The following is a 144,179-nucleotide window of genomic DNA, read 5'->3' as shown; positions in this document are numbered from 1 at the left end:
GAATTACATTAAAATTACTCCAGAAAATATGTAATTATTCCGTTACGAAATTACTGATAAATGTAAAGGATTACAAGTAATTTCGTTATTTGTAACGGGTTACGTACAAGTCTGCGGCCCAGCTGTCAAAATGTGTGGGTGCTAATGCAGATATATGGAATGATGTTAAATGCTGTACCCTTTATAATGAGCGGTAGCTTGCACCACCTACCCTGAAATAGACGTTGAGCCACCGCCTGGTTACCAGAGGGTATCTTGAGTGCAGCAGCTGGTGTATATAGCTAATTGGATGTCTGCTAAAAAGGTTTCCACATCCACATTTAAGGGCAATAATGAAATATATATGCTCCGAGAACATTCTAAAATTGCAGAACATCACTGGAGTCAGAGCCGTCCTTTTATGCAGTAGAAGCTGTGTAGCCATGCGCCTATGAGCAACTATTGACTGTAAAATTAATGCAGTAGACGTTATTCGTTGACAGTGATAGACCATTCTGTGCAACAAAGTGAAGCTAATGCAGGCAGCCATCGAAGGTGGCTTTTCTTTAGTCTGTCCGGAATTAGTTTTTAAAGGAAACTTGCATTACGGTTTTTCTAGCCGCAAGACCGATTTGGTGTCCCTGACGGCCACTGGAAGAGAGGTGAAATTGATCCATTAGGTAGCTATTTAACTAAAAACTAATTAACTATACTAATTTAAATTTTGGGCGCTGTAGTTTGTAGTAAATGGATGCCTGACCTCCATGTATGCGACATGAAATTTGGAGTAACAAATTCATAGCAGGCACAATGAGGCGAGAAATGTCACCCTGTACACGGCCTAAACCAAAACTAATCAGGCAAAGAGCAGCTGTGAAGTAGATCCCACTGCCCTACGTTTTGCATCACACTGCTAATCCCCTGCAGCACAGACATGTAAGTTGGCGCTAATGCAGCCGGCTTCGCTTGTGGAGCCGGAGGAATCGACATCACTCGCACTCTTTGTCCGCTTTGTTTCGGTTTAAAGCCGTGAACAAGGGTGACATTTCTTGCCCCAGCGTGTCCAATACTATTTTTACAGCAACCACAGTTAGCAGGAACCTCCCCGGGAAATAGCATTGTCGTCCTTTGTGAAAGCTCCCAGTGCCTCAAGTGTGCACGCGCAGCAAAAGCATGCGTTGAAAAGCAATGTGTGCAGGTTGAAGGACAGAAGTGCAGTAGAAATGCCATTTTCACTTTGACAGTTGCTGTAGAGACCCCACAACTTTGTGCCGGTGCATGCGCATGACCATCTAGACAGACGAATTTGCACACCGAGTGGCTAGATCTCCGAAAGTTTGTAAGGGGTCCAAAGAACATTGCTTTCAGTTACATCGTGCCGAGGAGGGTGGTTGTAAACGTGATTACGGACCAGGCACAAGAGTGGAATCGAGACAGGAAGCGAAATCGTCATGAAAATTCTCAGAATAGTGCTCAGGAGGATGCGCAGAAACGACGAAGACGCCACGTTGATAGCGAATTAAGTGAGCGCCGAGCTGCTGTTGCTGCAGCACACATACTGTGATGCGGATATTTTTTTTAAAAGCTATATTGCATTTGTACGGAAGCAAACTCGGATTTCGCAAGAACCTGTGCCAAGTGTCACTTGGTTGGCCAGCTGCCAAATGCCTGCACTGTCCTCGAACTAGACATCTTCACGTGCGCCGTACGTCAGCACGTTCCGAAGTCAACCCAAGCAAAGCTCCTTTAGCCCAGCCTCGCTTTGTGCATAATCTCGTAGTGTGTGCGCATGTTTTGAGACAAAAAAAGGAGTGGGAGTGGAGGGGAGTGGAAGACGTGGGAATGCTTTGAAAAGACACGGTGGTGCAGGTAAGAAAAGCCGAGACTGGACGCCAACACCCGCTGCATTCCTCATAAAATGCAGTTCTGCACATGACAACTCGATCGATAGTTTAAAATAGAGCGGCAATATATTTTAAGCAACATTCCATGAAATGACTGGAATGTGTTGAAGTCGAGCTCCAATTTTTCAAATACATTATTCCCCCAAAATCGAAACTTTATAGAGTTAATTGAAACGAATTTAGTTAATTAGCTAGTTTACCATTTTATCTCTTTTCTAACAGCTGCCATAGCCAGGAACTTGGGCCAAGGGATAAGAAAACCACACACCAAGTTCCTTATTTATTTAATTCTGAACCAACTAAAAACACATGCTGTTTATGTAATGACCCTTAGGCCTTGAAAACATAATATCTGATAATGATGCATGTTTACAACGTATGCCTTTAAACCTTGCACCATTTTTCTTAACTCTTCAATGATAGCGCCCACAGGGAATCAATCAGGCGTGATCAATGGACGCAGAGGTTTGTTTCAAATATTCCGTGGAGCTTCCAGCTTCGCTGCACCCTCTCATAGTTTGAAGAATAAATTTTGGTGTCTGTATTTGTATTTTTTCTCCATGGCAGCAATTCTTAAGCCTAAACTAAAACAGACGGCGCGTCGTCGTTGCTGATAACCACAAATGAGCCTAGTGCAAGCTTGAAAGCGTGGCGCTTATCGCGAATCCTTAATCGATTTTTAGGACTCGAATGGCAGGAGGAGGTCTGAAGATGAAGCTATATCATTATATTTAAGTTCTGATAGCCACGATTGGCAAAAACCAACCTGTGTTCACTGTAGTGTCTAGTTTCAGTTTGTAGCCGAAGGAACATCGACTACCGAGAAGCATGCTGGGACAGGCCTCCCGCGGTGTAAGCGGAGCATCGCAATGTAACCTCCAACAATCCTATGTAATCTCAGTATTAAACGGTGTTAACCACTACATTGGCGACGAGGATAAGAGTCGACAACCCGTGCACACACGCTTCACTACATCGATGGTTTTCTCGACGATCAACCGTCCGCACCCAACCACTGAAGATCGCCACCACCGCACCACGTGGAACCAACACCTGCCTCGACATGTCCATCCTACCACCATTCTCAAGCTTCGTTGTGCACAAAGATGCATCTTCCGTGGGACCCCGCTGGCGGAAGTGGGTAACGCGATTCGACAACTTTCTTTTGGTGTGCAACATAAAGGACCCGACACGTTCGAAAGCGATGTTGCTGCACTACGCAGGCGACGAGGTGTGCGAAATCTACGAAACGTTACCAGCGACGGCGACGGCCGACTCCACCAGTGGTGCCGCTCCCAACGCCTACAAGCTCGCGGTCGATCAGCTGACGAAACACTTCGACCCAAAGGCCAACTACGAATACCAACGCTGCCTGTTCCGGGAGGAGCGTCAGCTCGGCGACGAGAGTATTGACACGTGCCACACGAGGATGCGGCACATCGCCATGCTGTGCGGATTCACCGACCTGGACGCCGAACTTAAGTCCCACATCATTCAAACTTGCTCGTCGGCAACCCTAAGACACAAGTCGCTCCACAAGCCGGACATGACGCTGACACAGCTACTCGAACTTGCGCGCACCACGGAGATGGCAGACCGGCAAGCCAAAAGTATGGAAAGCGCCCTGGCTGGAGTACAGAATGTCACCCTGCAGGTGCAGACACACCGACCTTCACGCTCCAAAGGAAAAGACCTGTCATCCCGACAACAAAATTACCGCACGTGTGGACATTGCGGCGTTACATACTCACATCGCTCAGAACTCTGCCCGGCAAGGGGAGAGATCTGCAACAGCTGTGGCAAGGCAAACCATTTTGCACAAGTCTGCAGGTCATCGCGACGACCAGAGCGACGACCACTGGATGAGACCAACACACTAACAAGAGTGGCTTCTACGTAGTCTATCACCCAGGCAAACGACCGACACAAGAAGTTGCCACAAGCATCCATCACCTACGGCTCTTTTGGTACAACCAATTAAGGCAATCATTGACTCAGGCGCAACTGTCAACACCTTGGGTGAGCACACTTTCAACTTGCTTACTCAGAAGCCTTGTCTGCAAACTTCAACACGCCAGGTCTTCCCTTATGGATCCTCGAAACCTCTGCACATTCTCGGTGAATTTCCAGTGCAGCTGAGCTATGAAGGACAACGCTGCCAGACGGTTGTACACCTCGTCAAAGAAGACAACCACGCGCTAGCGACGCTACTCAGCCGGGAGTCAGCCACTGCGTCGGGCTTGCTACACATTGTGTACTCGCTGAGTACCCCTGACCCTCTCCTAGGGCACCCAGAGCTCACCAATGGGATCGGCAAGCTCAAAGGGACATGTGTGCATCTCCACATCAACCCTGACTTACGTACCTCCTGTGGCCCAGAAACCCCGCCGAGTACCCTTCCATCTCCGATCCAAGGTGGAAGCTGAACTTCAAGCCCTGCTCGAGGCAGACATCATTGAACCAGTGGAAGGACCTACCCCGTGGGTTTCCCCAATTGTGATCGTCCCAAAGGCATCGGATCCAACCCAGGTCCGCATCTGTGTGGGCATGCCCAAAGTCAACGTGGCCATCCAGGGAGCGACATCCTACCCTGACCCTCAAGGATATGGCTGCTGAGCTGACACATTCCAGGGTGTTTTCGAAGATCGACTTACGACACGGATACCATCAGCTGGAGATTGACCAGAACTCTCGCACGATCACTATACCTTCACGACACCATCTGGCCTGCTCAGATACAAGCGCCTTTTCTTCGGAATATGCTCAGCTGCTGAGGTATTCCAACGTGCTATCACCAATGTCATCGCAGACATACCAGGCACGCTCAACACCAGCGACGACATTCTCGTCCATGGATCCACAAGAGAGGAACATATCAAGGCCCTGCATGCAACACTTGAGCGACTCATGCAGACTGGACTCACGGTGAACGCTGCCAAATGCTCCTTCTATCAGCCCAAGCTAGAGTTCTTTGGCTTTGTATTTGGCAGTGAAGGGCTCAAAGTTTCACCCAAGAAAGTGGCAACCATCCAGAAGGCACCGACCTCAGAATCTGTCAAGGAACTGAGGAGTTTCGTTGGGTTTGCGACATACTGTTCTCCCTTCGTATCAGACTTCGCCACAGTCTCCAGAATTTGCTTCGCAAAGATGCCGCCTGGCAATGGGGCCCAGAGCAGCAAGACGCCTTCTCCCAAATCAAGGAGGCCGTCACGAACGCAACGACTCTTGCATACTTCAACCCAGAGGCACAAACAACACTGATTGATGACGCCAGCCCTGTTGGATTGGGTGCAGTACTCACGCAACACAGTCATGGTGACCCCCATCCAAAACCAGTGCTGTACGCCAGTCGCTCGCTGACACCAACCGAACAACGATATTCGCAAACAGAACGAGAGGCCCTGGCCATAGTGTGGGCGTGTGAACATTTCCACTTGTACATCTATGGAGCGCCGTTTGTGGTCGTAACGGATCACAAACCTCTGACGACCATATATTCTCGACAAAGGCAACCAACACCCCTCCCAGGATTGAGAGATGGCGCCTTGGGGTGCAGCTGTATGACTTTGAGGTGCAATATCAGCCTGGAGACCATAACCCTGCTGACTATTTCTCCTGACACCCTGTTGAGGTACCAAAAGAAGATCTCCAGCGCTCGACTGAAGAGTTTGTTTGCCTCCCCTTGGAAACAGCCCGGCCTAAAGCACTGTCCCTTGACGTGGTTCGAGCAAGTGCGGACAGGCTTTACACGGCCATTGCGGAAGCCATCAACAACAATACCTGGCATCGACTGGCAAAGGAGTTCCCCTCCACCAGAGACACAGAGGAGATCAATACTCAAGAAAGTGAGAGAACAGCTCTCAACACAGACCAACATCATCCTTCGGGGCACAAGGATCCTGATACCCAGACCTCTACGCATACGTGCAGTGCAACTGGCTCATGTTGGCCATCAGGGTATGGTAAAAACAAAACAGCTTCTACGCACAAAGGTGTGGTTCCCAAAAATGGACAATCTCTGCACCGAAACCATCCAGGCCTGTGTTCCATGTCAAGCCTGTGACGAGAAGTCGCACCAAGAACCACTCAGCATGACCAAACTTCCTGAGCGACCCTGGGCAGAGGTAGCTATCGACCTTCATGGCCCCTTGCAGTCAGGAAAATACCTGCTTGTTATCATCGACGAGCAATCCCGCTTCCCAGTGGTGGAGGTGGTTCGGTCAACATCTGCCGAACAGATACTTCCAAGACTCCGCAAGACTTTTGCTCTCTTTGGGACACCAGACGTGGTTAGTTCAACAATGGTCCACCCTTCAACGGCAAGGACATGGAATTTCTTGCTGCAGAACTGAACTTTCACCACAGAAAAGTGACTCCATATTGGCCTCAAGCCAACGGCACCGTGGAGAGGTTTATGAGGCCTCTTGTGAAACTCATCCAGACCGCTCACATAGAGGCCAAGGATCCCGAGATGGAACTGGACGCATACCTTACCAGCTACCGGCAGACTGCCCACCTCGCCACAGGCTGCACACAATAGGGCATGATGTATGGAAGGGTTGCCAAAGGTATACTGCCCACTGTTATGCCACCAGAATGTCAGAAAACAGAAACACAAGATCATAAAAAAAAGAACATCAAGGCTTATGCTGATCAACGCAGACGGGCACACCATCGCGAATTCTCTGTGGGGGAGGGAGTCATCAAAAAGCGCGAAACAAGAAGGAAACATCAATCAGTATACGACCCAGAACAACTGACAGTCATCGCCACAAAGGGAAACACAATCATCGCTGCAAGAAAAGGAGGAAAAAAAGTTTGCCGAAACAAGACGTACTTCAAGAAGCTGCCAATGCCCAACTACGTTGGAGGGCCAGAATTTGTCCCAGAGATGATGATGTCCAGGCAGGCAACTTCGCAGCAGTCAAGTCGTCCCCATCGGCAGCGGACAAAGCCGAAAAGACTCGTGGAACAGTGTTAGCCTCTTGCAGACTGCCTCCAAACGGGGGAAAGAGATGTAGTGTCTATAGTTTCAGTTTGTTTGAACTCCTCAACTCCAAGCAGCAGAAGGAACATCGACTACCGAGAGGCATGCTGGGACAGGCCTCCCGCGGTGTAAGCGGAGCATCGCAATGTAACCTTCAACAATCCTATGTAATCTCAGTCTTAAACGGTGTTAAACGTACTACATTCACCACACTGAAGAACTTTTTTGCTCAATGGTACGTCAGACATGAGGGTTGACGTGATTTCTGATAGCTCAGGACCTTTTTATCCTCCGTTATTCTTCAGTGTTTAGCTTGCTCACTACCCCTGGTTGGACACGTACTCCATAGAGCAGCAAGAGTTGTGCTGCAAGAAGAGTTTGCCTTCCTTGACCACAGTGATGGTTGCTTGGTCTAGATTCAGGTGCTCATCCAAAGTGGTCAGACCATCAGCGTCTTCAGAAGGTGATGATGATTGGAGGCTTTATGGCACAAAATGCTACTGAGGCCAAAGTGCGCCAATCTAGGTAGTTCATTCACATTCTAGATAAAATGGAACATTGTTCGTCAGTATCATGGGTATTAGAGCTGGTGTAAAAAGCCAGTGCTAGATATAAAACTGAGCGCTCGTTCAAATGGGATAAGAGGGTGATCTCCTAGTAACAGAACAGGGTGAAAAGGTATACGATATCTGAACAATTCAGGAAAATGATGCCGTCGTTTTTCATCAAGACCGGAACAGAGCCATAGAATGTGTAGGATGGAAACATCATCCCCGCAGTGTATACATCGGGGTGGTTCTTCTCCACAGAGGAGATATTTCTGGGTTATATAGGAATTGCCTATGCGAAGGCGACATAACAATACCTCATGAAATCGATTTTTTTAAGAGGCACTCTCCCACAGTCCAAGAATGGGCTTGGTGAAGTGAAGTTTATTGTTGGATTCTTCGTCCCATTCTGTCTGCCATCTCTGGAAAATTGATGCCCTCACGACCGGTTTGATATCCTGGTAAGGTAACGAGGCTGCTAACTGCCGAAGATTCCTGGAGAAAGAAGCCATCTTATCAGCTTTTTCATTACCCCATACATGACTTGGCACCCAGCAAAGTATAATACGATGTCCGTTCTGCAATGCACGATTAATTTTCGTACGCACAACCTGTACAAGCATATTTTTGGTGTCTTTGATGGAACTAATTGCAGTGATCACACTTTGAGAGTCCACATATATAATCGATCTTACTTTTCTCTTCAGTCTAATATGGTCAATTGCTAACATCACTGCATACAGTTCTGCTGTAAAGATACTGGCGATCGAATTAAGGCGCTTCGTTCTAGAAAAGTTCTCAGAATACACGGCACATCCAGTGAAGGATTGAGCCTTAGCACCGTCAGTATAAAAATGACAATAATCAGCATACTTTGTCTGCAAGTCTTGAAAATCTTGCAGGATAACCACAGAAGTAACACAGTGCTTATTATATTCTGTAAGTGACCAATCGCAACAAACCGGCAGTCTCTCCCAGGGAGCAATACAGTCAACTGGTGAAAGTAGGGACATTCCATCGGGAGAAATCTGAAGAGAGGTATGATAGTCTGCAAGGTGGAGGCTTAATGGGCGTACAATGCTGGGCTTGTTTTCGAAAGGCGAGAGAACCTTGAACGTTTTGCGTCTTCAGAAGAAAAGACCACATGGACTGAAATAGCAGGAGCGTTGAGAGGCCCTGTAAGAGAGAATAAAAAGCAAACTCAGAGCAGAGCTTTTTTTCTCCTTTATAGCAGAAGGCAAGGGGCCATACCTTTAGTTTAAAACAAATAAAGCATCATAGAAAAATAAACCTCGGTTTGACGCAACTTACAACTGTCTAAAAGTTGGTCAGTGCTCGATGAGCACAAATACAAAGAGGTTAATAAGCTTCTTAAACTACAAATAAAACTAAACAATGAAGTGTTCTTTGACACATTGATTAAAAATTTGAAAAGTAAATCGTAAAGAATTTTGAAAGCTCGTAATTAAATGCAAACAGAAAGGAAAACACCTCTATTCCAGCACTGTTGGTTGATGGTGATGCGGTGGTGATTGATGATGCCAATGTTGAGCGTTTTAACACACTCTTTTTTAAAATAGTTTCCGCACAGAGCAGCTCCCGTGGCTTACGTATACAGGACAGGGCTTAATGCCCAAAATTAAAATTTATATGAACTGTATTGTGAAGTTGCTGCGCAGAATTGGTGCTACCAAGGTCTTTGGACCAGACCGTATTTCTCTCGTTATCTTTCTTAGCTGTAGCATATCTGTAGCACCGTATATTTTTGTTAAATTCTGTGAATCTTTGAAGACACTGCAGGGGCGGAAAGGGGGGGGGGGGGTGTTTTGGTGGGCGACGAGCGGGGGGGGGGGGGGGGGGGGGGTTGGTTGATTGGGGGTTTATGGCGCATCAGCAACTAAGGCTATATTGCGCCAAGCTCAGACTATTGCAATTCGGGTTTAAGAAGAGGAAAGAGCTATAGTAGCGAAATATATGATAAAACCATGAACATGAATGTGTATAAGTGTAAACAATATGACAATGAATTTAGGAGTAAAATCACAGTCGGTGTAGAAGGCCGATATCTGTGAGGAAATTAAAAATACAACTGTATGGAATGAGCGGTTCGTCACCTAGTAGTAGGGCGAGGTGTAGTGGAATGTGTTCTTTATAAAGCAGTGAGAAGTGTTTATACCGGCATTGGTCATACTTAGAGCATTCAATGAGTATGTGCATAATACTTAGAGGTAGGTTACAGTGCACACATTCAGGGGCATCCTCCCCGCTCAAGAGGTGTCCATGTGTGAGACGAGTATGACCGATTCGTAACCTACAGAGTATGACTTCATAAAAGCGCTCCCGATGTCGGGCACTCTCCCACTCGCCTAGAAAAGGTTTGATTGCGTGTAGTTTGTTGCTGGTTTCGCTGTTCCACTGCAGCTGCCACTTTGCTTTGATGCAACGTTTCAGAGAGTTGTGGTAATCTTTGTAGGGTATTTGGTGCGTGTATATTTCTCGATCATTAGCAGAGCTAGCTGCACAATCAGCTGCTTCATTTCCAGGAATGCCAACATGGCTAGGAACCCAGCATAAAACTATGTCAAGATTTTTCTTAGCAGCCAGGATAAACTTGTGCTTTAACTCAGAAACCAGTGGGTTTTTTACACGGTTCATTGATGCGACAGCCTTCAGAGAGCTTAAATAGTCTGTGTAGATTACAGCGTGAGAAAGTCGTTTTTTCATTATGTAATCAACAGCCAGCAGCAAACCATATAGCTCTGCTGTTAGTATAGAGGCTTTCGGATTTATTCTCTTCACCTGATTTATTGATCGTCCCACCATAGCACAGCCTACTACCGAGTCCTTTTTTGTCCCGTCTGTATAAAAACTGGCATACTCGTGATATTTGGTCTGAAGCTCAAAGAAGTCCTGCCTTATGACTTCCTGTGGAACATTCTTTTTGTTATACTTGGTCAGTGTAAGGTCGCAATGTATGTGGCAGTTGTTCCATGGAGCTATATCTGGTGGGTACTGGACTAGCTCAGGCCTTGCATCAATCCCAACAGATTGTGCTGCAGTATTATTCCTCATAGAGAGAGGCGGAACTATGGAAGGTTTGTTTTCAAATGTACGTTGGAACTTGATAGTCTCAATATTATCTCGAACGGGGTGCTCCGCGACAGAGCGCACCCTGACAGAGTACATAAAACCCAGGGAAAACCTCCTATACTCAAGGGACAGTTCGTTTGCTTCCGCGTAAAGGCTAAGCACTGGGGAGGTGCGAAATGCTCTGTAGCCAATCGCAGTCCCTGATGATGAATAGGATCTAACATCTTTAGAACTGATGCCCGAGCAGAGTTATAGACAATACAACCATAATCAAGCTGAGAGCGAATGACTGAGCGATAGATATGCAACAGACATAGTCGGTCGGAGCCCCATGATACATGTGACAAGACCTTAAGGATGTTCAGAGATTTAAGACACTTGAGTTTTAAGCTCTTAATGTGTGAAACGAAAGTCAACTTGGAATCAAACACAAGGCCCAAAAACTTGTGTTCATTTTTTACAACAATAAGAGAGCCATACATGTTCAAAGACGGTTCCTGAAGAGCAGCACGTCGACGAGAAAAGCTGACACAAGCTGTTTTTTCGGGAGAAAATTTAAAACCATTTGTATCGGCCCATCTGACCAAATTATTGACCGCAAGTTGGACGCGACGTTCACAAATTGAGGAATTACAGGATGAAACGGAGATCTGAAGATCATCAACATATAAAGAATACTGTACCGAAGGAGGAATTGCACGGCCAATGGAATTAAGTTTGACGATAAAAAGAGTGACACTCAGTACACCCCCCTGAGGGACTCCATTTTCTTGTAAAAACTCCTTAGAGAGAGTTTTTTCCAGCCTCACGCGGAATGTACGGTGCTGCAGGTAACTCTGTATAGCACTCAACATTCGGCCACGGAAACCAAGATCGAACAAATCCTGCAGTATGCCGTAACGCCAGACCGTGTCGTATGCCTTCTCCAAATCAAAGAAGACGGAGAGACGCTGTTGCCTGTTGACAAACGCCTCACGTACGAAGGTCTCAAAGCGGACGAGATGATCGACAGTGGACCGTGCTGAACGAAAGCCACACTGGAACTTATCAAGGCAGTTGTTTCGTTCTAGGAAAAACATCAGTCTCTTGTTAATCATCCTTTCTAGTGTCTTGGAAAGACAGCTAGTTAGAGCTATTGGTCTGAAGCTAGATGCACAAGAGGGATCTTTTCCGGGCTTCAGCACTGGTACAACGATAGCAATCTTCCAAGAGGATGGAAAGTGGCCCTCGAGCCAAACTGTATTAAAAAGGTACAAAATTAGCTCCATAGTGGATGGATGAAGATGTTCAAGCATTTTATAATGAATACCATCTGGTCCAGGGGCAGTTTGTTTGGGATAAAGAAGTGCCATTTGAAGTTCATATAATGTAAATAGAGTAGTATAGGGTTCGTGCGTGCCACCTGATGTGTTAACAGCTTTTTTTTCTGCATTTATCTTGTGTCGCTGAAACGTCTGAGTATAATGTTGGGAACTGGAGACATACTCGAAATGCTCGCCAAGGATGTTGGCCTGTTCCTCAAGACTTGCAGGACACACTCCATTTCGACTCAGGAGTGGGACAGTGAATGCCCGGTAAGAGCCGTCAATTTTATGTACGCGATCCCAGACTTCCTTCGCAGGTATAGTGCTGTTAATTGAGGAAGCGTACCCTCTAAAACTTTTTTTCTTTGCTTGTCTTCGAATCCACCTCGCCTGGGCCCTTTTTCTTTTAAATTCAATTAGATTGTTTGCTGTAGGGTAGCACCTAAAAATACACCAAGCTCGATTTTGTTATTTTTTGGCCAAACGGCAATCTTTGTTCCACCAGGGCTTAGGTCTTTTGGGTAGATGCGAGGACGTCATGGGGATGGAAAGAATGGCAGCCTGTAAAATGTGGTGAGTGATATGTTCAGTGGCTCTATCGATATCGAGATTGTCGAGTGATGTGTATGCCAAAAGAGACGATTCTTTGAAAGTTGACCAGTCGGCGTTTTCAAATTTCCATCGAGGAGAGCGCGTAGGGACTGTCATGGGAAGATGGTTAAATTCTAAAATGATGGGAAAGTGGTCACTTCCGTGAGGATTCGGGATGACCTTCCATGAAAACAAGGGGAATAATGATGGGTGACAAATAGATAGGTCAATGGAAGTGAAAGTGTGAGTTGTTGAACTAAAATATGTGGCTTCATTTGTGTTAACTAGGCAGAATCCCGAGGAAAGAAGAAAGCGTTCAATGAGAGCCCCTCTGGGATCTCGTCTGCCACTCCCCCACAAAGGATTGTGTGCATTAAAATCTCCCAAAAGCAGAAAAGGTGGTGGGAGCTGGCTAACAAGGTCTTCAAGCTCTTCAATCTTTAGCTGATAACTGGGGGGTATATATAAGGAACATACTGTAATTAAACGATCTAACAAAATGCGGGCTGCCACAGCCTCCAGCGAAGTCTGCAGAGTCACTTCGCTACATGGGGTTGAGCGCTGCACTACAACTGCAACGCCTCCAGATGAATGAACGGCTTATAACCGGTCCTTGCGAAACACCTGGAAGTACTTTAATATATTAGTGTGGCTCGCTTTTAAATGTGTTTCCTGCAAGCAAAATGCAATGGGGCCGTGATCGTCAAGTAGCTGGCTCACATCATCATAGTTAGGAAGGAGGCCTCTACAGTTCCACTGAAGAAAAACAGACATTGATATTTTAAAAGGAAGTCAGAATATATATACATATATATATATACATACCAGAGAAAGCTAGAACATAAATTTACGGGGCTTTTGGTGCCTCAACACTTGGGATTGTTTTTTTCTTAGAAGTGTCCTTTGGTCGTCCTACAACCTCAGAGGAGACCAGAGGAGGAGACTCTGTTTCAGGGAGAGACTGCTCGTCTTCGGAGAGCGGTAGGCTCTCGTCCATTTTTTCATCCGGCGAGAGCGTTGGGCCCTTGGGCGGAGGAGGAGGTTGTTCTGTCCGCCTGGGCTTCAGGTGGGTGCAGGAAGCACGAGGGGAGAGCCCTCGACCCCTGCCAGAAGGACCAGCTAGGGCCGCTGATGGCACCTCTGGTACCTTGGAGGGAGTGGTACCCTCCTTGGAGGGTACAGCACCCTTAGAACATGAAGGTGACTGAGTGTGCGTCACCTTCAGAGGTTCGGAAGGGGACCCTGTGGAGAGGACAGGTCTTCCGAAGAAGTCTGTGTCTCCACAGATGCCGTAGACAGTGGGGGTCCCCTCAACACTGCCTGGGCATAAGAACCCCTTGCCTGAAAGGCAAGCTGTTCTTTGGCTGCTTGATAGCTAAGGAATTATGTTTTACTTTAAAAGTCAGGACATCTTTTTCCTCTTTCCATTTTGGACAGGAGCGAGAAAAAGCAGGGTGAGCTCCGCTACAGTTCACACATTTGACTTCATTTTCGCAGATGTCTGCTACATGGTCAGTACCACCGCACTTTCCACGTGTTTCTCGGCCGCGGCAGTTTCGGGAACCATGCCCGAAACGTTGGCAGCGGAAACACCGCTGAGGATTTGGGATGAAAGGGCGGACTCTACAGTTCAAGTACCCTGCCTTCACGGTGGATGGAAGAGTATGGAGCTCAAATGTGAGTATCAGATGGCGGGTTGGTTTTTCTTGTCCGTCACGTTTTAAGGTGATTCGTCGAACAGCAACGACATCACTCTTGCGCAGACCTTCAAGGATCTCGTCTTCGCTGCATTCGAGAAGGTCATCTTCTGAGATGACACCGCGAACAGTATTCAGGGTACGGTGGGGGGTGACAGTAACCGGGTAGTCTCCCAGGCTTGTCATCTTCAAGAGTGCTGTGCTTTGTGGCTTATTTTCTACCTCAACAAGGAGGTCTCCAGCAAGCTTCTTTGCCTTATAACATTTTCCAACCACTTGTTCTAAATGCTTTGCAATGACAAAGGGAGAAACTTTTGACAGATGCACAGCGTCACTTGTAGAGTGAAGTACAAGAAATCGAGGATATTTTTCAGGTTCATTAGCTTTTTCAAAAGTAGGGGGAGCGGGGCGAACCCTTTTCGGGGGTCGCTCTGCTCGGTGTTGAGAAGAGAGGGGCGCCATAAAAAGGCAAAGGGTTTTCGGAATCTGTGGCGCGCCGCCCACCACGGAGCCCAACGAGGGAATAGGTAACACCCCATAACAAATATGGCTTTGCTGGAAGCATTACTCTATTAGCGCTACCCAGAAACTATAACCAAGTGTGGATCTGGACGAGAGTGTCTGTCACCACCCAAGGTTAGACCTTGCCGCCAAAGGAGTTGAAAAGGAAAGAAGAGAAATGAGAAGAGTGAAAAGGAGGGGAAGACAAGGGTGAAAGTAGGGAGGGGATAGTAGAAATGGCGACTAGACTGAATCATCCTGGCCGGGCCTTACCAGGACTCCCGTCTATGAGAAGCAGGGGCCGAAGTGGTGTATTGCCTCGCCCGGGGGGCCCCGAAGGGTCCAAACCTGCCCCGGGCAAGACAGCATAAACATTTGCCACTGCGAGACTATCAGCACTGTGTGCAAGAGCTGTGGTAGCAAGGCAAACAAAACTGTGGCAAGTAAGCAAGCCTAGAAGTGGTGACTTCTGGCTTTCAGATATCTACATTTTTGGTTAAGGTTTGCGACCTACCTTTGTCTGAGAAGCACAAACCCTCCTGTGCTGCTAGTATGCCACGGGCAGCAAGCCTTTGATGCACGAGTACTAGTCACACCCCACTCCGTTTATAACAGTCAGAGTGTAGTCAAAGACTAAAATATATACAAATACAAAAACACACTAAAAAGCGCGAGGTCATGCGGCATTCACAGCGGTTGACTGATTCAGCAAAGTTGGCAAACACCATGACCCGCTTTTTGTTAATCAGTGGCCCCACTAGCTTGTAACGTCGGCAACAATCCGATTTCAGGTAAAACGAAGTACAGCAATCTGACTGGTTAAACCGGCAAGCCGCGACCACCAAAGGCCCCTTACCTGCACGGCTGCGCAATCGTTTTCTTCCGGTACTCGAAGGCGGCGCTTCTTGGAGCTGAAGCGTCGTAAAGGCGCCCCTTTTCAGTGAATGCTTGTCCTCCTTTCCTATCAGGTGTTCTGGGAAATGTCTAGAGCACACCACGGCGGAATCGGAGATGTCAGACCGATCCCTGTTGACCATCCGAATTCATTTACTCCTCAGTCTAGGGTTCCCGGGAAAGTCGAAGAGCGAAACACCGTCGGATTCGCTGGCTCCACAGGTTAAGACGCAGCACTTCCTCATGGCGGTGCCGCAGGAGCTACAATGTCCTCGGTGGGAGTACGACTGTCGAAAATTCCGGAGAAACACACAGTGCACAAGCTGCTCGTCGTCAACTTTCAAGTGAACGCGCTACAACACCCGAAGAGTTCATGACTCGCCGATCCGATCTACCCCAAGTGTGCGCGGCGAAAGACGGTTCAGGGTTTTGAAGCCCACTGCTGAGGTGGCTGGGGCACGTTCGATCTTCTTGTTCTCTGGCAGCGACGTTCAACCGTCCTACTTCCAGGGTTGGGCAGAAATACTCAAAAATGTATTTGGAAATACAAATGCTGGGATACATTAAAACAGTAGCTAAAATACTGATACTGCAATACATTTCAAAAAGTGTATCGCGATACGTATCGGAAATACATTTTCAAAAGAGTCAAAAAGTATTTGGAAATACAAATACAGGGATACATTTTAGGGACGGCGGAAATACAAATACAGAAATACTGATACTGCAATACATTTTTCACATTTGTTTGAGACGCCAACTGAGATGAAGCTTGAAGTGCAAGTTTTTGATTACTTTCCCGTAGGATTGGCACCTTGCCTTGAAGGTAGTGAATTCGGACGACGAGGAGTCTTCAATGGGCACGAAAAAACGTCCATCAAGGACTGACCGCGGTCCCTTAGCTGACATCCTATCCGTCTGACGAGGGATGCGAAAAGATTTTGACCTCTAAATAAATTTGATGTCATTCTAAATCACATCAAAGCGTCACCACGCCCTGTCCAATTGTCCAACTGTCAACATTTATCACATGACGTCACGGTGGGATGAACTGGTATTTTTTATCTGTACGTGTGGCCTTGAACATGAAACTTTACCACGCTGCTGTTTGAAAGGACAATACGTACTTTCGTTGTAGGTTACCTCGTTGAAGATCGTGCAGGCAGTGTCATTTGGAATTTTCGAGAATAGTAGACCACCTGAAGCATTCTGAAACAGATGTCTTATCTTCTGTTACGATTGAAAAAACGATACCGTGGCACCCCTGTTGTGAAGGTCCTTCCTGCCGACCCTCCACCACCAACGCATGAATTGCAGTCCTCAAGTTTCGTCTTGCATACTCCGAATAGAAACCTCATGAATGGCAACCTGATATTGCCGGCACAGGTGCGAGCTCTCCGAGAAACGGCGCGCTCGAGACGAGTCGCAGGTGTACGAAGTCTGGGTCAGCACAGAGAGGCCACGTCTGACTTCCTTCCTGGGTTCGGATCACCAAAACAGCAGGTCACTTTCACGTCGGCAGAGGACGTACCCTTGAGCCGTGCAATATTACGGGCGCAGCCGCAGACGCATTCGAATATCTGTTAAACTTCACTGGGTACGTCATCCTACTTTTTCAAGCCAACCACCGCCAGGCTCGTGCTGCAACGGACTGTGACTCAGGTTTTCCGGCTGGGTGTACTGTGTACGCTAATGCAAGAGAGACGGTTAGCAGCGAGCTTTGGATGCCAAAAACCTGCGGCACAAGATGCTCTGACTCCACTCCTGGCACGCCACCTGGTTCGAGTCGCCGTACTACGCAACACTTCTCAGAAGAGAAAAGGGGACGCATAGAAAAATAGTTTGGAGAAACGGAAGGAACCTTGGTCAGCATGGTAACAATGCCCAAGCATCTCCCTTACCCTGGTGCCCTCAGAAGTACAGAAAAAAAAAAGCGTTCTGATTTGTTTTGTTTTTTCCCGGGGGGGGGGGGGGGGGGGGGGGGGGGGGAGTATTTTTCAAGAAATGTAACGAAATACATTTCACCCTGATTGTATCGCGATACAAAGGAACATTCAAAATGTATTTCGATACAGGAATACAGATAGTGGCGGAGAAAATGTATCGCGATACAGAAATACAGATACAAAATGTATTTCTGAAATACTGTCGCGATACATTTGTATCGCGATACTGCCCAACCCTGCCTACTTCGCATTTATGTAAGAAACATAAGAACGTTCAAACACATTCCCGACCATTCACGGGAGAGAGAGAGAGGGGGGGGGGAGTTTGTAAAGAAAGAAATAGTCCTGTACACTGTGGTCCTGTACACTCACTCAGATGGGAGTCGTGCTAACTATCTTTGGGGGAGGGGGAATGGGAGTGAAAGATCAGTAGAAAGAAATGAGATTAGATAGCAACAATCGAACATGGCCAGCCGCCAACCTCCTTGGCCACAGCTCAGCAAAGATTATCGGAGGTAGTCAACGAGGGAGGTAGTCAAAGAAAAAATCGTGAGGGTGCAGGCGAGCTGGTGAATATTAACCCTGTTGAATTAACCTGAGACTGGGATAGAGAAGAAACATCAAAACGTAGAAGGGACAGACAATAGACAGGACGACGTCTAATGACGTTGTCCTGTCTATTTTCTGTCCCTTCTACGTTTTGATGTTTCTTCTCTACCCCAGTCTCAGGTTAATTCAACATGGAGGTAGTCAACCTCGGGAACTATAGGGGGCGCTTTGAAAAACGCGCGCAGCGCCGCTAGCGGAGGAGCTGGCGTTCGACAGTGAGGCATAGAAGTGAGGCGCGTTCAGCAGCCTGCGGCGCCGTTTCGCATGCCAAGCTGTGGCGGCGGAAGCGCGCACCGACGAAACTTTTGCTTTTTGAGCCGATACGTTGAAGGTAACGTTGCATGAGTGCTGGGGCAGAAGGGCATTTAGCTGTTCTTCACTTCTTATATATTGAGTTTGAGTCGTTATTTGGGGTTATTTCTCTAGTTGCGGCAGAAAAAGGAGTTGGAGCAATTTTCCGAAAACCAAGACGGCCGCCACCATAATTTCCCTGAGTGGGAAATTTATTTAGCTCGTCGCTGTAAACGTAGGACTGCTGGAGCGATGATATTTGGAGGCGAGTGAGATGTTCACTAAGTTTGTGCTCCAAGTGTGCCAAGTTTTATTAAGACAGCAGGTGAGAAAGTTATGTTTCTAACAAATAAAGGAAAGCTGTACCGGATATCCAATATAGGATCCAAAATGTTGTGCTATAGCGGGCTGTGCAAAGTGCAGATTAAGGCACACAGGTGTTTGGACTTGACAGTAACATGACACGGCACTTAATATACCAAAAAAAGGTGGCATAGGGAAACCAGGTGGAAATTTGGTTTAGGCGGCGTAACTCAATGGGAAGCGGTTTTGACCGTGAAAGGGCTGTCAAGAGAATACCACTGGTCGTGGGAGATGGTTCTAAAGCCGAGAAAACAAAGTTGTCGGCCAACACACGGCTTGGCCGTCAAGGGCTTTTGCGGTCAGCTGTTGTGTAATAACCTGTTGTGCGAGATGCTTATTTTCGGCGCGCAGGTACTTTGACATGACCGTAACTTGACAGAACACTTGCTATACCAAAAAGAGTTGGCATAGCGAAACCAGGTGAAAACTTAGTTTTGGCGGCGTAACTAAATGGGAACTGGTTTTGGCCGTCAAATGCTGTCAAGATAATACCACTCATCGTGGGAGGTGCACACTTTACAGGTAGAAGGGACCAGTGGACGGTACTTCCAGTTCGAACCAATTTGCGATAGGTGGCTCTAAAGCAGAGAAGAAAAAAATTGTTGTCTACATTACCCAGGGTATCAGCGTTTTCACATCCAAAAGGAGGCTGATCAAGAAAGAAAGCACACCACATAAACTTCCATACTCAAACGTCGATTCTCCAGTGATTCCGAGTTTCATTGTTGTTTTCTTTAGATTCATATTTGTCACTTTTTTTTATCGTTCGAATCTTTCTTCATGAAGTACAGATTGCGTGCCATACTTGTCCGGAAATATCATCGACACGTACGATGGGGACGAAACTTCTTTGGAGGGCATTCCTCCAACGAAATCGGCACTGCATACCCGCGAGTGTGGGATGGCGTTTCAGTTCGTCCCATCGGCGCTAACGCATGTAGGCGTTACTGGTACGAAAACAAACGCAGAGCGCAAAGCGGCAGTGTAGAATATGTCAACCGTGCCGACATAGTGGCAGACATGATCGGGAGACCAAATTTCTCGCGTCGTATGGCACGGGTCTATCGTTGTCGCTGTCCCACAAAACATCGGCGAGGTGAAAAACTGTGAAACTTTTTTTTGTCCCCACGAGATACGACGCATAACTATTGAAGCACTTACAGACGCAGCACAGGCAGCACTTCATGCTGTGAACCCAGCCAGCGCAACCGCAACGCTCCGACTTCAATGCGTACCAACGTATGCGGCGTGGTTTCGGTTTCGTTTTCTTTGGGGTTCTCACTGCCTACCTTCGGTACCGGCCGCGCGGCGCCGCGCCAGTCGCGTCGCACGGAGTGTATGCAGTGGATGGATAAATGTTAATAGCTATACTGTTTGTAATAGTCGGGAGCTTGCGTCATCTAGCATAAGTCTAGAAAGACAATAAACTTTATATAATTTTTCTCGCCCTTCTCAGACCAATTTTCTCCCCCTAACTATCACCAGGCACTGTGGGATATTACCAGGATGACTTTCGGGGGATCGGGCAACAAAAATACTTTCAGCCTTTCCACTCTGGTGAAGAAAAAGAGCAGCGGAGCTGGAGTTTCTGTTCTCGACGGTGGCTTTCCAGGCGAGCGATCTGCTCTTCTTTCGCAAGAAAATCTGAAGCGCTCGACGCAGTGGACCTTTAGGCGATAGCGGCCTCGCGGCGGTTGCGGAACCATTCGCGCTGGAGCACACATCGCCGCTCGTTCCGCTCCCAGAGTCCAGAGTTCGGTGTCATCATTTCTTTGCTGGTGGACACGATGCTATGGAAACTAAAGTTTCCCCTAAGAGCTTCGCTGTAAAAAAATTAAAAATATCACCCCCCCCCCCCCCCCTGCCTCTTCCCCCCGGCGAGGGAGTCGCCAATTTTCCTCTGGTCAAACCTTGATGGTGTTACACCAGCACCGGACCCACTGGAAGACAGGGTTGAGACTTTGGGCCGCAGCCACGCGGGAGGGAGTTCCAATTTTCTCCTGTCCCGCATGTCCCCAGCTGTGCTAGTCAGTTGTCCATCATTCCATTTTCCCTTGATAATTTCCAACAATCTTCTAATCGCCTCTTCGTCACGGTAATCCTTTTCTATTCTGTCCTTCCATCGTCGCCAGTAAAACCTAGGGCCCCGGCCAAATCCGTTACCCCATCAGGGAGGGCAGAGCGAAGCCCCGTGCACTTCAAGACCAAATGCTCTAGTGTCTCGCTATCATTATGGCAAACGGCACATAATGTGCCTGTCTCCTGAAATTTAACCCTATACGTCCTCGTCCTCAAAACTCACATTCTCGCCTCGAACAGCAAAGCACTTCCCAGTGAATTGTCAAACACATTTTTCTTTCTTATGTCCTGCTTTTATGACCTAGCTGTACACTGTTAGAGCTAATTTCTCCGCATTCTTCTCTACCCATTTTCCTCTGCCTTTTTCATTGAAGCAGTCTGTTCAGCCTCATCACCAGTGTGCAGGTATTTAAACAAACGCAAGCTTTCGGGTTCGATTTGTCCATTTTGTGTTTTAACCTTTTATGTATAAATACTTGAATACCTTCCGTGCCCACCACATACATTTCGGTCAACCTTTGTTGAGATTTGAACTTACTATAATTGCCTACCTGCTCTCAAATGACTACCATCCCATGTCCCCCTGTACTCCCTTATTAGGTGTTTTTCCATGTGCTCCCAGTGCCAATCTGTCTACGCTTCTTTGTCGAAATTCTAATCCTGATTGAACCTCTGATTTCATGCACAGTACTGCATTGCCAAAAAGACAGTGATTCTATAATTGCTCAGGGTTGTTTCTTACTCCTCGAAGCCAGAAGAAAAAATTACTATATGTGCCAATGCCCGCAAGCGTTGACACGTCGTTGAGCGTGTTTGATCCAGTGAGGTACTGTGTCCCGCGCTGCTAGGCGGAAAGCAGTGATCCCAATCGTAGGGACTTTTCGTTTGTACGAGTGTGTGCGATTTTGCCGCCACGTTTACTGCCGCTAAAGTTTTTAAAAGTTCTCCGTCATCGTACGACAATAATCCTCTTTGTCAACTAGTCAATCCCAGACGCATGTTTTGTTACGGGCTCTCACCTTTCTGTCTTTGCCTTGCAAGCCACTCGAGGTAACATTATTCTTGCAAATAAAGATTATTATTATTAAGATAGTAAAATGTATGACTAGATACGAAAAAAAAAATGCGCAGCTCCTATGCCTCGGAGGTTTTTAATGCTCTCCCAGATGAAGTGTATGCTGTTACAGGTAAAGCAAAGTTAAAAAAAAAAATGGCTTCGTTTGTATGTGCATTGCCGAGATCTAAGATGTTTTGCTTTGGTCCTTGCCTTGTTGTGTCTATTGGCCATCCACGCCTCTACGCCGCAGACAAACTATGGGAGCGGAACGACATTCATGCTTTTGCATTCACAACTCATAAGTGCTTAGGTGTCCTCGAACCTTTTTTTCTTTTTTTTGTGTGTGTGCGTATGGTGTCTCCATTTTCTTTTATAATCGTGTACTAACGGCTTGCTTGCACATACACTCTTATTTCTGTCATTTAGCGACCTGTGGAAAAGAACACACACTGGCACAAGAAACAGAAATGCCTCACATTTTTTTATATCCATTTAGCTCTAAATTCTTTCAGTTAGCTTACACTTCTGAATATTTTGTGCCGCACCGAACTCAAGCCATGCTGTACAGAAAATGACAGCTTTTCCTCTCAATATTTAATTTTATTTATTTATTTATTTATTTATTTAAAATACCCTCAAGGCCATTGGCATTACAGAGGGGAGTGGGGGTTAGTGGCAGTAGTACACTTCGCAGCTCAATCTGAGCAGTATAGATTATTCATGGCAGTCCTAAATAAATGGTCAGGAACAATTGTTGCGATAGATGCGGGAAGGTGGTTCCAATCCACTGAAGTTTTTGGAATGAATGACTCTTGGAATGCATTAGTGTTGCATTTTAGAATGTCTACTTTATACATATGATCAATGCGAGGTGAAATATAAGAAGGTTGATTCAGCAGTCGGTTGTGAAGTAATGAGTTAGTATGGTATATCTTATGAAAAAGACATAAGCGAGCTATTTTACGACGTAAATTGAGGTTAGGCAACAATAGGCTAGTTTTCATTGAGCTCACGCTTGCGGTGCGATGAAAGTTATTAAGAATAAAACGAGCAGAGCGATTCTGAACTAATTCCAGGGCGTTAGTTAGTTTGGAATGAACGAAATTTGAAATATTCCCGTCGTGTTCAAAAATAGGTTGAATATGATCCACAATATCCGTAAATGACAATCGCACGTTTGTATTTTGAGCCTGGTGGCTGTATTTTGCGTTATAAACGGCCCACTCTGGCAAGCGCTCGGAGAAGGCCCAGCTTTGAGCACGTGACATCCAACGCAATCGTGACGTCAAACAAGTCAGTGATGTGATTGGCCTAAGTCATTTTGGAGCACCTTTCGGAGCAGCGAGAACAGTGTGCAAATGCCCTTCCAGCCACCATAAAAAATGTGGCCTTTGGAGCAACCAAAACAGTGTTTTGGAGCAGCAAAAGTGGCTTCTAGCAAGAGGCGCATCTGCCAAAGAGGTGCCATTAAAGGGATACTTCAACGAAATTTGAAATATTCCCGTCGTGTTCAAAAATAGGTTGAATATGATCCACAATATCCGTAAATGACAATCGCACGTTTGTATTTTGATCCTGAGTGGCTGTATTTTTCGTTATAAACGCCCCACTCTGGCAAGCGCTTGGAGAAAGCCCATCGGAGACCACGTGACATCCAACGCAATCGTGACGTAGGTCGTCTCAAGACGAGCAAATCTACGGCGAGGCTGACGTCGAGAGGATGGCCTAGTCGTTCCAGCCACCAAAGCGGCTGCTTTTGTACGAATTTTGAGCGACGGGTTAATCTTCTATAATCTTGTAGGGGGACAATAGCGACTTCTGCGACACACAAAAGGCATTCTCGGGAAGAGGGGAGTTCCTCCTGCCCCTCTTCTCTCGTCGTGGCCGGAGGCGAGACAACCTCCGTCACTAGTTGTCAAGGTTCCTAGACGGGCATTAAAAGCGAGGCGTTAGCGACATCCACCAGGTGTTCTTTGCTAATCATTTAATTCGTTTTAAAATTCCTTTTCGAGACTTTTTTAACAAGATATGGGTATGTTCGATGTGATGCTGCTCCTTTGAACACATATAGACCAAAAAATGAGCGACGAAATTTCGTTGTGGTATCCCTTTAAAGGGATACTTCAACGAAATTTGAAATATTCCCGTCGTGTTCAAAAATAGGTTGAATATGATCCACAATATCCGTAAATGACAATCGCACGTTTGTATTTTGAGCCTGGTGGCTGTATTTTGCGTTATAAACGGCCCACTCTGGCAAGCGCTCGGAGAAGGCCCAGCTTTGAGCACGTGACATCCAACGCAATCGTGACGTAGGTCGTCTCAAGACGAGCAAAGCTACGGCGAGGCTGACGTCGAGAGGATGGCCTAGTCGTTCCAGCCACCGAAGCGGCTGCTTTTGTACGAATTTTGAGTGACGGGTTAATCTTCTATAATCTTCTAGGAGGACAATAGCGACTTCTGCGACACACAAAAGGGATTCTCGGGAGGAGGGGAGTTCCTCCTTCCCCCTTCTCTCGTCGTGGCCGGAGACGAGACAACCTCCGTCACTAGCTGTGAAGGTTCCTAGACGGGTATTACAAACGAAGTGTTAGCGACATCCACCAGGTGTTCTTTGCTAATCGTTTAATTCGTTTTAAAATTCTTTTTCGAGACTTTTTTAACAAGATATTGGTATGTTCCATGTGATACTGCTCTTTTGAACACATATAGACCAAGAAATGAGCGCCGAAATTTCGTTGTAGTATCCCTTTAAAGGGCTTACTACAGCCACTGCAGCTGTTCCTTGATTTCCTAGCTGATCTCTAGAAGTTCTTGCATCCTGTGTTTCACTGCTTTCCTTAAGCAGTGATGTGACTGACCTAAGCCATTTTGGCGCACATTTCGGAGCAACCAAAACAGCATTTTGGAGCAATCAAAACAGTGTTTTGGAGCAGCAAGAGCAGCTTTCGGAGCAGCTAAAACAGTGTTTTGGAGCAGCAAAAGTGGCTTTTGGAGCAGATATTCTTAGAAAAATAAAAATATTATTTTTAAGTGCTGTACAAACAAAGGGCACTTTGTGTTCTGTTCTGATGTGATGTGTTGTGACGGAACTCGCTGCTTGAGTTTTTACTGCTGAGACATCCCACAAGTGTACAGTGCTAGTTAGCCCTCGAGGCAATTCCGAAAAACCGCTTGCCGTCGTTTTATTAGTTCCCGACGCGCCAGATTTTTGTCAAAAGTAAGCAAACGTAAAACAACGGATTGCAAGCGTCCCGGCTGGTGTCTCTGTCGTGCAATCATGTTCGCATGCACGTGAGGGCAACTTAGGCAGGCTTGCTGTTGCGCGTGCTTCGTCGCGCAAGCGGAGACAGCGGCTGCTCTATCTAAACCGAAACCACGCCACTCCGCTCTGTTGTCAACTGATTCCCAATATAGGCTGTGTTCCGAATCTTACCAAAATGGATCCGAGTTACTCCGGCGGATCGTATAACGTGACAGCACAGATTGAAAAACGCTGGACGCGGGTAGATTTTAAAACGCCAAGGGTACAAAACCCTTACCCTGGAGTAAGATCGAGTAAATTTTGGAACACGGCCATTGTATGTAAAATGTAACTGTCGAGCATACGAGAAAAAAACAGTCCAGCAGCGTGTGCTTGCCAGGCCGGCAAGCAAGGTACAAGCTAAACCGCTAAACACACACCTGAGCGCATCGATGCAAGACGTCGCGAGCGGGTCAAAAAGTTCTTGGAGCGCTTTGCACAACGACCGAACTCGAGACCAACCAGCGCGCTGTGCGGGTTCACCGTGCAGACATTGCCTTCTTTGCTTTAGCTCACTTCTCTTCACCAACCTTCTTTCGCGGCAGATATTTCACGGACCGGGGTAGCTCTCGGAAAGAAAGCCCACCGAGAGAAACCTAGTTAATCAATACTTCGACACAACAGTCTGAGTTAAAGAAACACTGACACCCCCCAAAAAATTTTTTTATTTTTTGCCAGGCGCTTCATTATGGTGTCGGAGGACTACCCAATTAATATTTTGCAACAGAGCAGCGTATTTTATTAATAAAGCCAAAAGACGCAACTGCTCGAAACCGAAACCGAAACCCGACGGAGGTCGGAGAAGTGGAGAGAAGGGAGAGAGTGGCGGAAGTCACGTGGCTACACCCGACCGTGCGTTTTTTTGTTTTTTGTTTTTCTCCTCTCCGTAGCAAACGACACGACATGCGGCGTGCAATGCGGCGTGCGGGAACTTCTCGCCGTGCAATTCTTTCGCAGTTATGTTTGTTCCGCTCGTTGTTCTGTACTCCAAGATGAGTTGTTTTGTACATTGAGGAGTTGGAGATGAGTAGTGAGTGCCCGTGGTGAATTTTCATGATCGGCTCCGAAAAGAATACACCCAAGATGTTGCGTGAAGAGCTGGCTCACATGTCCTGCATCCGAAAAAAAGGGGCATTGTGCGACAGAGTTTCCGAAAGATCAACGGGATCGGGACCAATGGCTGGCTGCAATTTCTGTAGAACATATACGGGCACCTCGGAAAGCGGACGCTACCTGATTTATATGCTCCTTGCATTTTGTGGAAAGTGATTACATTGAGTTCGCAGGTGTCAAAACGGAAATCCCATACGATTTAATTCAGCGAAGTATCGTCCACAAAATTTGTTTGTTATTTTTTTTGTTTGTTTCTTCACTGATGATTGTAAAAAAAAAAAAAAAAAAAAAAAAAAAAAAAAAAAAAAAAGATATGTAAACATCGGAAAATGTTTGAAAAAAAAAAAAAGTTTTACGGGAGATTGAACCCAGTCTACCGCGTGCCAACCGGACGTCTTTCCCACTGAGCTACTGGGCAGGGTGTAAGATAGACAGGTGGTGAAACGAGAGCCAAATGAGCGACCCGATTGTGTCCCCCTCGGTTTTCTCTTTTTCTGTGGCGCCATCTATGTGGAGCACCGCGAACTTTCACTCCGGGTGGGCGAACGGTGGCGACCGGTTAAACTGACGGAGAAGGTTTCTCGTGGATTTTCAATGAAGGACTGTCGTGCTCTCAGTTTATTTTGCGCACTCTCCCACAAAGTTCCATGCAAATTCGATTCCAATTTTTTTCTTCTCGCCGCAGCGCCGTTTGTCGCAAATCGGGGGTACCCGCAAGCCACCCGCAAGCAGACGAGTACACAATCGGGTCACGGCGCTGCGGTAGGTTTCTATGGGCCGTTTCCCCACCTGTCTATCTTAGGGAGGCTGTAGTGAGGGTGGGCGCAACTCAAAACCTGGAGAGCGTTTGCAATTTAATGGCGGCACCTGAGGGAGAGGATTCGAGAAAGGATATGCGCCAGTGTTGCCTGCACGAGAGCAGGCGCCCGCTCTGTTGCAACTCTGTTGCTCCATGCGCCTTTCCTCCTCTCGCCTCCCATTGCAAGCAACGAGCGCCTTGGCGCAGCCTCTCTCGCTTCCTTCTCGCTCCGAGAATGGACTTCTTCCAAAACCGACGCGCCCCATCGCGGCGAAATACCACGCAGTGCACTCTGGGAACTAGTTGGCCACTCAGTTTCAGTTTCGACTGAGCAGCTTCATCTCATGCTATCACGCCGCGACCGAACGCGCTGCTTGCGTTTTCGATTATCTGACTTTTCACGAACGTACAATACACTCATTCTTGAGCGATACAAAACGAAGACCGGGGCACTTTCCTTGGTTCCCGAAACACCGGATATTGTGCGTGCGTATGCGAACATAGTAAGCCGTGGCTTAGTCACCTCACCCCACGAGTGCATCTCAATGTTAGTAATCCCGTCTAGTACCAGTGAACTACAACTGAAATTTGTTCGTCTGGAGCGTTACACGCATTTTGTTTGCCCAACGTCCGCTTCTCGCTACTTCATTGGGCGAAAAGCAAGCCGCATCCTCACAGGGTATCGAAGTTGAGGCCAGCGTTTACGCGTGAACTTTTAAGGAAACGCAATAAATTCGACCTCACTACTGCACAAAAGTTACTCTGATGTCTTCCTCGTGTCATCATATATCTCCCACCAGAATTTTATGCTGATAGAAGATTAACTTTTAGCAAACGTTGAGATCGGCTAGCGACGACGGAGGCCCTAACAAGCGTCTCCTACTCCTCGCTAAGCCTTTTTGGACGAGCTTTTACTGACGCCCGAGATCTGTGCCGGGAACGGTGTGTCTGAAATTATCTCGGCACACTCAGGCAGGAAGAAAGCAAACACATAACAAATATTATGGCCATTAGCAGCCGTCAAATGCGCTTTGAATTCGTTCGAGCACTTGTCTGAAGAATGTCGCACCGTGCGCCGGACGGGCATGCATGAACCCCAATGCGGTGCGCATAGGGGTTCATGCCCGTCTGACGCACTACCGGCGAACGGTGCGACATTCTTCACACAAATGCTCGACTTTTGCATTCGTAAAACGGCCTGTATGCGCGAATTTGCCTATATGATTGCAGTATAACTTAATGCGCATACGCGATGTTGAATATTAGTGGAATGCAAGCGGGTGGGGACTTCACTTCGTGCAGTGCTGCGGGTCAGTACAGATAAGAGATAAGTGTGTTAAAATTGAGCTTTTCAATGGCACCTCTGAGTTTTACCTCGCATACTCAGGCACATTAAGAAAAACAGTAATTGCAAAAAGTAATATTTCGTCTATGGACGCACGAAGCAAACTTCCTGATCAGCAACACTAATGCAAAGGCGCGAGCTCGATGTATGCATACTTATTGGTTGCTGCAGCTTGTTGATTCGTACACAAGCAAGATCCCCGAGCACCCGAGCTTCGCAGCGTCGAGACTACCAGCAGTGGCTCGTCCACATACCTCGATTGGAATGCTAACAGGAAGGTTCAAGTACAAAAATACAACAAGCATGTGTTAAGACAAGCTATACGTCTCGGGCTTGTGCTAAAGCTTCGAGGTCTGGCCATTTAGGCTAGTTTAGAGACCACAAATGACGCTCTCGGGACCAGAAAACAATCTCTTGTCGACGTGTCGATCGAAACCGAAACCATGCCACCCTCCTCCCTGGCCAACTAGTTCCCAGGGTGCAACGCGCGCCGTGTTGCATGCAGGGCTTTATGGAAGGAGCGGAGAAAGCAAAGTTGCCAGACAAGCAGCAACGTCCAAGATGGCGGAATTTACGATTTTTCGCGTTAAAAAAATACTTAACCTATCGGAACAAAACTGGTGGCTATGGCAAAGTAATCATTTATACCTCGTGTAAAATATTCAAGCACCTTAATGGGCTTCTATGACCCGAGTTAGGAAAGAAAACGAACCTTTGCCCCATAGACTCCCAGCAAAATTTAGCAATTAAATGGCGTCCATGTCCCGTGATCGCCGATCTAGCAGTTGCACCCTAGTCTATCTTACACCCTGCTACTGGGGCATCTTGTTTGTGGTGGATCCGTGGATCTCTTTCCTTAGTAATAATTCAGCCGGTAAACTGTAAGTTGGAAAGTTTGCTGTCGATTTTTCTCTAGCAAAAGCACTCCCGGGTCGAAGTCGGGAAGCAACACGCTTTGGGGACATTCGCACCTAGTAAAGAAATCGTACGCGTGCATATTCAACTCAAAGTAGACACGTCTAGAGCACTATATAGCTCCTTCGGAGCAGAGTAGCGCAATCTAGAACGCCGCCTCTCGGCGACTAGCGGCGAACGCCCGGAGGTTCCAACTGCGGTCAGAAATGCATGGAGAACGTGAGAAAATCGTTGTTTCTTCAGTATTGTGGGGATTTACGGAATGGAAATTGTTTTTGACATAATAATGGAACATTTTAGAATAATTTGCGCTAAGTTTTGTGCCACGCAAGGACGTAACTTTTTTTAAAAAATTGCCTGAACGGCATCATGCAGCAGACGACACGGCGACGTCACACCATTCACGTGACCCGCTCCGGCCAACCCGAAAAGCCCATCTCCGCTGCGAGCAAAAATCGTCTGCTTCAAACGCCATTGCTTTGGAAATTGCCTTCTCAAAATTTACACACGCATCCGATATTATTAAAACTTTGATAAAGTGTTTAGTGCTTTACTAACTTTACGACAGACTAGTTTTGAAAGGTGTGAACTTGCCGCTCATTTTTTAATCAGCCGTGTTGTGTCGATCTCCATGTATTCTCCCATAGGGCGGGCCGCCTCCTGGAACCCTGAGTACCACGTGACTCGCGCCGAGCCGCTCTGTCGGCCATGTTGTCGGCAAAACACCGTGTTCAAAGGATTGCGCTACTCTGCTCCGTAGGAGCTCTATAGTGCTCTAGACACGTCGTGCTTGACGTTTGCGCGAGCGATGTCTTCAGCCACAAGAAGGGAGCGACGGCTCGGCGACGTCTTCGTGCAAATCGGCTTGGTGGCCGGGCGTGTCGTACGGGATGAATACCAATTCTTTTGATCAGTCCCAAATTTCTCTTTTTAACGATAGACAGAATTCGCCGGTACCGCGAACGACAGTTCTGAAATAGAGGTCCCACGCCCGTCGTCCGCTGCCATCGTCGTCCCCGCAAGTCCCACGATACGCGAAACGACGAACGCACAGAATGCTTCCGGTTGTCTGTGGAACTTTTTTTTTTCAATCAACGTATTTACAGCTTTTTAGAAGCCACAAAAAATGGGTTTCACATTTTTTTCTATTTTTAATATTGAGTGTGTGCCTTCAGTGACCCACGACTTTGATTAAATTTGGTGGTCGCATCGATACCTTAGAAAACGGCCCGTGACCGCGAAAAAGAGAGTGAGCGAGGCTCGAACCGGCCAGTTCCTGACCGGCGGTTTTCGGGCGGAAAGAAACCGAATTTCGAGCCGCAAATTCTGTTCTGGGTAGTTGAGCTCTCATATGTCACGTGCAAATAAAAACCTCGGCGAGCATAAATACCCTGTCAGTGTCCCTTTAAGGAGGGATTTGTTTAGTAACGTATATCATTCAAATAAGAAATGTTCATTAACATGCGGCGGTACTTAGTAATAATAATAATAATGGCTTTATTCGGTTTCTAAAACCCGGGCGACAGTGAAAAGGCTATTGCCCATGCCATAGAGTTTGCCCATATCTGCAGCAACGGGACGGCGAGACCCAACGTCGCGCGACCACAGTGAATAAAAGGCAGGGACCAAATATAGTTTTCCCACGGCCGTTGCTTTCAGGAGCGAGTGCTTCAGCTCGCAAAGTAACTCCTGCCGTACAAAAACGTCGTTTCGTTTCACAGCATGACTGGTACCCGTCATGCTAGCGTCGGATCGTCCGCACACACGCGCGTCTATCGTTGAAAATGTGTAAAAAAGACACGAGACGAGAAACGACAGGAACGCGAGACAGCGCCACATAACCCACGCATGCTCAATTACGGTATTCAGTTTAGTTTCAGTTTCGAAAGGCGACCGAAATCGGTTTTTTGGCACAGGTTTGGCGCAGATTACCATATTCTAGGAAAATGTAGCAGGATGTAGCAGGGTTAGCCCCCTGGCGCAGTTTGGCGCACAATCATATCACTGCACAAGTTCTTTCCTTCGTTTATCTTTTACTGCATGCCAAAAGCCATGCTGATGCTGATTATCAAGTTTTATTTCCCACACGCACGTCAAAAAATAAACAAATGAATGGATGGTCACACTCTGCTCATCCGAGCGATATTTAAATAGAGCATGCCTATCGCTGTCATTGTAGATTGGCCACTGGCATGTGGCTGAACAGATGGTCTCTCAAGTGAGTTCTCCGCTTGTATGTTTTTCCACATGTCGTGCACTCAAAGGGCCTCTCGCCTGTGTGCACTCTTTCGTGCTCCTGGAGCTTGCTCTTTGAAGGAAGCACCTTCAGACAGGTGGTGCACATCAGGGGCCTTTCGTCCGAATGAATCCTATGGCGAGCAGCCGAGGGCCTACCCGGAAGCATAAAGGGTCTTTCATCGGAATGAATCCTGCCGTGAACTGTCAACAAAAAGTTGCTCGTAAGCGTGCCACCGAGAGTGCTGCCTTCGGAGTGGCTTTTGTGTCTGTGGGTTCCTCCAGGAGCACTTAGGTGATGCCTCCCAGAAACTCCTTCTTGATAGAACGGCCTCTCTGGCTCAAATGTCCCTTCGTGAAGCTTTGTATGGCTCTTGTTACGACTCGAGTGAGAACAGAGGCCACGAAGGAGCCCATCTTCTCGTCGTTGGCTTGGTCCCTCGCTGGTGATGTCAAAGCTTTTGCCTTTGATGTTCGAAGCAATCTCAACCGGCTCTGCGGGGTAATTGCAAAGAATGCAGTCAGTCGAAATTCTCAGAATTTGTGAAGGCAAGATGTTAGGCCAGCGTACTTCTGACACAAATTTTATGTGGGCCTTTTTTCCACAGACATCAAACATTGGCACCAAAAGAAACATGCTTAAAAACTGAATCAGCAATAACACATGATGACGAAAACCAGAGCACGGAACGTGTTCTGCACAGATCACTTTGTGTGTAGTTTGTGCTGTTTCATTCTTTTAATTCCCTATTCATTATTTTTCTTCAAGTAGTTTCTGTTTTAGTAGTTTAATTTTCTTGTTTTATTTTGTTATTAATTTTTGTTTTCATACAAAACCTGCCCGTTTTGCCGGCACATTTGCAATAAACTAGAAATCTGTTACCCCTCTAGACTAGATGGGTTAATATTTGTTGGCTATAATATCCGGCTGCCACTGCACCGACCCAGGTACAAGCCCCGCCGGGGTTCAAACCTGGGTCGGTGCTGAAATGACACTCACTAAAATCAATGGTCATTCATGATGATTTTGTCATAGGAAATGCCCCATTAAAACTTGAGGGGCCAGCCACGGCTGTTGTATTTTTTTAACAGGTGTACTACTTATCAACGAGTTTTCATAAGAGTGTGATGCAAAGAAATAAGCATATTTAAAGGGTTTACTCCATCATAGAGTGACATAACCCTTAAATTACATAACCTCCCAAGGCGACACCTAAGAGAGTGTAGTACCGAAGGAGCTAAATCCCTTAGCCAAAGGTCGCTGCCCTTTGAGAATCACAGGCTCCTTTCGAGTAGCCAAGACAGTGAGTGATGATGGCATCAAGCACCCTTAGAAAAGCTGAATTTCATTCTGGCAAAAGGAAACATATGAGGCCCAACATGTGGGCCGCCTAGATAACATTGTCCACATAAGGCAACTGCTGGCTAGAATCCCTGCTACACCCTCCTGTAGGGCCCTAGAAACCAACAGGAGAGCCAAGCACTGTTCACCAGCTAAAGTGCCAATCATGCCAATCAAAACTGGTTCACACATCTTCGGTTGACTGGCTGCAATGCTCCGTTGGAGCCGGCCCTTCACTGATCCTGCTCCAACAGAGACCCGCTAAGCGAGTCTTTGGTGCCGACGTCTTCCGCAGGCGTCCTGCTGGCAAGTTTTTCGCCCTCGTGGCTCTTCCTCTGATGAGCCTTCAAGTAGTTACTCCGCGTGAACGCCTTTCCGCAGGTGACGCACTTGAACGGCTTCTCCCCCGTGTGCATCCTCAAGTGAGTCACCAGATTGCCGCTCTCGTTGAACCGCTTCCCGCACACGCCGCACTGGTGTCGCTTCTCACCCGTGTGTGTCCTCTGGTGGGCCGTCAAGTTGATTTTGAGTGCAAACCTCTTCTGGCAAAGGTCGCACGTGAAGGGCTTCTCGCCTGTGTGGATCCTTTCGTGATCCTGCAGGTGGACCTTTTGCGTGAATGTCTGCTGGCAGACGCCACAGCAGAAGGGCTTCTCCTTCGTGTGGATCCTCTCGTGGGTGGTCACGTGACTCTTCCTGTTGCTCGAGTAGAGGCAGAAGCGGCACTTGTGCTTGCCGCGTTCCTGGCCAGGGCGTGTCCTTTTCCACCACTGTCCCTGGGGTGGGGGCTGGCTGTTACTGTCTTCGTGGTCGAGGCTCTCGTCCTCTGGGTCAAAGGCTGGATCGTCACCCGGCTCTGTTGAAGAGATGCACTTTCTAAATCAGTATACATTTTTCTTAATCTGCAGACATAAAGCGGGGAAGGGGAAAGATAGCTTGAGCTATGGACATTACACACAAAAACATAGCAGACTGTCTTCCATGTCAGGCTCACAATGATATGTGTTCACATGACATCAGTCTGCCATTTTGTTGATAGAGTGAGTGAGAAAAGGTGTGATCAAGCTCATAAGCTTTTGTACACTACTGATTTGAGGGGGTTGTGTGAATCTTTGGAATACTGGCCTTCTGCACGTGCCAAACCAAAAAAATGGTGGATGAAATGATGTCGATGAAAACACCTTGTAAAGCATTGAAGTAGATAAAGTAGTAAGTAGCAGGTTCTAGCGAAGCTACGTGAAGGCTTAAAGGGACCCCAGCTATCAGGTCTCAAAATAACAGCACAAGCATGGAGTTACACAGAAACACAAGTCACCACAGGCCACAGAAACAATCACACATAGTGACACAATCACAGCAGATAAAACACTCACACAGTGTTGAACAGACAAAACACACAGTGTTTTTGTCTGCTGTGATTCTGTCACTATCTGTGATTGTTTTTGTGGCCTGTGGTGACTTGCGTTTGGGTGTAACTCAATACTTGCACTGTTATTTTGAGACATGGATAACCAACTCGCCCAAGCGGCCATTTTGCCCAGCTATCAGGTTTGGCATTCTAGTATCAGTGATGACGTATGCCTTTCACGAGGTACATGACTCAGAAACCAAAGTGAAAGCCTCAGAAATCAATACACATTATTTCTCAACAAGAACCAAGCCCTCTGCCACGCTGGGATAGAGCGTAGTAACAGGCACGCGCAACTGCTGGGGAACTAGAGGCATCAGAAATGTTGTGTGCAAACAAAAAACACAAAAGGAAGAAGAAAATTAAAACACAACATAAATGGCATCCTTGACGATCGTGTGCTTTGCAGGAGTGCTTACACTTACTCTACTTGACCAGCTTTCGTTTTTCTTTTCCTTTCTGCCAGAGGCAATGTAATATGAACAAGGTTTTGAAATGCCTGCTCCACTCCTAGGTTGCCACTAATTGGCCAGTCACTTTGCTCCTATCATTGTTACCTCAACATTCACGTGTAATGACACCAAAACACGAGATTTCCTTTTGTAATTCTAAATTCAATTTGCTCATAACTTCTCAGAAAGTATGAATTTTGTGGGCATTACCATGTTCCTCGAGATCAGTTAATGCACACATTTGAAAGAGTGTGTGAAAGAGAACCGTGTCCCCAACTTGCTGAGAAGGAAATTTTGAACACCGAGAAAAAAGTGAAGGTACTTAATGACATGCACAATGAAGATGACAGATGCAGATAAGGGTCAACCAGAGTTTGCAGAGAGTAGGTACAGGCCCAATAATATCTCAAGGATGCATGCACTCAATCACAATGTTAAATGCTCTTGCATGTGCAAGGCTGCTGTTTTGCAAAAAGTAGAAGTGGTTAAGGGGAGACACGGGTCTTTGGAGCCACAATATCCCTCAAAAACTTTTTTTCTTCAAATGATGATATTGAAGATTACTTTATAACATCTATGTGGGCTGAAATTGCACTGAAGCTGATGCTAAAACAACACTTCCTCAAAACACAAATTTTGGACTCATTACAAATTTTCAGAAACAGATATCTCAACATCTAGGGCAGACAGAAACGTTTTTAGCAACATGCAGCTAATCTGCAAAGCATGCAATGTTGAAAGCAGATTTGTCAATATAGGTGTAGAAAAAGTTTTACCTAACTGAAATAATGTTTTACTGCTTGGTAGCCACATATTGAGCACTGAACTTCGATGTGTTGTAAAGTCACCAATAATGGTCCAATCAAAAAGTGCTTCCAACATTGCATTCTTCATAATTTGTAGTATCTAAACATGTTAAACATTCTTTTTTCTAAATAATTTTTCTACTGTTTTTGGAAACAGTCTGGTTCATTATAATTATCCTAGAAACTAACCTACTTATTAAAAAAAGACAAAAAAAATGATACTGTAAACAACTTAATTTTCGCAAATTTCGCGAAATGCCTACAGTTGGCAAAAAACAGGTCTCGGAAACAATTCTGGTAAAAGGTAAACACATTGGCATCTATATTGAGATCCCATCATGTCGCAAAAATTAGAACCCACGAATCATTCCATAACTTCAGCTTTGACCCAAATCGCGAAATATTGAGCCCGCAAAAAATAAGTAGTTTACAGTATGTGAAATCCGCTCTAAAGTTTGAACAAGCTTGCGCTGTTTCAGTGGGCTTGGCCCAAGAAATAAGAGCCAAGACTAGTGTTCCCTTAAAGGGATACAGAATAACTTAAAATAAAAGGAAATGCCAAGAAATATGTAGAATAGGGTCAGCTGAAAGTGTAAATAATAATCATGCTGCTATTTTGAGCAGATGACTATATTTTCTGCTTTTCATGCCGGGAGTTTCGCAAGTGCTTCACAATCAGCCACTGAAGAGCGCGATGCATGTCGGGAGATCCGGTGCACCCTTGACGTCATTGTGTCACGTAGGGCCAAGCATGCCGTAGTTATGAGCTTTGCCACTTGGAGGCATCAACGCGCTACAACCTCGCTTAGTCGAACCACCCGACGGCTGTGTCATATCACGGGAGGATTGCGGAGCCGGCGGAGATGCCTCATGTGTGATGGCTGATCACGCGACGAGAGCGGTGCTTATGATAACGTTAATGAGGACAGACGCCACTACATCACTAGTGGCCACGAAGGTTGAGAAGCGAGTCGGACTAGAGCTGTATTTGTATGACCCGTCTGCCTTGTCACTGTCGTCCGCAACAGGCTCTTATTCACAAAGCGATCCTACAACAAGAAAGTTATATATGTATTAAGAACTAATTCAAATTGATGATGCAGAATTATTGTAAGTTATGCTTAAGTTCCAATTAAATCGTACGACAGCTCCAGAGATGTCGTACGCACTTTCTACTACGATCATATCCACATGGCTCACAACACTGCTCACTTATGTCATTGCAACGACCACCGGACATTTCTATGTGTTCTCCATGTGCGTCCCGACTTCAAGCAGAAAGAGGAAAGATTAAAGCACTTCAACAGAAACATGACCAACTGAATGGCGCGGAGACAAACCCTGTAACCACAGATGACGAGAAAAAGCTATGACGAGAAAGATCCCACCGACCAACCAACCGCCAAGGAATGATAGGCCTAGCAAGGCACTTTGACCCAACGTTGCCATGACAACCCTGCCAAAGACCATCTGCCGACGATCGACTGGCTCGCTGAATGAAAATATGCCCAAGCAACCTTTCTGGACCCTTCCCATATCAATAGTTTGAAACCTGGCTCGTATTTTCGGATAAAAAAGGCCAGTCTCTTCTTCTTGTCCTCCCCTTGTTTTCAGAAGCACCGGCGGCTAATGCTCTCGTCAAAAAGACATTCTCATCAATTCAGTCTCCTTTCTTGAGTGTTATAGACCTCAAATAAACGTCGTAAGGATTGCCATTGCCACATGGGTATGTGCACTTTTTTTTCAGCACTATGTCCCTTTTATTCCCAACAGTATGTATATTCGGTTGTATTCCCAACGCTTCATACAATTGGCTGTAAAGGATATTTCCCGAAACGGTTATCAAGATGCAGTCCAGGAGCGCAGCTCCGCTTCCAACATGAAAAAATATTAACGCGACTCTTGCCGACACTCTTGTAGTTCAAACGTATCTCCCTGGACGTCTGCTCCCTCACGCATCCTCGAGGCCACTAAAAACACCGCAGCGATTTGTTTCTATTAGGGATGCCGCGAACTTTTTTCGAATCGAAGTTTCGATGATCGAATCAAGCGGTTTGAAAGGTTCGAAAGATTTCGATTTTTCGAATTGTCTATATCGTAAAATTCGACGGAGGTCGAATTTTCGAACTTGTTAAGCTAAAAAGTTCGACGCTTTTCGAACCGTCGAACTTATTACGCTAAAAAATTCGATCTTTTTCGAACTTTCGAACTTATTGCGCTGCAAGGTTCGATGCTTGTCGAACTTTCGAACTTGACTGACCAAAAAATTCGATAAATTTCGAACTTTCGAACTTATTTATCAAGAAAATTCGAAAAGTTTCGAACTTTCGAATTCTGAAAAGTCAGAAGTTTGACGAACTTCGAACTTATAGGGTAAAAGTTCGACGTTCGTCGAACTTCGAAAGACCGGCCGACGGTTTCATTTGATTTCAAGTAGGTACATTCGTAATTTTTTTTCTCGAACTTTTACACGCGGTGCTGCGTTCCTTACGAAAGACAATGTCATTTATTTCAATGTTCTGGCATGCTTAGGTTTAAAGAAATAAATCCCCGAAGGGGCGAGGACGGATGACGGGTTTTTGACGATTATCGTTTGTGCCAGATTTGAAGCACGCTGCAGCCGGAGCTATTTATGGTAGATATGTTATACTTTTTTTTAAAAATGATCTATGTATAGCGTAGGTAAGTGCCGTCTTAAGATGTGATTATTGTTATTCAACGTGAGTTTCGAAGGAATGTCCAAACATGTATCTGCATGCAATTATGACCTAAACTTGATATTTATTTTCGTCTAAGTTGTTTGAGGTATCGCATTTAAATTAACACCACAGACAGTACATATCATTGCCATCTGCAGAATACAAAATAATATATTTATTGTTTTTTCACGTTAAGGAATAAATTAACTCATGGCAGAAGATTTCTAGTAGTGTTCAAGTTCAGCACGTCATTAAAAGAAAACTTTTTTTTTTTTTTTCGCTTCACGTTCCTGGGACGTGTTTCTTTTAGCCTGTACACATTTTGGTAAAAGAAACTTGTTTCGAAGTTCTGAACCTCTGAATATGCAAGAATAGAACACTTCCAACGAATTCTTGATAGTTTTTTTTTTTTTTTTTTCTCCTGCTCTTTATTCCCGCATTTATTCTTTTTTTTTTTTTTTTTTTTTTGTTACTATCGGCACAGGTGTTTAGGTCGAAAAGACAGCTTTGAACTTCCGAACCACTAAGCATGTGACGAGCAGTGCCTTCTGACAACGAGTTTCTAACAATGACCATCTGAGCAACCTTTTATGCAGTGAAGGGCGATAGTAGCTATACATATGCATAAATAATTTCAGATTAAAATAAGCTCGACCACGCCCTCTTTCCCCGTATTGTTTTCTTTAACAGTCCGAAATACCTGCAAGGGGGAGAAGGAGGCTGAAGCCCCCCCCCCGCTACCCTCTTTCCCCCCGTTTTTCCTCTTCCGACGCCACTTGTATGGTAGAACGCTCCTCGACCTCGAGTTGTGTCGGCCTTTGTGCTTTTTGCGAGGCGATTCCTCCGTCCCAGAAAATAAACCTCCAGTACAATTATAAACTTCACCGGATCGGATTACTACCAGCGTGCAAGGGGTGGCGAGCTAGTTTGCCAGGTCGCTTCAAGGTTTCTCTGAGCCTCAACCTCCTGCTCGCCCCTGGCCGTTTCGAACTGGATGAGTCTCGTAAAACAGTGTGTTCGTGCAATCACTACTGCGTGATAAAGACCCCCCCCCGGGGGCTGGCGGTCACAATTCTGCACTGGCAAATATTCTAGCACGTCCGGGACACTCGTCGTCTCATTTAATTGCCTTACCAACTTCGCAGAATCTAGATATCACACCCTAACTTTTCTAAACTTGATTTTGTTAAAAAAACAAGTGAGTCGTGAAAACGTTATTTGAAACTGAAACTGTAGAAAAACTTGAAAATCGGACTTCAAACTTTGAAAACTTGGATTAAAAAAAAATTCAAAATCTTCAAAGTTTTTTTTTTTTTTTTTTTTTTGAATTTAGCGTTAAAAGAGAATCGAAACTTTCGAACTTTTCGAACTTTATGCCAAAAGAAATTCGAAATCTTCGAATTGTTCGAACTTCATGTCTATAAAAATTCGAAGCGTTCGAAGTTTTCGAATTTTTTTTACAAAGAATTTCGAAATCTTCGAATTTATCGAACCTGAAGTAAAAAAATATTCGAAATATTCGAATTCGAAATTTTAGAAACCGTGAAAGCTTCGAAATTTTCGAATTCGAAACTCCGCTGTGGACAAAAGTTGCGAATTTTTCGAAATCGAACCTCGGTCGGTACGAAAATATCGAAATTTTTCGAAATCGAACCTCAGTTCGCTTCGCAAATATCGAAACCTTTCGAAATCGAACCTAGGGTGGTTCGCGACATCCCTAGTTTCTATGTACGCCACTCTGCAGAGCCGTGCGGGCAGTCTCTTTAGCATTGATGGTGGTTATGCTGACTTGACAGTGATTGAGTATGCGTAGCATTCAACCAAGGCGGCTATTCCGTCATCAACATAGGTGGACCTTCGGGCCTGTTTAGATCAACATTTCGTAACACAAAACCTGGTCATGCCCCAAACAACCCCACACAAGCATTGCCGGAAGGGCCGCTTGAAACCAAAATCTATGGTGGCCAACTCCGTTGCGACTTTCATCACCAAAGCGCCTCGCGACATCCTATTAAAGCTTCACAGACGTCCACCAGCTGACTTTTGGTTATCGTTTTATCCAGTTTAAAATGTTTTGTCGCATATACCTATGAAATATTTCTACTGGTGAAGTCCTACTCTAACCTGCTTCAAGCTGAAGCAAAGAGACGACCTCCAAAATTTGGTTTCTGTACGCTTTCAAAGGGGCTGGGCAATGCTCTTGGGTTAGAATGTTTGTCAATTTACAGAAGCTAACTGGCACCGAAGTGAAAATGGGTAGCATTTTAGAGTGGTATGGCACAGCTAATGAACTGTTCTTCTTGGGGGGGGTCAAGGGAGGGAGGTTGTTATTGTGTGACCTTGTGATGCACTTTTTTTATAGAGTGTCAGCATCCTCTCACTTTATGCTTTGGAGAGCTCAACAATAAACAATATTTTGGGAGTCACAATTTTTGTTCTCCTTTGTAACCCCAATTTTTGTGCCAAATGATCAGTTCTCTAGAGAGAGGGTTTGGATTGTTTTCAATGACCGAATTGTTATGCAACTGGTCAATGTATGGGGGGGGGGGGGGGCATTTTCAAAGTTTTTCTTGAAACCAATGCCGAGAGTCGCGCATTGCAGCCAGAGTTTTAAGAGTACATAAAGTATGCGATGCTTAGAAATTTCATACCGATTGTATTTTGGCACCCATTTGACCAATTGATCAGCTTTAGTTACTTCAGTACTTTGCATTTGGCAGCTTGCCATATCTGAGCATAAATTTATGACCACTCGTATGAAAAGGAAACGTTGAGCAGCCGTCGAGAATGGTGACAAGTTGTTCTCAAGCCAGACTGTTACTAACAGAAAATAATGTGTGTGCATTACTAGAGAAAACCTCAAAAACCACAGGTGGATTTATTCCAATCAGATAAAGTAATTACAATGCAGATTACCAGTGAAACTTAAGGTTCTTTTTTATGTTCAACCTAGGCATAATATGTGCCGATACCTGCCTCGTCTGTACTTTTATATGTATGTTTAATCATTCTTTTAGCCTTACAAATTGGAATGGAAAAAACTTATTTTAACAACTGTAAGCACAAAAATTGAAATGAAAACAAATCTTATCATACAAAATTGTCGTGTTGAGTTTTAGGCCCAATCACATAGGTTCCAGATAGTCACCTTTCATATAGAAAATGCACTCGCGCCGTGACAGCACCGTGCTAAGCACAATCATTCGTAAAAATTCACCCAGTGCTGACAAAAAGACATGCACAACAATGACCACATACGGTTTTGGGTTGATTGGGGTTACTGCACAAAGAGTAACCAAAAAAACAAGAAAAAACTTTTATGCCTGTAAAATATTCACCCGAAAATCCTGAAAATTTGCTTTTTAGACAAAAACTGAAAAAGCACACCGAATTTAGAAAAAATAAAAACCGAGAACACCGCACCCGAGTTACGGACGGAGTTTTTGTGATCTCTTGAGACGAAAGAGCGGATTGGTGCAATCTATCAGGAGTGTAAAACACTTTTTTCTATATTCCTAATTTTTTCGTCCATCATTCTTCAGTGCCTTAAGAACGTTTCACAATGTTATAAATGACCATTTATCCTAAAGAGTACATTTCATCTCGTAAATGGTGAAAAGCTTCTAGCAAGTAGTGAGAAAACTTCGCTCTAGTGAAATGCAGATCCAGGGCCTACTTATAAATGGTGCCGGCGTGCCACTATGTTCTCTCGTAAGAGATCACAAGAACTTATTCATAAGCAAACGCAAGTGTGTGAACCATCCTTTAATTCTAAGTGATGTTCACTGAAAATACAAATATCATTAAACCACCCCTTTAACCCTATGACGGACGTCGGTGATTACGCATTTGAAAGTGCTCACCCTAACGCAAAACTGTGCGCACCGCGGTAGGTGTGCTGCTATGTCTTCTGTGAACTATAAACGTTGTATTCACACGGTGTTTCGGATTGCTGGGCTAACTTAACATAACGACCGCTCTGGCGGTAGTGTCGAAAGCACTGGCTGTTCCAGTTCAAACTTCTAACGCTCTTAGGAATTAGGTTCAGAGGATGAGAGCTAATCATCCGACGGAAAAGTTCTGTAAAGTACCTCCGGGTAGGAATCTGAAGCCGCTGCAATGTTGCAGAAGCAGATGCGCAAAAATGAAACCGAATAGAAAAAAAGGTGACAAATATTCACCTTCAATTTATTAGTTTGATGGTTCTAAACCTTAACAGCGTGCAAGCACTGTATGTGCTACCGTGAAATAATTAAGAAAAAACCTGCGCATTGACCACTTCTTCACAATACTTGTTTGAAAACAATACCTGACAGCTGGGAAACATCTTTTAGAAAAAAAACTTGACCATCAAAGGGTTAAACACTAGTGGTCTTTCATCTCAAGGATGCTGATGGTTACCATACTGCCCCTGAAAAAAGTGCTGCTACGGTGCTGTTATCTGGCGGAAATAAGTTGCAAGCCCGCAAAGTGCTGCCCCGTCAGGATTCTGCCGTTCGGCTTGCAACGCTTCTTGAAGCACTGCATGCGGTTTTTAAGGCAGCCACAACTGCCCCTCTCTTAGTCACCAACTCCTACACCAAGTTTGCTTAACCACCAGTTTTAAAATGTGTATTTGGCAAAATCCACCTCTGGGCACTCCTCATTGATGTTTCTCTACGGTGTTCCAAAAGCTAAATGCATAATAAGCATGGCTTAGCAAGATTTCCATTGGCACGCGGGCACATGCAACAAAACTTTCTCTTTAAAGATACTGAAATGAAAATTAAAATATACCTCTCACATGAAAATAGGTTAGGCAGAATAAACAATATCTGCGAAAGACAGTCGCACGCTAGTATTTTGAACGGGTGGCCATATCTTTTGTTCTAAAAAGCCGATTCTGGCAAGCGCTCGAAGAGCAGCCCTCGGGGGAATGATGCGTTTCAGAAAATTCGGTGCCTCCATTGCGTTTGTGATGTTACGTACGTTTCCGTTCATCGGAAAGGCTACGGCGAGACTGGCTTGGTTATAAGCTATGCCACTTGGGGGCATCGACGCGTTGAAACCCAGCCGCTCGAGATACCCGGGGGCTGGTTGGACGTCACGGCAGACACAGGTGGAGAAGAGGTGAGTCACTTACTCTCCCAAACTACACTGACCTACTCCTCCTCTCGGTCTCACCCCCTTTTTCCTTTTTATTCCCCATCTGCAGGAGTTGAAGAGGCAAGGGAGAGAAGGGAAATCTGGTTCGGCCAAGTATAACAGCCTACACGCACTTGGAGCTCAGCGTAGTACTTCTGTGGAGCAGCGCTGGTTTTTGGGGAAGGTTGATGTAACGACATTGCAAGTAGCTTTGGGAGCCTGCGCCAGGTGCAATTTGGTAATTGTTTTATTCGTTGCAAACAAAGATTCTGTGTCCTTTCAAACAAAAAGTTGGTGTTTTCCCGGTGCTGTCACAATATAGTCGACATTTAGACACCTGCTAGAATTTTGTTTCAGTACCCATTCGAGTCAAAAGTAAAAGAAAAAGTTGAATTCTAGGTCGGATGCGGGTAGGAATACGAATAAACTGCCGATGTTATTAGGACACAAATCTGGAACACAAACAAGCTTTTTGTATGGGGAACCAAGCAGAGGAACCAACTTATCACTCCTTCCCTCCAGAAAACTAAAGGCAAGGTGTGTTAAGCCACAATTACTGCCTCAGAAATATTTTCCCTAAAATTATCACTTCACCGTAAACGCAATCGGGAGCGTGCAACACTTAAAGGGGGTGCACCAATCTGCCTTGGTAGCTACACGACATAAAGTGAAGAGACTAAATTAAAGTTTTTATCTTTCAAATAACACTGTGATAACGAAGCTGTTTGGTCAGTGGCATTGCGTGCGAGTATACTTGGGTAAACTACAATGCCAGTACGCTTATGAAAAGTGAGAAACATTTCAACCGAACATTATTGTACGCCACTCTTTAAGTTATGTTTCTATGGCATGGATAGAACATGTACCAGAACTAACCTTCCTTGACTCTAGAGACGAATTCCTTGTACCCGTCCAGGAAGAGTCGACTGCCGGACTCCGAGCGGAGAAAGCGTTCACCTGTCAGGTCAGGGAGAATCTCTTCTGGAGAAAAAAAAAAGTGCAGGAAGTTTTTCACGTTAGCAATGAAGAGGCGAGGAAGCGTTTGCATGCAGCAAAGAGCAGGAAAACTGCAAGATTAGACATTAACAGGGATAGATCGGCAAGGAGAATCTCCAGTTGTCCCGCCTCCAAGGCAAGATTCCTGCCTTCTATAATGCTTCGGTACATTGTAAGCCTTGAGCTTGCATGCACAACCCAAGCATGGTGGAAGGCAGCGAGCGCATGCTGGAAGCTGGACATCGAAGAGAAATGCCCTGCCGCGACTATAGTCAGCCGTAGAACTACCAGCTTCCGCAAAACGTCTAAAAGCTTTGACCCAGTTAAAAAAAACTGGAACTGGACGACAATGCCTTTGATGGCAACGAGCATTTGTCTCGTCTACTGCTACGTCCAATGCCATACAAGATCCAGCATTAGGAATAGCAGCAATATTGAACTAGCTTGAATGAGGGGCACTGTCTGCAACGAAGACAGTCAATTGAGCATCCTTACTGTAGATGGTATCTCAATTATGAACATGCCGCAATGTATATATTCACAAGTCCACACCCCAACATCAGACAGTACATGAAACCCCTAAAAACAAGAAAAAATTGTTTGATTAGTGAAACTATAAAAAGGAGAGCTGATGACGGTTTATTGGTAGACCACTATTAAAAACAAACAAAACAAAAGACAGACGAATAAGGGGGACAAACACACCACAGTGTTGCAGGGTATGTTCGCTTCCTTTTCTTTATCTGTTTTTTGCACTGTTTGTTTGTAGTAAGGTTTATCTACAAAATACCGGAGGCAATACAATGACTCGTAAACATACAACAGGATAGAAAACTAGGCTTTTTGCTGTTGTAAAGTGGAGCCATCTTGTGCTTGTTTGAGAAACAATGAACTTTGAATGACAAATGCACTGAGAGAAAGAAATTGCTTGTCATACAGCATCACATCACACTTTAAAAAAAAAAAAAATACAAGAGGATGGTCTGGGGCGAGTGCTGGCAAGTCGTGACTTCTCCCATGGAGTTGCACAATTCTTTTTCTATTTTTCCATAACAATCATCAGGGCTGCTGTACCTGAAAGGCAAAAGAGATGGTCAGCATGCAGTGCAGTGGTTCTTTTGCAAAGTGAACAAAAGGTTTCAACTGATATTTGAACACATGTTTTTAAAACACATCAAGTATAACCTGCAAAGATTAGTTTACATTTTAGGTTTGGTATAGACTGGGAGTAGACACAGCGCGACCGAGAGCAAGCACTTCACAGAAAAATTCCTCCCCTCAAAATCTAGAAAATGATTTGGATTAGATTACACTGGCTGAAACTCTTGTACCAGGCGACCACGGCCTAAATAAAAAAATGAATCTAACTAAATGAAAACAGTAAGAAAAACAGACAAGAAAGGCCCAAGCCTGGTTTTCATGGCACCCCTCCTTCCTCAATGTTTTTTGCCCACCACTCCTCTCACGTTTTCTGATTTCCACTTCCTTGAGGGCACAGGCAAGACCACAGTGCCCTAAAGCCCCTCTATCTTGGGAAAAGTGACAACATTCTTTGAACAAGCCGCCACACACTCTGTTGGCCAATCGTCACATGACATCTTGCTTTCGGTTTTGGACTTCCGGTCGCAATTGCTTTTCCAAGGTGTTCCTATGCCGCAGCTTGGGAAAGCTGCGGCGTGTCAAAAAAGCTACACCACAGCTTTTTTGTAAAATGAACCTCGGAGAAAAACCTTGCTTCATTGAATCTGTCGAAGATTTCAACCCTACAGGAGCCGCAAACTTGTGTCATGTAGATGCTCTGTATAAAGCTCACCAGAATGTAAAAAGACAGCTGTTTAGAGTGAGTTATGCACCCTATTCCACTGTAAGCGAGAGCGATGCAAAAGCGAGCACAACACTGCTGGCCGGGCATGCACGGGCACTTGTGCCGTGGAAATAAGCATCTTTTAAAATGGCCTGCTCCTGCTCGTGCTTGGAGCATCGGCGTCGCTCCCACTTACGGGTGCGTGCGGAGTATGCTAGCTCGTCAAGTGTGGCGTACATGCTTGCGTATCATGCTTTGTTTTGCACAGTGTTCATAGCTTGCAACACCCTCGCGACTGCAGACGCAAACATGTGGATGCATCTATACCCCGTTTCAACATAACTGTGAGCGAGGCCAGTACGACAAGCACAAGTATGCTTTCTCTCCACACAATAAAAAGAGGTGGTGAACCATGTAAAATCATGAAGCATATAATTGCAATTTGGAGGTTTTATATGATAATTAAAACAATTTGCGATTCCTGTGAAGCTGAAGGGGCAGACAGGTACCCACGAGACACTGACCGATAATGCTACACAGTAGGGACGATTGGGGCAATTATCCAAGCACTTTCGGGATTCACAGTTGGACGAACAGATCTAGAGCGGCTTCAGGGCAATCGGATGCAAATGAGGGATCTAAATGAGGTCATTGCCACACTTATGTGACGAGAAAAGTTTACACGACCGGCGTCGCGCCACTTGAACTGAGTGAGACATCGAGACGCTTGGGGACATCCAGAGGGCGCCTCCGTCACATACCGGAAGCTAGAGGTGGGTTAAGGAGGGTATTTTGAATGAGAAGGAAAGAGAATGCACCACTTTTCCCAGATACAGGGGCTTTCCAGTGTCCATCCGTCGTCGGAACATTGGACGCATCGCCACTACACGTCGCCCGTTCCTGCCACGCCGGTTTCAATACCACGAGCTCCGGTGTAACGGCAGTTATCCACATCAGGTGGCACGAGTGGCCTCAGCACACAACACTCCATCACGGCGTGGAAAGCCATTTCCTCGTGCTGGCCGCGTAGCAGACACGTAATTCACGTAATGTCAAGCCCTGCCATGTACTTGGCCCTGAGGTAACGTGACTGCACTCCACGCCCCGCACAGTATGCCGCTGCCCCGCGAGTTGTCGAACAACTCCACACGTTCGATCGTCTTCTTTCCCATAATGTAGACAGCAAGGGACGGCCGTGTGCCGCCCACGGCTACCAATCTGGTTGTCTCCGGTACTTGTTTTGTCACCTCCGATGTTGCATCTTTGTAGAGCAGCACCCGTGGTACATCACAGCGCTCCGCGACCTGCCGCACCATTCCTACCAATCGGGCGTTCATGCTTGAGAAGTATGGAGTACCCGAACACTCGGCGAGCCCATCTTTGTTCCGGCAACACGCATAGCGCCACTCGAAAATTAGTTTGTTGTTGGCCTCGCGGGCTCAGATGCGTGACGAACGTGTATCACGAAGCAACTAGATATCGTGTGCTAGCACAGCAAAGCACATCGCAACGACCAGTCCACCGCCTCAAACGACACACATACAGCATATCGGCGGAACACTGTCTGAACCCCGAGGTCGTTTTGAATTAAATGATAATAATAGTAACGAGCGGTATCTTGACGAATGACCCCTCGAACTGTGCGGTCAAACGAGCCCGACTTGGTTACAACATTAGCAAAGAAACGCGTCTCTCCCCGCTTGATTCGAGCGACTGATTCAAGGATCTGGTCACAAATTATAAACTGCAGAGTTCTCAAAAAAAAAAAAACGAGGATTTCTTCGCATCCGGTGCAAACATACAGCAGACGCGGCAGACGCGAAGACACAAGAATGCAAGGTCCCCCGACGCACTGGATTGGATTGTCTACTTTCGTATATTGGGTGACTCTCTGGTAATCGTGTTTGTGTCAAGTGGTGTCAGCGGTCTGTGTAAAATTTCTAAATGTAATTTTTTATTTTGTGTTGCAATTTTTGTTTTTGCTTCCTTAACCAAACTTTTCAACAACGGAATGAATATTTTATTAAAAGAAAAATATCAACCTTACCCAATTCAAATCAATCCAATCCAGTTTCTCGAAGTTCTTGTTTCAGTTATGCGCGATGTATTCGGAAAGTTACTGTAATAAATAGTAATCTGATGTGTGGATATCCGGGCGCATTGGTCAATCGTATATGATCCTTCCGGTCGCGCCAAAGCTTGTTCGGATAGTGGGGATCGTAAATCGCTACCGATCTATTTTACCTACGAGCGTTAAATCGTTACTTTAGAAAGGGTTTGGGGCACAACAACAACGACTAACATTGAGAAACTGTGTTTGCTCTTGGTTTGCTGCAGAAGAAAATATTGAGAGGAATATATGCCATATGGCTTCCATTCTGCCGATTTTTTTAAAGAAATGTAAGATTATTAATAGGGAGTTTTAGAATTGCGCATGCTAAAGCTTTGCGTACGCAAAGAATAGCGTCGTCGCCACTGCGCACACTCCGAACGCAAACCAGGTTTTGCACTTTGCGTGCGCAATCTTAGCGTGCGCTATTTCTCGGAAATAGCGTGCGTCTTTGCGCTTCTCCAAAGAGGGACGAGCAGAGTTAAAAAAAAAAAATAATAATAATAATATTGGCGGCTTCCAGGATAATGTCGGCGGCTGCTTTAGCGGCGTCGTGAGTGCGACGTCGGCGGCATCCTCGCGACTGCGATTTTCAATACGGGACGACATTGTACTCGGTTGGGCAACGATCACCGGCAGCTTGACGCTTGTGACGCGCGAACATTTCTCGGCGAAATTACGATGTGCGAAGATCTGTTTGACTCTTTAACAATTAAAACGAGCGTTTGGCGCATCGCCCGAAACGAAAGTGGAACTGATGGAACTACCCTAAAACCCTATTTCCGTTTTATGTAGAAAGTAACGTTTACTTTCTGTCAACTATATTTTTTTTAACTTTGAGAAGGAATAAAATATTAAATAATTGACCAAGTAAAAATAATTTTGATTCGAACTCTTCGCAAGAAACTAAACGAAACAATCCAATCCAGGATCCTGAGCCGTGTCCTCCGTCGATTTTTGATTGTTGTGGTGGTTGTGGATGTCATGAATTCCCGGGGATGTGTGTGGACGTTCTTGCGGCTTTATTGAATGGGAAGTAGAACATCTCTGACACAGACCAACGTGATAGAACGTGCTCGCGCAGTGGTCTTCAGAACCATGGGCATGCGCCCGTCTTTCGCGCACACTTGAGCGAGATCGGCGCCATATGAACTCTTCGTGCGTTGTAGCGCGTTCCCTTGAGGGTTAGCCACGAGCAGCTTTTGCACTGCGTGTTTTTCCTTGGTAGTCTCTATTCTGCCGGCAGCCGGCACAATAACCGGGGGGAAAAGTGCCGGCAGTTGAAAACACGCCTACTCTAAGTTGTGGATTAGCTCAGGATCTTCGTGGATTAGCTCAGAATCTTCGTTCAATCCCCCGGGGGAATTTTTTTTTTTTTTTCTTCAGAATTTTGTTTTTTGTTGAGGTATTATGCGATATTTACGACATCTGTCTTTTAGAATTAACACTGAAAAAAAAAAAAAAAAAAAAAAAACACGAATGTTGTTGACGAAACACTTCCTTTTTGGGGGTGAATGGAGGACAGCGGGGCTTGGGCCGGCCGGCACGCCGCCGCGATGCGGTGGTACTGGTGGGCCAAATAGGTCAATATATTTCTAATGAGCAGCCGCAGACTTTCGCCGCTAAAAGAGGGGGGGGGGGGGGGGGGGGGGGGGAGAGGGGGAGGGGGGGGCGGCGGCTATGTCTTTTTCCTTTTTCCTTAGTTTTCGACAGTCGTACTCCCACCGAGGGCATCGTAGCGCCCTTAAAAGTGCAACGAGGAAAAGCTGCGTCTTGACGTTTGGCGCCTGTCAATCCGACGATCTGTCGCTCTTCATATTTGCCGCAAACCCTAGACTGAGGAGTAAATGGATTCAGACGGTCAACAGGGATTGATTGCATCGTGGTGTGTTTCCCAGAACACCTGATAGGAAAGAAGGCCAAGCACCGACTGAAAAGGGGCGCCTTTCCGACCCTGCAGCCCCAAAGAGAGCCGACCGCGAGCACCGGAACAAAACGACTGCGCAGTCATGGCGGTAAGTGGCCTTTAGTGATCGCGGCTTGCCGGTTTAGCCAGTCACCTGAAATCACACTGTTGCCGACGTTAGAACCTAGTGGGGCCAATGAAGCAGCAACAAAAGCGCCTTGCACGTGACGTCGTATGGCACCGTACCAGCCGCCATTGCGCCGTACCATGCTCCTGTGCGGGTACCCTCTGTAGCACACAGTTTGCATCATGAAATTTGTTCTTTTGGCATGACTTGCAGAGAAGAACCATTTCAAAGGCGCAAATCGAATGCTTTTGAAGGTACGGGCAGGAGGAGCATGGTAGGGAGCAACGTTGGCTAGTGTGACATAGCGCAAGCCATATAAATCAGGAGTAGTGCTGTATGCGGTAAGGAAGTTGCAATCTGGCGTCATCTCGCTGTCATCTGTCTAATCAGCCTGATCACAGACACGGGGAGCCTTCGCGTATTTATATGAATACTATGGAGTTTTTCATTCTGAGTTGTGGTGTGCCAACGTGCAGCTGCGCCTTCCCTTCGGTCGGCTCATTGCACGTGCCGTCATAGAAGTGAAAGTGGGAGAACGATTCGGAACATACACTGATTTTGAAAAGGCTTTCTGCCAGTTGCAAATGTCCAGAAGTCTGGGAGTTGGAACGAAAAAGTCCAAGCATCGTTTTCTTATGAATTTGAGAGAGTGCGCTTTATGTCTGTGGTTCATGTAGCATTGCTCATAAATCAGTCAACCACATTGAATGCAGCGTGACCTCGCATTTTTAGTGTGCATGTTAAAGGAGCTGTGCAACGATATTCAATTGGAATGTATCTCTCTATACACGAGCTTACTGGCACACCTGGGACTCAAGGATACTCACACGCAACGCCATTGGCCAAGAAACTCCTTTGTTGCGGTGTAATTTCAAGGACAAAAGCGATCCTTTTCATTCAATCTCTCCTTTGCAAAATTTGATGACGTAACTCGGGGGTCCCAGTACACCCAAGTGACGATATTTGAATGCGGTTCATAGATTGGACCCGAGCATTGCGTGGGCACTCGACTTGGGCTCGTGACAATTGCTAGCTCGAGAAGCATTCGGGTTTTGACCCGTGTCCAATCGCTGCAACGACGACAACAGCCGAGCCATAACAATGCCTGGAACTCAGCGCGTGTCCTGCGCTTTGCCAACCCCAGCGCGTGGCTATGATCAACACTGGCGGCATATAATCGGCTCCAGATCACGTGGCCGCTTGTTCTGGCTGCGAGTTGAGGGGGTAAACGCTGCTCGTTTTTCTTAAATTTTTTTCTGGAACTTCTATTGCGTGGGGTTAAAAACGAACGCGTGTTTCATAGGTCATTAACGTTAGGGATCCGTTTTAAGCGGTATTTGCGCAAAGTACAAATATTGTTGCATTGGTCCTTTAATATGTCTATGTATTGGAGCCCTTGACTACACTCCGACTTATCGAAACGGAGTAGTGTAAGTCGTAGTCACTCATCAAAGTCTTGCCTCCCGTGGCTGTCTAGCGGCCCAGGATTAAGGCCTGACGCTCGAAAATTCTTCCTGGAAGAAGGTTTTTCTTTTTTGCTTTGTTTTCCCTTTAAATTTTCTTCTCACTTCTTTACGTCCTTCCCACATGCTAAGCGTCTTAAGTGTCTTATTACTTTCCAAATCTGAACAACGGGGATTAGTCAACTGGCAGGAAATAAGCACCGAAAGAGGGTGCTGCTATCATTAACTTGGATTTGTGGATCGCTCTTAGGGCTATGCTGCGACGGGCCTACGAGTTTCTTTTCGGGAAGGACCAGATGCACCTTTCATTCCCAAGCTGACAATACGGTGGAAGCTATGTGCTTGTCGGACCAGTCAGATGTCTACCTTTAGCCACATGATTACACTGCCATCCATGCATACGCGCAGGGAGCGGGGTCAGGTGGTGATACAGAGGTGGTTGATTCGTCTGGCGAGTACATAACTCCCACAGCACTGTCAGCTCAAAGGTTGACAGATTTTTCTTCTTTTTTTTTTTTATATGGCCCACGGCCTTGAGCTGCTGGGTGTGTATTCTTATTTGTTTCTTGTTTTTTCAGTATGCACCAAGCTAAGTTTTGGCAGCACGATGTGTATTCAAGAGTGCAGATATGTCACCGAGAAATGACGACGACGCGCCACATGTCATTATAAGCTATTTATGAGTATAGCCAGGCGTCTCGGAGAGGCATGGGAAGTTTTCATGGCCATGGCACTTAGTGAATCATCTTCATTTTCGGCGTTTGCTTCTTTTAGGAGAGTGTCAAACATTGTCGTGCCAAGTTCGGCCCGAAACACTAAGCTAATGGTCCGCCGCAAATTTTTCCTCTCACATCTGTTCTCTTTTTGGCCATCGTCCTGCATTTTTTTCTTCGAGAAGAACATTGACTAGAGGCTCAGAGACATTGAGATGTGTTGTACTGTAAACAACTTTTTTTTTTGCGGTCACCTCATTTCGTGGATTTCGCTAAGTATGAATTTTGGAAATATTTAGCGGGCACGACATTTTATAATTGGAAGTGGTTTGCTATGTACTGGTTGCAATGGAGTGATGTGTTTGCTTGATCAATTTTTCTTTATAGTTTTAAAACGTGAAATTTGTCAAAGTTAGTTTTCGGGAAAATTAAGCTGTTTTAGTGTATGATTCGGTTGTTGAAATAGTAAAGAACCATTTTTCAATCCTTAATAAAAAAAAAAAAAAAGAAAAGGTAAAAAAAACTGTGAGGTATACCGGACAGAAAACCTCAGACATTTAATGTTTCCTTGTCGGTAAAACGCTTTTTAGAGAGTCGTTGAAATGGACTAACCACGTGAGGAGCCCGATGGGGCAAGCAGGTGTCAGCATGCGAGAACAATAGCGGCTTGGCCTTCTTCGGATTTAGTCTCATTCAGCGCAATCCTGACGGTGGGGCGGGGGCTACGTGCAGGCCCGACCATTCAACTGCCTCCTTTCGTCGCTTGACCCTGCTCTTCGCGCGTACGTATGGGCCGAGGGCGTAAGCATGTGGGGAAAGATAAACATAGGACTGGTCTGACGAGCACAGAGCATCCACGGCACTGCCGATACTTGAAGTCTGAGGGTCAAAGTGAAGGCTGGCGTCAGGAAGGGAGAAATGGGGAAGAAAGAAGGTGCAGCTTCTGCATTCCTGTGCGTGATTACTAACCGGCCGCTGGACTAACCTTTTCTTATCCTAAACGTCAACGTCAAAAGGAGGGGTTCTTTCCTCTTGCGGGAAAAATGGCGAGGAGAGTGGAGAGTAAGCTTCTTCCTTTCTGCTCATTTGTCATTCCTTTAACGCGGGTTTGCGCATCAGGAACATGTTACGGAGGTAGCTCGCAAACCGAAACCAGAAATGTGGAAATCTGAAAGCCAGAAGTCACCACACACTTCCTGGCTTGCTTCCTTGCCACAAGTTGTTTGCCACGCTGCCATAGTGATTCCACATATAGCGCTCATAGTCTCGCTGTGGCTATATTTTTAGGTTGTCTCTAAAACTATTGTTCTAAAAATGTTTTTTTTTTTTTTTTTCGCATGAAGTTTATTTTTTGACACACGTGCGCCTATCATAAACCTTTTTTGGTTTCCGCATGCCTGTTTGTCGCAATTACAAAAAAAAAAATTCTTTTCATTGGTTTTTAGGGGTGCCAACTCTTGGCAGCTGTTAGCTGTACTATAGTTAATATTGTTTGTCTTTGTTGCTGAAGATGGCCTCAATTGCATGAATGCAATACAATGAAATTTGTTCTTTTTGACATATGCTACCGAGAAGAGCAAATTCGATGGTGGGAAATGAATGCTGCTGAAGATGGCCTCAATTGTGAATGATATTTTTTGTGTCATATTGCCGTCTTGAAACTAACCTGTGCTTTCTTTACAGAAGCTTTTAAACCATGCAGATCATAACAGCCTTGGTGAAGTTGTGACCACCAGCCCTGTGCCACTGGTGACAGCGTCCCTGCTTGCCCCAAATTGGCCGGGTCCTTCCCACGCCCCCACTGCCGGCACAGATGACGCAGTCCTCCGGTGTAGTGTTCAAGTAACTCAAGCCTGTCTGATAAGTCTTTTCAACAGGCTTAGGTTTGCTCAGTTGACACTTAGAAGCCAAGATGCCTGTGCTCTAAATGCATTCTTCTACTGCAAAAGCTGTTCCTTTTTTTTTAGTGTAAGATTAGCCATTGGCTTTCCTCAGATTGAAGAGATGTTTAACATAGGACGGGATTACAGGTTATATCAGTTAAATGCCTATATTCTTGTAAGGCATGGGAAAAATTTAGACTCCGAAGCTATAGACCTCTCTGAAAAGAGCTCTCTGGCCATCCTCATATTGTCACAAATGACAAGTGATGAGGCGATAATAAGTGAAGAAACTAAACGTTTAATGGGCGAACTTGTGCCCAAAAATAAAAAGGGAACAGAAAAAAGCAGAGCGTCGCGGACGTCGAAGTTGGCGTGACAGCAGAGTCGAACGCTGGGGCGAAACTGACTGCAGATCGCCACGCGGAGCCCCTTATGTACACATGTTGGCTTCTGGAACAACCGACCTGGAAGGTTTTGCAACTAGAACATTCGCACCTCAAACAAACAACAAAGTTCTCGAATTCACCAGAACATTAAACTGCAAGAATAAATAAAAGGATGCGACTCCCGGGAATCGAACCCTTGCTCTTCGCGTGGGAGGCAAGCATGATAACCGTTAGGCCACGGCCGCGCTGCCTACTTGGCCAGCTGTGCGCGCGGCAATATTGCAACTCTGAGCAACCCCTATCAGCCATAAATTTTTGTCACCCTCCTGGGCTGTGGGAACACAGCAAGATTCTTAACCTGCTTTGTGCATTTGGAGTTTGCCTACTTTCTTTAAATATTTTACTTTATTTGCCTTTTCAGCAAGTTTACCTTTTTTGTGTTATCTTCTACTTTCGGAACCAGGGAACACCAGGGCTCGTAGCCTGCTCGACCTTCGCAGGGAATGAACGAAAAGAGTGAACGTAGAACAGGCCGCGTCGGAAGCTGTGTGATGTTCTTCAAGGATTATCTCCACTGAGATAGTTTGCTTAAAGCCTTCACTGTCTTCACAAAAAACAGCTGATTGGGAGTGGGGTAGTGGATGGAACAGTCACATGCATATCTTTGTTTCGGTGCTGTACAAATGAGAGGCTTTTCTCAGAACATACCCTAAAACAAGTTCGGATTTGGGTCGATCGTCGTGAAGTGACTCGTTGAAACTGTAGATTTGATATGCTGTGCATTTTTAGATATGCATCAAATAAACACTGTTCGGGTAATGCTTCATTGTGGGGCACATATATGTTGTGAAGAATACCCATGCCTTTCAGCTATCTTGTGTGGTCATACACAGTCAAATGCCCTTATAACAAAGTATGCGGGAGGGGCGAAATTTTTTGTAGTACAGGTAAGTTCGTTGTTGTAGTTGAGTGTGAAAAGTATATTACGCAAAAATGAATGTGTGCAATCGCATATTAACATACATCTGCAACATTTGAGGTATACCAAGATACAGCATATTTAAATATAGTATGAGCAAAGTCATAAACGAAATGTTGTACGTTGACCATTGACTTATCAAAAGGGAGAACGGTGGCGGAATCTGCTAGTGCATCGGAGCACGGGGGTGTGGCGCGAAAGCTTGCGCTGCAGAATCCAGGTATCTTGGGCTCAATTACCACTCCTTTTTTTTTGTTTCCTCTAAATAAAATTTGTATTGGCGCACGTTCGTGTACTCATCACTGCATGGCGCAACGGAAGGACACTACCCAAAAGTTTCAACTTTTGAATTTCTGGCTTAAATGAAATTAAATTTACTGTGTATGCTGGCAGTTGTGAGGCAGAATGCAGTGCAAAGTTTCATTTGTGTACCTTAATTGTGAAATAAATTAGTCATTTTTATCTGGAACACACTGACATTGATTAGGAAAACTATTGTTAGAAAACTAACGTAATACCCAACATTTTTCATCACTAGATAAATATGCAGCAGAATACCTAAAAAGTGCAACTATGAAATATTTCCAAAAAGTAATTTATTTTAGGCTAACATCGGGTTGGAACGACAAACCAGATTCAAGAAAAGTCAGACCAGATTCATTGCAAGCAAGACGCTGTTGTGTTCAGTCAGTTCAGTTTCAATCTCACTTTCTTTCCTCCTTCGTTTGTTCCGTCTTTGCTGGCTCTCTCTGGCCGCGTCCACCGAACACCTGCGACTCTGTCGAACGGCACGCGCCAAGAGCGCGCGCTCTGCTTCTTTGCTCTGTTTGTATGTTTGCTTGTTTTCTTCTCTTTTCTCTCTTTTTCTGCTTCGACAATTAAAGCAGTTTTGCAATGTGACTCCGACTTGGCTGGTCGCTTTCTAGGCCACCTCTACAGACGCTATTTGCAAAACCACAGACGGTCACTCAGGCACGTAGCCAGGATTTTGATTCGGGGGGATTGGGGGGGGGAGAGGAGAGGAGGCCCCAGCAAAATGGAAGATTTCGGGGGGGGGGTCCAGGTTTCATGGGCCCCCCCCCGGCTACATGCCTGCACTCACTGTCACTACAACGCACAACGCCAAGGTTTGGGGAGCGTCGTCTGTTCTCAAATACAACATTTGACGTCACAAGTCCTCCTGCTCGTTGTTGCCTATAGAGCGGCATCACATAGTTCAGAGGTCTACGCAAAACCTTCAAAATTCATTTTCTTAAAAGAAAGTTAATATTTTAAATAAATCTTTCGTAGTCATTTCCATCGGTGGATGTTTAATACATAAGGAAAATTTAAAAAAAAAAAAAAAAATGACCTTCATTATTTTGTTGGAGCTCCACTCCCCTTTAAGAATGGCGCTGACCCCCTCGCCCCTGACCGAAACATGCTACTCGGACAATAGAGTCCAGCCGTGCCTGGATTTCCACTAAGTGCAGCACCTCCGGGAAAGCATTGAAACAACTAACTTGCCCCACACTGTACAGGTGCCCAAACTGATATTTGCCTCTATGGGGGCATTCTAGACGTCCTCCAAGCTCATTCCAAGAATTCTTCATTTATTGTATTGGCGGGCGACTTCAACTTGCCCCGCATCGGTTGGGGCAGCATGACGCCATAATTTAGTTGTGATCTTTCCAACTTCCTTATTGACATAGAATTTAGCTACAACCTCGAACGAATTGTTAATAGCGCTACATGTATCACCCCTGTATGTTGGTCACTGCTAGATCTATGTTTCGTTTTGGAGTCAGTGGCACAGCTAGGTGCACTAGCGAGAGTTATGGAAGGTGTTTTGGATCACAGGCTGATGGTCTTTGAATTTTATTGAATTGCTCGCATCCAACTAAGCACTACAGAGATTACAATAAAGCTAATTAAAAACAGTGATGTCCTAGCTTTCGACCATTTCTCCCTCTTACAAAAACAAAATGGCGCCTACCCAGACACACCATGGTCCTTCTTTAGAGAAGTTGTCCTCGCCCCCTTAATAGATTCGTTCCGCTATGCTCCCAGAAAGTAAAAAGTAAAAACTTTCGTATAACTCGTGAAATCTTGCATCTGAGCCGCAATGTTGGCGCCTACATCAGAGTTCTTCAAAAACATGCACTCAAAGATAAATATTTCGCAGTTTCACTTTTTTTAATATGACTTTGCAGAACTCTTACATACAATCCAGATACTGGAAAAAATACCTGACGAGAACGCTGTTCAAATTAAGCGGCTTATAAATAGATTGAAACATAGCTGCACAATAAATAAAATTTGAAATAAGCAGGGCTATAAAATATTCTAATTTATTTATAGCGAGCCGAATCTATAAATGTTGGCACTTGGTGAAGGCACTGCCATAATGTGGTTGATGTGATAAATAAGACTGCAAACCATGTGTCGTTATTTTGTTTAAACGCAAATCTTGCGATGCACCCTTTGCAAACGCTCACCTCAAGGTTTCGCATATTCTTCATGTCCACTGCATGAGGGTGTGTGCTACTTTGTAAAAGGGTCTATTGCAGCTCAGACATAAGTGCATTATCATAGGTGGTACACACAAGAGAACATTGCTTCGCAGTTTTAAGACCTGCTTGGGAATGTCAAGTAAATTCTTTTTCCAGAGATTTTTTTCTACAACAAATTCATAGGTTTTTTTTTATAGATACTTGTAAAAATGTTTTATCGGAAGGTGTTACACAAACAGTAGTTTCCCTGCGAGCTTGGGGATTTCAAAATGCTTAAATATGGGGCAATCAATTTTTCGCTTTTTCTGTAAAATGTGAAATGTGTATTTATTTATTATTTTGTTTATTCATAAATAAATTGTCTTTTTTTGCAGCCATCAAGCTCTAATACTTCAGCTACTGCATATTGCTTCTTCCTAAAAAATGCAGCCAAATGTAAAAATTGCTATTAAAGTGTCCATGAAAAAAGAGTAACATTAGTAAAAAAAGAATTCAGTATTTGTGCCGTGAGAGCTGATTGAAGTATAATCCCACCCAACCCACTTTAAGAACAGAGATTTCCTCAAATCAAGAGCATGAAGTAAAAAGTGAACATATCCTGTTTGTTTTACTTATGACATTTTTTCTGAGCTCTCCTGTGACTAATTCTTTTATTACATTATGCTTTTGATGTCCTTGTCAGTCTGCCATGTTTGGGGTGTTAAAAAAATTGTTAAATGTTTACATCGCACCAGCGACAGTGCCTTCAATTTCTTCTCTTTTCAAACTTGCAGGTCGACTCTGGCAACCATTGCAAGATGCAGGAAATGGCACATCGCTGCTTTGCAGACAGGGTCCTTTTCGCTGACCAACTCGACTTTCGGGAACATGCATTCTCTGTGCAGTGTTCTTGCTTATATTTAGACTGTATACTTTCCGGTGTTTGTTCATGTAAAATATCAGCAGATATTTTTCGACGTTTATTTCGTTCCGAAACACCGGTGCATCTCGGTGAATTGTCTCGTGCAGATGCTTAAACGGTGTTTAGCGACGGAAAAATTGTGAATAGAAACAAACAATCAAGAGAAGAAACAGCTCAACTGTCATTTACACCTCATACGAAACGTTTCTCATACTTTATTATTGTGATATATACTTCGTTTCAGCTTAAGTCGAGACACACTTCGGCCCAAAAAATATAAAAGACACTTCAAACCACCCAACTTGGGTCCACAAAGAAGGAGGCCAACCTTCAACGGGGCAGTCTACAAAAGGGCACAATGGGACTAAATTTTTGGGGACATAAACTAAAGGTCAAAGAAACCAGCACTGATAGAAAAAACACGTCGATCACGAAGAGACCTATGGAGACCTATGCTGACAATCATCCCACACCACCGTTATAAAAAAAAGGATTGTGTCTGACAAATGTCTAATACAACTTGCTCAGTTAAAAAAAAAACAAAAAAAAAAAACATTGTTGCTTGTACAAAAATGTTTAAGAACTGGTATTTTTTGGTTTTAACCGGTTTTTTATTACCGATACGGGTGAACGTTTATTGGTGTTTTACGATTAAAACTGGAAAATATATGGCCTGCTTAAATCATTCCAGCATCATTGAATCAAATAGAGTCTCCCCTATTGCATCAATTGAATCCCAGTTATTTAGATGAGCACAAGCATTCAACCTACTTTATCACGGTCTGAAGTGGTTGTCTTGCACTTTTTGCTCTTGCCTGGTGTTTGAGACTACAAGATGTCAGCATGTGTGGTTTTTTAACCCCATTCTTCCACTAGAAAGAGTGCTTGCATACTCGAATAGTGTGTGATTTTACGTTGACTTGAGAGGCATTGGCTCTACAGTGACATTTTGTAGGACATTATTACGACGGACGGAAGTCACTACATGGTACCGCCACAGTACCATAGCATTCACTGCAGCCTTCTATTTCATTGGAGCCCCGAGGCCCAATAATTGGGTTTCCTTATTGTTGCTTACGGCTATTAGGTTGCGAGATCACCTGCTTCAATGAAAGATAATGTGCACATGAAAATTTTCTGTATGATTGGGCTATGCTCATATCTTTTTCATTATCCCAAAGTGTGATATCACTTTAACGTAATAACAGCTTTTCCTGATACTTGAATCATTCTTTTCGGTCAAGTTTGTTTACTTTGTTCTGAAACGAACAGGTGTCAGTACACTTGTTTATCTGTGCTCATTTCTGCTGAACGCCGTGCAGATTTGTCAAACTTGTCTAATGTTGGAATGTTGGCTTTGAACATTTTTTGTCATTGAATCTCTTTGTTTTGTTTCTCCGATCTCTGCATCAGTGAAGGCCGAAGCAGCCTTCCAGGACGATGGGGACAGCGAGAGCGACTCCTCTTCCAGAAGCGAACCGGTTGAGTGGCAACCCACGACGCGGCCACGACGTGGGGGCATGTACCACTGCGAGTTCTGCCCTTACTCCAGTCGCATTCTTTCTCATGTCACCAAGCACGAAAGGACACACACAGGAGAGAAGCCTTTCCGCTGCTCTGTCTGCGAGAGAGTGTTTGCTACAATCAGTACTTTACGAAGTCACATAAGGACTCACACGGGTGAGAAACCATTCAGTTGCGAGGTTTGCCAGAAGGCGTTCACCAGGAGTCATGACCTCAAGATTCACAGAAGAGCACATTTTGGCGAAAGCCCATACCAATGTGGCACGTGTGAGAAAGGATTTACGAAAAGAGTTCATTTGTTATGTCATGAGAGGGCCCACAGTGGGGAGCGGCCTTACAAGTGTGATGCCTGTGGGAAAACGTTTGCCCACTTAAGCGTTTTAAGTAGGCATAAAAAAGTGCACAAGTGAGGGATCTGTTGTTCACCTAAGGTGAGAAACAGAGGCATATTCACAGTTCTAAACATTATGAGTTGCGGTTAGGCAACAGCCATAGTTCTGGTATGTAGCATTCTTATTTTGTTTTGAATTGCCTTATTATAGCTGCTTTTATCTTCTTGGTAAATATTAGCTTTAGGTCCTATGGAGCTACGTTCGACGCTTCATTTTGAGTGTATGAGGAAGCTGAGTAGTTTCTCTCTTAGCTCGGAGATTTCAAAAATCTCAAGTATGATGTAGTTAATTTCCAACTTTATCTGTGAAAAGTGAAATTTATGTTTATTTCTTGTTTCGTTCACACTGATGTATCACTTTCATGCAGTTGTCGAACTCTTATTCTTTTACAACTGTACTTTTCCTCTTGCTACAAAAAAAAAATGCAAAAGCTGCAATTAAAGTGTACATAAAAAAGAATTTACTATTTGTACTGTGAGAGCCGATTGAAGTTTAACCCCGCCACAACCTTTTTAAAGAAGCTGTGCAACAATGTCAGTGCTTTGCTTAAATAATTTTGGGGTTGGTGTCTCGACCTTTCTGAAGTAAGGAACAAAAAACCGCTTTTGCCTGCATGTCCTAGTTTTTATTTTAAAAATGGACAAAGATTACGGTTTTCGGCACCTCTCAACTTTTTCATTATCTTCCGAGTCACGTGCGCTGTGACGTCAATGGGGGTCGTGCTTCGTTCCTGTGAAGCTCTCTCTCTAGACCCATCAGTGAGCAGTGAGAACTCATCCGCTCGTGACCGCATGACCACGTGATGGTGCAGCGCAAAAACTATGGTGGGAGGAGAAAAGTTTCATCCGGGTCCGGCCATCCTTGTCCGGCTCTGCCCTCAGAGCAAGAACTCTGTCTGCTCCCGTCCCCCTCCGGCTTCTGGCGGCTGTTCGCGGTAACAGATAGAGCCGACGGTTTTGTGGACCTAGGATAGATGGCGCCACTAAAACTCCGTATGATAAAAGTTTTGTCGATGATATCAGGTTTTTGACGCATTTATATTTATGTTGGAACGATTATCGAGTAGGTATGTCTACAACTTCCTATCTTTTACAAGTCCCCCATTAACGTCATGCTGCATGGTTCTCATGGCCACCGCTCGCGGCTGCAGGTCGGGGAATATTCTAATTTTTGCCTCGCGATTACGTGGAGGAATCGCAACATTTAAGGAAGGAGATGTGTTTTCTGACCTTTGTGACAAGATAAACAATGTCAAAAGTAGAAGATGCCAATTCTTTCAACGTTAAAATCATTGCACAGCTCCTTTTAGAATTATGATTTGCTTAAATCTAGAGCCTGAAGTAAATGGCGAACTTGATTGTCCGATACAGAGTCTGGCCATATCAGTATTGGGTCTTCTCATTTACTTGTGACTTTGTTTTCTCTTGGTGCTTGTCTCACCAATGTTTTTCGCTACAATATGCCTTTGGTGTTTGTGTCAGTCTGTCATGTTTGGGACGTTAAAAAGCAGTCAAATGCTTACATCAGACGAGCGAAAGTACCTTAACGATGTATTCTCTTCTCAGCCCCCTCGAGGGGTGCCTACATAAACATAAAAAATAGCACAAAAAAAGACAAGGACAAGAAGTAAACGGGACGAGTGCCTAACATCTTTGTGAGTGGAGTCACCACGAACCCTAAGCCATGTGGGTTCACCTACCCGTGCCTGGCTGTATGTGGCTTAACCCGTGTCCAGGGGAAAGAGGATCCTGGTGGTTGAGCTGAGCCCGGGATTTTTTTGGGCCTTTTAGGGCCCATAGAGACATAGAAATCCTGACATGGTTTTACAACACACCGAATAACAGAAATTTGGCTTCGGAAAAAAGTTACCTTTTTTTGTGATTATGTTTTCGAAACGTTGATTGCGAGCAACATTGGGCACTTGCAGAATTATTTTACGTCTAATGACTGAAAGCAGTTACGTTCCGAGAGCAGACACAGGTACACTTCGCATTTTGCACAGTAGAGACACTTGCAACTGGATTTGCAATATTTGCACCTGTTTTTCTTCCAGTTTCTAGGTCACTGGTGCATGCCGTCATACCTCACATTTACTGTCAGGTTTGGCTTTAAAGGACAAGTGATCTGTTTTGAAAATGCAATTAAACTCTTCACTGCTAAGCGTAGGTATCCTCGCTCTTAAGACAGAGGGCACTAACTTTCATTTCTCCCACATGGCATAGAAGAAATTAAATCATTCTTGATTTGTTGCTCCTCAGCAATACTGGGCATGAAACGGTTAGCTCATGCCTGGGGAAAAGAGGATCCTGGTGGGCATAGCCCGGGATTTGTTTGGAGCCTTTGGGGCTTCCTGGGCAAGTAGATATAACACTTTGGCTTTTGCTTCTCGTAGACTGGTTTCCTGGCATGCTCCGACCAGGATGATTTATTCAGTCGCCTCTTCTACCCTCTTCTTTCAGTTTTCCTTCCACCTTTTTCTCTTTTATTCCACACTCTCTTCCCTTTTCACCTTTTTAGGTGGCAAGGGCCAACCTTGTATGGAAACAGGCCCTGTCCCTGCAACCACACTCTGGTATCTTGCCCAGGCAGCACTGGTAGAATATTTGCATCAGCCAAGCCTTGCTATGGCACAGTACCTACCCCCTTGTTGGGCTCTGGGGTGGGTGGTGCAACAGAGCACTGAATCTCCTTCCAATGTATTATGGGTTCTAAACAAAGAAGCTTTCCTTGATCAGCCTCCGAAAAGGGGCCTCACCGAACCACTATTCTTAAAGAACAACTTGCATATAAGAAGTAATAACTAATAGAAGCCTACAAACTGGGCATGATATAAGATTTTGCTGGGTACTTAGCCATGTTGGGCAGTGAGAAAGCAGACTCCCTCACAGCTGCTTCCATGAATATTGTTGAAATGTAGGCGTAGAATTCGGAAGGAGGGGCATCGGGGCTTGTGCCCCCCCTGGTTCGATCTGGGGGGGGTGGGGCAGAGGGGCCCGGGCCAAGGTCCTTACCGAGACGCTGTTTACGTGCCATCTAACGAGCTTCTAACAGTGGTATGTAAACAAAATAACGTACACGTTGCCTTTATTGACAAGATACATGGGAAATGGAATCCCAGCGTGCTTTCGTTGGCTTCAATCTCCAGTTCTGGCGAAAAGGTAACGCACAGCACCCCCCTCCCTCCCCCCCCACCCTCAGGGAAAATGAAAAGTCTACGCCGCTGGATGCACTTGTCATGGTCAGGACCTCGACCCTAGTTTTCAAGGCAGCCATTTCTTTTTCTTTTTTTTTTAAAGGGCACTTAGAGTGGGAGTAGGCGCATAGTAATATGCTGCATACCATCAGGCCTGCCTTAGGGATGTGGGAGAGTTATTTTTTTTTATAAAACCAGGTCTCATGAGGTCTCACTCTGTCGTTTGAGGCTGGGTCATTCTTATGCCACCCATGGATGGTGCATGGGGTAGATCAGCCACTGTGCAAACACTGCGATGAGGCCTTGACGGTTTGGCATGTTCTCAATCTCTGCTATGGTCTTGCTCAGCAAAGGCGCTCTTCTTTCCCAGAATTATTGAGGTACAATATTCCATTTCACCCTGCACTTATGCTTAGCAAGCAGCCGTTAATTCCTTTCGAACGTTTGGTCACATTTCTTGAGAAAACGGGTCTTTTGCATATGTTTTAACTTCTTCACCACACCACTTCTTATTGTACAAGTACTCTGCAGCAAAATACATCTTCCTTAGCATTTTATCTTCGACCTGGTCAATTGGCTGTTACATTTTATAGCGATCTCCACTTTTGTGCTACATCCCAATAGTTGAGTTTCGCGCAGAATGGCCACATTGCTGTTGCACCATAAAGCCCCTAATCAGTCGATCGACAAGGAATAATTTTGAGACAGACGTTGAAGCATGATGCTTTTATTTTCATAAAGTGCAAGAATGCAAAAAAAGATGTTTACAATTCTTTGTAATGCCGAATTAGAGCACATATCTTAAAGAGGGGAGGGTACGGAATGGGAGGGTATGCCCCCCCCCCCCCTCCCCTCCGCTCCTGCTCCCCTCCCAATTAGCAAAACATTTTCGAAAAATTTCCCGCTAGCGAAAATTTCCCTGCTAGATTAAGTGGGGTAATTTTACCGCTAAATTTAGAGGTAACATTTCCCCACTAAACTTAGTGGGGAAATGTTCCCGCTAAATGTAGCGTTTCCGTGACGTCATGGCCAACGCGCGAGGAGGGTCTTGCCTTCCTGTACATATTTGCTTTATCTTTCGACTTTGACTTAGCATTGTGGAAGCCACAAGAGGGAGATTAGAGTTTTCCCCCTCCGATGGAAACAAATATGACTTTCGGGGATTAGGTTCCCCCTCCGATGGATACAAAGGCTGCTTTCAGGGGCTCGGTTCTTCCTCCGGTAAATACAAAGGTCGCTTTCTTAAAAAGTGGGATCGGAGACAAGTTGGCATCACTGTGTAGCATATATCTATCCATTGAAGCGGAACAAGGGGTGTTTCCAGTGAACTCTTCTTTCGACTGCGGAGGGAATTGAAACGGGCGCATCACGCTTGTGGGAGGAGCTTCTCTATCATGCGAAGAGTCACTCCATGGCTGGTAGGCATGGATGAAGTAAGGAAGGATTGTCAATGAGTGCACTAGAAATGATCAAAATGAGACTGTCTTGACATTCTTCACGATGATCACCATCCGTTGGAGTGTGTTTCTGGATGTCAACAGCCCGTGGGGGATAAAATCAGAAAGTTTGTCACTTGCGCCCTGGCTTTTGTTTAACCTAGTCCACGGAGCGAACAAAACAAAAATACATACATGTTAGTCATTGTTTACTCCAGTGTCAATTCCATGGGGCACTCATTAGCTGGGCTTGGGATAGGCTTGGACAGTGCGCAATCTCCGAATTTTTAGCTCGATATGTCTGGTTCGGAGGTGCATTGCACGACACATTTTGCAGAAAGACAGCATCGGTACTTATTTGGCGATTCACTTGTACTGGTTTATGTAAAATGGAAAATTTGTGCTGTCCGAGTTTATTCACTATAGTACTACGCGTAAAAACCATTCAAATTCCATTCTTGAAAAAAAAAAGTGATTGCGTTGCTGCGGTAAGTTTTGAGGTTTGCACCTTTCTAGTGCCATGATTACAACTGTGGACTGCAACGACTATATCAAATACGATATTTGACTATACTGTGTCTCACCGGAGTGCGAATGAAGCAAAAATTACAAACGTGAGGATGCGAACAGCGCTCGCACTGCGTGAACACATGCATGGCAGCTATGATCAAAGCTCGGGATTCGGCCATCTTTGGTCGCATTTCAAAGTGTATGGAAACGAAATGTTTGCACTTTTTTTTTTTTATATGTGGTCTATGTTGTGCCGGCTGCCCAGAAACACTAGCGTACCGTAAAATACCAGGCAAGCGTGTACTGAAGATTTAAAAATAATCACGAAAAAATAGGGGATGGGCAAATGTGAGGTCATCAGGGTGTTTCACAAAAGGTGGACATATTCCTGAATAGGCCAGGGGCCTATTTGTGAAAATGTTTAAAGTTTGGGATAATTAAGTTGTTAATTATTTTCGCGTACAGTCTCGATTGGCCTTCATGCCAGCAGGAAGATTCAGGACATCCGTAATGCGTGTGATAGGCATTTGACACTTCTCCTGTGAGATGATTTCAAGCACTGCCGTGAGTACCTCTAATAGAGCAGCACAACCCTGTTTGACTGGCTATGGAGTGTGAAGTGCAGGCATATCCTGGACAGTATAAAAAAATTTGTGGTAATCGGGATCAGAAATCATAGCCTCGAACTGATGTATTGTGCGGGCCCCGGCACTCTCTTTTGTAAAGAGGAACGATGTAAAAAGAGGTAGTAAGGGAAATACAACACTTAAAAAAATTTTTTTTTTTTATGTGTGTTTTGATGAGTGGCCAGTGAACCGAAGTCCTTATTTCAAAGATCTGCGAAACCCTCCTATTTTTTTTTCTTTATTTGTGGGTCGCTTTGCAATTTCTGTTTCCCAACGTTGTGCCGGCTTGAAGGCCGTTCGGGATTTCGGGGTATTCGGTGGAGAGGTGTCTCTCGTATCAGAAGTAAGAACGATATGTTTAGAATTGAGAGGAGAATAATCCTGTGTTTATAGGCGTAGACTATGGGGGGGCAACGGGGCTCGTGCCCCCCCTAGTGAAATCCGGAAAGGAAGGGGGGCAAAGGCCCCCCCCCCCCCCCCAGGCTCGGGCTGCCCGGGCCATGATGCTTACCGAGACGCTGTTTTTGTGCCATGTAACAAGCTTCTAGTAGCAGCACGTAAACAAAATAAGGCACACGTTGCCTTTATTGACGAAACACATAGGAAATGGAATTCCAGCGTGTTCTCGTTAAGTTCAATCTCCAGTTCTGGCGAAAAAATATCGCACAGCACCCCCCCCCCCCCCCCCCTTCTTCCCCAAGAGAACTCCACCTGCCCCCCCCCCCCCCCCCCCCCCGGGAAAATGGAAAGTCTACGCCGCTGCTTGTGTTCAAATTTAAAGCAGGATGGGTGTTGCCTTAGCGTGACGTCCTGTAAGGTTGTCGTCATTCTTACATTGTGTGATGGACGTTGTGCTGCTTGTTAGTGGTGACGATCTTGAATTCGAGACAACATTAAAGAGGTGGACTAAATAAGCGAGTGAGCTGAGTTTGAGACGTCGTCCTGTCTATATATATATATATATATATATATATACATATACACACTTTTTTTTTGCTTTTTTCCCGTATTTAAGTTTGTCTTCTATCGCAGTGTCAGATTAATTCAACACGGGAGCCCGTCTTTTTTTGCCCAACGCACAAGTTTGGGCTAGTTTGTATTTCATGATTAAAACTTAAACAGCGCAACGACACGGACAAGAACAAGAACGTAGACGAACAAGGCGCTGACTTGGAGGGAGGAGAAGGCAAGACTCGAGCAGTGAAAGAAGGTGAGCTCTTCTGATTGTCGCTACGTGGCCCAAGGAATGTCTCTTGTCATGACAGAGAAAATACATTACATGAACGCCACGTGCTCCTTCTGTCTAAAAGCAACATTCCTTATCGGTTAAAGATAGTGACGGAGCGCGTCTACCTTCTTGTTCCTGTTCGTGTCTTTGCGCTGTTTTAAAATTTTTAACCGACTTTTTTGCTTATTTACATTTTTTTCGTTGTGCACTCGATGTTCGTGCGCATAACGCACGAACCTGAAAACGAAAGTGGAACTGAATTACCCTCATAATTTCTACTTTATGTAGAAACTGACGTTTCCTTTTTCTCAACTTCATTTTTTTTTTTTTTAGCTTTAAAGGAGGGATAAGAAATTAGGTGATTCACCCTGTAAAACTAAATTTGAGTCGAACTCTTCACAGGTAACGAAACTAGACAATCCAATCCAGGACCCCGAGCCGTGCCCGCGTGCCCGCCTGCCCGCCGTGGATTTTTGATTGTTGTGGATGTCGTGCATTCCCGGGAATGTGTTTGAACGTTCTTGCGGCTCTATTTAAATAAGAAGTAGAACGTCGCTGACGCAGAACGACGGGATAGAACGTGCTCCAGCAGTGGGCTTCGGACCAATGAGCATGCGCCCGTCATTCGCGCACACTTTGGGTAGATCGGCGGCATATGAACCCTTCGTGCGTTGGAGCGCGTTCCCTTGCCACGAGCAGCTTGTGCCCTGTGTTTCTTCCGAGTTTTCGTACTCCCACCGAGGACGTCGTAACGCCTGTAAAAGTGCAACGAGGAAGTGCTGCGTCTTGACGTGTGGCGCCTGTCAATCCCACGATCTGTCGCTCTTCAACTTCCCCTAGACTGAGGAGAAAATAAATTGGACGGTGAACAGAGATCTCTCTAATATATCCGATTCCACCGCGGTGTGCTCTAGACATTTCCCAGAACACCTGATAGGAAAGAAGGCCAAGCGCCGACTGAAAAGGGGCGCTTTTCCGACGATGCAGCTTCAAGGAGCGCCTACTGCTAGCACCGAAACAAAACTACTGCGCAGTCGTGACGGTAGGTTTAGCCAGTCACCTGAAATCACACTGTTGCCGACGTTAGAAGCGCAACGGTAGTGAGCAAGCTGGACACTGAATCGGAATGGAACTTGGAAAGGTCTTGAGCTAGGAGATACCATGTTGAAACTATCTGACATGTAGTTGGGCATAGCAGTTTTTCCATGTGATGGAGTACAGGTTGGTTTTGCTGATCGTGGCTTTCAGAACTGGAACAGATTGATATCGCTTCATCCTTAGACCACTCTGCTGCCATCCGAGTCCTAAAGGTCAATGATAGATGATGGTGATGTAAGAAACTTTTATGAACTTACGTGCGGTGATAATGTTTAGCTTAAGATGGGCCATTTGGTACATGACTTATTTTGACAAAATGCGCCGCAAGACAGAGACAGAGAAGTTCCCTGTCTTCAACATGCTTCGTGCTGCCTTACCTACTCTGTGCCTGCCTTGCGGCGCATTTTGTCAAAATATGTCTAGCTTGTCAGCCTTGTATCGGAGCACATCTTGGTTACTATATCATGTGGTCCCTGGCCTCTCTTATGCATACTGCCTTCTCCCAAGTGTGCCCGCGTACAAGATGCATGCTATCAGTTGAGAGTTACAATGGACATCACCGTTTTGTCAGTCAAATATGGCTCGCTTTTGGACTGGAGTCAGCGCAACGTGCTCGTGCTGTTTTCCCAACAGAGCCCACGTAGATACTTCATACTCAGATGACAGGAAGCCTCTATTCCGAGGACTACAGTGGAGTGTCCTTTACCCTGTTGCGCTTGGAGGGAGGGGAAAACAAGACTGGTGCAGTGAAAGAAGGTGAGCTCTTCTGATTGTTGCTACGTGTCCTAGGAATGTCTCTTGTCATGACAAAGTGTGCGCAGAAGTCATATTTACTTGTTTTGAGAAAGCTAGAGTTATCGGCAGGAAACAATTACCCCATATTGCTGCGTATAACTAAACAATTTTAGACGTAGAAACCATTGCAGGGTCGGCTGGGCAGGAAAAGGAACTTCCAATATGCATGTTTTTCTTGGTTTTCTATGCATCCTTTTTTTTTTCTTTTTTACCATGGGCTCGAAATAATTTTGCAAGTGTTATAAGGAAACGTTTCACCTATGGTTGGTGACAGGTGAAGAACGAAGTGGAAGCTCCTCCCACCTCTTTCCACTTCGGCAGAGCGAACGGTGGAGAGGAGGTCGCCTCCTCTCCAACGTTTGCTCCGCTGAAGTGGAAAGAGATGGGAGGAGCTTTCACTTGGTTCTTGACCTGTCACTGACTATATTGAATAAATTTGATCTCACATACACTGCAATACGTTCAGTCTACTTCAAGAAATAGATGCATATTGGAAGCTTTTCTGAGGCTGCCGGATAAACACGTCTTGCAGCGACGTCACAACACCTGCCGTTGTGGTGGCGTTTTTGCCGAGCGCGTACCTTCTACAACATACACTTCGCACCATTTGTTTTCTCAGCAAGAACAAATTATGGCCACCAGCACGGGGAGATGGCGTTAAATCCAAGCCATGTATGCTGCCTGTACTTTCTGTTGTTAGCACTCACAAGCAGTTGTAGGGCAGTCGGCCACACTCTAATGCAAATGTGAGAACCAGCCTTAAAATGTAAGTTATTATTATTTGTTTACAACAACTTGGCCACTTCTATGCTGCATTTCATGATTATTAATAGTGCCATGCACAATATTTACATTCAAAGAAAATGAATCCAAGCCAAAGTTTGATAATCTTCTCTTTTAGCACTTCATTCCTATGTGTTATTTTCATTCCTGTTTTATTTTATGTAACTAATTTTTTGCCATTGTTTTTTTTTTTTTGTTTGTTAATGGGGGTTGGGAATTACTGTGCATGATTTACATGCAGCATAATGTGGCAAGAGAAACTAAGCGAAGAGGCGCACGGGAAATTTTGTAGAATCTATCCCTGTTCCTTCCGCCATCTTGGACTTACCGCCCTGCCATTTATAGGGCGCTGGAGTTGCAAATGATAGAGGGTTTATTACTCCGCTGCACTTGAAGGGAGAGGAAGATAAGACTTGTGCAGGTGAAAGAGGGCACTCCCTTCTGATTGTCACTACATGGGCACAAGATTATATTTTTGTCATGCAGTGATGGAAGTGCTGCGCCTTTTGCACCAAATTGTACCAGAAGAGAAAGTCTTCTACATCTTGCAACAAAATTTCATTTTTGCTAAGAATTACACCGCACCTGTACCAGGCCTAAACAAAGAAAAAAAAATTATTATTGCTCGACTTTAATATTCAGAACGGTCTTTACTCACCGCATAATTTGCTTCATCTTAGGTGAAAATGTAGTCAAAGGCTCAAACACATACAACCATGAACACACATAGTAAAAGTGCGAACCCCGTGGCATTAGCTGCGCTCGATATGTTTAGACGATAAAAAAAATGAAAGCCGTTTGCAACTCCCTGTAACGCCGAATTGTAGTGCAGCTCTTGAGGAGGAGGAGGAAAGGGTTCTGAGGGGAGGGTATACCCCTCCTCCTCCCTCATGATCCTGCCTGCTACTCCTCCCCTCATCCTGCTCCTCCACCCCCTCCTTCTCCTTCATCTCATCCTTCAACCTCCTCCCCTTGCCTCCTCCTCTCTCCTCCCCCTCCCTCCTACTGCCGGGGGGGTCACGTGACCTTACGGTTACGCCGACGCCGCTCCAGCTGGAAACGGGCACCTAAGAGCTGCACTCAAAAAATATCTATAGAGAGACGAGGAAGGTCATGATGTAACACTTGTGACGCTGTTTGATTGGTCCCATTGGCTCCGCAGCATCGACTACACTTTGACTTAAAGGGCAACTCCGGTCGATACTTTCGATTTTGGGATTATGGCTGTTTTTAGTGCAGTTAGCGCCCCTGAATTGCAAGGTGTAATTTTTTTCTCGTTATTGTGCGTAGTTTTAAAGATATCGACGTCTCAAAGTTTTGTTTGGGGTGCGGCCGACAAAACCGAAACTAGCCGCTCGAGGTTCCGGCAACACTGGAAATCAGCCGCTATGTGAACGTGACGTCAAGATCGTTCTCGTTCAACGAGTACGCAGTCCAAGTGGCACCTACCTCTGTTGCGCTAGCCGTCTAAAGATAGAAGGTAAGCTCATTTTGTTTTAATTCTGTATTGACCTTTTCATTTTAGTAGTTGCCTCACCGGCGGATAGAGGGCGCTGACGCACTCTGCGCCATTAGGTTGCTTCAATTTGGTTGGTTTCGGTTTCAACGTGGACGTGGCTATGTTGCTGTTTTACGTTGTTTTTGCTTAATTTTGTGATACGATTATTTTCCTTGTAGCACACAACCAATGAAACAGTGGTATTGAGCCACTTTGAGGACTACGAGGCGTATTTGGGCCTAAATTGCGGGCTTTTTTTACCAACTCCTTTGATGTATCTGATTATGGTGGGATGCGAAACGCCTGCATGATGTACTATCGGGGAAAAATGAAATGCGAACAGAGGAGCGCATGGCTCGCGGTACAGGCTGCGCCGCCTGGAAGTGAGCCTAGGGGCGAGGGCGCGTGGCCTACTTCAATGTGTTCACGCCCCTCGATTCGCGCTCCTCCAGCTTCGTCAGTGCGCCTCTTAGTGCGCTGAAAGCTGTCACCGCTATCTTTGCCTGCTCGGCGAGTGCTGCGAGCTTCTTTGCACCGCACGCGCTGAGCCAGCAAAGATAGCGGTGATAGCTTTCAGCGCACTAAGAGGCGCACTGCTGAAGCTTGGGGAGCGCAGAGGGAGGGGCGCGAACTCGTCGGAGTAGGCCACGCACCCTCGCTCCTAGGCTCACTTCCAGGCGGCGCAGCCTGTACTGCGAGCCACGCGCTCCTCTGTTCGCATTTCATTTTTCCCCGATAGTACAGGGAAGATTGCCATCGTCTACGGCCGTACCCGATGACACCAGTTTCCAGAAAAACAAACAAATGAAGAGAGTAACACGTGAATATAAAGAAGCATATCGACAGCTTGATTAGCAATGTGCTCAATCAGCCAGAACAAATGAACTCGCGAGTTTGTTACTCACTGTTTGGTTTTCGTGGGCACACTCAACCTTTAGTGGCCTTCGCAGACAAAAAACGTATCGTGTAATGACGTAGATAATTTATATAAACAAGTAGTATCATCTCGGCCTTTTTTTTAAGTTCATTACTTGAGCGTGTTTTCACAGGCCGAGTAGAAAATTTCTTAAATTATCAACCCTGCTAAAGTACTCATAAGCAGCATTTCGCTATATTGATCCTCAGAAATAAATTATTTTATATGAACATTTGCTTACTCAACATATGGTATAAGTGGCAGGCCCGTCAAATTCAATCTGATATTTGTCTTCCGTAAAATTGGCCAAATAAAACTAAAGGGCGCAGGAGGAGAAATACCTCGGAAAGTTTGGCAGAATTCTACCGCTAGGCAACACTTCACAGACCTGCGTGAACAAAAACTTCTTTGCTTGAACAGATTCGCATTGCAAATTTCGGCGTCGCCAGCCACCAAAAGCAAAGCTGTTTTCGCCATCGACAATCCTGGACTCAAGTAATTGTTATGGAAACGACTTTTTTTTTTTACTTTTTTTCGGCGTTAAATATTGCAGATTTTAGATACTGGCAGAAATTAAAACAGCGTACGGAAAAGAAAAAAAATCGTCGTCATTATTGCGCATGTCCCGAACCCAAACCGCGTTTTGGACTAGCAAATAGAAACGACGTTATTTCTTTGTGCACGCTATTCCAAAACTCGCTACTGTTGTGTCAGTTTCTTACGCGGGAAGTCCCAACTGGTTATCTAAATATAATCAATAAATCACCTAAATGACTGTTGAAATGGGAGCGAGCACTGTACACGTTTTCTTAAACTTAATAAGTAAACCGACCAACCGAACGGTTACGTCGTAAAAAAAGATTGAGAACTTCATACACATATGTACCTCATACACATACAAACAAATCGCTTGATGTTGACGTAGCAGTAGTTGTAGTCTCGGATAAAATACAAGTTAAACGTTCGGTGTCTATCTCCTCCGCGAGTTTCGGTCCTCACATAACCAAAATAAACAGATTCCGATATATTATAAATACAAAGAACGATACTTTTAAGAAATACAGATAGTCTCCTTGCGCTGACTATTCTTGACGCCTTCCGATCCTAAATGCACGATATAAATATACGCGCTTCTTACTGAGAATGTTCCACCACTATAAGTAAACAAACCTCAGTTGTCATAAGGACCTTTGAACCCTCGTGATGTCTTAGTCGTCAAGTAGACGTATCGGGCTACAGTTTCCGAAGTAAGGCAAGAAAGCGCGACGAAACGCCACGAAAAACATGATTGCATCCACCAAGGCGCGGAGGGGAGAGCGGAGTAGCAACTTGAAGCAACCTAATGGCTGCCGCGTCACGTGATTCCAAGATGGCAGCGCCCATGCAGAGGAGGATGAAAAGGTCTATACGCGGTAGTTATCCAGCATATGTAGCAAGAGTTAGTGCGTATACCCAAAAGCTAGCGACTGGAAAACCCGTCAACTCGTTCGGTGGCGTACTCGGCGGCCGCCGCCGCGCGTGCGCTATGCCGTGCCGTACTCGTTGCTTGTATACCAAAAAGCTAGCGACTGGAAAACGAGTGAACTCGTTCGGTGCCGTACTCGGCAGCTGTCGGAGTGCGTGCGGTCTCCCGCACTCGTCACTAGGCCTAAATTGTCATCGGGGCTCCGTGGATGGAGCGGCGTTGCTCTACGCCACGCTGCCAGTGACGCACTGTGCTGGCGCTTTCGCGCTGAGGGTCAGTCCCAGACACAAAGCTTTGAGGCTCTCCGGCGCGTTCCGCGACAACCGAACAGACGTGTGTCAAGCTGTAGACGTCTGTTTTTTCGTTATTTTTTCCTGAGGCGCGTAAAAGCCGAATTTGTAAGCTACGACACTAATTCACCACATAAGTTCGTCCAGGTAGTGAATCTTTGTACAAATAAAAAAACACTTGTCGCACAAAAAAAAAAAAAAAGTTCTTTGGGCAGTCATTTTCTTCTCAAAGCTAGCAAAAGTTTTTGTGGGTGATAAAGGAAAACAGAGAACGTTAGCAAGGTGAGAACACTTTCTTTCCCTTCCGCATTCCCACCCCCCCCCCCCACATTTTTTTTTATTAGAATACGTAGGATTTTAAGTTTTCCTTCGTAACTTTTGACTAAGGCAAGTGTTTTTTTTTTGTTTTTTTTTTGCATTTTTAAATATTATATTTACCTCCAGCCGAACTCGGGCAAATTAGAGAGTTGTAACTTACAAATCCGAACTTTCGCGATTTCTTTAAAGTCCCTTGTGGTATTCACAAGCGGAATGTTAATTAATACTGTTGCGTAACGAGTTCGAACGATTGGGAGGCGAATGTTTATATCGCATGAGCTTCACGTGCCGGCTGTTCGCTAGTAGTTGTTACGGACCTGAATTCTACGCACGAGATTGCGTAGTAAACAAGCAGTGACGCAAAGCAGAACATTGTTTTCGTTTTCATTACAAACTTCAGTGTTTGGAGCTAGTTAGTGGTTGTACTTTACATGCCCACCATTCCCCATTCAACAGACGTTCAATGGAGCGTGAATGCTCAATTTTCAACACTGCACTTCACAATGACTGTTTTATTTACTGATCAGGATACTTTTATCATGTTTACCTTTCTGTACATGTACGATGGGCAAAGAGCGACGGCACGGCATCCTTTTAAGCCTCGACCCCTTCGCTGACAAGCCACAAGCAACCAACACCTGTAGGTTTCGTTCATAACTCTCCGGCAAAAAATGATCGGAGTAGAGCTTCGATCTGGGGGTCGACGTCCAAGGCTTTCCGAAGTCCACTCTTCGAACAGCGTTCACCCACACCTTCTACAATTTCCAATCCGTTGGAAACTTGTGAAAAAGCACCTCCGGGTTGCGCAGCGGCTTGTTTGAGCAACCCACTTAAGCTGTACTCGGCATCTTTCGAGGAACAGCTGGGCAGTCTTGGGCGCACCGAGTTGCTCGCTAAAACGAGTCTAAAAGTCCTCACAAACAAATAAAAAAAAAAAAAGGCTATTCCGAAGCTACACGGGCTACAGGTAAAAGCAACGGCTAAACACGCAATTACAAGCCGAAGTAGCGGTGTTAGCGGCACAAAGAAGCGCGCGCGACGGCTGCGCCGTGCGCTTGTCCGGAACGGAGGAAAAAAGGAGAACGATGTTGACATCACGACCCAATGTTGCTTTAGCGTTTGGCAACCCGCTGGCCGCCCGCTAAGGAGCAGCAACTCGCGGCGGTTCGCGTTTTTATTATGGGTATTAGTTAAGAATGCGTGACGTGAAATTTTGGCTGGGGTCGTATTTTGTGTCACTAAAGCGATACCAGTAATTTAATTCATTTTGAGTTTTGGCCGGAGTTGCCCTTTAAGGTGAAACGAAGCGTAGATTGCTCACCAACTGTGCTAGCCCCATCATCGTTTGATATTCTAGAGGACGTCGGCAATGACAGGTGCTAAAAATCACAGAGAACTTGGCAAAATAGTGCCATGACAGCTACTGTGATAAGGCAGAACCAAGGTCTTTTACTCCTGATGAGATCACTTGATTATCATGTCTGGCACATGCCTTCATGCCGTGGCTACAGTGTACCATGGCACTTCTGCTCTGACTGCCTTTGCCTCACACCACCAAGCGCATGTCAAACTTCCCTGCAGTAGTATTCTAGGAGCAGCAGCCGTCATTGGGGAGCAATGATAATAATCTCTGGAGAAGGGCGACAACAGGACAAAGGGCAAACACAAATCTCCAAGCTGTGTTTGTCCTTTCCCCTTGTTCCCCTTCTCCAGGAATTATTATTGTTGTTCTTGTCCAGCTCTCTTGCACCTTTGCATTAATTGCATTATCATCAGGGGATGTGCCTGAGCTAGCGCCACTTGGTTGTAAATTTGTCTTAGTAGCATTACAGGTCTACCTTCTTTGGTCTTGATTGTAAGTTAAACTCAAACGTAAAACAGTAGTGCCAGAAAAAAGAAAAAAAGAAGTGCGTCTTTGCGGCAGTCCAAAGTTCTCATGGAGCAGTTGATTGAAAGCGAAATTTGGCTCAACTCTCGTTTCAACACCGCTGAAGCTCTGTGTCACTTTTAAAACTCAAGTGTACATTTTCATAATATTTGTGGGTGGTTGTTTTTTGCTGTTTATTTTGTTAGAATCTTGAGCTTGGTATTTTCAAAAATGTTGGGGAAACATTTTATTGATGGACGTTTTTACCGGATATGCTGGCTTTTGCCAGCACCTTACAAATATTATATTTAGAGGCTAACTAAACTACGAAGTGTAAGAAGAAGGGAGAGAGAGGGTTTATCTCAACTGAAATGTTACACTATGATTAATTTTTCAACCATTTTTTAATACCCATTTTAGATGGAACTACCCTGACCATACTCTTGTTTCTATAAAGAAGGCCGTGTGATCTTCTTGCATCCTATGAATTCCTATTGCAAAATGTGATAGGCAACTTGAAGACAACCACCACTGAAAAAATGTGGTCGGCTTCCTGCAGACAACTCAGAGTCTCGTAAAAAAAATTGCTGTTCTGCAACTCACCCCCCAAAGTGGGGGAAGCGTACAGATGTCTCTAGCGCTGCAATTACTAGCAAGAAAGTAATCGACGATGTGGCACATACGCCAAGACGGGTTTTTCTTTTCGTGGGCTTGGCCATTGCCCATGTTGTTAAACGTGGCAGCTGAAATGACAAATTATTTTTTTTTTTCACACTTTTGTTATTTAAAGCATTATTTAGGAATAAGTGGCATTTTTGTTTGCCTGAAATAGGTTGCCCAGGTACGCACTGTGGACGGTGTCGCATTAATAAATTTCCAATTTATGCTTGCAGGTTAATCTCCACTATTGTATATTTTCTCAAAGAAAATGTTGCATTGCTGCCTCGAAGAAAGGGGCGGCCCATTTAAGAGCCACTGAAAAGAAAAAAAATGTTTGTCTTTATACAGTCTGATTGGGACATGCATGTCAAAAAATAAATTTTTTGTGAAAAATAACAAAAACTTTTAGAGCAATATTGACAACGCGAAACGCAATTTAGTCAGTAGTCCCCTCCTTTCTGCTTGTTTTCTTTTTCGGCATTTCGAGCACGTGGAGGAGAAGTGGACTGGCTTTGCCTTCACGTTGAGGTGGAGAGTGTATGACCACCTTGTTGAGGTGGAAAGAGAGTATGAACATTTCATGAAATCATGGACTTTGCACACAGAATTTAAAATAAATCTCGCGCCAGCATTATTGCTCTAATTTTTTTTTTGCGTAAAGTTTATTTTTTGGCATGCGTGTCCCAACCAGACTGTTTTATAAAAACGTTTTTTCTTTTCACTGGCCCTTTAAAAGTGCCAGCTCCTAGCAGCTGTCAGCTGTACTATCGTCAATATTTTTGTATTTGTTGCTGAAGATGGCCTCAACTGCGAATGATAATTTTTGCGTCATATTGCCGTCTGTGCATGCAATCTGTGCTTTCTTTTTTGGGGGGCTTTTAAACCATGCAGGTCATCACAGCCTTGGTGAAGAGGTCACCACCAGCCCTGTGCGACTGGTAACAGCGTCCCTGCTTGCCCCCCTTGGCCGGGCCCTTCCCGAACCCCCACTGCCGGCACAGCTGACACAGTCGTCCGGTGTAGTGCTCAAGTAACTCAAGCCTGTCTGATAAGTCCTTTTAACAGGCTTACATTTGCTCAGTTGACATATATAGGGTGCCAAGATACCTGTGCTCTAAATGCATTCGTCTACTTCAAATGGTGTTCCTTTTTTTAGTGCATGATGAGCCATAGGCTTTCCTCAAAATGAAGAGATGTTTAGCGTAGGATGGGATTCAGGTTATATCAGCTTGAATGCCTATATGCTTGTAAGACATGGAAAAATTTAGACTCCAAAGCTATACACCCCTCTAAAAAGAGCTCTCTGGCCTATGTCATATTGCAACTCTCAGCAACCCCTATCAGCAAGAAAGTTCTCCCTCTTTCCTGGGCTGTGAGAACACAGCAACATGCTTTACCTGCATTGTGCATTTGGAGTTTGCCGCCTTTCTTTCAATATTTTTTTTATTTGCCTTTTCAGGATGCTTACCTTTTTTGTGTTATCTTCCACTTTGGAAACCAGTGAACAGCAGCGCTGGTAGCCAGCTCAACCTTTCCGGATAATGAACAAAGAGAGTGAACATAAAACAGCTTGCATCAGAAGCTGTTGGATGTTCATTGAGGATTATCTCAACTGAGATAGTTCGCGTAAAGCCTTCACCGTCCTCGCAACAAATAGCTGATTGGGATTGGGGTAGCGGATGGAACAGTCACATGCATTTCTTTGTTTTGGTGCTGTACAAAAAAGAGGCTTTTCTACATACGTGCCTTAAAACAAGTTCGGATTTTGGTGGATCATCCTGAAGGGACTTTTGTTGAAACTGTAGATTTTATATGCTGTGTTGTTTTAGATCTACATCAAATAAACACTGTTCGGGTAATGCTTCATTATGCAGCACATACTATATGTTGTGAAGAGTACCCATGCCTTTTAGCTATCTTGTGTGGTCATACACAGTCAACTGCCTTTTTAACGAAGTATGCGGGAGGGGCGAAATTTTTCGTAGTACAGGTAAGTTTGTTGTAGTAGTTGAGCACGAAAGATTTATCATGCAAAAATATATCATGCAAAAGCGCGACATTTGAGGTCTACCAAGATACAATATAGCACCAAATATAGTATGGGCAAAGTCATTAAAGGGATGCTGAATCGATATTTGAAATCTCATAATTATTGCCCGAGCGGGCTTCACGGGATGGTACTGTACCTAAAAACGATATTCAATCAGACGGATAGGGCCCGAATTATTGTATTTCTTTGAATTAAGAGCGAATCCTCGGCCGGAAGCTGCCGGTGCGAGCGAGTCCTTCTGAGAGCAGGCGTAGCGGAACTGACGTGCGCATTCTCGGCGCCCCCAGCGCCCCTGTTGCCTCCGCGCATTCTCCTCGTTCGTTGGTGCTCGCCTTGATTCTTCGCTCGGCGGCTGTTCTCAAAGCGGCTGGTACTATACTTCGTTTCACCTTGTGTTGTACCGCAGCGAATCCTAGAAGCGCGAGCTCATAGCGTTGGCAGCTGCTCTTAAGTCACGAGAGCTTGTGCCGCCGAGATGTGCCCCAGAGCAAGGAGCTCGCACTTGTAATCTTTCCTGCGGTACATCATAAGGTGAAACAGTGTAAAGTACCACGCGGGCAGAGCCCGCGTGGTACTAACAATAACAAACGCCACCCGGCTTAGCGCCTGGCTTGGTTTGGCTCCATCTGTCTTTTGAGGTAAATTAGCATGCGCACGTCACGAAGCGAGCTTTCCACAACGCTCACCAGGGGTCGCGTAAAATTGTATTTTTCGTGTTTATTCAATTTTATACACCTTCTCGCTCAAAACAACGTCGTTTAGAAGTAAAGGACATGCTATGTATGCCATTGCGACCAGGAATTTCCACCCGAAATTTCGGTTCAGCATCCCTTTAACAAAATTTTGCATGTTGGCCATTGACTTACCAAAAGGGAGAACGGTGGCCAAATCTGCTAGTGCATCGGAGCTTGGAGCATTGGGGTGTGGCGCGAAAGCTCGCGCTGCAGAATCGAGGCATCTTGGGCTCCTTTTTTTTTTTCTTTAAATAAAAATTGTATTTGCACACGTTTGTTTACTTATCACTGCATGACGCAGTTTAAGGGGAGGCACTCCCTTGGAGGGTCTACTTTTTAAGTATTTGTGCCAGGTCAATGAAATTTTTAGGGTATGTTAAACGTCAAAAACTTAGGAGGCTACACCAACTTTCAACCCAAAAGGTTTATTTTTTGACAAGTTACAGCCTTATTCGTTGAAAAAAATGTACATGTAGCCGTGCCAAAGGAAAAAAACTATTGTTTCAAAATATGAATAAAAAGGCACAATTTCTTTGTTGGGATATAACGCTGAATGACCAAACTAATCGGTAGTTGGCTTGAAATAATTTTTAAGGCCATATTTCATGTAAAAATTAACTTTCAATAATGGTATGAATTTTTTATTTTTTTCTTGTTTCACAAACGTCAACATTTTTGTGTGAAGAAATAACAATTTGCAAAAAGTAAGCGCATAGCCGAGTTCTCCAGTAAATTTCATGCCAAAAAAGCCATACATTAGACTTGGGGGGGCTTAACTCATCGAACGATAGTTTTAGAGCTGTGAAAAAATGGTGAAAACATGAAGCTGAGAAAAACGGGTTTGAAAGTTTGAACAGTGTTTTAGTTTAGATGGGGCTTGCCATTTCATCTAAAATGCTCCAGGGGCATATGTCACTCCTTCCTCTGCACGGTCCCTCTGTGCCTTGGCCGCAGCTTCCATCTTCCTTTTTTTGTGGGACATCTTGGAGGACTCGAGCGCTTTCACTTGGGCCTTCGCAACCTTCATCTTGGTGGCCCTCTCTCCGTAGGACGCTTGGTAGCTCCCTGGCTGTATGCCAATTTCCAACAGAGCTTCCTGATTCGTTAGGACGATCCATGTCACGTGGCTTGTCCTAGCGAATCAGAGCTCTTGTTTCGCCAGCTTGACCAATAAAAGCGTGCACAGCTGTGTTTTCTACGGGGTTTTACGGTCTATGAGCGCGATATTGCGAACAATGCTGCGAACAGAACGAAAGAGGGCGAGACGCTCATTCCAACGAGGGGGGCCTGTCCATGCTAATCCTAAGAAACGCGGAGGGAGCGCGCTTTGAAAATGGCACATTTTCGTAATCGACCGCGTCGTCGGCGCGCACGTGCGGCCGCCAGCATGTCGAAAATAATTTATTTCGGAGTAAATACATTACTTACAGGAATAAAATTTTTGGACAGCATTCTTTATGAGTCGTAAAAGCTGGTCAGCCTATTTTCCAAAAATGTGACTTTTTTGAAAAAATCGCGATTCCTAGGCCGTGCCTCCCCTTAAGGGGGAACACTATTCAAAAGGGTCAAGTTTCGAACCTCTGGCGTAATGTGAAATTAAATTTACAGTTTATACTGGCAGTTGTGGGGCAGAAGGCAGTGCAAACTTTCATCTGTGTGCATTAATTGTGAAATAAATTATAGTCGTTTTTATCTGGAACACACTGACATTGTTTACGAAAACAATCCTTAGAAATCTAATGTAATACCCAACATTTTTTTTCACTAGATTCACAGCCGAATGTTTAAAAAGTGCAACTATAAAAAGATTTCAAAAAAGTAATTTATTTTATGCTAACATCGTGTTGAATGACCAAATAAATTTTTGTCTTTTATGTTATTGACATCTATTGTAAAAGACGCCCTGAAACTAGAAAAGCAATGCCACAGCTGCATTTCCCATTACATTTCACTTAGAAATAACAATGAGTGAGTCTTTCTTTTTATCCCGTTATCAAACAATAGTTTTCCTCATGTGAAATTCATGCCAAAACTTAAGACGGAAAAAAACAAACATTCAAAGTGCTTGAATCTTCACCTTTCACTTAGCATTGGATAACCGAATATAATTTATAAAAAAAAATAACTATGCAGTCTGTAAGCAAATGGAACTTTCTGAGAATATTCTCTAGATGTTGGTGGATGTAAATATGGCAGATATCAAAACCGACTTCTTTTGTTAAACTTTTTATTTCTAGGTAGTTTTTTTTTCTTAAAGACACTAAGCTAGCTAGTTTGTACTGCCAGTAATGCCACTGGCAAAATTTGTCATTTATAGAGCTCATTCCTGCAGACTGATTTCCCACTGTCCAGTCTTCCACACAACAAACTGAACTGACATTTAAAAACCACTAAACCACTCATGTCGACCATTGATCATGCAGGGAAGTAGAGGCATTCGCTGACTGTATAGATAAGGCAAATCAGGCGGCGAACTGCTCTGCCAATCAAGCTCTCGGAGGAGCTGTGCTGTTCTGCAGCAGCAGCACGTCGGCGGAGGCAGACAGACAGGCCTACGCCCAAAATTTTGTCCGTCTGTGCGTTTCCCATTAAATTTATCAGGAAACTAAATTGGTGTTTAGTTTGCATGGTTTGCCCGTGACATGCATAGTTTGCATGTCACGTGGCTTGACGTCATGTTACGTATGCACCAATTCAGTTCCCCCGCTAAATTTAATAAAAAAAACAACAATTGGCATGTAACCCATACACCAATTCAATTTCCCGGCGAAATTTAGTGGAAAAATTATGGTACATGACCTGTGTGCCAATTCAGTTTTTCTGCTAAATTTAGTGAAAAATGAATGGCACGTGAACTATACATTTTTTGGTTTCCCGCTAAATTCGGTGAAAAAATTTATGGCACGTGACCTATACACTAATTCTATTTCCCCGCTAAATTTAATGGAAAATTGATGGCGCATGACCTGTGTGCCAGTTCTGTTTTTCCTTAAATATAGTGAAAAAATTGATGGCATTTGAACTATACACCAATTTAGTTTCCCGCTGAATTTAGTGAAAAAATTCATGGCATGTGACCTATACACCAATTCAATTTCCCCGCTAAATTTAGTGGAAAAATTGGTGGTACATGACCTATACACCAATTCTATTTCCCCGCTAAATTTAGTGGAAAAATTGGTAGTACATGACCTATACACAAATTTACGGCATGTGGCCTATACACTAATTCTATTTCCTTGCTGAATTTAATAGAAAAATTGATGGCACTTGAGCTGTGTGCCAGTTCTGTCTTTCCGCCAGATGTAGTGAAAAAATTGATGGCACGTGTACTATACACCAATTTAGTTTCCAGCTAAATTTAGTGAAAAAATTTATGGCATGTGATCTATACACCAATTCAGTTTCCCCGCTAAATTTAGTGAAAAAATTGGTGGCACATGACCTATACACTAATTCAATTACCCTGCTAAATTTAGTGGAAAAATTTGTGGCACATGACCTGTGTGCCAGTTCTGTTTTTCTGCTAAATGTAGTGAAAAAATTGATGGCACATGAACTATGCACCAAATTAGTTTCCCGCTAAATTTAGTGAAAAAATTTATGGCATCTGACCTATACACCAATTCAATTTCCCCGCTAAATTTAGTGGAAAAATTGGTACATGACCGATACACCAATGCAATTTCCCCGCTAAATTTTGTGGAAAAATTGGTAGTACATGACCTATACACAAATTCAATTTCCCTGCTAAATTTAGTGGAAACATTTATGGCATGTGGCCTATACACTAATTCTATTTCCTTGCTATATTTAATGGAAAAATTGATGGCACTTGAGCTGTGTGCCAGTTCTGTCTTTCCGCCAAATGTAGTGAAAAAATTGATGGCACGTGTACTATACACCAATTCAGTTTCCCCGCTAAATTTAGTGAAAAAATTTATGGCATGTGACCTATACACCAATTCAATTTCCCCGCTAAATTTAGTGGAAAAATTTGTGGCACATGACCTGTGTGCCAATTCAGTTTTTCCACTAAATTTAGTGGTAAAATTGATGGCACGTGACCTATACACCAATTCAATTTCCCACTAAATTTAGTGAAACGATTTATGGCATGTGACCTATATACTAATTCTATTTCCCCGCTAAATTTAATGGAAGAATTGATGGCACATGACCTGTGTGCCAGTTCTGTTTTTCCGCCAAATGTAGTGAAAAAATTGGTGGTACATGACCTATACACCAATTCAATTTCCCCGCTAAATTTAGTGGAAAAATTTGTGGCACATGACCTGTGTGCCAATTCTGTTTTTCTGCTAAATTTAGTGGTAAAATTGATGGCACGTGACCTATACACCAATTCAATTTCCCGCTAAATTTAGTGAAAAGATTTATGGCATGTGGCCTATACACTAATTCTATTTCCTTGCTAAATTTAATGGAAAAATTGATGGCACTTGAGCTGTGTGCCAGTTCTGTTTTTCCGCTAAATGTAGTAAAAAAATTGATGGCACGTGAACTATACACCAATTTAGTTTCCCGCTAAATTTAGTGAAAAAATTTATGGCATCTGACCTATACACCAATTAAATTTCCCCGCTAACTTTAGTGGAAAAATTGGTGGCACATGACCTATACACTAATTCAATTACCCTGCTAAATTTAGTGGAAAAATTTGTGGCACATGACCTGTGTACCAGTTCTGTTTTTCTGCTAAATGTAGTCAAAAAATTGATGGCACTTGAACTATGCACCAAATTAGTTTCCCGCTAAATTTAGTGAAAAAATTTATGGCATCTGAGCTATTCGCGTCTCCAGCTCGATGCTCGCCCTCGCGCGGCGGAAACGGGAAGCGCTCTAGTGAGGGTCCCCCGATACTCCTGCTCAGCGGGCACGGCTGAACTGCTCGCGATCGTGGCTCGCCAAATGTCCGTTTCCGAATGCAAACAACACTCTTTCACTGTCCGAACATAGTGCTGCAGCCGGTATAGGATTATACTTTATTAGAGAGTTTTAGTATAGCGTATGGAAGCAAGCACTGTGCGTTTGCGTTAGGGTGGCGTGCTCCACGTATCGCAAGCGCGTCGTTGCCGTGCTCCGATTCGAGCCCCCGATTTTGGGCTCCACGCACGCGCAGCGTCGAACACGCAAAGCTAACGCAAACACACATCGCTTGCTCGTATATGCAGTACTAAAACTCACTACTGTTTCACCGGCTTCCAACGCCAACGAAACGTGCTGTGAGCAGGCTTGCAACAGGTAGGCGTTCCTTCGAACTGGAAAGGCTGAGATGGGCAAAACGACGGCGCGTAAATACGAAAGTAAATAAATGTTAGAAAAGATTAATAATTTTAAAAAACATTGTTCTTTTTTTTTTGGGGGGGGGGGGGGGGGAGAGGGAGGGGGAATGAGGTGTGGAAGGATATTGGTGGCGACTTTGGAAAATTTGCCGATTGTCAAAAGTCGCTACTTTGATAGAACCCTCAATTAATCTAATTTTACATGAATTTCTTACATTAGCTAGAATGTTCATTGATTTTAGACTATATTTATTTTATAACTTGGCACTTGAAAATGCTGCAATTGGCACCAGTGATGATAATTAGCACACTTTAAATTGTCATACTTGTTCGCGCGTTTAAAATTAGATCATAACAACCAGTTAACTTAGAGCTTGAAAACTTGCGTATTAAAATATCTTAATTTTGATATTTAGATTATTATTAATACGAATCGCGGCAATGTATGCCCCCAATTAACGCTACCATCACAAAAATCTGCCATTTAACCATTGTCTTTCCTGAAAGGTATCATTTTGTTTTCTTTTTAACATATGAAAAACTCTTACATCGTTATCAAGATAGACAAACACTGGATGCAACATAAACTCCTATGCGTCCCGCGTTGCTTTAAAAAACATGCACACTTCAGCTGCCTAGCTGACTCGGATTTCTTCTTTTAGTTTTTTCTACTGAGAACAGCGTTCTCACTAGCATTCATGCGTTTTGTGAACATATTGTATAAATTGGATTTATCGTCTTATTCTTATGCTGGGCAAAATTTTAAAGCAATTAATCATCGAAATACCCCAAAACCAATTGAGAGGCCCGCAGTTCATTATTTCAGATGACAATTATCTGAGTGAGAAAAGGCAGCGAGAACGCACGAATATCAGCGGATTTTTTTTTACAAATAATAATATTCTGTGTTATCTCTAAGGCGTATGAAAGAGCCGGACTTTATGTCTTTAAAGAGACAAAAGTTTCGGCGAACAACTTCTTTAAATAAATAATTACGGTGTGAGACACATCTTGAGTTATGAAAGAATCTGATTAAAACATATACCGAGAAATTAAATCCTAGATAGAGGTTAGTTTCGGTTTCGCTCTAGAATTAAAACGTGCCTCCTGGCGTAAATATTAAGCTAAACACCGTTCTTGTTTTCAGGGTAAAGAGGTGGCCTGCGCGCATAACACCCTAGCTTCCTCGTATTACCAGAAATAATTTGTGTCGCTCAGTGAAGCCAGCACACTAGACAGGCTCAGGAGCGGCACGCATCTTCGACCCTCACTAAACCCGCCATTTTGGATAACGAGTGGCGCCACCTATAGTGAATTGGAGTCGCGAATACACCAATTCAATTTCCCCGCTAAATTTAGTGGAAAAATTGGTACATGACCGATACACCAATTCAATTTCCCCGCTAAATTTAGTGGAAACATTTGTGGCACATGACCTGTGTGCCAATTCAGTTTTTCCGCAAAATTTAGTGGTAAAATTGTTGGCACGTGAGCTACACACCAATTCAATTTCCTGCTAAATTTAGTGAAAAAATTAATGGCACGTGACCTATACACTAATTCTATTTCCCCGCTAAATGTAATGCAAAAATTTATGGCACATGACCTGTGTGCCAGTTCTGTTTTTCTGCTAAATGTAGTGAAAAAATTGATGGCACGTGAACTATACACCAAATTAGTTTCCCTCTAAATTTAGTGAAAAAATTTATGGCATGTGACCTATACACCAATTCAATTTCCCCGCTAAATTTAGTGGAAAAATTGGTGGCACATGACCTATACACCAATTCAATTTCCCCGCTAAATTTAGTGGAAAAATTGGTGGTACATGACCTATACACCAATTCAATTTCCGCGCTAAATTTAGTGGAAAAATCGGTGGTAGATGGCCTGTGTGCCAATTCAGTTTTTCCACTAAATTTAGTGGTAAAATTGATGGCACGTGACCTATACACCAATTCAATTTCCCTCTAAATTTAGTGAAAAGATTTATGGCATGTGACCTATACACTAAATCTATTTCCCCGCTAAATTTGATGGAAAAATTGATGGCACATGACCTGTGTGCCAGTTCTGTTTTTCTGCTAAATGTCGTGAAAAAATTGATGGCACGTGAACTATACACCAAATTAGTTTCCCACTAAATTTAGTGAAAAAATTTATGGCATGTGACCTATACACCAATTCAATTTCCCCGCTAAATTTAGAGGAAAAAGTTGTGGTACGTGGACCAACACACCAATTCAATTTCCTGCTAAATTCAGTGGAAAAATTGGTGGTTCATGACCTATACACCAATTCAATTTCCCCGCTAAATTTAGTGGAAAAATTTGTGGCACATGATCTGTGTGCCAATTTAGTTTTGCCGCTAAATTTAGTTGTAAAAATTGATGGCACGTGACCTATACACCAATTCAATTTCCCGCTAAATTTAGTGAAAAAATTTATGGCACGTGACCTATACACTAATTCTATTTCCCCGCTAAATTTAATGGAAAAATTGATGGCATATGACCTGTTCGCCAGTTCTGTTTCTCCGCTAAATGTAGTGAAAAATTGATGGCACGTGAACTATACACCAATTTAGTTTTCCGCTAAATTTAGTGAAAAAATTTATGGCATGTGACCTATACACCAATTCAATTTCCCTGCTAAATTTGGTGGAAAAATTGGTGGTACATGGACCTACACATCAATTCAATTTCCCCGCTAAATTTTGTGAAAAAATTGGTGGTACATGACCTATACACCAATTCAATTTCCCCGCTAAATTTAGTGGAAAAATTTGTGGCACATGACCTGTGCGCCAATTCAGTTTTTCCGCTAAATTTAGTGGTAAAATTGATAGTACATGACTTATACACCAATTCAATTTCCCGCTAAATTTAGTGAAAAAATTAATGGCACGTGACCTATACACTAATTCTATTTCCCCGGTAAATTTAATGGAAAAATTGGTGGTACATGACCTATACACCATTTCAATCTCCCGCTAAATTTAGTGAAAAATTTATGGCACGTGACCTATACACTAATTCTATTTCCCCGCTAACTTTAATGGAAAAATTGGTGGTACATGACCTATACACCATTTCAATTTCCCGCTAAATTTAGTGAAAAATTTATGGCACGTGACCTATACACTAATTCTATTTCCCCGCCAAATTTAATGGAAAAATTGGTGGTACATGACCTATACACCATTTCAATTTCCCGCTAAATTTAGTGAAAAATTTATGGCACGTGACCTATACACTAATTCTATTTCCCTGCTAAATTTAATGGAAAAATTGGTGGTACATGACCTATACACCATTTCAATTTCCCGCTAAATTTAGGGAAAAATTTATGGCACGTGACCTATACACTAATTCTATTTCCCCGCTAAATTTAATGGAAAAATTGGTGGTACATGACCTATACACCATTTCAATTTCCCGCTAAATTTAGTGAAAAATTTATGGCACGTGACCTATACACTAATTCTATTTCCCCGCTAAATTTAATGGAAAAATTGGTGGTACATGACCTATATACCATTTCAATTTCCCGCTAAATTTAGTGAAAAAATTAATGGCACATGACCTATACACTAATTCTATTTCCCCGCTAAATTTAATGGAAAAATTGGTGGTACATGACCTATACACCATTTCAATTTCCCGCTAAATTTAGTGAAAAATTTATGGCACGTGACCTATACACTAATTCTATTTCCCCGCTAAATTTAATGGAAAAATTGATGGCACATGACCTGTGTGCCAGTTCTGTTTTTACCGCTAAATGTGAAAAAATTGATGGCACGTGAACTATACACCAAATTAGTTTCCCGCTAAATTTAGTGAAAACATTTGTGGCATGTGACCTATACACCAATTCAATTTCCCCACTAAATTTAGTGGAAAAATTGGTGGTACATGACCTATACACCAATTTAATTTCCCCGCTAAATTTAGTAAAAAAATTGGTGGCACATGACCTATACACCAATTCAATTTCCCCGCTAAATTTAGTGGAAAAATTGGTGGTACATGACCTATACACCAATTCAATTTCCCCACTAAATTTGATGGAAAAATTTGTGGCACATGACCTGTGTGCCAATTCAGTTTTTCCACTAAATTTAGTGGTAAAATTGATGGCACGTGACCTATACACCAATTCAGTTTCCCGCTAAATTTAGTGAAAAAATTAATGGCACGTGATCTATACACTAATTCTATTTCCCCGCTAAATTTAATGGAAACATTGATGGCACATGACCTGTATGCCAGTTCTGTTTTTCCGCTAAATGTAGTGAAAAAATTGATGGCACGTGAACTATACACCAAATTAGTTTCCCGCTAAATTTAGTAAAAATTTATGGCATGTGACCTATACACCAATTCAATTTCCCTGCTAAATTTAATGGAAAATTTTGTGGCACATGACCTGTGTGCCAATTCAGTTTTTCCGCTAAATTTAGTGGCAAAATTGATGGCACGTGACCTATACACCAGTCCAATTTGCCGCTAAATTTAGTAAAAAAATTTATGACATGTGACCTATACAGCAATTCAATTTCCCCCCTAAATTTAGTAGAAAAATATGTGGTACATGACCTATACACCAATTCAATTTTCCCGCTAAATTTAGTGGAAAAATATGTGGCACATGACCTGTGTGCCAGTTCAGTTTTTCCGCTAAATTTAATGGTAAAATTGATGGCACGTGACCTATACACCAATTCAGTTTCCCGCTAAATTTAGTGAAAAAATTTATGGCACGTGATCTATACACTAATTCTATATCTCCGCTAAATTTAATGGAAAAATTGATGGCACATGACCTGTGTGCCAGTTCTGTTTTTCCGCTAAATATAGTGAAAAAATTGATGGCACGTGAACTATGCACCAAATTAGTTTCCCACTAAATTTAGTGAAAACATTTATGGCATGTGACCTATACACCAATTCTATATCCGCTAAATTTAATGGAAAAATTGATGGCACATGACCTGTGTGCCAGTTCTGTTTTTCCGCTAAATATAGTGAAAAAATTGATGGCACGTGAACTATGCACCAAATTAGTTTCCCACTAAATTTAGTGAAAAAATTTATGGCACGTGACCTATACACCAATTCAGTTTCCCCGCTAAATTTAGTGAAAAAGTTTATGGCACATGACCTATACACCAATTTATTTTTCCCGTTAAATTTAGTGAAAAAAAATGTACCACATGTCTTAAGCAAAGGCCATCGTGGAAAGAAGACCAGGTTCATTGTGAGCAAGACGCTATTCGGAAGACCACAGACGCTCACTCCGGCACGTAGCCAGGATTTTGATTCAGGGGGGGGGGGGGGAGGGGGGGGGGGGGCGCTATGACAAAATGCTGTATGAGGGGGAGGGGGGAGAGGAGGCCCCAGCAGAGTGGGAGATTTCAGGGGGGGCCTGGGCCCCATTGGCCCCACCTGGCTGCGTGCCTGCGCTCACTATCACTACAACGCACAATGCCGAGGTGTAGGGGGCATCGTCTGCTCTCGAATACAACATTTGTTGTCACAAGTGCCCTGCTCGTTGCCAATAGAGCGGCAGCACGTAGCTCAGAGGTCTACGCAAAAACTTCAAGTTTCATTTTCTTGAAAGAAAATTAATATTTTAAATAAATCTTTCATAGACATTTCCACGGGTGGATGTTTGGTACATGGGAAAATTTTATAAAAAATCAATGACCCTCAATATTTCGCCGGAGCTCCACTCGGCGCTGACCCCCTGGGCACCGACAGAAACATGCCACTGTGACAATAGAGTCCAACTGCTCCTGGATTTCCACAAAGTGCAGCACTTCTGGGAGAGCATTCAAACATCCAACTTGCCCCACAGTGTACAGGCACCAGATGCTGATATTCGCCTCTATGGGGGCATTCTAGATGTCCTACAACCTAATTTCAAGACCTTTTTATTTATTGTATTGGCGGTGGACTTCAACTTGCCCCGCATCGATTGGAACAGCATGACGCCATTAACTAGTTGCAATCCTTCCGACGCCCTTATATACATAGCATTTAGCTACAACCTCGAACAAATTGTTAATAGCGCCACATGTATCACCCCTGTATGTTGGTCACTGCTAGATCTATGCTTCGCTCTGGAGTCAGTGGCACAGCTAGGTGCACCAGCGAGAGTTATGGAGGGTGTTTTGGATCACAGACTGGTGGTCTTTGACTTTTATTGAATTGCTTGCGTAACAGTTTGACGTCCACCTATGCAGTAAAGAGATTACAACAAAGCTAATTAAAAACACTGATGACATCGCTTTGGACCATTCTTCTCGACACATTATGCTCCTTCTTTAGGGAAGTCGTCCTCACGTGCTTCAATAGATTTGTTCTGCCATGCTCCCAGAAAGTAAAAAGTAAAAACCCGTGGATAACTTGTGAAACCTTGCATCTGAGCTGCAACGTAGGCGCCTACATCAGAGTTCTTCAAAAACAAATGCTGTGTAAGATAAATATTTCACAGTTTAATTTTTTAAAATGTGACTTTGCACGACTCTTACATATAGTCTACATACTGGCCAAAATTCCTGATGAAAACGCTGTTCAAATTAAGTTATAAATAGATTGAAAACGTAGTAGCACAACCAAAATTTTTAAATTTGGTTTAAATGAGCAGAGCTACGAAATATCCAAGTTTCTTTATGGTGAGCCTACTGTCTAAAAGTTGGCACTTGGTAAAAGCACTGCCATAATGTGGTTGATGCAACAAATAGGACTGTAAAGCACGTGTCGATATTGTATTTGTAAGCGCGAATCTTGCAATGGGCCCTTTGCAAACGCTCACCTCAAGGTTTTGCACATTCTTTATGTACACTGCATGAAGATGTGCGCTACTTTGTAAAAGGCTCTATTACAGACCCAGACGTACTTGCAGTGTCATAGGTGGTACACACAAGAGAACATCGCTTTGCCGCTGTTTAAAGAATTGCTTGGAAATGTCAAGTTAATTTTCATTTCCAGAGATTTTTTTTAACAAGAAATTTGTAGTTTTTTTTTATAGATACTTGTAAAAAGGTTGTACCGGAAGGTGTGACACAAACAGTAGTTTCCCTGTGAACTTGGGGATTTAAAAATGCTTAAATATAGAGAAATATATTTTCAGCTTTTGTTTTGAAAATTGAACTTTATCTGTTTATTTATTGTTTTGTTTACATTGATAAATCGTTTTTGTGCAGTTGTCGAACTCTAATACTTCTGCTACTGTACTTTGCTTCTTGCTAGAAAATGCTGCCAAATTTAAACGCTGCAATTAAAGTGTCCACAAAGAAAGCATGACATAATTAAAAAGGAATTCAATATTTGTACTGTGAGAGCCGATTGAAGTAAACCCCAGCCCAACCCCATTTAGAATCACGATTTCCTCAAATGAAGAGCATGAAGTAAAAGGCAAACTTGATTTTTTTATACAGAGTTTGGCCGTATAAATACTGATCCTGTTCATTTAGCTTGTGACTTTCCTGAGCACTCCTGTTATCAAATCTTTTGCTACAGTATGCCTTTCGTTTCCCTGTCTTGCTGCCACGTTTGGGGTGTTGAAAAACGGTCAAATGTTTACACCACACCAGTCACACTACCTTCAATTTCTTCTCAACCTTGCAGGTCGACTCTTGCATCCATGTGACAAATGGCACATTGTTGCTTTGCAGAGACGGTCCTTCCCATGGCCGCCTCAACTTTGGGACCATGAATTCTCTCTGCAGTGTTCCTGCTTATATTAGTCCAGCATCATTGAATCAAAAAAGTGTCCCCTATTGCATCACACGGATCCCTTCGATGTAGATGAGCACAAGCATGTGATCACATTCACCACCAATCGATTTGTGCAAACAAAACCAGTGTGATGGGGTTGTCTTGCCATGCCTGCTCTTGCCTGGTGTTTCAGACTACAGGTTGTCAACGATTAGGTATCTTTAAGTACATTGTTCCACTGGAATCTGTGCTTGCGTACTCAAGTAGTATGTGATTTTTGATTGATGTACAGTGACATTTTGTAGTACTTCATTACAACAAACAGACGTCCCAGACTACATGGTACCTTCACTGCAGCCCTAGAAGTTAGGCTCGCTTAGTGTTGCTTTCGGCTTTTAGGATGTGAGATGAGCTGATTCATTGAAAAATAAAGTGCACATAGAAATTTTTTTGCTTGAATGGGCTATGCTTGCAACTTTTAATTAACTTGAAGTATATCACTTTAATGTAATAACAGCTTTTCTTAATACTTGAATTGTTCTTATTTGCCATGTTTGTTTTCTTTGCTCTGAAACGAACAGGTGGTGGTACGCTTGTTTGTCGGCTACTTTCTGTTGAAGGCAGTGCAGATTTGCCATGCTTGTGTAATGTTTGCGTCTTGGCATTGAACTTTCGTTGTTCTTCACTCTCTTGTTTCTCTGACCTCCCCAACAGTGCCAGCCAATCCTACCTTCCGGGACGATGGGGACAGCGACAGCGGCTCCTCTTCCCCTAGATGCGAACTGGTTGAGTCGCAACCCTGGACGCCGCAACGATATGAGGGCATGTACCATTGCAAGTTCTGCCCCTACTTCACTCGTTATCTGCATCATGTCATCGAGCATGAAAGGACACACACAGGAGAGAAGCCTTTCCACTGCTCTGTCTGCGAGAGAGCGTTTGCTCTAATCGGTAACTTACGGATTCATATGAGGGTTCACACGAAGGAGAAGCCGTTTCATTGCGAAGTTTGCCAAAAGGCGTTTGCAAAGAAAAGTTACCTGGTGGTTCACAACAGAGTCCATACAGGCGAGAGACCGTTCCAGTGTGGCACCTGTGAGAAAGAATTTTCACAGAGATATAACTGGTTGCGTCATGAGAGAACCCACAAAGGGGAGCAGCTTTAGACGTATGAAGCTTGTGGGAAAGCGTTTAATTCTATGGTTAATTTAAGTAGGGATAGAAAAAAAAAAGTGAAAGCCGTTTACAACTTCCTGTAACGCCGAATTGGAGCGCAGCTCTTGAGGAGGAGGAGTGGAGGGTATATTCCTCCTCCTCCCTCGTGATCATGCCTGCTAGTCCTCCTCCCCTCCTGCTCCCCCTCCCTCTCCTTTACCACCTCCTCGTCCTTCAAGCTCCTCCCCTCGCCTCCGCCCTCCGCCTCCCCGTCTCTCCTACAACCTCCTCCACCTTCGTACTGCTTTCCTCCTCGCCGCTGAAGTCATGTGACCCCCCTCCCCCCGAGGTCACGTGACCCCCCCGAACCAGACAATGAGGGGAGGAGGAGGAGGGGGAGGAGGAGGAGGGCAGAGGTCCGGGGGGTCACGTGACCTCGAGGGGACGGAATCACATGACCTTGGGCGGGCCGTCACGTGACTTCGGCGGGGGGAGGGGAGTCACCCCCCGGGGTCACGTGACCTGGGCGGGGGAGGAGGGGGGAGGAGGAGGAGCGGAGGGGGAGGAGGAGGAGGGGGAGGGGCGACGCCGACGCCAACGCCGACGCCGCACAGGCTGGAAACGGGTCATGTGACCCCCCTCTCCCCGAGGTCACGTGACCCGCCCGGACCATACTACACAATGAGGGGAGGAGGAGAAGGAGGGGGAGGAAGAGGAGGAGGGGAGGAGGAGGGGGAGGAGGAGGAGAGGGAGGAACGCGGTTACGCCGACGGCGACGCCGACGCCGCTCAGGCTGGAAACGGGCCCCTAAGAGCTGCGCTCTAAAAATGCACAAGTAAGGTATCTGCGGTATAGAATTTCTTGAGGTTGTTCGTGTGGAAGGGTTTTCATGTTTTATTGTATTCTTCACTGCCAGACACGTAGCCAGCAAGGGGGGGGAGGGGGGCATGGGGCCCTGGCCCCCCCCGCCCCCCCCCCCAAAATCTTCCATTTTGCTGGGACCTCCTCTCCCCCCTCCCTCTCATACAGCAGTTTGTCATGGGCGGCGCCCCCCCCCCCCCCCCCCCCCCCCCCCCCCGAAACAAAATCCTGGCTGGCTACTTGCCTGTTGACTGCCTCTATGATGTTTGTTCATCTGAAGTTGACAGACGGGCATATTGATCGGCTCTAAACATTATCCGTTGCAGCTAGGCAATAGCTGCAGCGCTCCTAAGTAATCGCTTCTTTTTTTTTTATTATTTTAGTTTTGAATGGTTTTATTGAATAGAGTTTTGCAGGTTTTAACTTTGGGAACATTTTTGTTTTATGACGTAGGGAGCTACTTTTAAATGTTCATTTTGATTGGATGAGCAGCATTGAGGTTTGTTAAAGGCCGACAACCGAACTTGAGATTTTGCAAGGCAGAAGATCCTCCTCACCTTAGGTGGAGGAGGAAACAGGCAACAGTGGACAGGGTAGAAGGGAGAAGAGGAGGAAGCGGGGAAAAGTGGAAAGCGTGAACTGGTCGGTCGGCCTTTAAGGTACCTCGAATTCTATGTATAGATTTTTGTGACATTTTGGAAAGTGTTTCCTCCTAAGTTCTCTGGATTTTCTCACATTTTGACCGAGTTTGGCACTTTGCTCCATGTTGAATTGTGTTCCTGATGTTGTAAAATGAAGTATATCAGTTACTCCTCCATTCTTTGTGGATCCAGTGAGTTACAAATAAACTACATTTTTAGCTACAAGGCATTTCCTTACAGCCTTGCTACTGTTGCTGAGCATTCTACAAGCAACGAGCTATACCAAGCAAGCTTTGGTTCCAACCTTCCTTGCACTTGATCTTTGCCAGCTGGCAATGGGAGTACTTGGGTGTTGTCACGACTGGACCATATGCATCAAAATTGTGTAGAAGCCCTTATTCTGCTGCAATTTGCAAAACGTTTCGAAAATTGCATCCCGATTTTTTTTATGGTTAATTTTTGCTTCACAGCACCAAAAAATTGGGTTGTGTGTGTGTTTATACAGCCTAGAACTTGGTCTGCCTCACAGGGGCGACGAGTCTCCCAGCTGTAGATGAGCAATTTAGCCAGTGCGGTACAGCCGCTAGCCTGGGGTCTTTAACGTGCATCACGCAGTAGTGATACACGACTGCACGCTGGTGCGATGCTCATCCAGATCGAAACGGGCAGGGGTGGGGCTCGAACCCAGGATCCCTGGGTTCTGCAGCGCGAGCTTTCGCTCTACGTGCTCCGAGCTGGTGTGCGCTAGACCACTCGGCCACCGATCCCCCATTTCACAGCACCAAGACAGCATGGGCCCTGCTACACTGCTATTCGTTACAATGGGCATGGGAATTCCTAAACATTTCTCCTCAACTCAAAAGCAAACTGAGAAATCAAGCAGTCGTAAAGTGCTTGGGCACCAGTACGATGACTCCAAGCTTCCACTGTCCTTTTTAACACTTGACCAATGGCAAAGTAGCAATTTTCAAAGGATCCGTGCAAACGCTTTTACATTCCTAACTATCGTATGGAGCAATATCGCACATGAAAATGTGGCCAATTGGGTAGTCGTTCTTTCAAAAGTAATGGTTTAATATAATGTCGGGAAAAAGATTGTCTAATTTTATGTCTTGAAAATACAATGTATGTGCGCAAGGCATATAAACGCTGAAACTTCTACAGCTATGTCATGTTAAACGGCAAAGAAAAATTCTTAATATAGAAAATGTGCCCCACACTCACAGCTATTACTTCTGAGAGTTAGTATACTCCAATTGACAGGGGCTCCGGAAGTACATCTGATATGTGGGGGCGATGTTTGGGGGCTCATGTCGCATATTGTGTAGTTCACCGCTCTCTCTCTCTCTCTCTCTCTCTCTCTCTCTATATATATATATATATATATATATATATATATATATATATATATATATATATATCTATAGTGTTTGTGAAAAACCCTGATACGGCTTTTCGCACCGCAAAAATAAACTAGACATTGCGGGGAGCTCGAACTCTGTCAGAACGTAGCCCCAGCCGTTCTAGCAAGATGCCAAAGTTTCAGCACCAACCGTTACCATTTATTCAGAAGTTATCTGTGATTTTCTGAAATTTTCAAATAGGAAAATGGGGCCAGTTTTCGGTTTCTGGCGCCATAGAGTTTCATGTATTCGAGAGCTCCGTCGGTTGCCATTTTTCCATTTAAATTTTCAGAAAATCGCTTATAACTTCTGAATAAGATAACGGTTGGTGCCGAAACTTTGGCATCGTGCTCGAACGGCTGGGGCTACGTTCTGACAGAGTTCGAGCTCCCCGCAATTTTGTTTATTTTTGCGGTGCGAAAAGCCGGCTTCGGATTTCTCGCAAACCCTGAGTATCAACGAACATTGACGAAGCTCAGTGCAGAGAAATGAAAGCTGCAGTCTGATAAAATCTTCGGAGATTCGGTGATTGGAGGGAATAAGAGGGGAAGGGTAGGGGGTCGGAACAGCTTTGAGGGGGAGCGGGAAGGAGGGGGGGGGGGGCATGCCCCCACTCTTTTCGAACCTGTGTGGGCGACTGCACCCACTGCCCCCCCCCCCCCTTTTTCTGGGGGGGGGGGCCAATTTACATTGTCTATTTTCGGTTCGTCGCGTGTTCTTTTCAACGAAGGAATGCTTATATTGCTGAAACACAGAGAGTACACCTCAAATTGCCAGCAGAATACTTTCCTTGTGTTTTACCTTGGTTTCAGCATAGCCTCAATTGCCTTTCCTTTATATTTAGAATTCTTGTGCACTTTCTGGGGAACGTAAATTGTAAAAGAGTTATTATTTTTTTCAAAAGGTTTACAAGACGGGCACTTCCGTTTGGATTCATACCATAACAAACAAGAGCTTCGCCCTTCTTTTCATGGCCGCCGAAGTCCCTGCTCTCACCTAGTCTCGCCTACCTTGACTAGTCGTTTCGCCTAAGTGAGTGTTTCGTGTTGACCCAGGTGCTTGAGTGAGACTTCTTGAAGTGAAGTAGTGTGTGTTTAGCAGCTGTCGCATGTGTTAGTGATAGGAAGCGACGCGGGGTTTCGGCTTTGATAACACAATTCGTTAATTTCGTTTTCCTCTTTTGCTTTCTTGGCATTTTTTTTTTTTTTTTGCTCGCACATGCAATTGTTCACTTTTTGGAGATGTTAGCTCCTGTGAAGCGGCGCCGTTGCTCTGTGAGATGCTGCTAGATGAGTGATCGCAACAGCGAGTTGTGCAGCAGCCATGTTGCCCCAAAAGATGACAAGCTCAATGCTATTTGGCTGGAGGCAATCGGGCGTTCGCATAGCGACAAACGTGCCCAGGTATGTTCTTGTCATTTCGCTCCGGAGGCCTTCAATATTCGCACAGAGTGCACCGAACGTTCGCGACTGAGATACAGCTGTTTTGTAAAAAACCTGGCAGAGCCAGGTTATTGCGTAACAGCTGTTTGGAGACGCCTTTGCATGTCTGAATTCTGCGTTAGCTCACAGATTTCTTTTCTCGCCTCTCGGCTTCCAAACTATCTTATGTGTATAGATTGAATGTGTAGTGTACTGGTCTCTTCCTACCTCTAAAGTGTCAACCTCCCACGACGAGTAGTATTTTCTCTCAAACTAATAACAGTGCAAATGCACTGTTATAATAAATCTCGGCTTGTGATTGCACCATTTTAGACAATCTTATTCGTTTTGCTGGAGAGACGCCAACGGCGAGCATAACAAAACATAGCATATTCCGCATTCCTCGCAAAAGCACTTCCCCAGTCACCTTGCAAAAAGCGCAAAACACGGTCCGCACCGTCCTGACTTCCGAGTTTTTTACCTGCTTTGGAGCAGTTTGTACCTGCTAGTAGGTATGCCTACTGAAACTGCAACTTGAAACTGGGGGCCGTGCCAGAGAGAAAAGAAATGGGAAAGATTGCTCGCTCTCCCCAATTTCTCAACTCTCAAGTGATTGTACCACAGTAAATGCATTAATGCCTCTTCCCAGAATAAAAAAAGCACTATGTTCACTATGTAAAAAATGGTCTCAGTCCATGCATCTGTGGGCAGGTAGGAAATCTTGCCCTAATTTATTCACACCGCATGATGGGTGCAACAAACTCGCACAAGATTTGCTGGAAAATATGGGGGGTGGCTGAAGTTTCCTTGAAATTCTGTGTAATTGGTCGTTTGCAGGACCGAATCATCTACTCGAGTTGTGTTTGCATTGTGCAAGCACGTCACTGTGCAAACCCAATCCAACATTTAGAAGCATAAAAACAGCAGATTTAGGACAACAATCCGGAGTCCATTGTTCAATTAAAACAATGTAATTTTGTTGAAAATACCCCGCGGCTTTTTACTCATGGTATGCGTCGGGAATCATCCACATTTTGAAATGGAACAAGGGAAGATTTATTATAAAGACGCTTGCTGCATCCTGCCAGACCAGCTGGATCGGATCAGCTGATGAGGACAGGACTGAACCCGTTGAACCTCAACCCTACAACAACCAATTCGCGCTCCGTGTTAGTGCGAGTTTCTACCTCCAAGCACCGTACCACACACCACAAACGTGTCAGCTCTTTGTCGCATTGCCATGTTGCACCAAAAAGAATGAGATCGCCGAAGTCAATGCAGCGCTGTCGTTAACCTTGCCTTGTGGATTGGCACTCGTGGACCTTGTGACTCCCTTCACTTTCAAAGCACACACGACGATTACAAATGATACTTTCCGTCTTCCGGGAACATCACAGGGGCACTTCTCCGGTCATGTCTTCGCTACATGTTCTCGCAAACCGCGGAGCTTCTCGTGTGCCTTCAAACCAAAACAATACCGGCACCATGTTGAACGTGGTTATTCTCAGATTTTTTCCAACCAAAAACAATGAAAGCAAACCGGCTCTAGCTTTCAGAGTACATCGGCGTTGTGCCATGGCCAGATTTTATTCGTCAGCTCTAACTTAAAGGGATGCTGAACCGAAATCTGGATTCCCCAAAACACGCGGCAAAAGCGTGCAACGGGATGCTACAAACACCAAAACATCACTCATACAGCGATATGATCGTATTTTTAAAGAAAAGAGGCGCATTTGGCAGGATGATCATATTTTTTAAAAAAAGAGGCGCATTTGGCAGGAATGTTGACGTCATGTTTCTCCGAGAAGGAGAGGGAACGGCCTCGCGTCTTCTCCGCCTCGAGGCCTTGAGGGAGCGAAGCGAAGAGAGGAGGCAACTAGGTATCTTGACGTCACGCGCCTTGTCGGCCTGGTTCAAGCTCGACTTCTTTTTCCAAGAATACGGCCGTCCATTTGAGATATCGCCTTACTAGTAGTGCTGTAGGGATTGTAGCGTCCTGCCTACATCTCCAGCATTGTTTTTTTGAAATCCAAATTAGGGTTCAGCATCCCTTTAAGGATGACCTACAGATGCAGCAACACTGGTACGGAGTTTTCATATGGCGGCCAGCACAGAGTGCAGTACATTTTGAGGAGATTGCATAGGAAGCGGCGGTACCTACCCCCTTCTGATCTGGCGTATCTTTGACAAGACGCACCGGATGTTAAGACACTGCTTACGTCATTGAACTCCGCAGCCAAGTCAATCCAAGAGCGAAAGGCGGGGCATACTTCTCCGCAGGGGTTGAAAGAGCGGAAGTTTCAAATGTGGAGAGGTTGTGGCTCTGACTAAATTCAATTTTGCAGCGTACATACTGCTAAAAAATTTTTTTTCTTTTTTGCCAAAGATTTGTTTTGTGACATGCTTGTCCCAATTAGGCTGTTTAAAAAAAAACTTTTCTTTGCAGTTACCCTTTAAGGGCATATGGAAGGAGCCATGTTGCCAGGGTTGTCTTTTGGCAATGTTGTAATCTGAGGTCTAGTCTAGATCTAGTGTTAGAGATAAACACGTGTGCATAACAGCCCGTGTTATCCTTTTTTTCTCATTTTTGCTTGTCACTTTTATAGAGTTGAGATATAGCAAAGTGATTTCGAATTCCCGTTAACTTCTTTATAGCCGGTCCTGACAGTAATAGTAAATCACATTCGTCTTTGCCACGGACAGGTAGCTCAGACACGCATCACGGTCAGTCACGTCAATACATTCTGGACTTGTACTTGCAGGTCAATCACCCTGACATTGTTTATTCCCTCATGGTAAATGTGGCAAATCCTCAAATTGCTGCCTCGATGAAAGGGGCTCCTATCAATGGGAAGCATCTCTTGGCAGCTGTTCTTTGCGCAATATTCTTATTCACACAGGTGCCACATCATTGAATCACAATGCTGTTTCTGGGTCTTGGCCAATTGCAGTGAGCTGATCATTATTTTACCCAACCCTCCCTAGCCAGCCCACCTCATCCAATTCACTAGTGGGACATTCATGTGAGTGAAGATGGAAGAATAGATGCTAACGGCTGTACCTTTTCTAACGGGCGGTAGCTTACGCCACCTAGCCTAGAAACCAAAAGTATGATTTTTCCTCCCCACCAATTTCCTTACTCTCTTCCTTTCTTTAACTATTATCAGGCGCTGTGGGATAGTGCCAGGATGACCTTTGGGGGGATGGGGCAAAAAAAGAAACTAAGAAACATTACCCCTGCCTCTTCCCCCCAGCAAGGGAGTCGCCGATTTTCCTCTGGCCACACCTTGTGGGTGCCACCCCAACATTGTGCCCACTTGGGCACAAGGTTGAGTTTTTTGGAACGTAGCCACGCAAAGAGGGAGTCCCAATTTTTCTCTGTCCCGCCTGTTCCCGGCTGTGCTAGGTTTTCACATGTCCTTCAATTTTCCCTGGATAATTTCCGCCTTTCTTCTATCTCTTTGTTATTGCAATGCCGTTTTCATCCATTTCTTCGTTCTCATCTGCAAACCCCAGCGGGAGGCGGTGGGAGTAAGCCCTGTGCACTCCCATATCATGTGTTCTATTATTTTGTCTTTCCCTTCACATACCATACTCTGCCTCTCCATTTTTTCATACTTTACCCTATATGTTTTCATACTTTACACTATGTGTCCTGTTGTCAATACTCAGTGAGGCCAGGATGCAGCAGTGTTGCCTTTGCCTTTAGTTTTTCTCGGAAGCTGCATCTCTTAGGAGGAATGCCAGTTTGTAATATCTCATTTTTTGTCAAAGTGAAGCGTAAATGTTCCCTGTTTCAAGATATGTGCCTAAAATGTATGCATTAGCTAAAATCACAATGGCATGCGTTTTTTTTTTTCATTGTACCTCATTTGGTTACACTGGTCTTTTACATATATTACGTGGTGGTTTTCTCAAATCTGTTTGGACTCTCCGAGGCTACTACTTCGGGATTTACCTGTTCTTTTTAAAAAAAAAGTTGTGAAACATATTTTTTTTTTAAAGTTTCGAGTTATATTTATTCTTAGAGTGCTTGTCCTTAATTGTATAACCAACATTAATTCATTTGATCGTTTGGGATCATTTACTAGCGTAAAAATTATAACTTCAGATTTGCCGAGGAAACTCTCTTTTAGTTCTACAAATACCGTATTTACTCGCACAATGAACGCAAGTCGGCCCTCAAAATTTCGACTTTTTTTTTTCACTCGCGTAATAAACGCACTTCCAACTCGGACGTCAAAATTTTGACCCCTTCTTCCCACGCGCACGAAATGAATGCACTTTTCTATCCTGGTGCAGCGAGGTCGCGAATGCATGGGCAGCACGGGGGAAAAAACGCCTTGCAAAAGGCATTAAAAAAATTTGCGAGGATCCAACGGAAGCAAGAAAAAAAACATGGAGGAGATTTTTTTTTGCACAGCGCAGTCCGGACTTTGAGTTTGCGCGCTGCCGCGCGTAAGGAGGTAACAAAGAAAAGCGCCCTAAGCGAACGAAACGGCTTGCGAAAGGCGGCAAAAAGAAAAAAAGACCATGGAACTAAGAGAAAACAAAAACAGGAGCTTTTTTTTTCTTCTTTCTTTTTTTTTTGCACCGCGCAGTTTGGTTACCGGGGGTTGCACGCCGCGCGCAAGGAGGTAAGAAAGAGGAGCAGAGAAGCCCTCTAAGCAAACGAAACAGCTTGCGAAAGGTGGCAAAAAAAAAAAAAAAAAAAAAACCCACGGAACTGAGAAACAAACAAAAGAAAAAGATTAGCTTTTTTTTTTTTGCACAGCGCAGTTTGGTTACGGGGGGGTCGTGCAAACAAAACAGCTTAAGAAAGGCGGAAAAAAAAACCCAAGGAACTAAGAAAAAAAAAACAGATAAGAAGTTACTTCGATTTTTCAGGATAAAAGGTCCGTTCATTATGCGAGTAAATACGGACGCAAAAATTTTACTTTGCGTAATGAACGCCCCCCTCAACTTTGCATCGATTTTTCGGAAAAAAAATTGCTTTCATTCTGCGAGTAATGCGGTATGTCACTGTAAGCAGTCAATAATAAATTTTTATTTTCTGCTCAGAATGGCGATGTAGACTGGACTTAATGGGAAAAGGCGTCAGATTTCACTCTAACAGTGGCACCATACTGACGTCGGGCAGAGAGGTCAATCGATCACATCTGACGTCTGGTATACTGCTCAGATATTTGTAAGATGGCCAACCCCTTTGAGCTCTAGCGTCGCTTATTGCACCACTGTCAGCTAGGTTTTTAGTCGAACGCCAATAAAGTATGTTGTCTTTTACCGTATCTAGCGGTACAGAGGAGAGGTTGAGGGAATTATTAGCAGCCTAATACCTCAAAAGGCAGGAGCATTTTGGCATGCGCATTCGTTTTTAGTGAGGACATGAACCATGCAAACAGTATGGCTTACGACCTTGCCTCGTCGCTGTCATTTTTCTCGTTTTGCTCTCGGGAGATTTGGGACTGTCATCAACAGTAGAGACCTTGAGTTAGACTTTAAGCAGAGCATACCACTCACATCATGTGCATGCTCCAAGGCTTTGCCCAAAGATGCCTATAGAGGGGGCGGATTTTGACCAGCAGTAGATGTCTCAAAACGGACCGGAAGTCGAGGACAACCTCGCAGCAATGCCTGTGTGGACACCTTGACGTAGTTGGCCACTATCGAGTGACTCATGCCGGTGTGACGCCTACAAAGAACCTCCTTGCACTTCTTGTATGTGTAAAACTTAATCACTCTCCAGCTCAAACAAACCATCAAATTTTACCTGGTGCCGAGCCACGCGGGCATTAGAAGAAATGAAGCAGATAAGGTGGCTGCATCTGTAGTTGCCTCCTTTGGCTTCTCAAACCAGGATTTCAGGCGACTCTTTAAGAATTCCATTTTTAACTCGTGGCAGCTGAAATGGGATGTTAAAAAAGAATACAAACTTCATGTTATTAAATCCCATCTTGGGAATATGAGAGGACTCCTTTCATACAGACCGCCATCCTGAACTTCCCTTTGCCTCCTGAGAATTGGTCATTCTCGCTGGTCACACCAGTATCTTATCCATGGCGAGAATGCAAAGCTGTATGACCATTGTAGGGAACTTCTGACTATCTTGCATATCTTGTGACATCGTAGCTTTTACCACGATCTATGTGGATTATGCTTTCCAGAGCTTTCTAGGGAAGGTCTTCCCTTTATCCCTTCCTCCTGCTTGGCTTCGCTTCATTTATTCAACCGCATTTTAGATTATCTTAAGAAAATAGTCATTTCATGCTGGTTATAATTTCTAAAACTAATTACATTGCTATTCTCGATTATTATAAATTACCGTATTTGCACGAATATAACGCGACCACGAATAAAACACGAGGGTAGGTTTTTATGCCCTCAAAAATAAAAAAAAAAATTATTACTATTATAACGCGAACCGAGGCCCGCGTCAATTTCTCGCACTCGGGGGCATAGCAGATGTGAAAAGTCAATGGAAATAGAAGAAATGTTAGTTTATGTTTTGACTGCACTCATCCTCACTGCTCAGGTCCTTTTATTTACAATCCACTTGGCGACTACGCAAATAAGCAGCAGCACGGCACCTGCTTGTCTGATACATAGTTCCTTTTTCTTCCGTGCGAGCTCCTCGGCAGCCCACAATCCAAACAAGGCACGAATCAGAAGCACCAACAGTTCTGTTGGTGCTTCTGCTTCGTGCCTTGTTTGCATTGTCCAACCAGATCACTCAGGAGCAGAAACTAAACAATGCGCAGGAAGAAAAAAGACTACTGAATCCGATACACGATCGCACTTCTTGTTCTGGTCCCACTGCATAAACAAATGCCTCGTGTTGCACGATTGCATAAACGCGTTGGTAGTTTTGGCTTGGCTTGTGTTGACTTGACTTGGCCCGGCTTGGCTTGGCTCGAATTGGCCAGTGCCCGCATTCCCGCATGGCGCGCGCGCGTGCTGAGTTTCTGCGGCATGCGCGCGTTGTACAAACACAAAAGCAATAAAAATGTTTTTTTATGTTTTCTATTCGCCCCTTCACGTGGCCCAATAGCTAATAAATTCCCTTCCACACTCCCCCTTCTTTTCCCACCGGATATTTTGCATTGAGGCAGAGGGATGGCTTTCTTTTCTGGCTCTCTCCAAACTCGCGCGCCTCGTGGCTGAACTCGATTCCGAATATAATGCGAGGTGCGTTTTGGAGCACGTAATTTCGAAAAAAAACTCGCGTTATATTCGTGCAAATATGGTAGTCTCACTTGGCGCAATATGCAGTCGTTTTGCCAACCTTACATTGGTCACTTCATCCAGAGAAGGTGAAAAGATACATGTGCTGTAACTGCATTATTTCTCTGCAAAAGATGTTTTTTTTTCCTGGTACATGGTTAGCCAATAGCTATTCTTGAAATAATAGACTTTTAGCATAGGATTGGGTGTTGCAGAACACATTCTATGTGGCTATAAGCCAGTGTGCTGTTTACAAACAAGCTAGTATCTGCTCGCACCCGGTGTAAGCATGACGCGTGTGCGGAAACCAGATTTGTGAGAAGGGAAGCGTCTGTGCATGCTCCGTGCCGACAGCGGTGCCACTGTGGCGGCATGACACCTTGGCTGCAAGCAGGTGTATATACTTGTAACAGCATTGAAAAATTTCTGCTCCAAAGCTATATCCATTAGTGCACTCATTGTGATGCCAGCTCTCTGGTCATGCCTTTGGTAAACAGAAATAAAAACTTTGAAGTTTCAATAATTGATGTGAATTTATAAAAGCTATAGCAAGAAGATGTGTGATGAATAGCATGCAAGTGCTGAAAATGTAATTGTTTATTATTTACATGAATAGTGCATGGTGCATATTAGAATGTGTTGCCACATCAGTGTCTGCACATTCAATTTGATATGCCACATGTTCCGAACAGGACTTGCCTCAGGCACCACCTGCAAAAAAGAGAAGGGCTAGTGGAAGTCTCCCCAGTAGTGAAGGATAAACACCAATGCCATGTTGGTCTTTACTCTGCATGCAACAGAGTTGACATCACAAGACACGAAAGGATGCACTTGGGATAAAGAATATATTAAAGTGCACCACATCTGTGAGAGACTTAAAACATGCACCCGCCTTGATGAATCTCGGAAGAATTCATTAGGGAGAGCGCCATACCTGTGCTAGAATTGTCAGAAATCAATCATATGAGCTGATCTATTTTTGCATCGATGAGGTGCCACCTTGAGGGGTACCCATTTTGAAGTACCTGGAGACACCCATTTGTACTGAATTCAAGTTTCTCCATATGTTTTAACTCCCGATGACTTTTGGGGTTATACATTTGTGAGCAGTATTTTTTGGATAGACATTTGCGTAATTAATTTGATATATGTGAGTGTGTGAAAAGTAAGGAAGGGTGTGGTGTTTTGTGCAAAGCTCTCCATATTCTTAATATAAAAAGTTGTCACTTGTTAAAAGCATGTCCAATGAAGTGGTTTGTGCGACAAATAGGACTAGAAGTGTCTTGCTATTTTATTTGGTTACACAAATCTGTTGCTATGGGCCTTTTTGCAAACGCCGACCTCGAGGTTCCCGCATTCTTCCTTGCACTGCAGGAAAACGTTCGCTACTTCCTAAAGGAGTCTATTACAGCCCCAGATGTAATGGCAGTGTGATGCTCGCAACAGAAGATTGCTTGGCCATTTTGGGAAGCCTTGCTTTTGAATATTGATTAAATGTTTGCTTCCAGACTTTTTTTTTGTGAAAAATAAAATGCTCTTCTTAAGTTCTTTTTTTAGAGATGTAAAAAATGTAGTTTTGGATGCTGTTACATGAACTGAGTACTTTCCCTGTAAGCTTAAGTGTTTCGAAAGGCATAAATATAAGGCTACCAATTTTCTGCATTTTTTGTTAAATTTGTGTTCCTTTATTTTGTTCATTTATAAATAAATTGTTTTTTTTTGCAGCTGTCTAGCTCTAATACTTCCGCTGCTGTATATTGCTTCTTGTTAGAAATTGCAGCCAAATGTAAAAAATCTACTATAAAGTGTCAATGAAAAAAGGGCAACATAAGTAAAAAAAGTGAGTATTTGTACCGGTAGAGCTGATTGAAGTATAACCCCACCCCAACCCCAATTACGATTTCCTCAAATCAAGAGGATGAAGTAAACGCCAAACTTGTCCTGTTCGTTTTACTTGTGACTTTCTTTTATTTTTTCTGATCTTTCATGTGACTAATTCTTTCGCTACAATATGCTTTTGGTCTCCGTTGCAGTCTGCCATGTTGTGGTATTAAAAAAACAGTAAAATGTTCACATCGCACCAGCGACACTGCCTTCAATTTCTTCTCTTCTCAAACTTGCAGGTTGACTCTGACAACCATGGCAAGATACAGGAAATGGCACATTGCTGCTTTGCCAGACAGGGTCCTTCCCGCTGACCAACTCAACTTTTGGGAACATGCATTCTCTGTGCAGTGTGCTTGCTTATATTTAGTCCGTATACTTTCCACTGTTTATTCATGTAAAATCTCGGCAGATGTTTTTCGGCGTTTATTTCTTTCCAAAATACTGGTGCATTTCGGTGAATTGTCCTGTGCAGACGCCTAAAACGGCGTTTATCGACGGAAAAATTGTGAAAAGAAAGAAACAAGAGAAGGAGCGGTTAAACTTTTATTTACATCTGATACAGATTGATCCTCATACTTCATTATTGTGATATATACTTTGTTTCAGCTTAAGTTGAGACACACTTCGGCCCAAAAAATATAAAAGACACTTCAAACCACCCAACTAGGGTCCACGAAGAAGGAGGCCAACCTTCAACAGGGCAATCTACAAAAGTTCACAATGAGGCCAAACTTTTGGGGACATAAGCTAAAGGTCAAAGAAACCAGCACTGATAGAAAAAACTCGTCGATCACGAAGAGACCTATGGAGACCTATGCTGACAATCATCCCACACCCCCGTTTAAAAAAAAAAGGATTGTGTCTGACAAATGTCTAATACAACTTGCTCGGATAAAAAAAACAAAAAACACTTGTTTGTACAAGAGTGTCCAAGAACCGGTATTTTTCGGTTTCAACTAATTCTTTATTTTCGACACCGACGGATGTTTATTAGTGCTTTTCGGTTAAAACGGGAAAATACACAGCCTACTTATATCATTCCAGCATCATTGAATCAAATAGAGTGTCCCCTACTGCATCAGTTGGATCGCAGTTATTTAGAGGAGCGCAAGCATTTGACCCACTTTATCACATTCACCACCAACCCATTTGTGCAAACAAAACCAGTCTGAAGTGGTTGTCTTGCACCGTTTGCTCTGGCCCGGTAGTTTGAGACTACAAGATATCAGCACGTGTGGTTCGACCCCATTCTTCCACTGGAAGGAGTGCTTGCATACTCGAATAGTGTGTGATTTTACGTTGATTTGAGTGGCATTGGCTCTACAGTGACATTTTGTAGGACATTATTACGACAGATGGAAGTCACTACGTGGTACCGCCACAGTACCATAGCATTCACTGCAGCCTTCTATTTCATTCGAGCTCCGAGGCCCAGAAATTGGGTTTCCTTATTGTTGCTTACGGCTATTAGGATGCGAGATCAGCTGCTTCAATCAAAGATAAAGTGCACATGAAAATTTTCTGCATGAATGGGCTATGCTCATATCTTTTTCATTATCCCAATGTGTGATATCACTTCAACAAAATAACAGCTTTTCCTGATACTTGAATCATTCTTTCCTGTCAAGTTTGTTTACTTTGTTCTGAAACGAACAGGTCTCAGTACACTTGTTCATCTGTGCTAATTTCTGCTGAACGCCGTGCAGATTTGTCAAACTTGTCTAATGTTGGCATGTTGGCATTGAACATTCTTTGTTGTTGAATCTCTTTGTCTTGTTTCTCGGGTTTCCCCATCAGTGCCGACCGATGCTGCCTTCCAGGACGATGAGGACAGCGAGAGCGACTCCTCTTCCCGAAGCGAACTGGTTGAGTGGCAACCCACGACGCGGCCACGACATGAGGACATCTACGACTGCGAGTTCTGCCCTTATTCTAGTCGTAATCTATCTTCTGTCATTGACCATGAAAGGACACACACAGGACAGAAGCCTTTCCACTGCTCTGTCTGCAAGAGAGTGTTTGCTCATACGTCTCACTTACAGGTGCACATGAGGACTCACACGGGTGTGAAACCATTCAGTTGCGAGGTTTGCCAGAAGGCATTCACCAGGAGTCATGACCTCAAGATTCACAAAAGAGCACATACTGGTGAAAGACCGTACCAATGTGGCACGTGTGAGAAACGATTTTCGACAAGAGTTCACCTGTTATGTCATGAGAGAATACACAGTGGGGAGCGGCCTTACAAGTGTGAAGCCTGTGGGAAAACGTTTACCCAGAGAAGCAATTTAAATAGGCATAAAAAAGTGCACATGTGAGGGATCTGTTAGTTGTTCACCTAAGTTGAGAAACAGGCATATTCACAGTTCTAAACATTATGAGTTGCGGTTAGGCAACAGCCGTAGTTCTGCTATGTAGCATTTTTATTTTGTTTTTAATTACCTTATTTTAGCTGCTTTTACCTTCTTGGTAAATATATGCTTTAGGTCCTATGGAGCTACGTTCGACGCTTCATGTTTGAGTGTATGAGGAAACTGAGTAGTTTCTAAGTTCGGAGATTTCAAAATGCTCAAGTATGATGCAGTCAATTTCCAACTTTATCTGTGTACAGTGAAATTTATCTGCTTATTTCTTATTTTGTTCACACTGATCTATCATGTTCGTGCAGTTGTCGAACTCTTATTCTTTTACAACTGTACTTTTCTTCTTGCTAGAAAATCTGCCAAATGTAAAACCTGAAATTAAAGTGTACATGAAAAAAAGATTAGTATTTGTACCGTTTGAGCCGATGGAAGTATAACCCCGCCACAACCTTTCCTAAAGTGACAATGAAGACGATTTTAATTTTTTTTTTAAATAGTGTTTTTAGGCTTCTTGGGAACCTAGCACGCTGCCAATTTTTTGTAGACATTTGTGACGTGTATTTCTGTGCCTACGAAGAAACCGAAACTGAACTATCTCCATTCTCATTTCTGGGCCTCCACAAACAGAGGTGACGTACAAGTGACGTCTAGTGTGAATAGTCGGTATCGGTAGCATTTAGGAAATCGAGACTTGTTACTGCAATGGGTTATAGTATGGTGCCTCGATCGCGTCTTCGACTGGTGTGTTTAGCGCCCTATCCCGCCCATGCATCAAAAGTGGTCCCAAGGTGGCAACAAATGACGCGAGTGTAATGCTGTTGCCTGTCGCGATCCTGGCGGTTGGCCGTTGAAATGCTAGTGAAAAGCACGAGCGAACGCGAGTGTCGCTGTCGTCACGGCGTCGCTTTAGGCGTCCCAACTTCCGGCTGCTCTAGCTTCCGTGAACTGTCACAGTGAAAAGCGACCTGTAGCAGAACAGGCGTCTGCTACATTTACCACAACTGTTGGAACGCCGCCAGGGTCGCAACCGGCGACAGCATGACACTTTTATGACGTCATCAGGCGGAAATCGAGGGACCACTTTTTTGGCCGCGGTAAACACACTAGTCGGAGACGCGTTCCAGGCACCATAGTTATAGCACCGCAGTGGTGCGATCGTTTCTTCGGATCTATCAACACGGACAACAATGCCGCTCTCACGAGCGAGTTCGGTTAGGGCTTCCGTTCAGTGACCAACGGAACGGGAGTACGTGTGTGGCGTCCTTCGCCATCACCCGACAGTGACCGTCCAGCCGGCAACGAGTGGCCCGCTGGCTCCGAGCAGCAAAGCAGTGAGCAGCATTCGCGCAGGCGAGACGAGAGCGGCGCGTTGCCGAAGGTCAGGGGCGCAAGGGATTCTCCACTGCTTAGGGCAGGCATCTCGCTCTTGCGACAGAGGGTGCTAAATTTAGACGGGCATGGCGTGGGAGAAATTAAATCATTCTTGGATTGTTGCTCCTGAGCAATACTGGGCATGAAACGATTAACTTTTGCCCGGGAAAAAGAGGATCCTGGTGGTTACCGGGGGGGCAAGGGGGGCGGTTGCCCCCCAGTTCTCAGGGTGGGGGGCAAGGCATGTGTTTTGCCCCCCCCCCCCCTTAAAACAGCCGCCACTGGGCAGGGTAAACACTGGCCGATGGTGCCCAAAAGATAGGGCACCGCCCCCCGCCCTTGGGGGGGGGGGGCAGAGGGGGGAGGTCTGGATTGCCCCCCCCACTCAAAAACAAGTTGGTACGCCACTTCTTCGGCCTTTGCTTCTCACCAGGATGATTTATTCAGTTGCTTCTTCTTTCACTTCTCCCATCTCTCTCTTTTATTCCACACTCTCATCTTCCCTTTTTCGCCTTCTTAGGTGGCAAGGGCCAACCTTGGATGGAAACAGGCCCTGTGCCTGCAACCACACTGGTATCTTGCACAGGCAGCAATGGTAGAATATTTGCATCAGCCAAGCCTTGCTATGGAACAGTACCTACCCCCTTGTTGGGCTCTGGGGTGGGTGCATGGCGCAACCGGGCACTGAATCTCCTTCCCATGTATTATGGGTTCTAAACAAAAAACTTTCCTTGATTGGTTTCCGAAAAGGGGCCTCACTGAAGCACTATTCTCTGAGAAAACAACAAAAAACAAACGCAAAAACAATGTGATCCCTTATGTCACGTGACCCCCCCCCTGAGGTCACGTGACCTCAGAGAGTCACCTATCCCTCAGTACCCTTCCATCCTCCTCAAGAGCTCCGCTCTAATCCGGCGTTACAGGGAGTTGTAAACGGCTTTCATTTTTTTAATTTATATTAATGATATTTCTATTGGAATTTCCTCTTGTAGTATTCGGTTGTTTGCCGATGATTGTGTAGTGTATAGAAAGATTAAGAGTTCAGATTTAGCCGCCCAGTTGCAAGCAGACTTTGATCCAGGCACGTAGACAGACTTGGGGGGTGGGGGGGCCATGGGCCCCCCCCCCCGCCAATTTTCTATTTTAATGGGACCTCCTCTCAACCCTCCCCGTCATACAGCATTTTGTCATAAGCGCCCCCGCTGCCCCCCCCCCCCCCCGAAACAAAATCCTGGCTACGTGCCTGCCGTGATCGTATTCATAGTTGGTGCTCTCTGACTATTCATGGAATTTCACTCAACGTAACTAAAATGCTCACAACCTAACCTAAAAACAACTGCTTATTTAACATGTGTTAGATCCATTTTAGAGTATGCATGCGGTGTCTGGGACCCAACCCAGAAAACGTTGATTGATAAGCTGGAGAAAATACTAAACAGGGCGGCTAGGTGCGTTTTCGGACGGTACGGGAGGAAAGAACGCTGTACAGAAATGAAAAAAAAGTTCTGGAAATTATTTTCCGTACGTCGGGAAAAACTGCGACTAAAAGTTTTATTCTCAATAGCTAAAAACAAAACAGGAATAAATAATGAGACTTACTTAAAAAAAGGAATGCGTTGCCGGTTACGCCGTTAGCGCCAACACTGCTCTCATTCTATCCCTAAAGTGCGATACAAACCAACGCTTCTTTTTGCGCCTGTAGGTCGTGCGGCTGCGGATGTGACGCATTTCGTGGCGTTTTTGCTGTTTCCGGGCGCGCTTTCTGAGTCAGAACCGTGCGCTTTGGTTTGGACGGGCGAAACTTCGGGCGAGCGCGCACGCAGGCACGAGCGCACAAGCAAAGTGCAACTGCGACAGACTGGCCGGCCAGACGGCGAGAGAAAGAGAAAAGAGAGATCGCGTTGTCATGTTGGAAGAGAATAAAAGGGGGGGAGGAGAGGGCAGCCAGACGGCGAGAAACGCGGAGCCGGAACTAGCTTGCCCTCCACCGATTGGCCGGGACACAGGTGCGCCCTACTACGTCACCGCGCGTTTTTGTGCGCGTTGAGAAAGAAGTTGAAATCAATTAACTTTCTTGTGCGCGCCCGGAAGGAGCGAAGAAGCGGCGCGACGTCACGAAAATGCGTCACATCCGCAGCCGCACGACCTACAGGCGCAAAAAGAAGCGTTGGTTTGGATCGCGCTTAAGGCGACTTGAAGACGAAAGCCCAAGCGCCGATACGGGTGATAGTGAACCTCCGAAGACAGCGCTCTCTCTGACGATGCATTTTTGGCGGATCATGCGACCCCAAAATCGCTCCGTATGCTTGACTATTCAGTCCAGTAGATCCCAGCGCGCTCTTGCATGCACTCCTGAAAGATACCAACAAAAAGCGCTCCAAACCCACCAAGGGAATTTCGTGTATGATGATTATAGAAGGTCTTGCCTAAGCAGTGAATGTTATTTAGTAAATGCACTTGGGTGGGCTATGCTGTGGAGAAGTGGAGATAACTCGTGGATGATCTCAAGAAGGGTTCTGCAAACGAGACCGTTCAAGTTTACTGCATTAATGACGCAGTTGTGAAACTGTCAAATTGAGGACGTATTGTCGCAGCCCGAAGTAAACTATCTTGTTAGCTTCAACTTTTGAAATGCTTTACTTGGCCCTCGGCGCAGAAATTTCACAAAACCGAAACTGAAACTAGAGTGGAACAATGTGAACGCGGCTCCGACTGGTGTGTTTACCGCGTCCAAAAAAGTGGTCTCTCGATTTCCGCCTGGTGACGTCATAAAAGTGTCATGCAAGTCCGGTGCGATCCTGGCGGTGTTCCAGCAGCAGCGGTGGTGGATGTAGCTAGAGAGGATAGAAAGGTGTAGCAGACGCTCGTCCGCTCGTTCCGCTGCAGGTCGCTCTCTGACAAACGTACTAGCTCCCTGAGGTGGCAATCCACGGAAGTTTCAGCAGCTAGAAGTTGGGACGCATGAAAACAGCGACACTCGCGTTCGCTCGTGCTTTTCGCCAGCATTTCGACGCCCAACCGCCTGGATCGCGACATCCGACAGCATGACACTCTGGCTTTCGTGACGTCATTTGTTGCCACTTAGGGACCACTTCTGATGAATGGACAGGATAGGACGCTGAACACACTAGTCGGAGACGCTTGGCAGCTTGGTTGGCTTGGTGGCTTGTCCAGCTTGGCCGCTTGGCTTCGTTGTGCCCGCGGTGTTCTTGAACCATAGAGATCATACATATTTCTTGAACATGTCTAGCACCCTTCTGCACTTTGCAGGTACAGTTTTGCATAGTATGTTTGACATTTGGAGCGCTTTGAGTTCACAGCGAGCAGCTAGTGCCTCTAGTGCTCTGTGTTTCACCGGAGTCTTCGTCAGGTGTACCACGGTCCACTGGTGGTACCACCATAACGGCGGTACAACTTACGACGACCAGGGCCGTACCCAGAAAAAAATTTCGGGGGGGGGGGGGGGGGGGGGGGTTTTCGGGGACAACGGCGGCCATTTTGAAAGTGTCTATTGTCTTATTTTCGCCTATGAATCATGTGCATCGGTGGCATATAATGGAGAGTTACAGCAAACCGGAGAACCGGTCCCGGTTTGGTACCCGGTAGCCGACCGGCGCCACTGCGCATGCGCAGAGGTGGAGATTAAAATCGGCTGGCTGCCAGTGCACCGACCAGGGCCGTACCCAGAAAAAAATTTCGGGGGGGGTCAGAACCCCCTAAACCCCCCCTGGTTACGGCCCTGACGACGACTGTGATGCCTCACTTAGGCTCGTTGCTTAGGGCATCGTAGTATTCGCGGCACCGTAATGAGGAAGTGTCGCGTTTCAAGTAGCCGTAAAGTGAACGGTGTGTCGCTATTCCAGTTTCCCAGGAGCCACGGACTAAGGAAAAGTGAAGTCGGATGATTGGCAGGGACCGCTTTGATGCCTCCGATTCCACCGTCGTGTGCTCTAGGCATTTCCCAAACGACCTGGTAAATAAGAAAGCCGTGTCCCGACTGAAAATGTGCGCCTTTCCGATGCTGCGCAGCTCAAGGGAGCGTCTACAGGGAAAAGCAGGTGGAGACCAGCAGTGCGCAGTCGTACCGGTAAGAGGTCTTTGGTGATAGCGAGTTGCCGGTCGGCCCGACGCTACGAGCTAACAGCACCAATCGTACAGCATCAAACGCGCGCCAACATGCTGTTCACCACGTGTCTGTACATGTTCTACTATCACTGAACAGATCATGCACAGGAAAGGCCCAGTGACTTGAGCTTTCGACGTTGTTTGATTGATCCCATCAGCTCGTAGCATCGGTTGCGTCCGCACCTAAGTTAAAACAAAGTATGCAAGCTTGTGGGGCCAATCACTTGTTGAGGAAAGCACCTCACAGTGTTTGCCACCTTTCTGTGCATGTGCTGTCATCGTCTGAATCAATTAACCGCAGTGCATGCAGCATGGCTTCACACTTTCCCAACATATTCAATGCAACATTTTCTCGCTCAACAGTGCCAGAAGAAAAACCACATATTTCAAGGAATGGAACTTCACTCGGTGAGGATTGTGCAGGAGTGCCCCTTGCCCTCATCTTCATTATCTTGCCTTATCTTTATCATTATCTTCATCTTCATTATCTTGACGTGACTGAGAGTGGGCAAGCTTGATATATCTTTTTGCTTAGGGAGAGCTAATGACTGAAAATATTGACATTATAGTCAAAGTGTTTGGTTCACTGTTGAAATAAGAGTAGGTATGGCTTCACCTGTTTCGGACGTGGAGGTAAGCTTGCTTTGTATTCTTGGTTACAGAGATGCCCCTGCTGTTTCAGCCTGTGAGGACACCAGTGTTCTGTCCTCTTCTGACAAGTGCCTGGATCTAAGCCAAGCAACCATTACTGTGGTGAAGCAAGGTAAGCTCCTCTAGCAGCATAACTCGTAGATTGTAGAACCAGGTGCAGTAGGCAAGCCAAACGTTGAAGCAGAACGGATCTTGTTAAATTCTGGGGCTTTATATGAAAACATGTAGTAAGGATTAGAAAGAGAAAGGGGTTTCAACGTACGACTATGGAACACCCAGTACCACTCTTGTACCCGTTACTGAAACACAGTAACGAAGTTGTTGCTTGTTAGCTATCTATGATTCATGATTTAAGATGACTTTCTGATCGCCCTTGCCTACTTGTCAGCCTTGTACCACATCACATCAAGGTTGTTATATCATGTACGGCCTTCCCTGTCTTCTAACCCATATTTGGTTTTCTGCTAAGGGTACTTACGCATGTACTGTCCAATGGGAGTGGGTAGAGCATTTGAAAGTGCTTAGGAAGGATTTTTTCACGGCTTCAGTCACCTATATGCACGACGTGAACAACCACTCGGAGTGCAAACAAAAGAAGAAATGCTCCTTGGAAGGCAAGGAGTGGTCTTGCTCCACGCTAGGGCTATTCAACGCGGAGCGAGCACGCTTTGAAACTGGCAAACTCAAGGGTCCGCCCTTGTGTCTGGCCAGTGCCTGTGGCCGCCGGCACATCGAAAATATTTCATTTGTCAGTAAATACTATGCCCACCAAAATAATACTTTCCCGGAACATTCCTATGGGTTATGGAGCAGGATAAAAATAGTTTCCAATGCCGTTTTTATTTAATTTTAGATTTTTAGGCCATGCCTCTCCTTACGACAAAGCGTGCGAAGAAGTCAAGGTTTGCAGTTGTGAATGTAGATACAGTGTAACCCACTTGAACAGTAATGAAAAAACCCAAAATTTCAATCGTTATAATCGACTGTGTCACATGTAGGGGTGTCGTGAACCACCCTAGGTTCGATTTCGAAAGGTTTCAATATTTTCGAAGCGAACTGAGGTTCGAATTCGAAAAATATCGATATTTTCGTACCGACCAAGGTTCGAATTAGAAAAATTCACAACTTTCGATCACAGCGGAGTTTCGAATTTGAAAAGTTTGAAGTTTTCACGGTTTCTAAAATTTCGGGTTCTAATATTTAGAATATTTTTTTTGCTTGAGGTTCAATAAATTCGAAGATTTCTAACTTTTCTAACTTGAAATTAGAAATATTCGAAAATTTCGAATTTCCAGGAATCTGGAATTCGAAAAATTGGAAGATTTCGAAATTCTTTGGATATAAAATTTGAAAAATTCGAACGCCTGGAATTTTTTTAGACATAAAGTTCAGAAAATTCGAAGATTTCGAACTTCTTTCTACATAAAGTTAGAAGAGTTTGAAGGTTTCGATTCTCTTTTATCGCTTATTCAAAAAAAAAAAAAAAAAGCTTTGAAGATTTTAAATTTTTTTTAGGTCCAAGTTTTCAAAGTTTGAAGTCCGGTTTTCATGTTCCTCCACAGTTTTAGTTTCAAATAACGTTTTCACGAAATCAGGTTTAGATAAGTTAAAGTGTGATATTTAGACTCCGTGAAGTTGGGTCAGGCAATTAAATGATTACGACGAGTGTCCCGGATGTCTGGATTATTTGCCAGTGCAGAGTGACGTGTGACCATAGATCAGTAATTGTGACCACCAGCCCAAGGGGGTCTTTAACGTGCATCACACAGTAGTGATCACACGAACGCACTGTTTTACGATACTCATCCAGTTCGAAACGGCCAGGGGCGGGCAGGAGTTTGAGGCTCATAAAAACCTTGAAGCGACCTGGCAAACTACCTCCCTACTCCTTGCACGCGCTGGTAGCAATCCGATTGAACGCCGCCCGAGTGACGCTGGCATATAGTAAATTAAGTTTGTAATTGTCCTGGAGGTTTATTTTCCGGGACGGCGGAAACACCTCGCAAAAAGCACAGAAGCCGACACAACTGGAGGTCGAGAAGCGTTCTACCATACAAGTGGCGTCGGAAGAAGAAAAACAGGGCGGGGTTCCTGCCCCCCTTTCCATCTTCCAGATTTTTCGGACTGTTAAAAAAAACAATACGGGGAAAGAGGGCATGGTCGAGCTTATTTTAATCTGAAATTATTTATGCATAAACCTACTGTCGCACTTCACTGCCTAAAAGGGGCACTGACACCCCAAAGGTCGTATTTATTTTTATTGTCTAAAACGATGCAAGTTGTAGTCATAGACACGCAAAAAAAAACGCATCGCGAAAAAAAATTTTCCCGCGCGCGCGCGCGCCTTTTTATTTTTGGCGTTTGATTTTCCCGCCTCTCGCCTCCTCGCTTCTTTTGATCGGTGACGTCAAAAATCAGGAAATTTAGAAGCTTTGTAGGCGACATCTCTATAACATTTAATTACGGCAATCTTAAAACATGTTTTTTAACGCAATTGCGAACGCACTACGGCCCTTCTTTTTGAAATACCAAAAATCGGGAGTTCGTTGTGGTGCCGTCTCCCGGATTTGTATCCTCCAACGGAAAACAGGCGACACCGCTCAAAACCGGTCCGCCGCAACGCCGGCGCTAGCCGGCGTTCGCTCCTATCCTCCTCGCTTTGGGTCGCCATGGCAACAGCAGGGAGTGGTGACAGGAAAGTGGACTCTCAGGTCTCCTCAATTTTTGACGTCAAGGCACCGGCGCCGATCGCGCGGGAACTTCGAATTCGGCATTTGGAAATTGTTTTTTTACTTCACGAATACTGAATTCCCAAATCTCAAATTTTGAGGGTAATGTCCCGGCATCGTTTTCAATCGTTTCGGATAATAAAAAAAAATATGATTTTGATGTGTCAGTGCCCCTTAAAAGATCGCACAGATGGTCATTGTCAGAAACTCGTTGTCAGAAGGCACTGCTCGTCACATGCTTATAGTGGTTCGGAAGTTCAAAGCTATGTCTTTTCGACCTAAATAACTGTGCCATTGATAAAAAAAAAAAAAATAAATAAACATAACAATAAATGCGTAGATAGAAAGCTGGAGAGAAAAAAAAAACAATAAAGAATTCCCTGGAAGTGTTGTATTCTTGCATATTCAGAGGCTCAGAACTTCGAAACAAGTTTCTCCTAAGTCCCAGAAACGTAAAACGGAAAAACAAATGTTCTTTTGTTTTTTTTAATTACGTGCTGGACTTGAACAATATTAAATATCTTCAATCATGAGCTAATTTATTCCTTAACGTGAAAAAACAAATACATTATTTTGTATTCTGCAGATGGCAATGATATGTACTGTCTGCAGTATTAATTTCAATGCGATACCTCAAGCAACTTAGGCAAAAAAAAAAAACAAGTTTAGGGCATAATTGCCTATAAATACCGTAATATCCCGAGTCATCGCCCACCCCCCTACCGCCTGAAATTCGTTAAAAAAGTGGGGTGGGCCATGTCTCGGTGGGTGAGCACAAACACTTAAAAAAAGCGGAAAAAACCGCCTATTTTTCTCTGCGTATCTAGCGCTGATGCACAAGAGATACATCAAACTCAAAACTCGATTTAGTTTCATTATTATATAGAAAAAAATGCTCACGAAAGAATATTTTACTATAGCGAAGTCCGTTGCTTGCATACGCGCTAGAAACACCGCCGATCTGCATATAGCGCGAACGTTTGTTCCGTGAAAGAATGTCACCACTATGTTCTCCTAGTTAGTAAAAAAAAAAAAAGAAAAGTCTACAAGAAAATAGAAAAACCGACCAGGCGCAACGAGCGAGCGAGCGAGCGGACCAAAGAAGCGACCAAGAGCAATGCTGGGAAAGCGGGAAAGCCGGCGGTCGCGTTGGCAAATACTTTGGCGTCGGGCCAAGTCGGGCGCCTTGTCAATTGCAAGCTCTTGCGCAACTTTCTTGTTTGGTGCGTACATACGTGCGTCCGTGCACGGCGGGCTATCAATGCACGGTTGGGACGCTCTGCAAACGTCTGTGTAGGACGTTCCAGCAAAGCTTTATTTACGCTTTGGCTTTGCCTAAAATATTGCACAACCGCGGTCTCGACGGGCGGGAAGGAGCGGGTTCGCGGTGGCCTTACTTCGGCAGAGACAGACTTTGACCTAACACTCCGCGGTTACATTAACAAACTCTTATTTTGTTATCTCCATCGTTTTCTTTTCGCACGGAAACACGACCACTTTGGGGTCGCTCACGGAGGAAATGCGTAAACAAAAAGAAGTGTCTTTCCCTCCGTTTTACTTCGTCACGGACGTCCTCGAACTGTAAGGTCCGCGGCCGCGTCATTCGGGTAGGATGAGTGTTCGCAGATCGCAGAGTCCGCGCTGGGGTATTTGAAGGGGTGGGCGATGACTCGGTGTTTTTTCGGAAATCGATATTGGCCCAAAAAATAGGGTGGGCGATGGCTCGGGGATGGGCGATGACTCGGGATATTACGGTACATGTTTGGACATTTCTTCGAAACTTTTCTTGAATAACAATAATCACATCTTAAGACGACACTTACCTAGGCTATAGATCAGGGGTCTCAAACACGCGGCCCGCGACTTGCTGGGATGCGGCCTGCACGCAACAAGCTACGAGTCCCAGTTCCCATGTCTCAGGCGTTAGAAATTCCATGCGCCATACTCTTAGTGATCTCATCTTGCCGATACATTTTCGCACAAAAAGTACCTCTGATCTTTTAACGTCTTCACATAGTTCATACTTACCTTTGTTCATTTGTCCTTTGTTTCGCTTTATTTTTTGCTTCCCCTGCTGCTTTACGAAGCATACAATTCCGCTACTAGGCTGCAAGCGCGAGCTGTTTCGCTGAAAAATCCATCTCGGTTGCACGAATTCTCGATTAGCAGGGGCAACAGCCAAAGATAAAGCTACAAGCTCGGGATTCCCGCATTTAAAGAAAAAAAAAATTACCACGGAAAGAGATATTTGTTCAGTGTTGTAATACAAAACGCCAGGAAAGCAAGGACTGTCAAATTAACTGATTATTTTTCTAGAGACATGTTGAGGTTGGTTAATTCCTGAGTGAATTGAGCAACGGGAACGACAGGGTACTTGCACTCTTGTTCTAATAAAAATGCCAGCACGTTGGAGGGGCAATGTCATTTCAATTTTTGTCAAATCAAATCTAAAGATGTCACTGGCAACATTGTGAGTTTCCAAAAAGCATGGAGCACCGAGGTTTCTTTTTATAATCTTTACCCCCCCCCCCCCCCCCCCCGTCTTACATTGGCCCTCGACCTTTCCGGTGTGGGCTATCAGGCCCTCGCACTCAAATTAGTTTGAGACCACTACTATGGATAGATCATTCTTAAAAAAGTTTAACATCTCTACCATAAATAGCTTCGACTATAGCGCGCTTCAAATATGGCACAAGCGACCATCGTCAAAAAACCGTCGTCCTTCCTCGCCCCTTCGGGAATTTATTTCTTTAAAACTAAGAAAACCAGAACATTGAAATAAATGGCATTGTCTTTCGTAAGGAACGCAGTACCACATGTGAAAATTCGAGAAAAAAAAGATTACGAATGTACCTCACTACTTGAATTCAAGTGAAACCGCCCGCCGGTCTTTCGAAGTTCGACGAACGTCGAACTTTTACCCTAAAAGTTTGAAGTTCGTTGAACTTTTGACATTTAAGGATTTGAAAGTTCGAAACTTTTCGAATTCTCTTGATAAATAAGTTAGAAAATTAGCGAATTTCCTAGCGTAGTAAGTTCAAAAGTTCAAAAAGCTTCAAACGTTTTAGTGCAAGAAATTGGAAAGTTAGAAAATAATAAAAAATTTTATTCTATCAAGTTCGAAAGTTCGACAAGCATCGAATTTTGCAGCGTAATAAGTTAGAAAAGGATCAAATTTTTTAGCGTAATAAGTTCTACGGTTCGAAAAACGTCGAACTTCTTAGTTTAATAAGTTCGAAAATTCGACTTCCGTCGAATTTCACAATATAGAAAGTTTTAAAATTCGAAATCTCTCGAACCTTTCGAACCGCTTGATTCAATCATCGAAACTTTGGTACGAAAAAAGTTTGCGGCATCCCTAGTCACATGTGGTATCGTTGTAAGTGAATTGCACTGTATGTGATTTTGTTTCACATTTATGTTTTTTTATGCAACATGCACTGGTTGCGACCATTTATAACAGTCTGTTATGACGAAATAGCGGCTATAGCGAAGCAGTCTCGATTTCCCGTTCCTGCTTGCACTTTATCAATGTATTTGTGTCTGTTTTAGCGAAGGAAATTGAGCAACTCCTGGAGGTTATAGCGAAGAAAGATTTCGTGATATATTTTCACAATTGTAAGTCGACCCCCCCCCCCCCCCGTTTTTTTTTTGCACATCAGTAAAAAAAGTAAAATCTTTGGAAGCGCATTTCACGGCGGTGAACACGTGAGGACTGTAGGCTATCTCTCTCGAAAGCCCAGCCTCCAGCGTGCGGTCAATACCTCCTTGTGCACATTGGCTGCACATCCACGTGCGAGGCACATGAGATGCCCAAGCGTTATCGAAACTACGAAGCTCAGGCTGGAGGGGGGACAACAGAAGCTGCTCCCTGTCGTTCTCATTCTGTCCGCGACTAGAGGCTATGATTCGTCCGCACTGGTAATCTCAGTCCTGTCATCATCACCGCTAAGCTCTTAAATATGTCGCCGGCGTCGTCCAACGAAATCTCGCACTTTGAAAATGACGGCATCAACCACATCTTCTGCGCTTGCTTGGTGTTCGCGTTGCACGTCATGGGTAGGGACCGGTTGCTCACTTTTGTGCCATTTGTTGCAAGCCTGACGTTGAACTCCGGAAGGACCTATCTAGATTTTGGCCCTCGGAAGCCGTCACAGTAAAGATCCTGCGCCATTGCAGACTCCACTGAAGCACTACCGTCCCGACGGGTCGAATTTGCGTCCAGCAGCACAGTTGTTGCTTGCTTCTGAAAGAATGGCCATAAACGAGCTCCAAACACCTAAACTGCCCGGTTGATGCGTGTCAATACAAAAAACATGGTTGGTGCTGCAGGATGATCTTGACACTCTATCAAATGACGTGCGACCGTGAATTGTGCGAAAAACTCCAAAAAGAAGTGTTACAGCAGTCATTCCGGAATGGCTCTTACAAGACGTGCCGCCACCCCCGGGAGTTGGGTGCGCCATGCACCGTTCACTGCCGTACATTCGGGCTAATTTGTGAATTACTTTCAATAATATTTTGCACAAATTAAAGAAAAAAAAGAAAACTTGTAAAATGAATGCACAGAATAGCACAGTGCTACAGGTACAACCGGCTGAACTCGTAACGAGCAGAGGTGATCTTGCTATTCCGATTGTTTCGTTTGTGTCGGCGGTGGATTGCTTTGGTTCGATTATAAGTCGACTTCACTTCAGATTTTCAAAACTTAAAATATGGGTCGACCTAGATTCGTGTAAATAACGTACTGACGCAGAGACAATGAAGAGAGCCTGGATTTAAGTGATGGAGTCACTCCAACCATGTAGAGCATTTGCAATTTATTTGTAGACGCCTCCTGGACAGATTGGCGCAGCTTTTGGTTGTCTCGTGCCCAGTGTTGCTTGGAAACTGGGTGGATAGGTGAACATGTTTGCAGGAGGTGAATTCTTCTGTCCCCTTGCAGTCTGCAGCTCGTTATGCAAACGCAGCCCATAAACTACGTGACTCCAATGGAGCAGTTGCCCCCTCTCTTATATCTATGCTCTCTATACCGACGAAACATGAGCTTGAGTGCAAACTCAGTACCATGTACGCCTCTTTGTTTTCATTGGGTTCCATGTCGGCGTTGCAAGTCGGTGTGGTCGCTCTCTGCTCAAGCATCGATTCGCTCAAGCACCTATTTGGCTACTCATCGCTACTCAATGATGGCGAGTCCCGGCGTCTCCACGACGACGGCAATCTCTTTGAAACAAAAGCGTGCCGACATCCTCGACAGAGCATGCATAAACGTAAAGAATGCCGTCCGCCGTCGGCGTCCTCTGGCCTTTTTGCAGTTGGCGAGAAGCGGCTCTGATCTAGCAAAGAGCACGTGCGGGGAAGCCTCTACCGCTTTCTGTAGGCACGATAGACACGTGTGCGTAACGGCCCGTGTTTTTCTTTTTTCTTCTTTTTTTTGCATGTTACTTTTATGAAGTTTAGATATAACGAAGATGCGGATATAGCGAAGTGATTTCAAATTACTGTTGACTTCATTAATGCCGGTCTTGACAGTAATAGTAAATTACATTCTTCTTTTCCATGGACAGGTATACCTCAGACACACATCACAGACTGTATCACATTCATGCATTCTCGACTTGTACTTGCAGGTCAATCTCCCTGACATTGTTTATTCCCTCAAAGAAAACGACAAATCCTGAAATCGCTGCGGCGAATCAAAGGGCTCCCATCAATAGAGCCCACGATTGGCAGCAGTTCTTTGTGCAGTATTCTTATTCACTCAGGTGCCACATCATTGGGTCACGATGCTGTTGCTGGGTCATGGCCACATCTGACGATCACATCTGACGTCTGGTATAATGCTCAGATATTTGTAAGATGGCCGACCACATTAAGCTCTAGTGTCGCTTATTACACCGTTGTCAGCTAGGTTTCGAGTCTAACGCCGGCACTGTATGGTGTCTGCTACCGTATGTAGCGGTACAGAGGAGGTTTTAAGGTAATTATTCGCAGCTTATTACCTCAAAAGGCATGAGCGTTTTGACGTGCACATTTGTTTTCAGTGAGGACATGAACCATGCAAACAGTACGGCTTACCAACTTGTCTCCTTGCTGTCATCTCTCTCGTTCTGCTCTCAGGAGATTTGGGACTGTCATCAACAGTAGGGACCTTGAGTTAGGCTTTGAGCAGAGCATGTGAATATCATCCCTACCCACCCACATCATCTGCATGCTCCAAGGTTTTGCCCAAGGATGCCAGTAGAGGGTGGATTTTGCTCGGCTTTACATGTCTCAAAACAAACCGGAAGTCGAGGAACAACCTCACTTTCTGTCCAGCAAAGGCTGTGTACAGCACAAGCAGTGCCCTGTGTGGACGGCGCTTGATGTAGTTAGCCACTATCAATTGACTCATGCCGGTGTGACGCCTACAAAGAACCTCCTTGCACATCTTCTATGTGTAAAACTTAATCACTCTCCAGCTCAAACAAACCATCAAATTTTACCTGGTGCCGAGCCATGCGGGCATTAGAAGAAATGAAGCAGATAAGGTGGCCGCATCTGTAGTTGCCTCCTTTGGCTTCTCAAACCAGGATTTCAAGCGACTCTTTAAGAATTCCATTTTTAGCTCGTGGCAACTGAAATGGGATGTCGAAAAAAAAAAAAAACTTCATGTCATCAAATTTCATCTTGGGAATATGAGAGGACTTTTTTCATCCAGACTATCATCCTGAACTTCCTTTTGCCTCCTGAGAATTGGTCATTCTCGCTGGTCACACCAGTATCTTATCCATGGCGAGAATGCAAAGCTGTATGACCATTGTAGGGAACCTCTGACTACCTTGCATATCTCGCGTGACATCGTAGCTTTTATCACGATCTACGTAGATTATGCTTTCCAGAGCTTTCAAGGGAAGGTCTTTCACTTTATTCCTTCCTCCTGCTTGGCTTCACTTCTATCATTCAATCGCATTTTAGATTATCTTAAGGAAATTGTCATTTCATGCTGGTTATGATTTCTAAAACTAATTACATTGCTATTCTCTATGATTCTAAATTTGTCTCACTTGGCGCAATATGCAGTCGTTTTGCCAACCTTACATTGTTCACTTCACGCAGAGAAGGCGAAAAGATGCATGTGCTGTAACCATAGGCCGGCATTTTAAGCTGTCCTCACTCAAACTCACTAGATACATGTGCTGTAACCATAGGCCGGCGATTATCTTAAGAAAATTGTCATTTCATGCTGGTTATAATTTCTAAAACTAATTACATTGCTATTCTCGATTCTAAATTTGTCTCACTTGGCGCAATATGCAGTCGTTTTGCCAACCTTACATTGGTCACTTCACGCAGAGAAGGCTAAAAGATGCATGTGCTGTAACCATAGGCCGGCATTTTAAGCTGTCTTCACTCAAACTTACTAGATACATGTGCTGTAACCATAGGCCGACATTTTAAGCTGTCCTCACTCAAACTCACAATCACCTCTTTTTCCTCAACCAGAACTCACGCCCACTCATGATCACAATTTATTGAAAACAGGGTCATCACCCGGACTCATTCTCATGGTTCAACACAAAACCAAAGCTCATTCGCCGTCATCATCACGGTCGTCACGCTCACTGATCATCACGGTCATCATGCTCACAGGTCGTCAGGCTCGCAGGTCGTCTCGCTCATCACACTCACATGTCATCACCTTCAGAGGTCATAACGAATCATCCGACTCACAGGCCATTCACGCTCACAGGTCCTCACGGTTCTCACACTCGCAGCTTCTCGCGGTAGTTTGTTTATCCCAAGCCGTTGCTTTGTCTTCGCGTGAGTCGTGCGGCAAGTCAGGGGAAATTACCCCGAAACAGAGAACTTCTGCACCACTTATCGGATTTAAAAGAAATTGATTATGTTTATGCTCCGCACTTTTGTATAAAATTTCGTTAACCTAGATTAATTACGAAAGAAACTGTAAATGCAGGCTGACGAAAGTGGGTGTGTTGAACGTGCTCACAAGGGTGGCGGTAAAACACAAACGTGCCTTCCGACAGGTTACACACACAAAGTCGCAGCGATTAGAGCATCGCCTTGCTGTGCATACCTCGCTCATTTGTGCACTAATAAGCGATTACTACATATGTCACCCCCTTTCTGTTCGGAAGTTTATGCAGCCTAGTAGACATATGCCTCGACCAAATATATTTATTTTTTTTTTTGGGGGGGGGGGGGAGGGGGGAGGGAGAAGGGAGGAGGGAGGAGGGAGGAGGGAGGGGAGGGGAGGGGGGGGTGCGGGGCAGTGGAGCGGAATTATTAGGTAGTGCGGTTTCACATGCCGTATCTCCGGTTTGAAATATCACCATAATCCCTGTTAGCAGTGGTGTCCGTCAGTCGTCTGCTTTTCTATGAGCAGAGGCCACTGGAGGCCGAGTTTTCCTTCTCACTTGAGTTGCTTCTCGTCTTGTTGATTGACCGTGCTTGCCAGGGCAGGCGGCGATTGAAAGAAACATTGTTCGGCATTGTTTTTCAGTCATCTCGGTCTTTATAAAATGCCGTCTGCATTTGTTACCTTGATATATGCAGCTGTCCTTGGTTTTGTTTCGTTTGGACTGGTTTGGTTAGGATGGTCTGGGGGTTTGGGGTCGTCCCCGCGGGCTCTTTGTCGCGCTCTCGATCACGTAGAGCGCGCCACTTATTATGTGGCAAGCCGCGTCGTTCTTGGCGCGCAATTCTATAATGAGCAACCAGTTCATTGAACAGTGTTTCATCGACACTGCAATGTTTCATCGGCAGATTGTTTCTTCGACATTTGTTTCATCGATGTTGCACTGGAAGATCATTTCTTCGACATTTGATACTTAACAAAGTCTGCTACATTTCGTCGATACTTCTTTTTGTTACTCGGACGGCTACGACATTTCTCTTTCTCTCTCTTTCATCGACGCGGTGTTGGCTTCTTGACGTCTCGCATTTTTCGCGTGTTCGCTACGCACTACAATGCCTGCTACGGACAGGGCGCAGGTGGCGCAAGCTCGAATGCTCCTCACTCTTTGCGCCTACGCAGTGCGATGTGCGCTTACGTTGCTGGGAGTGGTGCGTGCGGCATGGCTGTCTTTGGGATACGTTTGGCCGTTTGTGTGCGTTTGTGGCCTGTCTAGCGGATATTTGTTTACGTAAGGAGCGTGCTCTATGAATCTGAGGCTCGGCAGCCAGACGGCCAGACATAACTGTTGATTTCTGTCGTGCTTTTGGCTGCGTGCACACTCGAAGCTCGTGAGATGCTGAATCGTCCCAAAGCTTTTCTAAAAGGGGGGTTTCTGGGTACAGCAAAAGCCCACCGTGCATTTTTTTTAAAAATCGTATGACGCTTATTTTGTGCTCAATATTGCATGCTTGGAAGTGTTCCGAAAAAGTTAGTGACATAGAGGTTAACTTTTCGGTTTCGGTAGTCTTTAAGAGTCAATGAACGAGGTAATTACATTGCTGTGGCTTATAGAGTCGGAGCTGGCGAAGATCTATCGTCTACGTCGTCTTCTTTGCCATCGGGCGGCTGACCGATTCTATGTGCTCGAGCTCTTGCTGGAAGCGTAATCCTCTTTATATAGTATTCAGCAGTGCTCATTGGTGTGTACTGTAGTGAAAATTTTGGGCCCAACATATCAATAGTTTATTATCAACCAGGAAAACGCAATATCTGTAAACAACCGTACAAAATTTTGGACCTTGTGAGCCCTCCAAGTGGAGTTGTGCAAGCATCCGAGCTGGACTCCTACCTCAGGTCCGGTTATGCTACTGAAGACGTCCTAACATTCTGAAGAAGAATGACACAACGTGCCCAAGGTTGCCGCTCTTGGCTTCAATAAGCCTGAGCGTGCCGGCTTCGTCGGGCTCAGTGGAGAGATTGTTTTGCATATCGGGAATGTTAATGAGGGCCGTCAAGCACCAGTTTTGCCAAAGACTGTACAAAAGATGATTCTTGTTGCAGAGTACGTCAAGAGATGTGAAAGCTTAATTTGGCTTCTGTGCAAGAGAAAAAAAAGGGGGGGGGGGGTGTGAAGGGCAGCAGCAACACAGTGCTGGACATACTTTTTTTTGTTGCTATGTCGTGTCTTCTATATCATTGAAGAAAATTCTCAATTAATATTCTCATGGTGTCTGCATCCTTCTGTTATGGCCTTGTCTAACAATTTTGATCAATCTGTTGTAAGTCGTAAAAAACAAGTAAGATGACTGTTAATCAGTCATGACAAATAAGCAGAAAAATGTGTTCGGTTAGCTGAATTTATGGGAGCTTCGGAAAGATGCTTAAAACCCTCACAGACGAAAGCAAGAATTTCGTGTTGTCCATCGGCGTTACCAATTATTTTTCTTGTTCTGTGTCTTAGGACTGCGGTTTTTCGTAGTGGTTTCAGCGATGCTTTACATCGGTGACAAGCCCAATTACATGGTGCATCGTGCTTTTGCAACTTTGAGATACGTAACACATTTTCAGTTCAATATTGCAAACCTTGATATTAAGTTTCGTCTGGTGAGAGCCACGTTTCAAATAGCACGAAGGCATTTGAGAATGCCACACATTTCGGTCAGATAGTCGCACGGCTGTAGTCTTATCAGGCAATACTTTCTGGTTGAAGTTATTAAGAAAGCATACACTTTGATTGGTTCAGCAATATTTGTTAGTCGGTGCAGGGAGTGCTGCAGCAACAACCAGGATATATTCCAAAGTGCTGGACTTCTGATTTTATTCAAAATAATATAAATCATGTATAATTTGTCATAATACTTGTTGCAGTTGTTGGATTTTCAAGTAAAAGATGTGGAGACGAAGACGACAAAAAGTAATTAATTTTGGTAAGCATTTTGTGCAAACGTTTATATAGTCACGAGTTATCTTTCACGCAACAGGGAAAGCTCTTGTCGAGCAAGCACGCACTCATTGCATTGATGCAATAGGCTGACATAATCGCTTCTGCAGTAAAACATGTTTCAGGCGAATGAACCGAAAGGACAAAACTATTATTATGATGAGTTAGTGCCACAACATTTTCGGGAGGCGAACACTCTGGGGAGTTCAGAGTACGACCTTTGTACCCTGCTTCCTTTCGTTTTTTTAATTTGAAAACTATTGTATTGCTGTATATCGAAAGAATCTCTTTAGCCAGGTATTCGCACGGTTGTTTCTTCGCATAGTATTCAAATGCGTAACGCATATTTTTTCTTTAGGGTGAACTGCACCTTCACTAACGTTTCAGCATTGTTACGTTAAGCAGAGGTGTATAATGCTGAAGTTTGGGCTAGTTGGTATTTCATGGTTAAAAATTGAAAAAAAAAAAAAAACAGCGGAAAGACACGGACAAGAGTGAGGAGGAGAAAACAGCGTTGTGTTTGTCTACCTTCTCATTGCGCAGTTTTTCAATTTTAGCAGTGTATAACGGCGAACTAGCGCTAATTAGTGGCAGTAATTAGTGCTCAAAATAAAATTGTGTTTTGAGGGGCTGACCGGTGCGCTAAAGAAGCCGTCATAGAGTTGGGAAGGGGAACTTTTTTTTTGCGCACCTTGCTGCGAGCGACACTTAAAAGCATGATATCGCACAATGTTAAAGATCTCACTAGAAGCTTCAATCGATCATGACACCGCCTTTATTGCACTTCCTGAGTGATAACTCATTTGCACAAGGTACGGTGAAATACGCGGAAAGATAAAATTGTTTGTGCGACTGGGTGCTGATGAGGATCATGAGTCACTTAATTTTATCGCAGCTGTGCAAACGTTGAAGTGTACGCAATCATAAAATTCTATGCCTACTGGCACCAACTTAGCAACAGGAGCCGAAATCCACACGAGCCTTGTTATGCCACAGAGAGGGGAGCGCTTCTACAACTTCAACGTTACCGCACCGCCTCGAAGCACCATCAGTCCGTTGGCGTCTCGCCGTCTGCCGTGAAGCGATGAGCGAACGCCGAGGCGAGACGAAACCAAACTTTCTCCCCCCCCCTACCCCCTCTGCTCTCCATATCTGGTTGACACTTTGCAGAGGGCGTTGGCAAGGAGGAGTTTACAAGAACAACCCCCCCCCCCCCCTTCTCCGCCCTCCACAGGACTCGGTGCATCGACATTGCGGAGGAGCTGGCGAGCGACACCCAAAGCAAACCTGAACCCTGCGCAGTAGTTGCGAGGCGAGAGCCTCCTCGCCCACTAAGATGGCCCGGGAGCTCACTTGACCAACCGAGCCAAGATGATACCAGCGCTCACCGCGACTCATCATGGCCGTGGTCCTCAGACTCGCGTCAGACTAATGCAATCACTGGACTTCTATCCACCCTAAGACTCGCGTCTTGGTTCAGGCTCATGCTCATGAGTCTCAAAACTCACTATCACACTCAAGAGATCTCGAAACTCACGCTCATGAGTACTTCACTTAGAGCTTTAGCTCACACTCATGAGCTCTCAGAACTCACGCTCACACTCACGCTCCTCAGTTTTCAGAACTCGCTCTCAAGCTCACGAGTTCTCACGACTCAAATTCACACTCAAGAGTTCTCAAAACTCACGATCACACTCACAATTAAGCTCACGCTCATAAGTTTGCAGGACTCACACTCACAATAACACTCATGAGTGCTCAGAACTCGCGATCACTCTCACGATCAGACTCACGCTCATGAGTTCTCAGGACTAATACTCGAATTAACACTCATGAGTTCCCAGAACTCACGATCACACTCACACTCACAATTTTTCGAGACTCGCGGCCTCACTCACGATCACTTCAAATCTGATGGTTAGTGTGAGTGATCGTGAGTGATCGCACTCATGAGTGAGGATGCCGAGGTATGGCGGTAACTGCATTATTTCTCTGCAAAAGATGTTTTTTCTTCCTGGTGCATGGTTAGACAAGGGCTATTCTTGAATTAATATAGGTATTTTTAGCATAGGATTCGGTGTTGCAGAACACATTCTATGTGCCTATAAGCCAGTGTGCTGTTTACAAACAAGCTGGTATTTGCTCGTACCCGGTGTAGGCATGACACGTGTGCAGAAACCAGATTGGTGAGAAGTGAAGCGTCTGTGCGTGCTCCGTGCCGACAGCAGTGCCACTGTGACGGCATGACACCATGGCTGCAAGCTGGTGTATATGCTTGTAACAGCACTGAATAATTAATTGCTCCTAAGCTATATCCATTAGTTCACTCATTGTGATGCCAGCTTTCTGGTTATGCCTTTGGTAAACAGAAATAGAAACTGTGAAGTTTCAATAATTGATGTAGCTTTGTAAAAGCCATAGCCAGAAGATGTATAATGAATAGCATGCAAGGGCTGAAAATGTAATTGTTTATTATTTACACGAATAGTGCACGGTTCATATTAGAACATGATGCCACATCAGTGTCTGCACATTCAATTTGATATGCCACATGTTCCCAACAGGACTTGCCTCAGGCACCACCTGCAAAAAAGAGAAGGGCTAGTGGAAGTCTCCCCAGCAGCTGAAGGACAAACTTCAATGCCATGTTGGTCTTTACTCTGCATGCGACAGAGTTGGCGTCACCAGACACAAAAGGACGCACTTGGGAGAAAGAATATATTAGAGTGCAGCATGTCTGTGAGAGCCTTGGAACATGCAACCCACTTAATGAATCTCGAAAGAATTCTTTAGGGAGGGTGAGGGTACCTGTGCTGGACCCGTGTAAAATCAATCATATGAGCCGATCTATTTTTGCATCGGATGAGGTGCCACCTTGAGGAGTACCCATTCAGAAGTACCTGGAGACACCCATTTGTACTGAATTCAAGTTTCTCCATATGTTTTTAGCTCCTGATAAACTTTGGGGTTATATATTTGTGAGCAGTATTTTTGGATAGATATTTGCACAATTAATTTGATATATGTGAGTGTGCAAAAAGTAAGGAAGGCTATGGTGTTTTCTGCAAAGCTCTCCATATTCTTAATATAAAAAGTTGTCAATTGTTAAAAGCACGTCCGGTGAAGTGGTTCGTGCGAAAAATAGGACTAGAAGTGTAGTAAAGAAATGCCCTTCCTGAGGGTCAGGTTGTTTTGTCCCGGTCCTTTCTAGAAGTCGTAGGTCAGGGCCGGGCAATCGTGGACTGCCGTGCTGGATGGTCGCTTCGGTGCTTGTTGGTGATGGCGGAGCCTCGAGGAAAGACGCTCAAAGTCGAGAGCAATCGTAATGGAGTCCAAGTGGACACAGACCGGCGCCCCTCATCACTAAAACCTCATTGTAGCAGTCTCCCGACTGGACAAGCAGTCACTGGGAACGCGCCGTGACGACAAAGCCGGAGAGGATGCCACTAGCTCGCGGCGACAAGCAAGAATGTCTGTCTCCTTCCCGGGCCAAAGATTAAAAAGGGCTCAAGCCGCCCATCCCCCTATTATTGGGGCGAGCCGTCAGGGTGCCCCCCTCCGAACGGTTGAAGGTCGATTACCTCAGTTTCCAGGAACCTATCAAATCCTCAAGCGATCTCTACACGCCCCCCCTAAAAACTGTGCCAGGACTCCTGGACTGGCCAGCAGTTATTACAACAGCGCAATCGCGACACCATTAAATGAAAGATAAAAATAAAAAGTCTTCAACTCATGCAGAACCCCGTACGCAAAACGACAGCAACAAAAAAATCCTGAGCATCAGCCATACTTTTGTGAAGCCGTCCCACTTGCGCCAAAAACAAACGCGCAAAAAGGATTACAGCAATAAAAAAAAAAGGTTTACAAATCATATGCGACGGAGCACGAAACTCTGCCAAGCACAACAGCTAACTGGTCGCTACCAGCAGATTCCACGAGAAAAAAAAGAAACAAACAAAAAACGTCACATGAAAATTTCTGAAACCCAAAAGAAATCAAGCAACCAGCCAAAACATGTGGCACACTATCTTTCGGTGAAATGTTTCCATGCCAATGTTCATGTTGCCGTGGCAATGATTGCCTTCCCACATAAACGCCCGCTGACACCGTGTGCATAAGCGGGAGGCAATGCTTCCCTGCCACCATACTATCGCCCCATACTCGAACAGCTGTGTCGGGTGCCGCGGGGATGGTGATGCTCTCCACAGCTTCCTCTAGGCCCTCGAAGGCGTGCCCGGCTTGGTCTCCCCACGGAACTGTGTTTGGTGCTCGCTCTGCGGACGACTTGGTCTAACGAAGAACCAGCTTTGCGCCCCTGGCTTCCCTGACGCGCAATCTCCTTCCCAGCTCCGAGGTGGTCGCTCCACGGTGATTCGTGCGCGTGCACCAGCACTTCCCCGCGCCGCCCACCTGGTGGCACCTGCCGTGTCACACCGTCCCCACTAGGCCTGTCGTGGGGACACCGAAGTCCAACCTGAGCAATGTGAGCAACTGCAGCAGCCCCCCTCGCGACCTCGGCATTCGCTAGTCTCCCCCGCGCCGGGCCCGACCCTTGGTTCTCCGGGAGCTCCTCCCTTCTAGCTGCCCGGACGGAGGAGAACCCTCGTCGGCGTGCGTCTTGATCGGCCTCGAACCTTACGGTAGTGTCTGGTTCCTGCATGGCACGATCGACCTCGGACTTCACGTCAGTGTTCGGGCCCTGGACACTGCGATTGCCCTCTGACCCCACGGCAGTGTCCGGTTCGTGGACAACGCTACCGGCCTTGGACCCCATGGAAGTGTCCAGTTCCTGGACAGCGCGGTCGTCCTCAGACCCCATGGCAGACTCTGGCTTCTGTAGGGTACAATCGGCCTCGGGCTCCATGGCAGTCTCCGGGTCGCCCCGAGCGTCCCGTTCTGTTTCCCTCACGCAGTGAGCCTCGGGCTCCGCGCCCTCCACTGCAGTAATCTGCGATTCTTCATGGTGCTCCTCCAGAAGCCGAGCTCTTGCCCTCCGCTCCTCCGCTCGGAGCTCTGCGAGTCGTACCTGCAGCTCTGTGTCCTTCATTCTTTCCCTCACGAGGGCTATCTGAACGCTCAGCGGAATCGTTTCCCCATCCGACCCCTCGTCGCCTTCGTCACTGAGGCTCGCCCCATTGAGCCAGTTAAGCGCGGCGAAACACATGTACGACGAAACCGTCCGATCCGACGTCCGACCGCGCAATACGACGGTCGGAGGCGAGGGTTTTCAAAGCTCTCCGATGCTACGAAATCCCTCTCCCCCCAAAGTCATTCCGGCAGTCCGCACGTCGGATCGGAAGGTTTCGTCGTACACGTGTTTCGCGCTTTATACCTCGCCATGCAGCTAAGTGCGCGGGTGGCAGTTGGCGACGGAAGGGAAAACGACCACCTACCTGGCGGTGCTGTGCAGTCCACGAAGTTGCATCGGATGTCACCAAACCCGCAGGTCACTGGCGTCAACTGCAGCCGATGATGTCCGCCGACTTGAATCTTTTGTCGCCTCTGAAGACCCCAGCCCCACGGCAGTTGTCGATGACGCCGAATCCGCAGGTCACCAGCGCCGATCGCCCCACGCGCCGTCCGCCTCCTGGCTTTCACCGATTTCGGCCACAGGCGTACTCGTAGCCGTGCCTCGCTGTACCAGGCTGCTTGTGGACCGCTCCTCTTTGTCTCGGCTGGTCCTGGGCTCCTTCCGATGGACACTCCTGCTCTTCGCACCAACCCAGGCGTCTGGAAGCTTTCCAGGTGGTTGACAATGTCCAAAAACCTGTCGACAGCGCCAGTAAAGAAATGCCCCTCCCTGAGGGTCAGGTTGTTTTGTCCTGGTCCTTCCTAGAAGTCGTAGGTCAGGGCCGGAAGATTGTGGACTGCCGCGCTGGATGGTCGCTTCGGTGCTCGTCGGTGGTGGCGGAGCCTCAAGGAAAGATGTTCAAAGTCGGGAGCAACGGTTGATAAAAACAAATGTATTAAAACGTCAACAGCAAACTTGGTTACAGAACTCTACTGTCCGCTCACGGCAGTAGAAATACCAAAAAAACCGTGCCTCGGCGCAAAGTGCCCATCGCACACGGTGAGGCTCAAAGAAACTGCTCGTCGCTGGCGACAGAGCTACGCGGACTGCGGGAGATAACTTGCTCCGCGCGCGGGCTTGTTTAAACTCAACGTTTTCTCGCCATCGCGGTCGAGAAAACTCTTCGCTGACACAGGGCAGCCCTGTCCAATCAGGACGATTATACAATTCTAATGGCCCCAGTGCCAGCGGGTCCTCCACCAATCACAGAAAGGCCATGGAACTCGTTATTTCCCTTGTCTAAGAAGAGAAACAATGCTAAACCCCTTGGGGCACTCTCCAATCGGGGCGATACTTTACTACTTTACGGGGAAAACACCCCCACTTCGCCGCGTCAAAACAAATTGGCGCGGCTTCCTTCAAAGTTAGCGAGTTAAGCGTAATGGAGTCCAAGTGGACCCAGACCGGCGCCCCTCATCGCTAAAGCCTTGTAGCAGTCTCCCGACTGGACAAGCAGTCACTGGGAACGCGCTGTGACGACAAAGCCGGAGAGGGTGCCACTACCTCGCAGCGACGGGCAAGAATGTCTGTCTCCTTCCCGGGCCAAAGATTAAAAAGGGCTCAAGCCGCCCATCCCCCTATTATCGAGGCGAGCCGTCGGGGTGCCCCCATCCGAACGGTTGAAGGTCGATTACCTCAGTTTCCAGGAAACTATCAAATCCTCAAGCGATCTCTACAAATGTGTTTTATTTCATTTGGATACACAAATCTGTTGCTTTGGGCCTTTTTTGCAGACTCCGACCTCAAGGTTCCTGCATTCTTCCTGTGCACTGCATAAAAGTGTTCGCTACTTTCTAAAGGAGTCTTACAGCCCCAGATGTAATTGCAGTGTCATTGGTCGTGCATGCAACAGAACATTGCTTGGGAATGTTGAGTAAATGTTTGTTTCCAAACTTTTTTTTGTAAAAAAAAAAAAAAACTTTTTGCAAGTTTTTTTTTTTTTTTTTTTTTTTTTTTTCAGATATGAAAATTGTAGTTTTGGGTGGTGTGACATAAACTTTGAGCTTAAAGATTTCAGAATGGTTAAATATGAGGCAATCAATTTTCCGCCTTTTTTGTGAAATTTGTGTTCATTTATTGTTTTGTTCATTTATAAGTAAATTGTTTTTTTGCAGCTGTCTAGCTCTAATACTTCTGCTACTATATATTGCTTCTTGCTAGAAATTGCAGCCAAATGTAAAAAACTACTATTAAAGTGTCCATGAAAAAAAATGAAAGCCTTTTACAATTCCCTTTAACGCCGGATTAGAGTGCAGCTCTTGAGGAGGAGGATGGAAGCGTACTGAGGGATAGGTAACTCCTTGAGGTCACATGACCTCAGCGGGGGGGGGGGGGGGGGGGGGGGGGCCGTCGTCTGACGTCAGGGGGGTCACATGACTTTGGGGAGAGGAGGGTCACGTGATCACAAGGGGTCTCGTGACCTTGGGGCGTCATGTGACCTCGGGATTCACATGACCTCTGGGGAGGGGGGGGGGTCACGTGACCTCGCAGTTATGCCTACACCAACGCCGACGCTGCTCAAGCCGGAAACAGGCCCCTAAGAGCTGTGCTCTAAAAAGTGCAACATTAGTAAAAAAAGAATTCAGTATTTGTACCGGTAGAGCTGGTTGAAGTATAACCCCACCCCAACCCCAATTACGATTTCCTCAAATCAAGAGGATGAAGTAAACACCGAACTTGCCATGTTCGTTTTACTTGTGACATTTTTTTTCTGAGCTCTCCTGTGACTAATTCTTTTACTACAATATGCTTTTGGTGTCCGTATCAGTCTGCCATGTTTGGGGTGTTCAAAGACGGACAAATGTTTACTTGACACCAGCAACAGTGCCTTCAATATCTTCTTTTCTCAAACTTGCAGGTCGACTCTGGCAGCCATTGCAAGATGCAGGAAATGGCACATTGCTGCTTTGCAGACAGGGTCCTTCCCGCTGACCAATTCAACTTTGGGGAACATGCATTCTTTGTGCAGTGTTCTTGCTTATATTTAGGCCGTATACTTTCCAATGTTTATTCATGTAAAAAATCAGCAGATGTTTTTCGGCGTTTATTTCTTTCCAAAATACCGGTGCATTTCGGTGAATTGTCTCTTGCAGACGCTTAAAACGGCGTTTATCGACGGAGAAATTGCGCATAGAAACAAACAATTAAGAGAAGAAACGGTTCAACTTTTATTTACATCTGATACAAAATGTTCCTCATACTTCATTGTTGTGATATATGCTTCGTTCAGCTTAAGTCGAGACACACTTCGGCCCAAAAAATATAAAAGTCACTTGAAACCAGCCAACTTGGGTCCACAAAGAAGGAGAAAGAAGGAGGCCAAACCTTCAACGGGGCAATCTACAAAAGGGCACGATGAGGCCAAACTTTTGGGGACATAAACTAAAGACCAAAGAAACCAGCACTGATAGAAAAAGACACACCTCGATTACTAAGAGACCTATGGAGACCTATGCTGACAATCATCCCAAACCACCGTTAAAAAAAAAAAAAAAAGATTGTGTCTAACAAATGTCTTATACAACTTGCTCAGTAAAAAAAAAAGAAAACTGCTGCTTGTACAAAATGTTCAAGACCCAGTATCTTTTCGATTTTAACCGATTTATTTTCGACACTACGAATGTTTATTGGTGTTTTACGGTTAAAACCGGAAAGTGTACAGCCTACTTATACCATTCCAGCATCATAGAATCAAATGCAGTGTCCCCTATTGCATGAATTGAACCCAGTTTTTTAGATGAGCACAAGCATTCGACCTGCTTTATGACATTCACCACCAACCCATTTGTGCAAACAAAACCAGTCTGATGTGGTTGTCTTCCATCGCTTTTTCTCGCCTGGTGTTTGAGACCATTAAGATGTCAACAATTGTGTTTTTTTAACTACATTCTTCCACTGGAAGTTGTGCTTGCACGTTGACTGTACAGTGACATTTTTTAGAACAGTATTACAGCCGACAGACGTCCCAGACTACATGGTACCTTCACTGTAGCCCTAGAAATTAGGCTCGCTTAAAGTTACTTATAGGTTGTAGGATGGGAGATGGACTGATAAAGGGCACATGAAAATTATTTGCTTGAATGGGCTATGCTCACAAGTTTTTGATCAACTCGGAGTGGTGATATCACTTTAATGTCATAACCGCTTTTCTTAATACTTGAACTGTTCTTATTTGCCCTGTTTGTTTTCTTTGTTCTGAAACGAACAGGTGTCGGTACGCTTTTTTGTCGGTGCTACTTTCTGCTGAAGGCAGTGCAGATTTGCCAAGGTTGTGTAATGTTTACGGCTTGGCGTAGAACTTTCGTTGTCATTGACCTTCCTTCTCTTGTTTCTCTGACCTCCACAACAGTGCCGGCCGAAGCTGCCTTCCAGGACGATGGGGACGGTGGGAGCGACTCCTCTTCTCTTAAATGCGAACTGGTTGGGTCGCAACCCACGATGCGGCAACGATATGAGGGCATGTACCAGTGCGAGTTCTGCCCTTATTCTAGTCGTAATCTATCTTCTGTCATTGACCATGAAAGGACACACACAGGACAGAAGCCTTTCCACTGCTCTGTCTGCAAGAGAGGGTTTACTCAAACGTCTCACTTACAGGTGCACATGAGGACTCACACGGGTGAGAAACCATTCAGTTGCGAGGTTTGCCAGAAGACGTTCGCCAGAAGTCATGGCCTGACGATTCACAAGAAAGCACATACTGGTGAAAGACCGTACCAATGTGGCATGTGTGAGAAACGATTTACGAAAAGAGTTAGCTTGTCATGTCATGAGAGAGCCCACAATGGGGAGCGGCCTTACAAGTGTGAAGCCTGTGGGAAAGCGTTTACCCATATAAGCGTTTTAAGTAGGCATAAAAAAGTGCACAAGTGAGGGATCTGTTTGTTGTTCACCTAAGGTGAGAAATGGAGGCATATTCACAGTTCTAAACATTATGAGTTGCGGTTAGGCAAGAGCCGTAGTTCTGCAATGTAGTATTTTTATTTTGTTTTGAATTGCCTTATTATAGGTGCTTTTACCTTCTTGGTAAATATTTGCTTTAGGTCCTATGGAGCTACGTTCGACGGTTCATTTGGAGTGGATGAGGAAACTGAGTAGTTTCTCTCTCAGCTCAGAGATTTCAAAATGTTGAGGTATGATGCAGTCAATTTCCAACTTTATCTGTGAAAAGTGAAATTTATCTGTTTATTTCTTGTTTTGTTCACACTGATGTATTCTTTTATTACTCTTATTCCTTTACAACTGTATTTTGCTTCTTGCTAGAAAATCTGCCAAATGTAAAAGCAGCAATTAAAGTGTACATGAAAAAGAATTTACTATTTGTACCGTGAGAGCCGATTGAAGTACAACCCCGCCACAACCTTTCGAGTTGTGCAACAACTTCAGTGCTTTGCTTAAATAATTTTGGAATTGGTGTCTCGACCTTTCTGAAGTAAGGAACAAAAAAACGCTTTTTGCCTGCCTGTCCTAGTTTTTATTTTAAAATGAACAAAGATTGAGGTTTTTTGTCACCTCTCAGCTCTTTCACCATCTTCTGAGTCACATGTGCTGTGACGTCAATGGGGGTCGTGCGTGGTTCCTGTGAAGCTCTCTCTCTAGAGCCATCAGTGAGCAGTGAGAACTCGTCCGCTCGCGACCATGTGCTGGTGCAGCTGAAGCAATATGGTGAAAGGAGGAAAGTTTCATCTTAGTCAGGCCATCCCCGTCCGGCTCTGCTTCCAGATCAAGGGCTCTGTCTGCCCTTGTCCCCCTTCGGCTTCCGGCAGCTGTTGCGGTAACAGATAGAGCCGGAGGTTTCGTGGACCTAGGATAGATGGCGCCACTAAAACTCCGTATAATAAAAGTTTTGTGGATGATATCAGGTTTTTGACGCATTTATATTTATGTTGGAACGATTATAGAGAAGGTATTTGCACAACTTCCTATATTTTTACAAATTCCCCATTGACATCGTGCCGCGTGGTTCTCATAGCCGCCGCTCACGGCTGCAGGTCGGGGAATATTCTAGTTTTTGCCTCACGATTACGCGGCAAAATTGCAACATCTTGAAGGAAGGAGGTGTGTTTTCTGTCCTTTGTGACGAGATAATGTCAAAAGTAGAAGATGCCACTTCTTTCAATGTTAAAATCGTTGCACAGCTCCTTTAACAATTGCGATTTGCTTAAATCTAGAGCCTGAAGTAAACAGCGAACTTGATTGTCCGATTCAGAGTCTGGCCATATCAGTATTGGTTCTGCTCGTTTTACTTGTGACTTTGTTTTCTCTTAGTGCTCGTTTCGCCAATTTTTATTGCTACAGTATGCGTTTGGTGTTTGTGTCAGTCTGCCATGTTTGGGGCTTAAAAAGCAGTAAAATGCTTACATCACACGAGCGGCAGTATCTTTACAATTTATTCTCTTCTCAACCCCTGCAGGGGGCGCCTACACCTTAGGTGAACATATAAAAAAGCACAGGAAAAGACTAGGACAATCAAAGAAAACAAGCGCCTAACACCTTAGGTGTTAGGTGGTTGGTGAGTGGCGTCACCACGAACCCTGAGCAATGTGGGTTCACCTACCCATGCCTGGCTGTGTGTGGCTTAACCGGTGTCCAGGCAAAAAAGGATCCTGGTGGTTGAGCTGAGCCCGGGGTTTGTTTGGACCCTTCGGGGCCCCTAGAGAGAGATAAATCCTGACATGGTTTTACAACACACCAGACAACGGAAATTTGTCTTCAGGAAAAAAATTACCTTTCTTTGTCATTATGTTTTCGAAATGTTGATTGTGAGCAATATTGGGCACGTGCAGAATTATTTTACGTCTAATGACTGAAAGCAGTTATGTTCTGAGAGTAGGCACAGGTACACTTAGCGTTTTGAACAGTAGAGAGACTTGTAACTGGATTTGCAATATTTGCACCTATTTCTCTTCTGTGTTTCTAGGTCACTGGTGCAAGCCATCATACCTCACATTTTACTGTCAGCTTTGGCTTTAAAGGACAAGTGAACTGTTTTGAAGATGCAGTTTGATTCTTCACTGCTTAGGGCAGGCATCCTCGCTCTTGTGACAGAGGGCGCTAAATTTAATAAGGCAGACATGGCGTGGGAGAAATTAAATCATTCTTGGATTGTTGCTCCTGAGCAATACTGGGCATGAAACGGTTAACCTGTGTCCGGGGGAAAGAGGATACTGGTGGTCGAGCTGAGGCCGGGTTTTGTTTGGAACCTTTGTGGCCCCCTGCGCGAGGAAACATTACACTTCGACCTTCGCTTCTTGTAGACTGGTGTCCTGGAATGCCCCGGCCAGGATGATGTATTCAGTCGCCTCTTCTCTCAGTTTTCCTTCCACCTTTTTCTCTTTTATTCCACACTCTCTTCTTTCCTTTTCCACCTTCTTAGGTGGCAAGGGCCAACCTTGGATGGAAACAGGCTCTGTCCCTGCAACCACACTCTGGTATCTTGCCCGGGCAGCACTATAGTAGAATATTTGCGTCAGCCAAGCCTTGTTATGGCACAGTACCTACCCCCTTGTTGGGCTCTGAGGTGGGTGGTGCAACCGAGCACTGAATTTCCTTCTCATGTATTATAGGTGTTATCTTTCTTTGTCTTGGCCCGGAGTCGGAAGGTCGAAAGGAAGACTACTCACATTGGTAAAAAGAAGATAGAAGTGAGATTTAATACTTAGTGCGAATTGGGGTGGCCACACAGGCTGAGTTCACGTTCACTCGCCACACAGGCGGAGGTTCTGGTCTTCTGTCGCCACACAGGTGTTACGGCGCAGCGAGGTGCATACTGCGTCGTACGTTGAGAGAGTCTGGTCTGCGGAGACCCCGCCCAGTAACAGCCAGCTCCGCGTAACATGATCCGTGGGAGCGGCCTCGGTGCTCGGTGCTTCGCTCGGACTTCGCACGAAAGTTCTTATAAGCGTAGTCGCGCCGCCGGATACTAGCAATAAGGGGTTGCTTACTTGTGAGAAAAGTCTACATAGGCTCTAAACAAAATAACTTTCCTTAATCGGTTTCTGAAAAGGAGCCTCACCTAAGCACTAATCTCTGAAAAAACATCTTGCATACCTTCAAAGTTCCTCAAGTTTCTTGCTATGCACTCGAAGGGCAGTAAACCGCTTAGTAAGTTGCCTCTTTTCCTCGTCTCGAAAGTTCTCGAAGAAGTGATTGGAAAAAACTACAAGGCCAAAAAGATGTCATCCGGTGATCTCCTAGTAGAAATACACACTAAGCAGCAAAGTAATTCACTTTTAGCACTCAACTGCATGACTGATTACAAAGTAACTGTCACACCTCATCGAACATGCAACAGGATTCAAGGTGTGATCTCAGAAGACTACTTGCTCGAAAGTACAGAAGCCAAAGTAGTTGAGGGCGTTTCTACGCAGGGAGTAATTGCTGCATGGCGTGATGGTATTGAATGCAAGAGCTTGCATATCCTTACATTTGAGTCAACCACCCCTCCTGAAGTTGTAAAGGCAGGATATCTTCAGTGCCGTGTCTGCCCGTTTGCCAATCCCTCGGTGGTGCTTCAAGTGCCAGCGGTTCAGCCATGGGTCATGGAACTGTTAAGGAAGTGACACTTGTGCCAAGTGTTCTATTAAGGAGCATGCTGCTGCTTTGTGCGAGAACGAGCACCAGTGTGCTAACTGTAATGGCCATCATCCGGAATTCTCTTGATCCTGCCCCTTGTGGAAACAAAAAAAGGACATTCTTCGAAGGCCCCGTTAAGCATTTCTCACATTGATGCAAAGAAGCACTTTGCTTTTGTTTCCAAAGAATCTTGTGCCCAGGCTGCGCGGAGGGAGGGAACCAGCACAGCCTATGGTATCGGTGGGGACGCAGACGGCTATGGACTATCTGCGTTTCCTGTTGAGGTCTCCCTCTACGTCCTCTAGAGCGGGGC

General features: G+C 44.9%; 3 protein-coding genes and 2 pseudogenes across 7 annotated transcripts; 4 read left to right on the top strand and 1 right to left on the bottom strand.

Annotated features, from left to right (window-relative positions):
• Positions 1–31,375: 31,375 nt before the first annotated feature.
• Positions 31,376–48,040, bottom strand: LOC115328834 (endothelial zinc finger protein induced by tumor necrosis factor alpha). Of its 5 annotated transcripts, none has more exons than XM_040222630.2 (4): positions 46,707–48,040; positions 44,259–45,452; positions 33,084–33,749; positions 31,376–32,046 (listed from the first exon to the last, which is right to left on the bottom strand). In XM_040222630.2, the coding sequence occupies exons 2-3, from the start codon at positions 44,428–44,430 to the stop codon at positions 33,127–33,129; spliced, it is 795 nt and encodes a 264-aa protein (XP_040078564.1). In that variant the 5' UTR covers positions 44,431–45,452; positions 46,707–48,040; the 3' UTR covers positions 31,376–32,046; positions 33,084–33,126. The 5 variants fall into 5 exon arrangements, with proteins under 5 accessions (XP_040078564.1, XP_040078563.1, XP_040078565.1 ...); XM_040222629.1 differs by having other exon boundaries at positions 44,259–44,363; positions 47,001–48,026; XM_040222631.1 differs by having other exon boundaries at positions 47,104–48,026.
• Positions 48,041–60,506: 12,466 nt separating this feature from the next.
• LOC115328832 (zinc finger protein 233-like) lies at positions 60,507–61,517 on the top strand (the record flags this gene model as incomplete). Its single annotated transcript, XM_029990268.3, has 1 exon — positions 60,507–61,517. A coding segment is annotated over one exon (570 nt), but the record flags the coding sequence as incomplete, so codon positions are not given.
• Positions 61,518–68,403: 6,886 nt separating this feature from the next.
• LOC115328830 lies at positions 68,404–94,775 on the top strand (annotated as a pseudogene).
• A 15,126-nt stretch (positions 94,776–109,901) lies between these two features.
• On the top strand, positions 109,902–110,588 carry LOC115330982 (annotated as a pseudogene).
• Positions 110,589–139,209: 28,621 nt separating this feature from the next.
• On the top strand, positions 139,210–140,603 carry LOC115312026 (zinc finger protein interacting with ribonucleoprotein K-like). Its single transcript, XM_040222637.2, has one exon. It carries the CDS (start codon positions 139,568–139,570, stop codon positions 140,162–140,164), a length of 597 nt encoding a protein of 198 aa, XP_040078571.1. The 5' UTR covers positions 139,210–139,567; the 3' UTR covers positions 140,165–140,603.
• Positions 140,604–144,179: the final 3,576 nt, after the last annotated feature.

Source organism: Ixodes scapularis, unplaced genomic scaffold, assembly GCF_016920785.2.
Source record: "Ixodes scapularis isolate PalLabHiFi unplaced genomic scaffold, ASM1692078v2 PGA_scaffold4__175_contigs__length_147842914, whole genome shotgun sequence".
Taxonomy (NCBI): domain Eukaryota; kingdom Metazoa; phylum Arthropoda; class Arachnida; order Ixodida; family Ixodidae; genus Ixodes; species Ixodes scapularis.
The sequence above is the reverse complement of the archived record's forward strand: the minus strand, read 5'-3'. Positions and strand labels throughout refer to the sequence as shown.

Excerpts from the sequence above, each read along its gene's own strand:
- LOC115328834 (XM_040222629.1), bottom strand. The coding sequence starts at position 47,136 with ATGTGGATAACTGCCGTTACACCGGAGCTCGTGGTATTGAAACCGGCG. Across the intron at positions 44,364-47,000 it reads CCCTGTATCTGGGAAAAGTG|AAGAGATTCTCCCTGACCTG; the intron begins GTGCATTCTCTT and ends TTTTTTCTCCAG. Across the intron at positions 33,750-44,258 it reads CGTCTCTAGAGTCAAGGAAG|AGCCGGGTGACGATCCAGCC; the intron begins GTTAGTTCTGGT and ends TCTCTTCAACAG.
- LOC115312026 (XM_040222637.2), top strand. The coding sequence starts at position 139,568 with ATGTTTACGGCTTGGCGTAGAACTTTCGTTGTCATTGACCTTCCTTCT.